General features: G+C 45.8%; 2 protein-coding genes across 11 annotated transcripts; both read right to left on the bottom strand.

The window, feature by feature from the left end:
* Positions 1–16,049: 16,049 nt before the first annotated feature.
* Positions 16,050–21,066, bottom strand: IGBP1 (immunoglobulin binding protein 1). 5 transcript variants are annotated; one of them, XM_081963930.1, is made up of 6 exons: positions 20,833–21,063; positions 20,443–20,751; positions 19,366–19,558; positions 18,002–18,081; positions 17,735–17,847; positions 16,050–16,457 (listed from the first exon to the last, which is right to left on the bottom strand). In XM_081963930.1, the coding sequence occupies exons 1-6, from the start codon at positions 21,024–21,026 to the stop codon at positions 16,321–16,323; spliced, it is 1,026 nt and encodes a 341-aa protein (XP_081820056.1). In that variant the 5' UTR covers positions 21,027–21,063; the 3' UTR covers positions 16,050–16,320. The 5 variants fall into 5 exon arrangements, 3 of the variants coding, with proteins under 3 accessions (XP_081820056.1, XP_081820055.1, XP_081820057.1); XM_081963929.1 differs by having other exon boundaries at positions 16,050–16,460; positions 20,833–21,060; XR_014176305.1 differs by having other exon boundaries at positions 16,320–16,457; positions 18,002–18,136; positions 20,833–21,065.
* A 5,875-nt stretch (positions 21,067–26,941) lies between these two features.
* Positions 26,942–108,628, bottom strand: EDA (ectodysplasin A). Of its 6 annotated transcripts, none has more exons than XM_081964023.1 (8): positions 108,264–108,628; positions 58,604–58,709; positions 46,600–46,623; positions 39,999–40,178; positions 38,260–38,294; positions 37,319–37,370; positions 31,832–31,920; positions 26,942–29,175 (listed from the first exon to the last, which is right to left on the bottom strand). In XM_081964023.1, the coding sequence occupies exons 1-8, from the start codon at positions 108,603–108,605 to the stop codon at positions 28,924–28,926; spliced, it is 1,080 nt and encodes a 359-aa protein (XP_081820149.1). In that variant the 5' UTR covers positions 108,606–108,628; the 3' UTR covers positions 26,942–28,923. The 6 variants fall into 6 exon arrangements, with proteins under 6 accessions (XP_081820149.1, XP_081820145.1, XP_081820146.1 ...); XM_081964019.1 differs by having other exon boundaries at positions 26,943–29,175; positions 31,790–31,920; XM_081964020.1 differs by having other exon boundaries at positions 26,943–29,175; positions 31,796–31,920.
* Between the last annotated feature and the right edge of the window lie 402 nt (positions 108,629–109,030).

The raw sequence follows: 109,030 nt of genomic DNA, 5'->3' as shown, positions 1-109,030 counted from the left end.
TTGTATTTCTCCGGTAGTATACCTAATAAGAATAATTTTGGTGTTAGATCTGTTTGTTGTGTTGTCACCTCTTCTAGCCACTCTTTTATATTTTAACCAATATTTTTTTGCCGATGGACAAGTCCACCACATATGATACTAAGATCCCTGTGCCTGTTTACATTTCCAATACTCTGGTGATAAATTTGGGGACATTTTTGCCATTCTTGCTGATGGCAAGTGCCATCCATAGAACATTTTGTACAGGTTTTCTTTGTATGCTGTTGACATTGTTAATTTGTAATTTCTTTCCCACAATGTTTGCCAATTATCCAATTCTATACTGCACCCAAACATTTTTGCCCATACTATCATGGTTTCCTTTACATATTCTCCTTCCATTTTAGAATTCAATAGGTAATTATAAAATTTATTTAATAATTTTTAATCTGTCCCTAACAGTATCTTGTCCAGTCCTTGGGGTTCTCTATAGTATCCATATAATTCTGTAAAGAATGTTGATTTCTGAAAGCTAGAGATTAAAGTGAGATTATTAAATTTAAAGGGTTACATCAGGAAAACCTACATTAAAAATGTCAGTATCACAAAAGTTTACATAATAGGGATCATGGGGAAAGTTTCTGTTTAAAAATAATCCTCAAAAATGTTAATTACGTACATTAGGGGAAATTGCATGCAAAAATAAGTTGGACACTTACGAACGAAGCATATGTGATGCTTTAGACAAAAATTTAAGTTGACAAATTGAAGAATTGCTGCATATTTCAGTTGGTGAAGTAGACCACATATTTTCAAATCCATGCTTCCCTAAAGGGGAAGATTATGAATTGATTGGGTGCCAACCCTACATCTAGCCTCACCCACTGTGGCCCTCCACATCTCTGCAAACAGCCATAAGAGGTTTATCAATTAACAATATTTCTTTGCTGCTTGATGAATTTTGTCTTTGCATTGCATAGAAAATTCCAGAATCACCCTGTATTCACTGGATTTTTTCTTTTTTTTTAATGCTGGGGCTGAAAAGTTCTAAAGGGATTCCAAACTATTTCTGATTCCAAATTCTTGTTTTTCAAAGTCAGCCTTGCCTGGCGGTGAAAAGTTATCATAGAGTACACGAGGATAGGCAAGAAAACCTCAATGTAGTCCTATTTAATATCTGGGCTTTTCTTACACATGTACAATTGCCGATTACCCATCTCCTTTGGCAAAGCAGCTGTCGCCTTATCACAGCCATGCCACCCTTGCTCCAATGCTCTAACTCAGGGGAGGGCAACTGTGGCTCCTTTATGGCCTGTGGATTTCAACACCCAGAATTCCTGATCCCTGGGGAATAGTTGCCCACCCCTGGCTGATTGATTGATTGTGTCTGAAAGTTCAGCTAGCTTGCACAGAGGCTCTCTGTGGTTTGTGCTCTGTCCTCAGTAGGTTTCCCAAGCATGGAAAAGCTCAAATAGGTCAGCCAATCCATTTCTACCTGGGGACACACAAACACACACACACACACACACACCACAAAACAAATAAGCAAACATCCTTTCAACCAGTTGCTAAACTTAGACTTCCAAGGTAAAATTCCACCCTGTTATTGTGTTGTGTTGTGTTGTGATGTGATGTGCTGTTCTATTCTAATCTATGCTATTCTATTCTATTCTAATCTATGCTATTCTATTCTCCTAATCTATGCTATTCTATTCTCTTCTAATCTATGCTATTCTAGTCTAATCTATGCTATTCTGTGCTATTCTATTCTAATCTATACTATTCTATTCTAAACTATTCTATTCTAATCTATGCTATTCTATTTTAACTATTCATTCTATTCTAATCTATGGTATTCTGATCTATGCTGTGCTGTGCTATGCTTTGTTTTTTGTGTTGTGTTATCCTACGTTTATAATTGTTATAAATAAATCAAGGTGGCGAACATACTTAATGCTCCTTCCTTCTCCGATTTTCCCCACAACAACAACCCTGTGAGGTGGGTTGGGCTGATAGAAAAGGACTGGCTCAAAGTCACTCAGCCAGTTTTCATGCCTAAAGCGGTACTAGAACTCACAGTCTCCTGGTTTCTAGCCTAACCCTAGCCCTAACCATTATACTAATCTGGCTCTTTGGAATGATCTGTAGAATGATTCATAGGTAGAGTAGTCCTAATTTAAATTTGAAACCATATTCATTCCTTCTTAGAAACCAGAATGATTCCAGCTGGGTGACTCGTAGTTCTACAGATCTTTGCATGTCTATTACAAATTTTTAATAGAATTCTAGTTAACTTTCCACACCCTTGAGAGTGTTGCACCATTCCTCTTATGTTCCAATACCACAAAGTTTTCCTGCAAAGATCTTTAATCATGAAGCTTCCGTTCTCTTAGGATCTGGTAACTAATTATTCTTTTTTTCCTAACGTAACATCTGGATCCTGGTCTATACTAATCTTCCTTGTTTTTGTTAGTTGCAAAGTCATGTTCGACCCATCGCTACCCCATGGGCAACATTCCTCCAGGCCTTCCTGTCCTCTACCATCCTCTGGAGTCCGTTGAAGCTCACGCCGACTGCTTTGGTGACTTCATCCAGCCACCTCATTCTCTGTCGTCCCCTTCTTCTTTTGCCCTCCATTGTTCCCAGAATTAGGCTCTTCTCCAGTGAGTCCTTCCTTCTCATTAGGTGGCCAAATTATTTGAGTTTCACCTTCAGGATCTGGCCTTCTAAAAAGCAGTCAGGGCTGATCTCTAGGACTGACCGGTTGGATGGCTTTGCAGTCCAAGGGACTCACAGGAGCCTTCTCCATCACCATTGTCCAAAGGTCTCCATTCTTTGGCGCTCAGCCTTTCTTATGGTCCAACTTTCACAGCCATCCATTGCAACTGGGAAAACCACAGCCTTGGCTATGTGCCCTTTTGTTGGCAGGTGTTGTCTCTGCTTTTTAGTCTGCTGTCTAGATTTGCCATAGCTTTCCAGAAACAAGCGTCTTTTAATTTCTTGGCTGTGCAAATCCAAAATCAGAGTCGTAGAATTATAACAAGACCAGGCAAGCAGGAACTGGAACATTCCATTTTGCACATTTAGCACACAGAAAGGAAGTGATTCCTGATGCTTCCCCCCCAAAAAGTCCTTCCCCAAAGCTCCTCTATTTTTCTGCCCTGATGGAATTGGAGCTTCTAGAAATGTTCAGATTTATGCTTTCAAACAGCTGTGAGAGAAGCCCAAATCCAACTGGCAAAAAATGTTCCAAGTCGGGGAAAAAGAAAAGAGACCAAGGGGGAAAGAAGAGAAAGGAAAACAAACCAGGGAAGTTTTGACCATTATTTATTTCCTAGACTTATTTTCATGAGGGACGTGCTGGCTCTGTCAGGGGAAAAATCACCCTGAAGAAAAATGAGGTCTATGGACCGGGCTGATTTCCATCAGCATATGCATTAAGATGTGAAGAAAAAAAATAAGTCTTGGGAAGCATATTCTAAATAATAAACAAACTTTAATACGAAAATAATAAAAGTAAATAAAACAGAAGCTATACCCTATACTGTTTCAGACAAATAGCTATCCAACATCTTCTTAAAGACTCTACTATTGCATTGTATTGTATTAAGTGGAAAGTCCATTCAAATGTTCCTTCTGAGTAGAAGGAAGAGAAGTCTAAAGGTAAAGGTTCCCCTCGCACATATGTGCTAGTAGTTAAAACAATGCAAATGCTAGTTTCATGCTCTTGGGAATGCAATGCTAGTACTTAAAACAATGCAAACTGAGAAGTGCATAAAGTACAAAGATTAAAAGGAGAGAAATGGGCAGGGGAAACAAGGAGTCATTCTGAGGCAACATGCATCTTATTTGCAAAAGGGCAGCTCGCTATTTTAAAGGGCTCCTTATCTGAAATCTGTTTTTAAATTTTTTTTTTAAAAAAAAGTCAGCAAGAAGGGAATTCGAAGTCTTGACAATGTTCTAACTGAGAGCCAGTTGGCTGTGTTGGAAGGTTGTCTGCATGAGATAATGTGTTTCTGTTTAAATCACTCTTAAGTTTCCTCCACTCTGTGCTTGCGGACAATTCAAATCAGTGTCTTGCTTTGCCTGGTTTTGGGGGGAAATGCTCACTATTTGAAGAGTGGTTAGGCAGAGAGGCTGGCATGCAGGCCTTGCTGTTTGCTTACACACACACACACACACACACACACATCAAAAAGAAGTGGAAAATCTGTATTCATTAAATCCCATGTTAAATATTAAGATTTTATTTTCAAACACACACACACACACACACACACACTCACTATGATGAAGGGTAGACCCTGTTCTGACTGAGGCTTCCCAAGAGCATGAAGCAAACTCCTTGTTCTGACAAAAACCTCTTTTATTAATTGACTGTGAATTCTGCTCATTCACATCCAGCAAAGTCTTTCAAGGGAGGATTTACAGTCACAGACCTTCTCTGGCTTGGAGAGCTGCTAGGCCAATATCTGCACAACTTGGCAGGAGTCTCAGAGAGTCACGAACCAATTAAGCGAACTAATTGTCCTTTGCAAACTTCACCCCCTTTTCGCTTCTCTCTTATTTCCTCTGGGAGGGGTCATTCATTGTCCACCTGTGGCCTTACTCCCAAGTCGATCCCTGTTCTTTAGTTGTTCCCTTTGTCTGGCAACTCTGCGCACGCGCACACTGGAAACAGGCTCCAGCTGTTCTTCTGCCCCACTGATGTCTGACTCTGAAGGCAGCTGATAACTGTCAGATGACTCTGGCCCCCTCTCTGCCTCCGACACAGAGCCCTCATCAGAGCCTACCCCAGACTCCAGGACTGGCCCATGTTCCTCCCCCAACCTCCTCACTGTCCGAATCTGCTGCCAGCTCTGCTGGCCGCTTGGGGGGGGCACAACAAACCCACTTTGTTCACTTCTAGATGTAATGCCCATTATGTTCCCATTTGCTCGGCTACCCAAGAGTCTTAATTTAGAGCCCTAGATAACCATTTCAAGTTGAAATGTTGCCTTCTGGAAAAGGTGCTGATCAAAGCTGGGCGAGGAGCCCCACAGAGAAAGAAAAACGGAGGCATTATCATTCCATTGCCCAGTGCTCTGGCTTGGATGATGCAATAGGGAGGCCTGGAGTATTTCTTGCGAGTTCCCGCTGACATCAAGGGCTTTCCCCATGGGCTCTCTCCATAAGAGGAGTGTTTCAGCAGTCAGTGTGCTGTGTAAAGGCCTGCAGATTTTCCCTTGCCTCCCTCCCGGTGTTCTTCTCCATAAGAGGCAAGGTGGACAAGCCAAAAAAGAGACCCACCTCCTTCCTTGGCACTCTGGTGCATTCCATTGTGCTCTCTCATGGACCAACATAGCCCATCACTCGGCCAATGGATCAGGCTTGTGTTGAAAGCCCATGCTCGAAACTTTGAACTCAATGTGGCTTCTGGGTTGCTGTAACTCTATCCCTTCACCCTGGATCAGGTGCCATTGAATCCATTGTGCAATAGAAGCAATGGCTGAATGTACTAGATGGCCAAAGTACTCTTTATACCTTTATGTCTTCCCCCTTCTCAGGGTCCTGTTGGATTCTGCTTTGCCTTGGGATGACAAGCCTTGCCTTTTGCCTCTTGCCTCTTGCCTCCTGCTTCTTGCCTCACCTCGCCTTGCCTTTTCTAGATACCAGGGAATTGGACATGTCCATCACCAAAGCCATTTTGGGTGGGAGCACTGAAATCCTACTACATCTCAGATAGGTTCATTGGCTTGTCAGTCCCATAAAGATGCTCTGATTTGATTGGGGAATAGAGGCATCTTCTTCCTTGGCCAGAGGAAAAGAAGGTGGCTGTGTCAGAACAAATGCTTTGAGCACTCTGGTGGAGTTTGTGAATATTCTTTTGATATTGTCTCAAAAAGTGCAGGGCCTGTTTGGAGGAACCCAAAGATGTTTGTGATGACACAATGATTTTCTTTTCATCTGTCACACCTCAGGTGTCCCAAAGTTGATGATGAACTTTCAGAAAGCATAGCTTAATAGCCTTAAAAGCTTCATAGTAGACTTAACAAGCCATTTCCAGTGTAAGAGAATTATGCTCATTGCATTTATTGATCTATTAAATGTATATCCCCTCTCTCGTTGAGGAGCTCAAGGTGGCATACAGAATGTTCTCTCTAGTTTTTCCTCACAGCAATATCCCAGTAAGGGAGGCTGTGTTGAGTGGAAGGGATTGGTCCAAAGGTCCCCAGGAGTTTCCATGGCTAAGGGTGATCTAGAACAAGTCTCCTTGATGCCAGCACAATGTGTGTGTGTGTGTGTGTGTGTGTGTGTGTAACTCCCTGCTGATGAGACTCTGGGGCATCTACCAATCATGTCCTCCCCAGTGGCTGCAAAACTGCTCTCCTCTCTACCTAGAAGCCCTTTGGGAAGGCAGCCTCTCTTGGAGAATCCAAGCTCTTCTCACTTGGGCAGTTTGCACAACCAAGTTTGGGTTGCCAGGAGCCTGCTTCTTCCTCTTCCTGAGCTCTGGTCCTTAGCTGAAGGCAGGTGAAGGGCCCTTGGCCCCAATCCATTCTCCCCACGTCAAGGCCTTTCTCTGGCAGACTTTTAATTAGAGTCCTCTCATTTTTTTTCTTTTCCATCCTGGTATCCAGATTCTGTCTTGGCTTTTGAAAGGCAAAACCAAAGGAGGCCACCTCTCCAGAAGGGGGCAAAGCAGGGGCATCTCAGCTGGCAAGATACTCCAGTTATATATCCCTCTTTCCAGTTTTTATACTTAACCTTTTTGTGTTTCAATTTATCAGAGATATTTTTGTGCAACCATGCTGGTTTCCTCTCTGATTTCTTATTTTTCTTTTTAGTAGTATTGTGTTGGGATGGGCTTTTATAATCCTATTTTTCAGAGTTTCCCAAGCTTCCTGAGTTATTTCCCCTTTAAGGATTTTCACCCATGGAATCCTTCCAGAGAGCTCCAAGTTTGTTAAAATCAGCTCTTTTAAAGTCTAAGGCACTGGTCTGATTATGTTCTGTTGCTTGTATCTGCATTACATTGAATTCTAACATAACACAAGGTCAGGAAGGGAGCCCCGAGTCTGATGGTCTCCCAAGCTGAGCCTTCTGCTTTCATGGAAAAAGCTTTCCACTTGCTTGTCACTTTGATTGTTCGTGTGTGGCTTAGGAGTCTTAGTACTGTTACAAAAGACCAGCATGCTAGCTTTTAATGGGCTATAGCCATTCATCGGTTAGTTAAGGATATAAATCAAAATCCTCTAAATGTTTGACTTCTGCAAAGGCTATGTAAACTTTAAACAAGTAAGGAGCCAGAATACATTCTTATCTCTCTCCTATTGCATAGCAATACATTTGACAGCTACTGGCATCCTTGTATCTAACCGTAAATCCAGTTGTTCCATCTAACTCCTACACCCATTCTTTTTAATGCTGTTTACTGTTTTTATTGTTTTAAAATGTTTTTATTATTTTTAATAGTAATATGTTTTGAATTGTAAGGGTCCCAGAATTATTTACTGAGATGGGCAGCTCTTGAAGTCAAAAATAAATACATATCAATAAGAACAACTGATAGTGATCAATAGTGCCGTTTTTGAGTTTCATATTTTTCCAACCTGGAAATGGTTTGAATTTCCCCTAGAAGAAGCACTAGAGATCAGACCAAAACCTGTTGAAGTCAACGAAGACCACATTCAAGTGGGAGTCAGAGCTAAAGGTCGGTTTGTCGGTCAAGCGTTACAAAACCAGACAATAATCTAGCATGGCCTCCCTTCCCAAATCCCCGGCTCATCTTCTGAAATCCTCTCTTGATCCATCCAGCCACAAAGCTTCCTACTCTTCCTCTTGCTTAAAGTCTCTGGCTGGCCTCTAGGTTGCCCCGTCATGTACCTTTTGATCGTTGGGAATGAGGGGCCCACCTCACCGCCCATCAACTGGCACTTGGGCTACATAAGCGAGGAGACAAAGAGCGATGCCCGCCAGCCAGTGTCGGCTCTAATGAGCTCTGCCAGTGGCTTAGCCTACTCCAAACTGGACAGCTAACAGTTTTATTTCCATGACCCCTTGGACTTACTTTGGGAAAATGTTTTATGCCCGATAAATCAAACAGTGAAACCAGCAATCAGATTAACTGGGATGGGGGCAGCCAGAGAGAAAGGAAGATTAGCATAGAAAGAGCTGTTGGTCAGGGTTCCAAATAGCATCCAAAAATAAATCAGAGTCCAAGGCAAAGTATTGCTTGAAGTTACAATTTATTAAGAGTCACGTTGGCACATCTGGGAAAACTCAAATCTGAAAGCTTTCCAATTTTCCCCACCTAGCTGAAAGTTCAAGATCTTGCCCCCACACCTACAAGTCCATCACATGGTCCAATCTCCCACTGCCATGCTGGCAGTTCCACCCATCCAGTTCCTGTCAGGTGCAGACAAAGGATGACCTTGGCTTCCTAGAAGGAATTTTGTTTTGGCTACACAGTAACTATACAATCCCCCCTCCCATTTTCCCACAATAGAAAAAGGCATAGTAGAATAATAGAAAGTGTGGCAGGCCAAAGATCAGTGACGTGCGGTCAGTAGAGGCAGGGGAGGCAGGGCCTCACCTCTCTTCATGGAATAATAGTATATAATATTATATACTATATATAATATTATATACATCCGTCCGGCCGCGCCCGGGAGACGCGGAGGGAGCAATGTTGTCGGCGCCTCCGGATGACGAACCAGTCGCTTGCTTTCGTCATCGGGAGGCCGACAACATTTCTGCCTCCACGTCTCCCGGGCGCCGAAGCAGTCCGGCGAGCGAGCGAGCGAGGCAGCGAGATCTTCGGTCACTCGTCCACCGGACTGCTTCCGCATCTCCCGGGCGCGGATGGACGAAGGTAGCCAGAATGGCGCCGAAGCAGTCCGGCGAGCGAGCGAGCGAGGCAGCGAGATCTTCGGTCACTCGTCCACCGGACTGTCTTGGCGCCATTCTGGCTACCTTCGTCCATCCGCGCCCGGGAGATGCGGAAGCAGTCCGGTGGACGAGTGACCGAAGATCTCGCTGCCTCGCTCGCTCGCTCGCCCGACTGCTTCGGCGCCATTCTGGCTCCCTTCGTCCATCCGCGCCCGGGAGACATGGAGGCAGAAATGTTATTGGCCTCCCGATGACGAAAGCAAGCGACTGGTTCGTCATCTGGAGGCGCCGACAACATTTCTCCCTCCGCGTCTCCCGGGCGCGGATGGACGAAGGGAGCCAGAATGGCGCCGAAGCAGTCCGGCGAGCGAGCGAGGCAGCGAGCGAGGCAGCGAGATCTTCGGTCACTCGTCCACCGGACTGCTTCCGCATCTCTCGGGTGCGGATGGACGAAGGTAGCCAGAATGGCGCCGAAGCAGTCCGGCGAGCGAGCGAGCGAGGCAGCGAGCGAGGCAGCGAGATCTTCGGTCACTCGTCCACCGGACTGCTTCCGCATCTCTCGGGTGCGGATGGACGAAGGTAGCCAGAATGGCGCCGAAGCAGTCCGGCGAGCGAGCGAGCGAGGCAGCGAGCGAGGCAGCGAGATCTTTGGTCACTCGTCCACCGGACTGCTTCCGCATCTCTCGGGTGCGGGTGGACGAAGGTAGCCAGAATGGCGCCGAAGCAGTCCGGCGAGCGAGCGAGCGACGCAGCCTGATCTTCGGTTGCTTCCAGAGCCGGAGCGGGATGGAGCAGCCATCGCCTTGGAAGTGAGTCGCGCGGACGGAGCTTTGGGGCTGAGGAGAGAGGCAGGAATGGAGGGAGTGGGGGGAGAGGAGCCGCCCCCCTCAACCCCCAGGCAATGGGGAAAGCTTTCCCGAAATGGGGGGGGTGTCGCGGGAAATAAAAAGGGCGCGCGCTGGGGGGGGACGAAGGAGGCTTTGGCGTGCCTTAGAGGCGGGCGGGCAAGCAACGAAAGGAGCAGCGAGGGCGGGCGGTGGCTGCAGGCGGCAAGGCTTGAGCGGGGTGAAAGGGACTGGTGCCGGTGGAGGAAGTAATGCTACGCCGCGGTCCCCTTAATGTTCACTCAGGAAGGTGGAGAACGAGACCACGTGGTCTGCACACGTGGTCCCATTCCCCGCCTTCCTGATGACGTCACCAGCCTCCCCAGCCATAACCCTCACCGCACGTCACTGCCAAAGATCCAAAAGAAAACTTCAGGCCTGATAGTTGGTCAAAGAACACAAGTCCACAGAGTGACCCACCCACCCCTTTTGCCCCTGAACCAAAGGGATAGTACTCACACACAGTTCCCCAGAGACCCGAACATGGAACATTACTGCCTCTTGAAAGCCTCCGGTTGGCTTTGCGGGCCCCAAAGCACCCCCAGACCGGCTCTGCTCAGGGAACGGATAAGCAATGCTGTAAGCAGTTGCAAATGGGGCCGAAACAAAAGCCCGGGCAAAAGGGACAAAGAAAGGAGAGGAGAAAGGGGTGCAGCCCCGATGACGATAGCAGGTAGGCCTATCCCTCAAACAGGCCTAGGCCTACCTCAAATGCTATCCAACTGTTTCCCTAAAAGAGGGACTGTATCTCCATCTAGCCATTCATCTATGCCAGTGATTCTCAACCTTTTCACCACCGCCTTTAAATGCCTTTTGTAGCCACGGACCCCCAAGACCTAAGATGTAAATCACAACATTTCTCCATGCCCTCCTGGACCCCCTGTGACAACATCATAACCCCTCAGGGGTCTGTGAGGTTGAGAATCACTGGTCCATAAGGTCTTCCGTAAGCAGCAAAACACAATCTCCACGGACTCCCTGGGTCCCAGAATTATTCTAAAAGTTGTATTCTCATTGTATCTCCAACGGCTCAGGGACTCTTCCGTTCAGCACAGTGGGGTCCAAGAGGTTCTTTATGTTGAATATGCAGGTCGTAATATAAGGTGTACCGAGATTTTGGGCATGGATGTCAAGGAGGTTTCACATTATTTAGGCAAAAGGGGATCTCCAATCCCTTCTTCCATCCAAGTCTTTGAAATGTGCATCTCCAGTTGACTTTTCAGCAAGAGGCATTTATGGGGGGGGGGGGGATTTTCTGCCTCGAAAGATTTAGTGCTCACTGCTCCATCACGGGAGGCTTTCAAAAAGAGAGCGGACCACCATTTATCTGAAATGGTATAAGGTCTCCTGATCGAGCAGGGGGTTGGACTTAAGGACCTCCAAGGTCCTCCAACTCTGTTACTCTACGTTCTGCATTTGGAGTCTCTGAAGCAGAAAGCGGTTCAAATCAAGCGGTCAGCCAAGCCGGCCGTTGTCTATCCTGCCAGCAGGGGGCAGTGGTGGAGCAATGGCCTTGATCCCTTCAGACTGAGGGAAGAGCCCCCTCATCTCCTGAAGCAGGAGACCCAAAGCCCAATGCCCCTGGTTCCCCCCCCCCTTGACCAGCTCTCTAGGCTCTGGGCTGCTCCCCTGGGCTCCTCAGCCTGGCCAGAGAAGGAGAATCAGGGAGGAGGCAGCTCCCAGGAAAGCAGACAAAAGGCAGGATCACATCCATGCATTGTGACACTTTAAACAGTCTGGTCAACCAAAGGGGCTGTTGATTCCACAAGGATCCAGGGGGAGAGTTTAGGGGTCCAGAGTTGGTTAAAAGGAAAAGATTTCAAGGTTTGGAAAACCAACAGCCAAACTTTTAACTGACCGACGCATCTTCTCCAGAGTTATCACTGCAACCGAAGACACCGGATGGAGATTTAGAGGATAACGTGCAAGCAATTCTGGGGAAAAGGTTACATATTACTTAAGCTTACTTGTATAACACACTTGAAAAGTTTACGTCAAGCAGCTTTTCTAGGATGGGCATCTTTGCTGCTTAGCACCCCCCCATGGAGAGTGCCAGGGCCGGGGCAGAAATAGAGCAAGGGTCACCTGCCAAATTAGCCCTGCTGTTCGGGGGGAGGGGGGGCAGTGGCAGGCTGGATCAGAGAAGTGCCCCCCTCATCCTAAAGGCCCTGAAGTGGCCCCAAAGTCCATGCTGGAGGATTAGAAGCCACAACTGATGCAAACGCTCGGGCGGGGGGGAGTGGTGCAGCCTTTGGGAGGGGACCGAGGCCTGATGGGGGACCCCGCATTTCATCCCCTCCCTGGCTTGCTCTGGGCCTGGCCCCCTTCTTGACCAGCCCAGGGTCTGCCTGAATCCTTTTGGGAAGGGGAATCCAAGTGTGAGCCTCGGGTGAAGCCGGAAGGAATGTTAGAGTTTGCTCCTGCTTTGGGTCCTTTCCTCTTTCTTCAGCCTCGGCAGAGGCCCTGGCAGCAACACCTGCTCCCCTCCCTCCTCCCCTCCCTCCCTCCCTCCAGGTGCCCTTTCTGCTTTGGCCGGCCATGATCCCTCCTGGTGACAGATGGCGACAGCTCCTGATCGGTAATTAGCCAAATGCTGTTGACAATTCTCTTAATAATGCTCTTACTTTCTGACCTCCTGCCACCTCCTCCGACCAAAGATGAACAGAACCTACTCCAACTGCAGAAGCCAGTTAAATCTGTCAATCAAGTTTGCATCCCGATACTCTTGAGAACAGTCAATGGGATCTTTCCTCAGGCAAACACATGGCCCTGAAGAGGGTAAGTATCCAAAAAGCCTAATGACTTCCCTCTGGGGAGCTCCAGAAGAGGAAGGCTGCTCTGGGAAAGTCCCACAAGGCTACACGGGCCTCCCGGATCATAGCTCAAAGAGAAGGTGCCAGAAGAGGACGGGGCCGTGCCAGAGCCTGGCTCTCCTCAGCCTCCAAAGTCCCCATAGAAGGGGAGGGGGAGCAGCCATACCTTCTCAGCCCTGGGTGCTCTACAGCAGTGTTTCTCAAACTTGGCGACTTTAAGTCCTGTGGACTTCAACTCCCAGAATTCCCCAGCCAGCTATGCTGGCTGGGGGATTCTGGGAGTTGAAGTCCACAGGACTTAAAGTCGCCAAGTTTGAGAAACACTGCTCTACAGCGTTGATGGGGGGGAAGGAGAGCAGTGTAGGCTGCCCTGAGCTTCTGAAGGAGAGAGGAGAAATCAGACTAGTAACAAAATAAAAGCAGCGTTTGTGTGTCAGTGGCAAATCTGTGCCTACTAAGGGGGGGGGGGGTCGATAAGAAATTGAAGTTAGGAGCATACAGCCATAATGGGTCCAAGGCTGTAACCAGAAGCTGTAAGGACCCTTGGGAAGCTAAAGCACTGAGGAAGGGAAGCTTCCAGGAGGGGAGGGGAGGGGAAGGGAGGGGTAACAGAACAACAGAGTCAGAAGGGGCCTTGGAGGTCTTCTAGTCCAACATCCTGCTCAAGCAGGAAACCTTATACCATGCCAGACAAATGGTTGCTCAGTCTCTTAAAAGCTTTTGTAATGCAGATCTCAATACATCTGGACAGCAGCACACCTTCCCTCTGCTCTCACAAGATTTAAATTGAGAATTGTTAAGGGAAGGGATGGGAAAGTTTCAGGAATGCCATATGTAAGACTTCTCCTTCAATTGGGCAGCTGATCCAGCCTGGCTAGTGTCCGCTGGGCAATGCTGGCTAAATAGGCACTTCTGCCTATGTTAAGGTTGCCAATGCCACGTGCCATCTGGTCAGGTTGCCAGAGAGCCCTTCTGGAGCACATGAGTGCCAAATATTCCATTACAATCAGACAGAAGGTCCTGGTTGTTAAGGTAGGAAGCTGGAAGCCCTGGGACCTTTCTCTGGAACAGCATCTCTTCACCTGCAGGAACAGCCAGTCAGGAAGAGTTGAAATGTCTCCAAGCACGGACTAGAGCTGGGTGCAGAGAGGAGGGCTTCCTATTTACATGGATATGGGTCCAACTGGCAAAAGAAAGCTAAGGTCCACATTACTTGGAAACATGCAGAAGAGGCCTCATCCTGCACTGGATAGGCAAGAGGAGGAGGAAGAGGATTGATGATAGAAAGTCTACATACTCCTGTTAAAATGCCTGAGTTTTGGGATATTAAAAAACCAGATGAAACTTCAGAATTTTTGCACCTCTAAAACAACATATAAGCTGCACAATTCAATTGGAAAAAAAATAAAAAAAATCTTTTAGGAGGAAAAAATAAATAACATAGTTGCATAAAGAGGCACACACAATACTTCGTTGAAGCCCCTTTTAGTGTATGATAGTGTGGGGAAACCTCCCTGCCCCTCCCCAGGAAGAATGAACTATTTTGAGAAATATTAAAGAGGCAGAATATTTCCCAAAAGGAGAAATGGAGAAACGTGTTCTTAGAGGCAGAAAGCAGCCCCCAGTCTTTCTTAATAGCCCAAAACAGATGCCAGCACTTAAAGGGATAAAGAACTTATTGAAAGACGAAGCCAAGTATCTAGATGGCTCCATTCATAAGCAAAACAAACACTGCAGGCAGAAATCCATTCAAGACAGGATATTTCGAAACCTTGTGCAGCAAACTTTGACAGCTAACAAAAGCTGTTAGGATTAGTACATTAATATTTAATATGAATGTTTGATATTTTTAATATACTTAATATATTTAATATTTTTACTTATTTTATAATACTATATATTAATAGCTATATTTTTGTTTTGAGGAACATTGAGTTGAAATGGTATGTCTACAAAAACTAATTCTATTTTTTTTTATAAAACTCTTACTGAAGTCAGGCAGCATCAAAATCAAATAAATTAAACTTTATTACTCTTTTTCCTTGTTTCATCGTCAATATAGCTGGGATTCTTCTTTTATTTTCTTTGAAAAACTTAAGTGAGATGAGGAAAAGTCTTTAGCAGATTTCTCTGCCTAAAACTCTTAAGAAAAAGTCCTCCCTCTTGTGATGGGGACAGGAGAGATTCCAAGTACGGTACTTACAAGCAGATACTGGTCCTCAGAGATTGGGGGAGAGGGGTCTTATTTGCTTCCCCCCACCCCCCAAACAAAAGCCATGGTTGAGCTGGGAGAGAAAGAAGGGGCCAAAGTCACCCAGTCAGCTTCCATGTCTAAGGCAGGACCAGGATTCAGTCAGCACCTTAGCCATCAGACCAAAACTGTTTCTTGCAGTTTATAACAGCACTTGTCCAGGTAGTTCTCGAGTTACAACAGTTCATTTAGTGACTGTTCAGAGTCACAACAGCATTGAAAAAAGTGATTGATGGCTGTTTTTCACACAAGCGTTGCAGCAGCACCGTGATCAAAATTCAGACACTTGGCAACTGACTCGTATTTATGATGGTCGCAATGTCCTGGGGTCATGTGATCCCCTTCTGCGACCTTCTGACAAGCAAAATCCACGGGGAAGCCAGATTCCCTTAACAACCGTCGCAAGGCCTTCGCAAAGGGCCAGAAACTGGGGGGGGGGGGGGGGGGAGTGGCAGAGGCTGGGGAGGAGTTGGCAGGACGAAACTGGCAGTTTGTGCAGCCCAAGAGAAGCACGAGGTCCTTGCCTAATAACGGCCTGGTCATAAATTTGGATCACTTGATGCAGACAGACGCTGCAATGGCTGAGGTTTCAAGGACTGGTCAGAACTACCATTCATTGAGCGATGTTGCAACATCGCTAAGCAAGGCTACCTCTGTGGCCAGGAACTTAATTCTAATGAAGGGTACAAGAACACTTTATTTTATCACAGGTGAAAAGGATTTGGGGCCATTTGCCTGTAGGAGACCCCTCTTGACTGCCTAACGGAGAGCCATATCAGGCAATGATACCCACCACCCCTTCGCTCCCCAAATCTTCCCTTGCACTCTTCTTCAGAACTGCTGCCAGAACTCAGATGCAGAGTTCCATAGGGGGAACAACTGGATAAACAGAGCACTGTTCTCACCCACCCACCAAATTTTGGAGGCACAAGTTCAGAGACTCAAACCTTGCCCTGGGGACCCAGGCAACCTGAGCCATTCATAAGCTGTGGACGCAGGACTACGAGCATGCTGGGAACCAAAGTACGAGGACACATTTTTCCATCTCAGGAATACAGGGAGCGCCTATATGTGCACGTGGCAGCTTCTCCCCTTCTCCAAGGGGCATAAAAAGGTGATGCACAGAATCTGGTAGGCACAGAACCAAGGATTCTCCACAACCACTTCCAGATGCCCTCCAGAAAGTCTCGCTGGCTTTTAGACAGAATGAAGCAGCCAGAGGCTGAAAGACTCAAGGAAGGGAGGCTTGGATGAACTGATGGGAGCATTTTATTTGTCTTTTAAAATAAAGATAAGAAGTGACAACAGCCCAAAGTACTTCCAAGTGGCCATCCGATCTGGTTAGTAAGGACTATTTAAAGACAAGAGAGGAGCCAGGAATGAAGCTTTCTTCCTTTCCTATGCTGGCATTTCTGGAACTCCCATCTATCTGGGCCCTTGATACAACGCCTGGCCATTCTATTTCTTCTTTCCCAAAGAGGAACCACTCACACTTCCCCACAAAGGCTGTGGGGGGCGCTCCTCAGCCCATGTTCTTCCGGTTGCCGTAGCCCCTTGGGTGCGTGTCCTTCCAGTCATCCCATTCCCGTGCTTTCAATGCTGCCGCTTGCTCCACCTCCTCCGTGGCGTTTTCCTGTTCCTTCTGCTGGTCTTCGGGACCTGCTGCAGGACAAGCGTCAGAGCTGTGCTAAGAGCAGCCCCACCTACATGCTTCTAAGTCCATCAACACAACTTTGGGGCACGGCTATGACAATCCCAGTCAAGTGCATTGACACGGCCACCCATTTCTTATTCCACCTCTATTTCACCCCCTTTGTGGCAATGCTTATGGAATGGGGGAGAGATAAAACAAGAGAGGCCTACTATGCACCAACATCAGAAGAGCAAAACATTTAAGCCTTCTGCATTCTGAACAAAAGCCCATGTGTTCCAAAATTTATTCTACGTGGTTTTGAGAATAACTAGATGCAGGTTTTGGTCATTCCACAAGGCAGCCTGTGCTCAGCAGAGCAACAAGGGCAATCCATGCTTCCCTAGATACTCCCCAGCACACCTTCAGGTATTTTTTGTGGTCTCAGTTCTGTGGCTATTTATGTGGGGCTGCAAAGAATGGAACCTTAACTATTATTTCCATTGTTTGCTAAGGGGATTTTATATATGAGCGCAGTGCTTAGTATGCAGTCCTGCAGGCTACTTCTGTGGGACTCCCTAACAACCAGGGAACAGAGACCCAGTAGAACTACCTGAAAGGCTCTGGGTGCGAAATTAGCCAAGTCAAGGAAAATGTGTGTGTGTGTATGGGGGGGGGGGGGACGGACGGACGGACACAATATTGATGGCTTCCTGCAAACCTTCCTTCTTCTCTGCAAATCTTCCCTGCCTGGTTTATTGTGTGTGTGCATGTGTGCGCGCACATCACAGCATTGCTCATGGGTGTGAATAGATGGGGAAGGCCATGTGTGTTTGTGTGTGTATTTTGCTGCCTGCAATTTGGCAGTTCAAGTCTCAAGGTTGACTCTGCCTTCCATCCTTCCGAGGTGGGTCAAATGAGGACCCAGATTGTTGGAGGGTAAGAGGCTGACTCTGTAAACCACTTAGAGAGGCCTGTAAAGCACTGTGAAGCAGTATACAACTCTAAGGGCTATTGCTATTATTCTTTAAAGATTTTAAACTATTCTTTGGGCCTGTTATGTCTCACCAAGCACACTTTAGAACCGCCACCGTTTACAGCTGTGTGAGGGCATTCCGGATCCCAAAGCTAAGATGTTGCGCTTCCCAAATTCGCTAGTCAGGTTCCCATCCAGTTAGTTTTCCAAGGGATCCTAAACTGTCTTCAATTTGGGGCTTTTGATAGATCAGCCAAACGAGGAGCTCCTCTCTAAGAGTGGCTTTTCCTCAACTCCCTCCCTGCTTGCACATTTTATGCTCAGAAATACCTGCAGCTCTTTGGGAGATACCCTGGTCGGGCAGGACTCCTTGTTTCTGGTGCTGATCGTACCATTCATCCACCGTCATTGTTGCTAGGCTAGGATAGCCAGCGCCAAACACCCTGCAAGAGAGAAAAGCAGGCCAGGACTCTTCAAGCTGAGCAGAGCTGCAGGAGAGGAAGAGTCCACCCTCCCCTCATGAATTGCTCATCTGCCGTCAGGACTTCCTCCCTGCCAGAATCAGCGGAAGGAACCTCCCTTCCCCCAATGATATACTTTGCCTGGGTAGCATCCCGAGTAAGGATGAAGGGCCTCATTGGAGGTCGGGATGGCTGGGAAGGTCGTGTGGCTGGACCCTGGGAGAAGGGATGGAAAAACAGGAGGAGGAGCAATTTTCAGCATCTGTTCACACTAAAAGAAACAAAAACAAAAACTCCAGGAAACGGAGGACAGGGAACTGCACAATTCCTTAACAATATTTTCCCTCAAAAGATGGCATCTACCCACCCGTAAAATACATTTCGGCAAAGGGGGGGGGGGGGAGGAAGGCACCTTTTTAAAGAGGTGATTAAAATGTATCTTTCACTATTTATCAAAGTCATCAAAATGCTGACATCACTTTGGTCTTCCTCATGTCAACTGCGTATAGCAATTTCAATAGCACATTTTAATGTGTATGAAGTGCTTCAGAGCAAGACTGGCTTCCATTTCATAGATGGGAAACTGAGACTGAGAAATAGGCCAGACAGGGGAGAGTCTGGGCTTTCAACCTGGCATTGCCCCAGGTGTTTGTGTCAATTGCCCAGGCTCCACCTGTACTAAAGCAGGGAGTATGAATTCTTCGAAGAAGCATGAATAGAGTCAGGCTACCTGAGCTGGATTTTTACTACCTTATTTTTGTGCCAGATTTTAAATGTTCAATTGTGCATCAATTGGCTAGTCCCTCTTTCTTGCTAAACCACTTCCTGTTTCTCTGCTTTTCCATACAGCACCTGCCAAAATGGTATCATACCATTTTGGCAGTTTTGGCATCAGCATTTAAAATCTGATGAGTGCCACTTCACATGTCAGATTACAAATGATTGATTGCATATCTGAATTAATTTATATAAAACCAGAATTCAAACTGTTTCAAAGAAGAGAGAGAAGGGAGATTCTAGCACAAATCCCCAAAACATGAATATTTCCCTTGCAAAGATTATTCAGATGCATTCGATTGCCTGCAATGTGAAGGTTTATAAATGATGTTTGTTAAATTAAAAGCTATTCAATACAGAATGTTCAACAATAAATAATTCAATAAGGAATTTTGCTGGCCAGGAAAGCCACCTATCTGGTTTTGGAAGATAAGGTTAAGATAATATCTAACTATCTATTATCGAATGTTTCTTAGATTAATGAATATTCCAAGATTTGGGGACTTTTCTTACTTTCGACCAGAAAGGAATAGAACTTTTTGCTTTTGTACACCAATATATAGATTATATCCTGTTACAAGGCATACATTATAGCTTTCATTTTTTTATTGTTTATGAAGTCATGGTTTTAATTTTCAGCAATGCTGATCAGGGGACACTGTGGAGGGAGATTATCAAAAGAGGCCTGAAATTTGATCCGTACATTTGGCGTCACTATCTCACCTGTAGAGCACCCCGCCGATTAAGGATTGCAATTTCCTGATCAATGCTTTCAATTTCCTCCAAGCTTACAGTGATCCACTTCTTGATCTGCAGCAAATAGAATTCTCGTATTTGCTCTTCTTCAGCTTGACCACTATCAACGAAGGTTTTTAAAGAAGCCAGCTGGTTCTCCACCTCTTTCTTTTGCTTGTATCTGTTTTCCAAAAGATTTATGGAAGTGAAAAACAAGTCTAGCTGCAGGCATTCAAGCAAAAACATTTGCAACACACAGTTTTATAGCTCTGTCTGAACGCATCCAAGGAGGGAATGAACTGTATTTTTAGTTAATCTTTCCAGCCATCCCCACCCCGGTCAAAACATTGAGTCAGTCCTAACTTTGCCATCCTTAATCTGGTTCTTGCTCAGGCTCCCAGCCATGATGTTCCTTTTTAATGTCTTGAACTGAGTTGCCTCCAGCACAAAGCGTTGTTAACGTTTTCTGCTGTTATTTTCAATGTTTTTGAGAACAACCCATAGGAGCTGAGATCACTTGTAGGCGATTTCTAACATTAAAACCTAACAAGTATTGTATATTGCAGTGGTTCTCAACCTTTTCTTCACCACGGATCGCCTTCAAACACCTTTTGTGGCCACGGACCACAGACCCTTAAGATTTAGCATTTCTTCAAGCCTTTGCCAACCCCGTGATGACATCGTGCCCCTCCCCCAGACGTCTGCACACCACAGGTTGAGAACCACTGGCACCCTGCATTGAGCTGGTTTTTACAAAGCCAACGCTGACCATAATTCCTGTCTGCAAAATACAGTGATTCCTCTGCTCCAAAAATCAGAGGGAGAATCCAGAATCAAAACTTGTTCTCTGCCAGCCTCTGCAGGTGGTTCTTCCCAGAGCATTTCCACCATGGCTGCTTAAATCCAGAGGGGCTCAAGGGCTGGCCTTCCCCCCCCCCCCCGTCCCCAGTGGAAGGAGGTGCCCAAAATCGCTGGGGGGGGCGGTTGGGGAGGGGAGATTGGAAGCTGCAGGGACTGAGGGGGGCGAGAGGAAAGGTCCTCAGCGCCCCTTCCCATCCCGCCTACCTCTCGATTTTGGCCCGCCGGGCGGCCGCCATAGCCAGCATGGAGGCCTGGTCGTCGGAGGGGGCGGGGGCGGCCTCCCCGCCGTGCTCCTCCTCGTCGCCGTCCACGGCCTCTCGCGGCAGGTCGAAGCGGGCCACGGCGTAGTCCCGGCAGAGGCGGAGGAAGTCGAGGAAGAGGCCGCGGGCCTTCCGTAGGTGCTCCAGGCGGCGCTGGGGGGCCACCTGCCGCAGGGTCAGCGCGGCCAGCAGGGCCGGCACCAGCATGAAGCGCAGGTCGGCCGAGGGGATCTCCTCCAGCTCCTCGTTGCGGCTGCAAGAGAGGCCGAGGCGGCTGAGCCGGAGGGGCCTCGCGCCCTCCCCTCCCCTCCCCTCGGCCGCCCGCCCGCCTCACCTGAAGAGCTCCAGCTGGGCCACGGCGCGGGCGGCCTGCTCCAGCAGCTCCAGGCCGCGCTGCACCCGGCGCTGGACGGCGGGCGCCCCCGACGACCCCTCGGTGTCGCTCTCCACCTCCTCCAGCAGCCGACAGCCGGACTCCAGCAGCTCCGACAGCCGCACCGGCTCTTTCTCCTCAGGCGCCGCCGCCATCTCTGCGCCCGGCCGGAAGTGACGTCACAAGGAGGCGCGGAGACGTCACGCTGCGGGGCCTCCCGTCCGTTCCGCCCTCCCGTGGCGTTGGGGCGGGGCTGGCGGGTCCACGAGGGGCAGTGGGCGGGGCGAGGCCCTCCGGTTGGAAGCTTGCTCGAGGGCTCCCTCTAGCGGGGCAGCCACCATGGGCGACCCGAGAGCCGCGGGAAGGACGCGGCCGCCTCAAGCAGGCTCCCAGCCCCGGCCGCTTCCGACGGCGAATCAGGCGCCCCTTTTGACCGGCTTGTCAGCAGAAACCTGCAACGTATGAAGAAGCAGGGCGAAGCAGAGGGATCCGATCCAAAGAAACGGGGGTCGAGTAACCACGGTTTATTCCTGGGGTGTTAACCTCATCCATCAGAAGAGAGCTGGAAGGGACCTCGGAGGTCTTCTAGTCCAACCCTCTGCACAGGCAGGGAACCCTCCACCACGTCAGACAAATGGTTGTCCAGCCTCTTCTTTAAAAACCTCCAGTGTTGTTGCATTTACAGCAGGGGTGTCCAAAGTTGGGAACTTTTAAGACTTGTGGACTTCAACTCCCAGAATTCCCCAGCCAGCCAGCCAGCCAGCTGGGGAATTCTGGGAGTTGAAGTCCACAAGTCTTAAAGTTCCCAACTTTGGACAGTCCTGATTTACAGCTTTTGGAGGGAAAGAGTTCCACTGGCTGTTCCCACTGTTAGAATGGCCCTAGGTTGCTTCTCTCCTTGGTCAGTTTCCATCCGTTGCTTCTTCCCTTCCCTTCCCAGGCTTTTGCACAGTAGACCGACCCCCTTCTTCCTGGCAGAGCCTCAAATATTGGAAGACTGCTATCCTGTTCTCCCCAGAGTCCTCTTTTTCATGGCACTAGATATCCCCGGTCCAATTCATCCTATATTTCTGTCTTAAACTTTCAGCTTCATTGTTACCATTTTATAAGGTGATATTAGCACTTCTAACGTAATCATAACTATAAAATTTGTATTTGTGCATTGGTTTGTGTCTTGGCTCCTTTAGCTCCTTTAAATCCTTTTGCTGAAGCACTTCAATAAAAGTTTCTTGAACCAGCTCTCATGTCCGGTTCTGATTGGCATCTGCACTAGGCTAAACCCGAGTTGCGGACTTCAAGTGTTTCTTCCCCTTTTCTCTGGCTGCCCAATTTCCCTCTGTGAGATGGGCATAGCCTTTTCCCAAGTTTTCCAGGGAGAGTTTTGAGCGGGATTTTGGAGCTGCGCCGAGGACGGCCTTTGGCCAGCCTTCCACTGGCAGACCTTTTGGGGTGGGAGGCTCAGAAATTGGTTCGTTCGCAGAGCTGCCCATGGCAGGGCCCTGGAAGTTGCATCTGTCTAGGACAGTGATGGCGAACCTTTTTTGGCTCGCGTGCCAAAAGTGGGGGGAGTGCAGGGGGGTCGAGTGTGGGCGTGCCGCACCCATAATGCAACGCGTGCCCCCCCCCAGTGCGCATGCGCGCACAACGCGCGACACCCCATTTTTACAATTTTTTTGCCCTCCCCAGGCTCCAGAAGCTTTATAGGAGCCTGGGGAGGGCGAAAAGAGCCTCCCCCGACCCCCCGGAGGTCCTCCGGAGGCTTCAGGGACTGTCCGGAGGCTTCCCTGAAGCCTTCGGAGCGCTTAAAACCACCCTCCGAGCAAACCGGAAGTGACTTCTGGTTTGCTCGGAGGGTCGTTTTAAGCGCTCCGAAGGCATCAGGGAAGCCTCGGACGGTCCATGAAGCCTTCGGAACGCTTACAACGACCCTCCGAGCAACCCGGAAGTCACTTCCGGTTTGCTCGGAGGGTGGTTTTAAGCGTTCCGAAGGCTTCAGGGACGGTCGCTGAAGCCTCCGGGGGGGGCGGGGGAGGCTTTTTTCACCCTCCTCAGGCTCCTATAAAGCCTCTGGAGCCTGGGGAAGGCGAAAAATAGCTTTTAAAAAGGTGAACTCAGCTGGCCAGCGCACGCATGCGCGCTGGCCAGCTGACGGCAGTGCCTCGCGTGCCCTGACAAATGGCTCCGCATGCCACTTGTGGCACACGTGCCATAGGTTCGCCATCACGGGTCTAGGACATGGCCAGCCCTCATTGACAGGTCCTGCGGTGGCTGCTGGTAGCCTTCAGAGGCTGACTATAAACGCGTAGCCTTCTGTGCCTCAAGCACTGTTAACTCAGGGCCTTCCTTCCTTCCTTCTACAGTTCCTGCCCTTGTCTGGGGGGCAAACCCAGCCATGAGGATAGAAGGGGGGAGGACCCCTTACTTTGGAATTGCCTACCCTAAGGGAGGATGGCAATCCTTCTAGGCTCTAGTAATAGTATTTAGACATTTACAAGCTTCATTGTGCTTTACAAGTGGTTTACAGAGTCAGCATGTTGCCTCCAACAATCTGGGTCCTCATTTTACCAACCTAGGAAGGAAGGAAGGAAGGAAGGAAGGAAGGAAGGAAGGAAGGAAGGAAGGAAGGAAGGAAGGAAGGAAGGAAGGAAGGAAGGAAAAAAGAAAGGAAGGCTGAGTCAACCTTGAGCCCATCGGACTCAAACTCCTGGCAGTGGGCAGAGTTTGTCTGCAATACTTTTATGAGTAGTTCCCCATCTCCCAAGGTCTTTCTCTCATACCATTAGAATAGTTCATACTTAGCAATAGCACTTACTGCTCTCTCTAAATGGTTTATAAATGATAGCATCTTGCCCCCAGCAATCTCGGTCCTCATTGTACTTACCTCGGAAGGGTGGAAGGCCGAGTCAACCTTGAGCCAGTCAGGGTTGAATTCCTGGCAGTGGGCAGAGGATCCCTGTTCTGTTGCTGTGAACGGGGCAATTGGAGGAATTAAAATTCACACAGAGGCCAGGCATTCAGCAAATCTGTAGTTCATGGTCCTGCTAAGTATGTAAAAATGAACTGGGTTCAGCAGGTATGTATCTGCCTAGGTGCTGCTTCCATGTTCTGAAGACCGAGTGGTCATTTCCTCAGTGTGTGTACATCGAAATCCTGCAAAATGATAGCTTAAGCAGGGTCTGCGGCAGATTTATTGAAATTTCTGGGACAAACTTGTGAGCTACTTGGTGACATTCAAAACATTTCCTACTTCTGTTAGGGAATCGGCAGAGTGGAAAGTGAGCAGAACAGTGGTGGATTCTGGGCAATACGCCCCATTACGGGCCTACCGGTGCCTGCTGGGAGCAGCAGGCACCTTCCAGTACAGTGCTTCGGAGGGCCCGCCCGCCCGCCTTCCTTGGCTGTATTTGACCCGACCGGGCCGTTTGAGCTCGTGCATGCAGCGTACGGCACCTGCACGACGCTCCACTGAGCAGCTGGAGCATCGTGGGCGGTGGGTGCGCATGCATGCATAGCGTGGACGCCCGGCCTCATTGCAGCGTACCGCTTGCGACAGGATCCGGAACCCACCACTGGAGCAGGAGTTACGCTATCATGAAGTGTAGCAAGTAATTAAACGGCTTTTCCGCCCTCTCTCAGTGCTGAGCTGGTGGCTCAGAGTAGCATCATGCTTTGTATTTCCATGTAGTCATTCTCAAACCATTTCATTTTCTCCAGTCCTGCCAAGAAAACACTTCCTAAAGATAAAAAGGACACCTAACCATTATTACTTAATCTTGCAATCTTTCAGAAGGGAATCTTGTTCTGACAATTCTGTCCTGATTTTTTCACGAGTCATTAGAAGTCCCGGGCCCTTATTATTACAACAAAAACAAAAAGATTTGGATAACTGGACAAAATTACAAATATCATTAATTGGGAGAATTGCCACAATCAAAATGAATATTCTACCTAAAATTCTGCATCTCTTTCAAACTGTGCCAATAAAGTTAGGGGAAAAATTCTTTGAAGAATTAAATAAAATAATATTAAAATTTATTTGGTTGCGGGGGGGGGGGAAGCCCTCTTAAAACTTTTGCAAGATAGTAAAAATAAGGGGGATTTTGGTATCCCCCTTACTGGGAACTTTACTATCATGCGGCAGCTGTGACCTGGCTGAAAGACTGGATTAATTTAAATAATAGTAGGATATTAGCAATAGAGGGTCACAACCTCCAACTTGGCTAACACACATTTCTCGGGGGGGGGGGAGGGGGGAAGACAAAACTCACTTATATTTACAGAGACACTTAGTAAGGGATGCTCTGTTATACATCTAGGGAAAAATTAAGAAAAATCACTACATGAAAATTCCAATTTGGTTATGAACAATGGAGGCGATGATTTATCCAAAAATATTAGATCTAAACAAGATTGTGAGATACAAAGAACTATTGGATGAGCAAGGAAAAGTAAAATCTGATCAGGAGTTAAAGAATCAAGGAATAGAGATCTCCAAATTAAGACAAGATTTTAAAAAGACGTAGAACAGTATGGCATTTATGGAAAACAATTGGAATTGGATAAAATATTGCAAGTGACGGGGGTGGGAGGGAAGAGAAATGATTACCAAAGCATACAATTACTTCTTAAGATATAAAATGGAGGAAGAAACAGACGATTATAAGCTGGGCTAGAAATTTTGGCTACAGTATTGAATTAGATCATTGGGATAAATTATGGGAGAAAAATGATAAATTAACAATGTCAGAAGCCTACAAGGAAAATCTGTACAAAATGTTTTATAGTTGACATTTACCTCCAGCTGGATTGGCCAAAATGTTTCCAAATCGCTCGCCTGAATGCTGGAGACGCAGCCATAAACAGGGAGCCTTCTATCATACGTGGTGGACCTGCTCCAAAGCTGGGAAGTATTGGCTTAAAATAAAGGATTGGTTGGAACAAATTACAGAAAAAAAGATTGAACTGAAACTGGAACTATTCTTATTATATTATAATTAATTATAATTCTTATAACTATTCTTATAACTATAACTTGTAACTATTCTTATTATATTATAATTAATTATAATTATTATAATTATAATTACATATATTAACTGCAACTAGAATCATCTTTGCTCAAAATTTTAAACAGAATAATATCCCTTCAGATCCAATGATAATAACAAAGGTACTGAGCGAGCAGAAATGGATAGGTTGACCATGGAATTGAAAGAAAAAGAAAAATTGGAGTATTATAAAGACTTGAGTAGATGGTATAAATGGCTAGACTTAAAACTACTGTATAAGAATTATGTAAGATCTATAATAATACAACAATACTGTATATATTTGTGAATATTATTACAGCCTAAATGACTATATAATATAGATTAGTGAACTTAGAAACAGAGCTTATGTAAATATGAATGATATTAATAATACCGATACGGAGATGCTGCAATGAGTGGAAATTTGTGTTTTGTTTTTTAATGTTTAAATATGTTTAATAAAAAATATTTTTTTAAAAAAAGCTGTCTTGCTTGGTGGTTGATAAACAGAGGCTGGGATTCGAGCCATTGAAATCACATCAAGAGAGCTTTATTTGCAAAGAAAACACTGTAAATTAACTAAACTTACACCCCAATTTATATACATTTATATATCACTCTCTCTAAATATATATCTATATATCTATATATATATATCTTTCTCTCTCTCTCCTTATATATATATATATGTATATATTTATCTATATATTTATATACACAGAGATCGTATCGTGACTACAACTGCTGTCCGATCTGCCATCTCTACCCCACCGCAAGGGAAGCTGTGCTGTGCCTAGAGCTCTCCTGTCTTCAGCCACATCACTCTTTTAAAACGCCTAATGGCGGATCGTACTTTATATTCTAATAAAGCCAACTCTTTTAAGACCATTAAAAACAGGAAGCCTGGAGTGGAACATAAATACTCGATTTACAACCATTTGTCTAGTGCAGGGGTGTCCAAACTTGGGAACTTTAAGACTTGTGGACTTCAACTCCCAGAATTCCCCAGCCAGCATAGCTGGCTGGGGAATTCTGGGAGTTGAAGTCCACAAGTCTTAAAGTTCCCAGGTTTGGACACCCCTGGTCTAGTGACTCTTCAGAGTTACAATGGCACAGAAAAAAGTTTTTTCACACTTGGGACCATTGCAGCCTCCCCACAGTCACGCGATCAGAATCCAGATGCTTGGCAACTGACTCATATTTACGACGGTTGCCGTGTCCTGCAATCATGTGATTCCCCTTTGTGATCTTCTGACAAGCAAAATCAATGGGGAAGCCAGATCCACTTAACAGCTGGGTTAATTACTAACTGAAAGACTGCAGCGACTGACTTCGAAAATTGTGGCAAGGAAGGTTGTAAAAGGGGACAAACCTCACTTAACAAATGTTTCCCTTATAGCCCCAAAAAGTTGGGCCTCCATTGTGGTTATAAGCCAGGGACTACCTGCAAGTGTCCCATTGGACAAGCGGAACAGCTGGCCTGGAGCCCTGATCCGGAGATTGCTGGCCGAAGGGCAGAGACAGAGAAGCCTTCGTTGTTTCTTGGGGAGTTTCCAGTCTTGGACCCCTATGTCCGAAGTAAAAGAAGCTTCCATCACTAGAAGTGACGGGACTGGCATTGCTGCAGACTTCCTTGAAAAATCATTGCTAACCTGGAGCCTGCAGATAATACACAAGCCTTTTTCAGGAACATTTCTTCATCTCTGCCCATAAATGAGACCAGTAGAATCAAAACATCTGTGCATAGCGTAAGAGTAGAATTTCAACTTTACAGTTGCCAGTTAAAACCGAGCACCACCCTGGCACTTTTCTGCTTTCCCAACGACTCTATCAGGGCAGCCGTTACTGAGAACAGGAGGTTTGGCTGAAACAAACTGGTGGCTCCCCCCCCCCCCCCAAGGTCTGGAAGAAACAAGATTATAGCCTCACAATGCTTGCTTTAACTTTCTCCCATCACCTTTCCAAGGGACAGAGGCAAACCCTAAATGATCCCCCTTGCCCGCTGACTTAATATATGGTTTTCCAGAATTGCTCCACAAAAAAATAGAGAACGGTCATATTATCTTTGCAATTATAATTCACAGCGTTAAAAGTACCCAGTGGGAGCAGTCGCTTTAAAGTTTGGCTGACATTGATGCGTACACAATGGAAAAAGTTGCTTCCCAAGTCTGAACTGGATCCTAGGACTGCCTAATTGTCTTCCCTGAGCCTCTCTTCCCTTAACAGGAAACAGGCTCCTTGTCCACATCTCAGGACCAATACGCTGTGTAAGGCAAGGTTGTGTTTTACCACTTGGTCTCGGCTCACTGAGAAAAGAAAATGCCCATTGGGAAGTTTGAAGAAAGACAGGCACCCATCCACCCTCACTAATCTTGGCCTAGAAGAAAAGTACCAAAACGGAATTGGGAAATGCCACATTCTGAACCTATCGGGGTCGAGACAGAGACTGTAAAACTAAATCCACAAAGAAACCATTTTAAAAACCTGCAACAACACATTAACTTTTGAAAGACAAATTCACTATTTTAACTGGATAGTTAGTATGTTTTTGCCAAGGGCTACTTCAAGCTTTATCAATAGTCCCTCATCTATAGTTCCAGTTTCTAAACATGAAATTTATTGTCATCAGATTTGGATGTGTCTTGGCCACATTCTACGGTCCCTTATAATTTTGGTATAAAAAATTAGAGGGTGTTTGTGGTGGAGACGAAGAATTTTCCTGTTAACATACATCTTCCTGGAGAGCATTCAGTTGTGTGCCTTCCATCATCTGTTGCCGTAGTAACTCTTATCAGTGCAAGTTGTGGGAAGGAAGTGACCTGCCTCTGACGTGATCTATGCAGCTCAGGTGGAAGTTCTCATCCCTAGCAATGCTTCATTTTTAAGCACGGCTCCAATGGAGCCAAGGGAAATCTGGTTTGCTCTCTGTAGTTACATAAAAAAATAAATATCAGTTCTTTGACTCTTCCCAATCTTTTGAACAGCGAGGCCAGGTGGTTTGGGAAGCCCCCACCTCAGGTCCTTAGGAAGAGGGCCCGTCCCCCAGCCGAATGGCCCCAAAGAAGGTGGTGTGCTTGCTCATGTTGATGGAGATGTCAGCGTGGACCATTTTCACAGCAATCTTCTGCCGAGCTCTGAGGAGACAAACCCCAGCTGTGTAGCAGGTGTTGAAGTTGGTCTTTCCTGTCTCAATACTCCGAGTGCATTGCAGAAAAGGCTTTTCATCCACCACCACCTCGAAGCTGGCAAAATCTGTGAAGTTTATGTAATACACCTAATTGGAAGCGAACATTGGGGAGAAAAAAGTATCACCAGGAGGAAGAAACCCTACAGGAGAGTCATGTAAATGCTTGTTATTCAAAATACAGAATACATTACTCTTTAATGATGGCAGAGAACATGGGCACCGGCCACTCAGCCAAGAGCTGTCTCCCTCTCATGCACACAGGGCCCCACAAAAAAAAATGAATTCATTTCATGCAACACACAATGATTGTTGAACTGATAATCAATTATCCTTGGAAGAAATCTAATTTTGTTTACAAATTACTTTCAAAGAAAACATAAGGCTTCTGTTGATTATCCACTTCCATGGTTAATGGCCTATCAAAGCAGCATGGCTGAAATGCCATCTCTTGAGGAATAAGGCCATTCAGACAAGAAAAATATGTAACTTCTTTGGGAAAGATTTGGCTTATGGGGACAGACATCCACATGGGCTCTATTACCTAAATAAATTATTTGTGGAAAGATTTTTTTTAAAAAAATAACAACCATCTTATTCTTCATAGAATGCTCCAATTAGAGTTTTATGAGGTCCCCAGTGAAAACCACCCGGTGCCACCTGGGTAAAAAGTTCCAGGCTGCTGCATTCACAGACAAGCTGCCAGAATGACCCATCAAGCTTGGAGCGCTTTTGTCTTGTCTTGCAAGGGATGCCTTTCACCCTTCTCTTTCCCTGGGGACTTGGCCCGTCTTCTGCCAACGAGTTCCAGATTCCTTACCCGGGGCTCATTCACCCCACCCCACCCCACCCCACATTCTGTAGGAAGGTGCAATTCCTAATATACAGTAGGACAGCAGGTCAACCGCAAGAAGGGCCGGGCAGGTTAGAGCAGGCAGCTTAGGAAAGTGTTTTGCAGACATGCTCCAAGACAAGGCTTGTGCAACTTCCATGGGCTTAGAGCAGCGATGGCGAACCTTTTTTGGCACGTGTGCCACAAGTGGGGGGAGCGCAGGGGGTCGTGTGCGGGTGTGCCGCACCCATAATGCAATGCGCGACCCCCCAGTGTGCATGCGCGCACAACAGGCACGACCCCCCCATTTTTACATGCTTTTTTCACCCTCCCCAGGCTCCAGAGGCTTTATAGGAGCCTGGGGAGGGCGAAAAGAGCCTCCCCTGCCCCCCGGGAGGCGCTCCGGAGGCTTCAGGGACCGTCTGGGGGCTTCCCTGAAGCCTTCGGAATGCTTAAAATGACCCTCCGAGTAAACCGGAAATGACTTCCGGTTTGCTCGGAGGGTCATTTCCGGTTTGCTCGGAGGGTCGTTTTAAGCGTTCCGAAGGCTTCAGGGACCGTCCGGGGGCTTCCCTGACGCCTTCGGAGCACTCAAAACGACCCTCCGAGCAAACCGGAAGTCATTTCCGGTTTGCTTGGAGGGTCATTTTAAGCGTTCCGAAGGCGTCAGGGAAGCCCCCGGACGGTCCCTGAAGCCTCCAGAGCACCTCCGGGCGGGGGGGGGGAGGCTCTTTTCGCCCTCCCCAGGCTCCTATAAAGCCTCTGGAGCCTGGGGAGGGCGAAAAAATGGCTTTTAAAAACGGTGAACTCAGCTGGCCAGCGTGCGAATGCACGCTGGCCAGCTGACAGGGCAGCGCCTCGCGTGCTCTGACAAATGGCTCCCCTTGCCACCTGTGGCACGCGTGCCATAGGTTCGCCATCACTGGCTTAGAGGCTGGGATTTGCAAATCGAGGGATGTGCTCTGAAAATTGGCAAGAATACTTACAATTTCATTTTATTTTTAAATTGTATTATTTTTCATTTATTTATTGGGGGGAGGGTATAATTTTGTTGCAACACTATTGCTCCATTCCTAACCCATCCACCCCAAATGATCTGCAGTGTTTTTGGCTTGGGTTTTATTCCCCTTTAGCACCTACGACACTGAAAAAGTGGTTTTCGTTTTTTTAAAATTTAGGAGACATAGAAAAGGACCCATTCGTTGCGGTGGCAAGTGAATAAGTACATGGGGCAACCAAGAAATGGAAGTGGGGGGAGGGGGCTAAGGAGAAGGGGATCCCGCCCATCAAAGGCGACAGTTGGAAAATGCTATACAGACAAAGTGGTAGCAACTACAGGGAGATGCAAGTTTGGAGAAGCGAGGAAGCCGAGGTTGGTAGGATCCGGGGGGGGGGGGGGGGAGGGCTGTAGCAGTGGTGGGTTCCTACCGGTATGGACCAGTTTGGCTGAACCAGTAATGCTTTGGTGGCCTGGGTTGCTGAAAATGGCAGCGACACTGGCCTGCCACACCCCTGAACCAGTTTTCCGGGCTGCGCCATAGGCGCCGTCATCTTGTTTTCCGGTTCTGTGCATGCACGCACAACAATTTTAATTGCACTGCAGTAGTGCCTGCTGGAACCCACCCCTGGGCTGTAGGCTCCATTCGAATCCTGTTAGATACATACAGTGTAGCAAAGGAAAAGTTTGCATTCCTGATCTAGCAAGACAGCTGATATTTCAGTGATACCACAACGTCCTGAATTTATGTCCTATTGACTTATCAATGCATCCACTTTTAATCGCCTTCCTTCTTCTGCAGCAACCCCCTTCTGATGCCACAGAGGCTGCATCTTGGATAGAGGAAAAGGAGTTAGGCCTAAGACCGTACTCACTTCTACCTGACTATAGACGAAGTACGTGCCGTCTGCCAGTACCTCCAGCTCGCCACTCCGGGTGTGCAGCTTAAAGACCTTCGGGTTCATGGTTATGCGAGACCAGTCATTAAGAACTCCACCTGAAAGATCTCAGCAAGAGAAAACGGCAGTCACTCAAAAGCCTTCGTGAAAAGAAACATAAAAACAGGACAAACGTGACGGGATCAAAGTGGGACGTATTACAGAAAAGGTGAAGATTGGTTTAGGCCGACATGTCTAATGAATGATGAGACGGAGCCATCGGCCTCTCAAGGACCCTCCAAAGAGCAAAATCAAAGCACAGTCAACAGGTGTCCTCCCCAGTCTGGACAGGGTCAGCCACCCCTAGGAGGAAGCCGTTCATCTGCCAAAATAAAGACGTGGGATGGTGCCTGTCAAAGTCTTGTTAACAGAGAGGAAAGTTTTGCAGGAAATCCTCTGCAATCAGAGGTTGCAGCAATGTTGAGAATATGACTGTCGGGGCAGAGAAGATACAGAAAGAGGAAGGCAGCTATGGCGTAACGTAGAAGCCAGCAGGTCCCTCCCAGCCACTCCCATGCAGAGAGGCTCCAGAAGTTCAGAGGAAATCCCCAATGGTAGGTGCTCCTCCCTGAGTACCCTGTGAAGGCCGCGTGTATCCAGAGGCCACCGAAGGTTAGTAGAAGAAATGTGCTCTCTCTCCCCCCAAGCCTTTCACTGGAGATCTAAAGACTGAAATCTGCAGTCTTCTGAAGTGTGCAGTTGAGTTCACAACTCCACGTATCTATCGACATACAACACATGCACATCAGGAAAAGCGTGTAGCAAAAGATCCGTTCAGCACGTATACACTTTTTCCATTAAAAATCACATCATGAAAAGGCCAATAAAAAATATGCATTAGAGATATAGGAATGTTTGCCTAGACCTTTTTCCCTCCTGAATTGATCAGAATAAAATGTGCGGCCAAGAGTTGCATTCATACGGTCCGGGGCAGATGCAGGAGTAGCATCCTGTGTCCTGTGGCTGAAGAAGAGCCCCCTCCCACCAATAGGCAGCCGTCTGAGAGACGGTCCTTTGCTGCCATTGGGAAAGACGCACTTGGACCCACTGCAAGCACCAAACTGGGCATTAAAATATCTTTATTTGGGGCAGGGGAAGGCAGGGAACAGAAGAACTGGGTTGATGGATGGGCTGTTCTCCAATTTGTCTTGCCCCAGGCCACATCCTTTGGGGTGAGGGGTGAGTGGAGGGAGGTGTGTAGCAGCCACAATGTCAATTCCAGTCACCCCCCACCTTTCCCCTCACAGAGGCTCCCTGGCCAGGCTTTGGGCCAATCTCACTTGCTCAGGGCCATCTGGGAAGACTCCCCAGAGGGGGGGGGCACTGTGTCAGCTCCTCCAACCCCTGGATACATGGGCAGAGACTGGCGCTGCTCTCGTAGTGCTTCCTGGGGTATTGACCTGGTCTTCTACTCATCATAAACATTGCCCTTCTCACTACTTGGCCCTCCTTCTGTTAATTTACCCGACTCCCCCTCCCCCTCTTTCCTCTACCTCTTGCACAACATTTATCATCTTTAATTTTGAAACAGTCCTCCTTCAGTTTATACTAGCACTGAATTCCTCCTACAAATTCCTTATTAATCAGCTCTTTTTTTCCCCTCTGATTTTTTTCTGGTCACTTGGGAAACAGTCACTTGGCCAGATCTCCTTATCAGTGATTTTGGCAGCTGGCTTGAAATGATTATCTAGGGAACGCCAACTCACAGCCAACATCTCCAGGCAGTGCTTCCCCCAGAGGAGGTGGGCAAAGTCCCCTCCCAACAGGCAAGAGAAGGTGGAGACCTGATGCAACTGGCCTGCAGATCTGTGGGCCGAGCTTGCTTTTCAGCTCTTTCTCTTGAGAAGGTAAATTGCAGAAGGCTCACCCACCCACTCTTCCCCAACTCTGCTTTGGAGGACATTAAAAAAGGAGCTTTTATTTCATTAAACATAAGAATGACAAAAGAATAGAAAGAAAAAAGAGCCAAACAAAAACAAAATTGCTAAGAGGCTAGCCTTAAAAATTGGGAAAATAAAATAATTGTATTTAAGTACAATGACAATAAAGATTATACTTATAAAATAGGTTTATTGCTCAGTGGAGACCTGGCATTGCATGTGATGGACAAGTCATCCCTCTGCAAGCATCGGTTATGGACATTACAGTGAAATGCCCCCCCCTTTATTGAAACTGTTGTGTAAGCACATAGGAGGAGCCCCTTTCTCTCTCTCTCATTTTTGAGGGAAGCCACGGAGCCTCTGCTGAGGCAAGAGGAAACCAGATCGAAGAGGCTGAGCAGCAAAGGAATAATTGCCTTTTGCTGTTACCACAACATACTTCCAGTCCTGGTCTGGACTCCGTTCCAAGCCTTAGGGGAATATGGACCGTGTAACTAAAGAGAAGACTTTGCCGAGAGCCTTGAGGCTGCTACTGAGGCTATTGAGAATTCACTCGAAAGACAAAATAGGGGATGGGAAGGGTGAGCAGCCTGGGATAAGGGCCCATGGGAAGCACTGACCTCTTCCACTAATAACCAGCCTCTGCCTTGTAGGGATGTCGGTCCCGGGAAGGAATTGGATCCCGTCTTTTGGCCCGAGCCTTCCTCTAGAGAAATGCTGAGCCTTTTGCTTGCTTGCCATTCTCATTCCAAAGAGCAGAAAAAAGAAAAGTTTTCCTAGTGGGGAAGTTCCAGGTTCCTTGAGGAAGACTCCGGATTCAGAAATGAATCAGGATTAGGCACCTTTCAGCTAGAAGCAGGCCAGGCGACTTCCTGGACTCAAGATCCAGTTGTGAAGCCCTGAGCCTCCGGTGATGCCTGTCATGGCCCAGGCTTTGATTCTGCATCTGGAATCTAAGCAAGCTGCTCCAGCTGATCCTGTGGAATGTCAACCTCAGGAGACACCAAACCAAGAATTACATAAGGCTGATTAAGCACAGGCACCACCTGGACAGCTGGAGCAGTCTGGGGAGGGGGAGGAGGAGGACTGAAGGCCTCCAAGCCTCTGCACCTGGGGAGGAGAGCGGAGAAGAGGCTGCTCCCGCCAAGCGAGTAAATCTCTTGATTGATGGCAGCTGACTTAAGAGGCAGCCCTGACCCATCTCCCCTTGGTTGGAAACAACATCTGCATGACATTCCAGTGAATCCTGCTGTGTAAGAAACCATGAACCCCTGACCTCTGTGGGAAGCCTCTTGGAATTTGGGTTTTTGTTTGACTGGCATCCCTGATGTGGCTCCTGGAACGCTGGACTGGCTTCTGTCAGGCACAAAAAGGACCAGGTCCACCCATGAAACTCCAATTACATTGATTTGCTATTAAAAAGCCAGGCCTGATAGGAATCTTTTCAACTAACAGCTGGTGGCACTTGCTTGGAGTTAGACCAGTGTTTCTCAAACTTGGCGACTTTAAGTCCTGTGGACTTCAACTCCCAGAATCCCCCAGCCAGCATAGCTGGCTGGGGAATTCTGGGAGTTGAAGTCCACAGGACTTAAAGTCGCCAAGTTTGAGAAACACTGAGTTAGACTAAGGCCAATGCAATTCAAGGCGGGAGGGGTTGGCTTGTGGCTACATAGGGATTCTAGGCTGATCCCTCTTTTAACTCAGCCCCCAGCTTCTTCTGCTCCTCTTCCAGATTTGGACTATTCTTCTGCATTCTCCTGTTAAAAGCAAAATCAGTGGAACAGAAGTTGCCTCCAGAAGCTGTGAATGCTCCAACACTGGAAGTCTTTAAGAAGATGTTGGACAACCATTTGTCTGAAGTGTTGCAGGATTTCCTGCCTAAGCAGGAGGTTGGACTAGGAGACCTCCAAGGTCCCTTCCAACTGTTATTCTATTCTATTCTATTCTATTCTATTCTATTCTATTCTATTCTATTCTTGAGGCAACTTCTGTTGTTGTTGTTGTTGTTGTTGTTGTTGTTCTGTTTTGCTGTTATCTCTTCAGCCTTAAAATGAAATTGCTAGTCTCCATAGCAACCATGCTTGGCTGTGTGTGATTGAAACCCAAAGCAGGACAATAATAACGTGGGAGTCACTGGGTGATCTCTCTCATGGGGATGTTGTGGAAGAACTAGTGCAGGGACTGGTATGCATACTGATTTGATAGGAGAGATTTATCTTGGAGATAAATCAAAGAAGGAAAATAAGACAACTTGAACTGCACTAAGAAAATACCTTCCAGGTCACATCTGTGGGTTGCTGTTGAGTAAGCTGAGAAAATTTGAGAAAATCTGATTGATGCAAGAATTGGGTGGCATTCTGAATGCACATATTTTACATGATGACACTTTGTGTGTTTTTTACCCAGTTTCCCTGAAAATAAGACCTCCCCAGATAATAAGCCCAATCGGGCTTTTGAGCACATGCGTTAAAATAAGCCCTCCCTGAAAATATTGCAACACAGCAGCAGCCATGAGGTGACCACACTCGCTGCCTCTTGCACCTCAAAAATAATAAGACCTCCCCGAAAATAAGGTCAAGCGCTTATTTTGGGGGTCAAAAGAAAATAAGATCCTGTCTTATTTTTGGGGAAACATGGTAGTGGTGTTTTTTGGTGGTGTTGGAGACACTGATAAAAAAACGCTAAAAACAAAATGAAGAGTCACAATGTAAAAGAAAGCAAACTTTCTATGTGAGAAAAGTTGTATTTTTTAGACCGGTTGCCTTTTCAACCGTTCATTTTCTCATTGCAGAATAAGTCAGGAAGCTTCAGAGCTCCCTTCCTCCACAATGAAGCCCTACAGAACTCAATGGGCTTTCAAGAGGACAAGAAGGAAGGCTCTCCAGATCCTGCAGCATCACGTGGAGAAGCAGATATTGGAGAAAAGACAGGAGAGCTTCAAAAGACCTCTGGAGAAGGTGGTCTTTCCTAAGAGCTGTGGAATTAGAACTTTATTGGAGCTTCCACAAGTGTAGATTTGACTGCCCATTGAGGTTTAATAGTAGACACATGTAAAGCAAACATGCACCACCTTTGAGGCAAATGGGATAGAAGGTGAGGTGCAAGACACCAAAACAGGAACCAAAGAGGCAACCTGTTCTGAAAAGTTATAGGTGTTGTTACTCGATTAAGCAGGAGCTACACAGAACACCTGAGGTAAATTTCGATTTGACACGACAATTAGAGGCCAACCAAGATTAGAGGGAAGATGGTGGTGACGGTGAAAACAGAGTATCTGGATTGATGTGGTAACTAATTTTAATTAGACATTAAAAAATGAAGGAGAAAGAAAAAAGATAAATGAGTGATATATGCGGTTGAAATATTAAAATCCGAAACCTAGGAAATATTCTATTCCATTCTTTAATACAAGGGTGCCCAAAGTTGGTAACTATGACTTGTGGACTTCAGCTATGCCGGCTGGAGAATTCTGGCAGTTGAAGTCCACAAGTCTTAAAGTTGCCAAGTTTGGGCACCCCTGGTTTAACAGAAGGTAGGAAACGGAGGCTGTGGCTCTTTGTGGTGGCTGAGTGCTTGGCATGCTTACCATTCTTGACTTGGATAGCAGAGCCCTGGCCTTGGAGGTGGACTACGGCTGGCTGCAAAACAGAAGAGAGCAGATTCAGATTAAAACAAGGTAGATTTCCCCAGTTTATGGAAATGCCCATAAGCTCAACTTGAACATTTACAATATAGTCCTCAAATTGTGACCATTAATTAGGAAACTGGAAACCCCGGGCACTGAGTGATCTTTAAGCAAAGAAGCCCATGTCACTGTTTCTGGCAGTTACGCTCGTGAAGGCCCCTCCCGAGTCATTGAATGGACGAAGTGAAAGAATGGCTCCCGGAGAATTTCCCCTCCCCTCCATGCAGGGACGGGAGACCCTCCTTGGGGCTGCAGGAATGGGCCCTCCACTTTCGACCTTCCCTGCCAGTCTCCCCACTGACTTTCAGGGAAAGAAAAGATTGCAAATGGCAATCACAGGATTGCGAAGTACTTGGCATCTGGTTGTAAAGTCACTTGCCTAGCAGCTGAAATGGGGACATACTTCAGGGTGGGAGGGTGGGGAGGCACAACTGCTTATAACAGCCAGAAGTGCTTTATGGGCCATAATGCACCTTTCCCAGGCCATCATAACTTTGAAAGTTTGTTAAATGCCTGGTCGTAAGAGGCCATGAATTTCTGACCCCGTGGAACTAAATGTGTCCATTCATTTCTATAAATAATTTATTTGGTCATCAAGAATTTCCTAAATGCAAGCTGTGAAAAACTGACACAAATTTGTGGAATTACAGCAAACAAGTCCTTTAGCAGTATAATGTAAGAAAAAGATGGGAGATCTAATCAGATCACCTAGATTTTATGCAAAAATGAATGGATAGATAAATGTGGTCTGGCTGGATTAGCATGTTTGCATTTAGAAAGGAGTTAAGCTTCATTTGTAATCAGGGTACCTGATGCTTTTCCCCCCCAATGAAGTCACTGACCTGTGAATCCCTCGGTCCAGCTCTTTCTGCTGTGCCTGCAAAACAGTGTTTATATTGAGAGTCCTGCATGAGCAAGCTTTTCAAAAAGCATCAAAATCCCCTGCTTTTAGGATTTCATTGGTCTGAATGTCTGCACTATATCTTGTGGGATACCTACATCCTGCAAAGACGCCTTCCATACCATCACATTGCATTTTACCCTTCTGCACCCCCAAAAAAACCCCGTTGGTGTCTTGTCACTATTATATAACTGCAGCTCCTTTCCAGCCCTAGTAGAAAACATTGACGTTATTATTGCTCTATTCTCCTCCCCCCTTTATTCATTTCCACTTATTAAAATATCTCACCCTGTATCCAATAAAGCCGTGTTGGTGGACATGTGACATGCAGAGCCATATCAGCCAGCATGGCAGCCCTCCACTTTTCGGCCCTCCAGAGGGCCGGGGGAGGCCGTTTTCACCCTCCCCAGCCTTCAGGAAAGCCTCTGGAGACTGCGGAGAGCGAAAACTCCCCCCCCCTCTGGTCATGCACATGCACAGGTGTGTGTGTGTGTGTGGCGTGTGCATGCACAGGGGGACTTGCACGTGTATGCGCAGGGGGGGGCGTGCACACACACAGTTTTGGCACACCTTTAAAAAAAGGTTAGCCATCACTGCAATAAGGCATAATTCAGAAAATTCCTGAAGAAGAGTTAGTACTTCTTTTTATTATATTATCAATATATCAAAAGAAAAATGCCTTGTTTCATAATTTATATTCAATATTCTTAAATGAGCATTTTATGTATTTGTAGACCTTTTAAACAGCTTAGGAATGGTGTCTCATTTTGAAATTTTACCCATTTTGGGGAGCGAAAATGGAGAGAGATCTATCAGCCTTAATTCTACAAATCAAGACAACATTTGCAATAATTTTGGTGAGTTGATTGATTACAGAAATAACTCAAGGGACATGGTGACGTTCCTCCTCTTCCTCCTCCTCCATAGCTTATGCAAAGTTGCATTACTCTTTTCCCATAGCTGCAACAATCTTCACATTTTTCTTCACGCTTAAACCACAGGCAGCTTCAGTATAAACTCAGAAATAGTTTGTGGCCATTCATCCAATGAAAGATGTGCTTCTTTGTAATGTGCAAAGTGACACAACAAGAGCCGTGGTGGCGCAGTGGTTAAAGCGCGGTATTGCAGGCTGACTCTGCCCACTGCCAGGAGTTCAATCCTGACTGCCTGAAGGTTGACTGAGCCTTCCATCCTTCCGAGGTGGGTAAAATAAGGAGCCAGATTGTTGGAGGCAAGAGGCTGACTCTGTAAACCGCTTAGAGAGGGCTGTGAAGCACCACGAAGCGGTATATAAGTCTTAGTGCTATTGCTATAACTCAGTCTTGCTCCTGCAAATTCACTGATCCCTGTTGCATTAAGAGAGGATTGGTTGCGAGTCTCTGCACAGAAAAGACAACGAGGAGCAAGAGATGGTTCTGGTAAGTCCTGGGAAGATTCCGTTGCTCATCTGTGACATCCTTCATGGGTTATGTGGAGATCAAGCATGTAGTTTGGACAATCCTCTATTTTGTGGCCTTTGGGATGGCCAGATTCCAGGCATCTTTTGAGGTGACAGTTTCTCATATCCCTGTATGTGCCTACAGTCATCCCCCCCCCCCCGGTTGACAAGCACTATATAGTAGGGTGACAGTTTAAATCTTTCTTGCATGTATGTTCTCCCCCATTCCCCTAAGTACTTACCGGTAGGACCTTGCAGGCCGGGGGGTCCCTGGGGGCCTGGAGGTCCCGGAGGTCCTGGAGGTCCCATCACCGTGGTACCTGGAATGCCAGGGATACCTGGGATTCCAGGAGGGCCTTGGGGTCCGGGTGGTCCAGGGGGCCCTTGGGGCCCAACAGGTCCCGGAGGGCCAGCCTTTTTGCCTGTGGAAATACAGGGTTATGTTTTCATTTGAATAAACATGGCTGCTGAGCTACAGGGGCAGATTCTATGGCTTCCTGGGTATGAAGCAGCTCTGACGCCACTACTTCCTCCAGTAACTCATCCACGTATAGTTCTTTGAAAGTAACGGGAAGTGAGTCCACTGACTGGGCAAACGGAAATCTGCAGGGGACCAATGGAAAGAAGAGCCAATGAAGCTAACAGAAGGAACAGAGAAAGACAACAAGTGTCCGAGTCCACCGGACGGCTGCTGACCACAATGAAAATATCCCGAGAGGTGTGGATTGATATTGACTGTTTCCTATTGAGTCAGCAGAGACTGTAAGAGGAATATAAGCAACCAGGGAAGGAATCCAGAGTGATTAACGGAGCCATGAACTTCATTGTGAGAGTTCATGGAGAATTCCTAAGAGGCAATAAGAAGGAAAAGGAAAGTCTTAGAGGGGAGACAAAGGGAAGCGTACAGGTCTCTGCACTCGTTTCCTGCAAGGTTGGTGAAGCTTTTGCATTCCTGCCGGAGAGAAACCTGGCCTACATTTGAAAGCTTATGGCAGCCTTCAAGAAGAAGCCTGGGAGACAATTGGATTGGAACAATGTCCAACTACTGGATGGGGAGGGGTGGGGTGGGGTTATGGACTGACCCTGGGTGTCTTGGAGGCTGGGATAGCAGCTCCCCACCCCCGGCAGCTGAGTGACTTGAGAGAGGGGTTCTGCTGGGGATGTGAGGGTGGAGTGAGGGGTGGGGTGAATGGCTGCCTTGACCTGGGAGGAGGAAGCAAGGACGAGGAGGGCTCTGGGGGGAGAAGATGGGACAGATTGGCCCCCGAGAGAGTGATGGGCAGGGAGGGGAAATAACAGGACCCTGAAGGCAGTCCAGACTTGGGGACTTTGGGCTCGCTGGCAGAGAGCAGCCCTGGCCAGCTATTGCTCTTCAATACGACAGTCTGGAGAATAAAAGTGGCCTTGTCCACAGTTTGATCCGTGTTGCTCAAACCTGGGTGGGCCTGGATTGGGTGGTTCCCCTTTTGGGAAGTGCCACCTAAGGCTCTGGGGTGCCATTGTTGTCATCCCCGAGTCTTAAGAGGGTTTCCAGGGGCCTTTGCTCTGCAGGTCCCTGCATGTCAGTCTCTCTGGGTGGAACTGGGCTTGAAGGGTTTGCAGCTGTGGTTAGGAGCTTCTCTTCCTGAAGTGAACCATTCTGATTCCTCTCCATCTCTACTTGCTCCGGTGAGCTTGAAATCATAGGGCGGAATTGTTATTAGTTCCTTTGAGTCAGTCTCGACTCCTGGCAGCTGCTTGAACAAATCCCTGCCGTTTCCTGAGCAGGATTTCGAAAGCTGCTCGCCACGGGCTGCATCCTAGGGCTGAGATGGGATACCTGGCCAGGTTCTTCCTGCCCAAGGCTGCCTTCAGGTTTCTAACCTGGTGTCTCAACCATTACATCAAATTGGCTCTCCAAGTGTGGAATTAGCTCATCCTGTAATTTGGAAATTTTATTTCTACTTGCGTGATCTAAAATGGCGTTTGTGTGTTTTCGAAACTGCGTTTCACAACTGATATTTACATCCAGTTTGTGATCAACCAGAATTCTTTTTTACAAGCAGCAGCTAAACCAACATCCCCCATCCAGGCCTATGATTCTATTCCTGTAATCTACCAAGAACGTCTCGAATTTTGCTTGGATTTTGCTGGTAGCCAGTCAGCTTCTGGGCCCGAATCAAAACCTCTATAAAGCCCTAAATAACACTTGCTGAGCGGTAATTGGACTGATGTGAGACCTGACTGGCATTTGGGGTATTCCCACTCTCTGGACCAGCCTGCACAAGATGGGGCAGAAAAGGGTCCTGGAATGGTGGATCCCCGTTATAAGTCATTCAAGAGTGGCAGTCTTCTGCTTGGCAGGTTCAGGCAAGGTGGGCATGAATGCCTTTTTCACACCCAGACAGGCTGCAGAGCCCCTCCCCAGGCTGCCCTCGCCTCCATCACTTTGGCAGGTGGCCCAGAGGGACCACATATCATCACGCGAGCTATTTTTATCTCTGCTCTTAACTCCTGTGCCCCAGGAACAATGCGTGGGTCTGGAAGCCTCGCTTCCTTGGGCTTATCTGCTTGGATGACACCATGATGTTATTTTTTCTCCCCACCCCCATGTCAAGCCAAGTCCCAGGTGGTGCAATGCTGCCTTACTATAAAGAGTGTGTGGTGTTGCAGCCGCAAACTTGCTTTTTATCTTTTTTTAAAAAAATAATTTATAATATAAAATACAAAAATGCAAAAGAAAATAGTAGAAAAGAAAGAAAGAGACTTGTAAGTTTAGCAGGTTTTGAAATAGTTTCTAAAGTTAAATATTTAGGAATACAAATTTCAGAATCAAACACAAAACTTTTCTCAAATAACTATGAAGTGTTGTGGCAAAAGATACAGAAAGATCTCGAACCGTGGAAAAAGTTACAATTGTCTTTGCTTGGAAGGATCTCAGCAATTAAAATGAACATTCTACCTAGATTTATCTTTCTATTCCAGATGATTCCGGTGCTTAAGTCAGATAAAACCTTGTTAAATTGGCAAACAACATTAAATAAATTTGTTTGGAAGGAGAAAAAACCGAGAGTAAAGATGAAGATTATGCAAGATACACGTGAAAGAGGCGGCCTCAGACTCCCAAACCTTCGATTGTATTATGAAGCTGCGGTATTAACGCATGTAGCAGATTGGTTCGGGAAAACAAAAATGGAATTGCTGAATATAGAAGGCCATGATCTTGTTCTGGGATGGCATGCATATCTTTTTTATGAAGACAGGGTGGATAAAGTGTTCAACAACCATGTTCTCCGTAGTGCCTTGATGAGAATATGGAAGAAGCACCGGCCCAATTGGGATTATAAAATACCGCTTTGGTTGGATCTTGCAGACACCATGGGGATTATGAATATTAAGTCACTCGGGGGTTGTTTATATAAAGATGTGCTTATTGCTGATGGGGGCGAATGGAAGTTAAAAACTTTGGAACAGCTGTTGGAAGAAGGAATTACTTTAAATTGGTTACATTACATACAGCTTCAGAAGAGATGGGAAGAAGATCGCAGGGTCGGCTTTATGGATAAAGAAGTGGAACTGATTAAGCAGATAAAAGAGACTGGTCCAAAACAAGTTAAAAGAATATATAATGTACTGTTAGAAAGAGACTCAGAAAGTGAATTGGTTAAGGATTGTATGATTAAATGGGCTCAGAATTTTGGTGAAGTGGTTATGTTGGAAACGTGGGAAAAAATATGGGTTCAGAATGTTAAATTTACACAGTCACAGAATTTAAGGGAGAATTTCTATAAAATGTTTTACAGATGGTATTTAGATCCTAAAAAATTATCATGCATGTACCCAAATGTTCAACCAAAATGTTGGAGATGCGGGTGTCTAGATGCTTCCTTTTTTCATGTATGGTGGACTTGTAACAAGGTTAAAGCTTTTTGGATAAAAATATGGTGGGTTATGCAGAATGTATTTAAGAAAAGAATACAATTCACTCCACAAATGTTTTTATTGGGTATAGTTAAGGATTTTACCAAAGGGGAAACAAAATTGGCCTTGTATATGGTCACAGCAGCTAGGTTGTTGATTGTGCAACATTGGAAAAAAGATTTTTTGCCGACAATTGATCAATGGATTCAGAAGGTGGCGGGGTTCGCTGAAATGGCAAAAATTTCAGCTTTCTTAAAAGCTCAGAAACAGGAGGATTACACACAGGAATGGGCAAAATGGATTGATTATATACAGAATAAATACCAGACTAGGAGTTATTATCTAGCCTTTAGGTAAGAATGTTTAGACCGATAGATGATCAGAGTAAATAGTATATGGGATGTTTGGAATTGTTAGAGTGGTATATAGCGGAAGTCAGGGGGGTGGGTTTGTGTGGGAGGTGGGGGAGGGTTAGGGTGGAGGGTGGGGCAATATATATGTATGAATAAATTAGAAGATGGGACTAATGAAACATTGTTAGGCTAGGAGAAATTTATATTAAGAGTTATAGATGTTAAATTAGCTTAGAAAATGATCAATGTGTTATTATTAATTTAAGAGAAATTTATATAGTGTTTGTTGGGAGGAGAGGGGTTATGAGTAATCTATTTTAAGATGGGGGAGGGGAGGGGGTAAAGTGTTTGGTATAATATTTGAATGTTAATTTTTGCGGGGGGGTTGGGGGGGTATAGCATTTGTATGAGATTTATATTGTGTGGAGGGGGGGTGAAAAGGGGGAAAATTTGTTTGTACAAAACTCTTTTAATAAAAAAAAAAAAGAAAATAGTAGAAAAGATAGGGGAGAGAAAAAGGAAGAGAAAAGTGTAAAAAGAAAGAAAAGGCGTTGACTTCTGACTCCCTTTGATGCAGTAGAATAAGATAACAGCATCAAATCTCAACTTTTTACTTTTACATAATAGTATAAACTAGCCATATCTAGAACAACAAATCTATAAAAACTGATTAAAAAAATCAAAATTTTATTTTTTTCCACCTTGAGCACAAAATCCAGAAGCAATTTCCAAATAAAAACAAAAGTAATTGTGTTGTTTTCCCTTTTGATCAAAGCATCCAATTTAGCCATCTCTTGCTAATTCCATCACTTTTTGCAGCCATCCTTCCATAGTGGTGATCAAAGTGTCCTTCCATTTTTGGGCATAAATAATATGGCTGCCATCAACATATCAACACATCAAGATACCAATTTTTCCCCCCCAAGTCTTTTTCCATCAAACCCAAACGAAAAGTTTCTGGTTTTATCTTTATATTCACTTTTAGATCTGAATCCTAATCCAATACTTCTTTGCTTTATCACATGTCCACCTTAAGTGATAAAATGCCCATTCTTTACATTTGCATTTCCAGCATTCATTTGAAATGCCTTGACACATTCTTGACAGCTTATCTGTGCTAAATACCAAGAAAAATCAAAGGTTTTTTTAAAAAACCATGAGCAGCGGAAGAGTCTCCATGCAAAGCACAGAGATGTCACCCTCTTCTCAGGATCAACGGTTCTGCCTCTTCAGGCCTGGCTGGCTGCTGGCCGAGCCTTCGTCCAGTCCGCCTCCCGGCTGTCCTGCCTTTAGTCTGAAGTGAATCTCGAAGGTCACGAAATCTTATCTATGTGCATTATAAAATTCCTCTGGTTCATATCATCCTAGGCTTCATAGGATGAGATGTGTACCTAAGCCAGATATCCCTCCCCCCCAAAAGATGAACCCAGGAGGAGACATGCTCCAGCTGCTTTCGCTAATCATTCCCAGGGGCCTTTTGCTGCTAAATTAGCTGCTACTTCAGGTCTAACACAATTGCACGGAATCCAGAGTGGCACGTGCAGGCAAGTTCTGGCTCGTAGACACCCAGGTTCCCATCCAAGTGAGATGCCTGCTTAAAAAAACTATCCAACACCTCTCTGCTGCTGTGCAATCCAGCACGAAAGAGCTACCCTCCTCACCGGGCGTTTCCCCAAATCCCCGGTGCTCCTGCCCTGGCCTCAAGCTTCTCCTGGGAGGAAGGGCCAGAGCCCGTTGCCCCTCCCTATCCAGACCTTCGCAGGTGGCCTAGCAGGAGAGGGGACAAACCCTTCAGGATTAGCAAACCATCGCCAGACAGGCCAGTATTGCAAAACCAAAGTAACAGAATTTTCGAAGCCTTCTCTCTCTCTCTAACTTGGGAGGGTCTGGGTCTGAGACGCTTCCTTGCATTACGTTTTTGCCTTTTATCTGCTTTGGTAGCAGCTCTTCTTCCTGTCCTGCAAGGCCTTTTCCTCTGCCTGGAGCAGTCATGGGTAGAAAAGTCAACTGGACCATGTGAATATGATGTAGGAAGGCTTCTGAAATCCACTGCTGCTCTCCTGTCTAGAGGAATGGCCTGGAAGGGCAGTCGGTATCCTACATCCTGTCCACGGAGCATGTACTCTGTGCTCTCTCCCCTCCCCTCTTCTCTCCTCTCCCCTCCCTGTCTCCCCTCCTCTCCTCTCTTCTTTTCCCCTCCTCTACTCTCCCCTCCTCTCCCCTCTCCTCCTCTCCCCTCCTCTTCTCTCCTCTCCCCTTCTCGTCTCCCCTCCTCTCCCCTCCCCTCCCCTCCTGGGGAACCACATTCTCTGGAAATCGCAACAGACCCGACCCTCTCAGCCTTTTGCAAACCTTTAAAGACCTGGATGTTCCCCAATGCTTTGGGCCAGAAAGGGATGTCGGCCCTCCTGGCTAATGTTTCTTCGTTCCAAGCCAAGCGTCTGGCTTGCAACATGATTTAGGCAGCCGTCTAAATCAGGCAAACAAAGACAAGCGAGTGGATTTTGGATAGATGACAAAGTGGAAGATACTGATAGGCCACATCATATGTGTGTTTATATGTGTGCTTAAAAATGAAAAACCAGCTTACCTTTCTTCTTTTTAGGACTTGTGCCTACAAAAGAGAAAAAGAACATTTCTGTTTTCTGAAACCACGTCCCATATCTATTAACATCTGATGAATAAAGAATAAAAATCCAACATCCCATCCCTGCACAACACATTCAGTATATAAACAAGAAGAACTAAAAAAAACCCAGAGTATAAATATTTTTATGATTATATTTTGGAGTTCATTATGGTCCTCAACCTCCTGCCAGAGCAGGAATTACTTCCGGACGTGAAAGCCTCCCCTTGCCAACCATCCTGTCAGCATCTTTCTCTCTACTACAGGGGTGTCAAACTCAAGGCCCTGGGGGCCGGATCCGGCCCATGGGGTGCTTAGATCTGGCCCACGGGGCCACCCTGAAAATAGCAAAGGACCGGCCCACGGTGGCTCTGCCAGTGACAATGGAGCTCACCAGGGCCACGGGTGGCCTTCCCGAGCACTGTTTCCACTGGCAGAGGGTTGCAAGAGGCCATTCCAGCCAAAAACAGACCTCGGTAGCCCATTTTAGCTGGCAGAGCACTCGGGCCACGACAGGCGCCCACCCCCAACACAAGTGACGGCATGCTGGCCACGTCCATCCCGGCCTCCCGAGGTCAAGCATGATGCTGATGCGGCCCTCAATGAAACCGCGTTTGACATCCCTGCTCTCCCGGGTTCTCCCTCTCTACTCTCCTGATGCTCCCCATGGAAGGACAGTCGGGAGTTGGACCTTGAATGATGGCGGATTGAAGAGCAGGACAGAAAGAAGTGGGGAAATAGCTCCGTTTTCCGCAAGACAATTCAGCCACCCCAAAGCAAACTTAACAGAGCTGATGGCTGTGAATTAGGTGAAGGCGTTTCCGTTCTAAAAGGAACTGGCTAAAAATGCAGAAAGGTTTAAACTCTGTGCATGCATACTGGAATGAAAAAAGGAAGACTTTAGGGAGATGAGAAGATTGGAAGAAGAGCCCATGAGAGGAGATAGATGGCACAGGCCTTCCTCTCTGCTCATGGCCCCTTGCTCTGGGGCAGGTGTCCCCAACCCCCTGATCCAGGGCCCAGTGCAGGGCCACAGCCTGTTTGGAACTGGGCTGCGGTAGTGGTGGGGGAGCAAGCACATGCAGGATGCTGCATTTGTGAAAGCGGTGTAGGAGCCTGCATGACACCCCCTCCTGCCCCACCACCTCCACCAGTCAGCCGAACTGGAAAGCTTGGGGAATGCTGCTCTGGGACACGCACAGCCTGATCTGGATACCAAGAGCTGCCCTTCTTTTGGGGGAATAAAGTAAATATCCTCAGCACCTGCCATCCAATCCTAGAAAAAGTCTCCTTGATTTATGATTCCTGTAGCAACCGTTCGAATTTCCTACAGTACTGGAAAAAGTGACTTTTGAGCGGCCCTTGCAGTGTCCCCTCGGTCATGCGATCCATTCAGGCGCTTGGCAACCAAAGTTTATGCATGAGGGGTGCAGCATCCTGGGGTCACGTGACCAGTCGCGTTCTGGCAAGCAAAGTCAACGGTTTGGTTAATGACTGCCTGATTCCTTTAAAAAGAGCAGTGATTTGCTTAACAATTGTGGTAAACGGGTTATAAAATCAGACCTAATTCATTTAACAACCACTTTGCTTAGCAATGGAGATTCTGGTCCAATTGTAAGTCAAGGACCACCTGCATTTGGTTGTATATATATTCCACCTCAACCGGCTTTTGAATCTGCGCAGCCCTGAGAGCAGAACCTTCTCTTTGCGTGTGCAAACGAGTGCGCATGTGTGCAGAATCACTGCCACGTGGTGCTGCACCCAGGGGAGTCTCTGCCATGGTCTCCATTGGCGAGAACCTCCGTCCTGAGTGCCCCACTGGGAAGAACCCCCCAGGAGAGGCTCTTTCCACCATCCAAGCTCAAGAGAGCCTCAGCCTTTCAGCCATGTGTTTGGAAACAAACAGGGCTTGCCTCCACCATGATCTTCTCTCTGCAGGCCGGCTTCTGTTGCCCAGAGTGACCCAATCCAAGCCAAAAGCTGGACAAGATGCTGGGGAGGGATCATCCCTGAGAAAGGGCAACAGCCGTGGTGTGTTCCAGACTGCCTGTACAACTTCATGGAGGTCATATTGCAAAACCTTCTTTGTGGTTGCCTGGAAGAGCATGGAGCAAACCTTTTAATGTAAGGAATGGCTTCCAATGTGCTCAGGTCCTCAGAGGACCTGCGAAATGTTTCCTTTAGCAGCAGCTCCCACATTGTCAAGAGTGCATGAATCAGTGGTGGGTTGCAGGCAGTACGCCCTGGTGTGGGTGTACCGGTGCCTGCCCGGAGCACCGGGTACTGATCCAGCATGGTGCTCTGAAGGGCCGGCCCGCCTGAGCTCCTTACCTGTATTTGAGCTCTTTGGTACTTCCGCGCACACAGCACATGGCACCTGCGCATCGCTCCGCCAAGCAGCTGGAGCATTGCGGAGGCATCAAAAGAGGGAATGACGCATGTGCATGCTGCATGCATTCATGTGGTGGACGCTGGGCCCCGTTGCAACCGTACCGGTTGCAATGGGATCCGGAACCCACCACTGGCATGAATGCTTTGCAACCAAGGATGTTCGCAACTGAGTTAATATGGGAACAGATGGGGGGAATTCTCCACAAAAATCAAACTGGACAGTTCTGAATATTGCTGTGTTGGAGTTATTCAGAGGTGATATTTTATAGGTAGTCCTCAACTTTACAGGTTTGGTTAGTGACTGTTTGTGGTTGCAGTGGCAATGAAAAAAGTGAGTTATTGGGGGTGGGGGAGGAAGGCAGCGTATATTTTCTCTCCCCATTTTGGGGTGGTAGGGATTTAATCACGTGCAACCTCGGCTTCATTGTCCCTCGGTCTCTCTTCAACCCCAAGGTTCAAGCTCTTTTTTTGGTGCACGTAGGTTTGTTCTTATAAGAGAATCTGGAAGAAGATTGCCTAATTAGCCCTGTAGATATTCTGTTCTCTTGTGCTTTTTTTTCTGCAGCTTGTTCCAAGTGTATTTGGTAAGGGGAAAATATTAAAACATTCAAATTCATGTACTGGGCAACTTCCCAGAATATTTTTTGTTTTCTCACTGCAATGTCAGGCTTTGACCTGAGGATGGAAAGAAATCATTTTGCTCAGAGCACTCAAGACATGGCTATCCATCTACCATCTAAATATCTCTAGCAAAGGAAAGCCAGTGGATAGTGTGTGTGTGTGTGTGTGTGTGTGTGAGAGAGAGAGAGAGAGAGAGAGAGAGAGAGAGAGAGAGTGAGTGAGACAGACAGACAGACAGACAGACAGACACAGAGAGAGGAAGGAAGGAGAGAAGGAGAGGAAGGAGAGATTTAACTTCAAGAGGAAAGGATCACAAAAGGCTGCAAAGAAAAAATATCTGCTGGGAACTCTGAATAGGCATCAGGAAGGGCATCTGGCCAGCAAACGCTCAGCTCCATCCAGTCACTCTGACTCTACCCTGAATGGGGCCTGCAGGGTCGTAAAAAGGGAGATTTTCTGCAGTCAAGTTGAAAGCCTCTTCAAGCATGCCCATCGCCTTTTGGTTCCTATTCCTGCTCTTTGGTCCTCACAATCAAGAGAAAAAAAGGGCTAAAATTGATCTCTCTGCAGGCCCTGCTTTTTTGGGGAGTGAGGGGGTTGGACTTCCCCACCCAATTCAGAGCAACTTTTTCTTAGGGACAAGCAAAATGTTTATTTGTTTATTTGTATCCCACCTTTGTTGCTTTCATAAATAATTCAAGGTAGCAGACATACTCTTAGATAAACAGGGCTGGTTGTAAAAATTTGGCCCTTTCCAATGGAATAAAACAACGGAACAAAAAAAAAAGCCAACCCTGCCAAAAATGCTAAGACATATCAGAGAAAAGAAGGATACAAACAATTATAAAATTACCTAAACATTTAACCAATTTGTCTGAACATGCCTGAAGAAAAATAGAATATCCTGGTGAGAGAGTATGGTTGTGCAATTCCAGATAATTTGTTGACTAGAAAGCGAGGCGTCGAGATGAAGTTCACAACAGAAAGCAGGAGAGATTCACCTCACTTCAGTGTCTCTGAGGTTGCAAAACCTTCGATTGATAGGGTTGCTTTCACAGGCTTCGGCCGCTCAGTGGGGACTTATGATTACTTCAAAGCCTCTGAGTAGTTGTGGGGTCAGGCGAGGGTGGCTGATTTAGAGACGCCCTTCTCTGAATGAAAATGTGACCTACTGAATTGGAATAGAGAAGTCAGGGGGCAGCCAGATCCCCCGTTGGCACCCAAACAACGTAAGAGGCGACCCCCTCTGAAGATGAGAGGAGGAGGAGGCATTGCTCAAGGTGGGCACATGATTTAGAAGAAGCCTCTGACAGTCTCCTCCGAGATGCATCCTAAGAACAACAGCTACGAGGAGAAGGGATCTGGAAAGAAATCGCATTTGATAGGTTTAGCTCAAAGTATCTGAAGAACTGACATTTGCAGAATTGTTTGCAGGGGTCTCCAAACTTGGGAACTTTAAGACTTGTGGACGTCAACTCCCAGAATTTTGGACACACCTGGTTTAGGGTTATTCCAGAGAACTAAGCAAGAAATGAGGGGCTTACATTTCAAGGACACTGTGAACTCCAAGAAACATTTCTTACCATGAAGAGCTACTGAACAGTGGAACAAACTTCACAAGGGGTGTTGGTGTGTGTAAACAGACTGGAGGGCCATCAGTTCAAATCAAATCAAATCAAATTTTATTTGATTAGCCGCAACCCTCTCCCGAAGGACTCGGGGCGGCGTACAGTCAAAAAGATAAAATACACATAGGACACACATACATACGAAAAAACAAGGACAATTACATTTGTGCATGGAGGAGAGTAGACCTGCAAGTGAAAGACAATAAACACAGCTAAAAACACAGTTAAAACACAGTTTAAAATCCCCTAAATAAAATTGCTGAATTAAAAACCCCTCAGGAGCGTAACGAAGTTATGGTTGGGCCAGGCCAGATATTTGAAAAAGGTGGGTCTTGAGCTTAACACGGAAGGAGCGGAGGTCTGTAGTGGTCCTAATATCCGGGGGGAGGTCATTCCACAGGGCTGGGCCCGCCACAGAGAAGGCTCTGCTCCTAGGCGCCGCCCCATGACATTGTCTAGTGGACGGCACCTGGAGAAGTCCCTCTCTGTGCGAGCGAATAGGTCGTAGGGATGTATGGGGCAGAATACGGTCCCGGAGGTAACTAGGTCCTGAGCCATGGAGCGCTTTAAAGATCGTAATCAAAACCTTGAAACGCACTCGATAGACCACAGGAAGCCAGTGCAGCTCGCGCAGGTGTGGTGTCACGTGGGAGTACCTGGTGCTCCCCATAATCACCCGCGCGGCCGCATTCTGGACCAACTGTAGTCTCCGAGTGCATTTCAAGGGAAGCCCCATGTAGAGAGCGTTACAGTAGAGGTTAGAGGTTCTGAGGCTGTGGAGAGAGTTTTGGCCCAGTGATCTTCAAGGTCTCGTTCGTTCTGTGGAGCTGCAGTGGAGCGTACTCAGGTAATCATAATAACGGAAGAGCTTTATGAAGGGAAAGCTGCTCTCCGTATCAGGAGGTTATTTAGGTTATTTCCATCCCTGGAAAAGCTTTACAAATCCTATTTTTAAAGAGTGACTCAAAAGAGATGAATTATGTTCACCCCTGAATGTCACCTGTTTTATTGCATTATTCACCTGACAGCAGCGAATTCCTATCTGGTGGGATTGTTTTGTCCCAGTGGTGAGATGCTCCCTCCTCAACCGCACGGCTACCATTCTCTTCTGCACACTGTTATCCAGATATAAGCGCAGCCCACCCAGAGCACATGGCAGGAATGCTGCTCCCGGATCACAGGGGACAGCAGCTGACTGGCCCTATGCAAGAAAAGTTGTGGCTGGTGAGAAGGGAGATTCGCCCCAGTGATCACGATGACAGAGAGCTCCCTGCAAGCTGCATTCCTTCCAAAGCAGCCCAACCCTCTTTCAGACGAGACAGACGCGGTGATGCCTCTTTTTGGGAAGCATCCACCCACAAGCTTCCATCTTGTCAGATTTAGCCTCCTTTTATTGGCTCCCACCCAGCCCATTCCTGAATTTTGGCATTGGTTCATGACACGCACAGCCTTACCTGGTTGAGGCGCTATGAAGAAACACAGCTATTCTCAGCCGAATGATGGCACCCCTCCCCAAGCTCTTCATGGCCGTCCCTGCACAGAACCTAAGGAGCTCCGGGGACATGGCTCTGCCTGGCAGCCATTTTTGTGCCCAAAGACCATCAGTCGCTCAGGCCTCCCCATGAAATTATTCCTTCTACCAGGAATAGAAGCATTCCAGGAGATGATCTCCAACCCCATCTGCAGGGATGATTCAGGAGGAGTCAGAGGTACCAAAGGCTACAGAGAGATTCAGCAGAACCAAAGATTTCCAATAATGCCCAAAACCCGATTCATTATCCAAGCTGGCCCTGAACTCTGAGGGGAAACAATTGTGTTTCCTCCTGCAAATGCCTCTGGCTCTACGAGACAATCCTCCCCACAGGAAACTCTCCCTGCAGATTGTTTTGCTTCTAAATCTTCTCTGAGCATTAGATTCCCCTCCTCCTCCCCAGGAACGTTGCTTCTGGCTTCAGGTGATCTAGAGAGAGAGCGTCCTCTCAAAAAATCCCAGTAAAACAGCCTGCAAGTGGTAGGGCTGATGACGTCCCTTTTCACTGCAGAAAGACAAATGAGCTTCTCCCTGGATCTACTCAGCCAGACATCCGCTTGGCTCACCTGACCTCAAGTCAAGCTGGGCCAGGGAACAAAAGCTGGCCTCAGGCACAAGTTTTCTGGCCCTCCCTGAGGCCTTCAAGACAGAAAGCAATCAAACATAACTGGGCCAGATCTACGAACAAGAGCTGAAAAATTCAGCAACAGTACAGGCAGCCATCTCATCCCTGAAGGGCACCATCAGGGAAGGGATCCCCAGTCCCCACTCAATGGCCCAGTGACAGGCCGCAGTCTGTTTGAAACTGGGCCACGAAAGTGGTGGGCCAGCGCATGTGTGTGCCGTGTGTGCCTGCGAAACCATCCCTTCTCCCCCTGTACCACCTCTGCCTGTCTGCCAGGCAGGAAAGGTTGGGGAGCGCTCCGTTAGGGGGTTCCAGAGGCAATCTCTGAACTGCTTTGAAAACCTCTGCTGGACGATAAAGGGAGCCTTCTTTGAAACTGCCCCGCTTGTGGTGCGATAGGGGGGGCTGGCACATGGGCCCAGTCCGTCTCATAACAGCTGTTGTGCCATTTGCATTCTGCCAGCTACGTACTTCCCAGAAAACCAGGGAGAGCTGGTTGGGTCAATGGTACTCATTCTTTCAGTTTAAGCCCTGGTGGCACAGTGCTTAGAATGCAGTATTGCAGGCTAACTCTGCCGACTTCCAGCAGTTCGATCCTGACCGACTCAAGGTTGACTTAGCCTTCCGTTCTTCTGAGGTTGGTCAAACGAGGACTCGGGTTGTTGAGGGAAATATGCCGACATTATACAATAAGTTCTCAGGGGGTGCTATAAAGCACTGTGGGGTCCTTTATAAGTCTAAGTGCTATTGCTATCAATGAATTTCAGTAGGATGACTGGTTCTGACCTATGACCCGCCCTGAGCAAGCAAAATCCACAAGATCTTGGTGGCATTCAGTTCGCCTTCTTTCAACCCAAACCTAGGTTGGTTTGATGACAACTCCACTACGCATGGGTAGGGTTAGGATGAGATCCCACAGCTGTTGTGGAGATCACACAAGCTGGGCCTGCGTACTAAGAGGGGAATTCCAGAAATGGGGGGGGGGGATCTCCTCAAAAGGGCTGTTTCTGCATCTTAGCTGCAGTCAGAATCACAGCAGTGCAACTGCTGGCTTGATGCTCAACGCCTGAGTGCATCTAGGTCTGTTTACAGCAGGTTGAAGCTTGCCAGAGTGAAGTCTTGTCTCTCTTCTTTCTTCGCCTCTCGACTAACAAAAGTTGAAGTAAAAAGCAGCTGACAGAAATACGATTCATCTGAGCAAGCACTAAAATCTTTTAGGAGCCAAAAATTGGCAGAATTCATTTTAGAAAGCGGGATAGACAGAAAGACAGACAGACAGACAGGGCGGATAAAAAGCAATGATTCTTTTAAAATTAAAAATCATTTTTTAAAAAATTAAATCAGATTTTTAAAATTTAAATTGGATTTTTTTTTAATGTTTATAAAATTTATTTTAATAAAATGCTTTTGGAGTAAAAATCTACCTAAAGATACTTTTCTGTTTAAGATACATTCATAATTTAGTTTATTCCGCATGAAACGGAGCTTAGTTATATAGCATATGAGGCTGTAGATTCTGCAATATTGGGACTGTCTTAATTCTTTCTCCAGCATTTGAGTGTATTCTATTTCGTTTATAATATTTGAATTCATCATCCAGCTTTTTCTTCTTCTTTGACCTTTCCATCTTAATTTTATTGGATTGTGATCTGCCCACTCATTTGCTTCTATATCAATTTCGTCTACTTGATTGCATAGACCAGATGAAATCCAAGCCATGTCAATTCTTGATAGGGACTGATGGGGGTTCGAATAAAAGGTATATTGCTTTCTTGTTTTGTGCCTTTCTCTCCAAATATCGTGTAATTTATATTCCATTGCCATCTCAAAAAAGGATTTGGGTAGCATATTTTTTTTGTTTTATTTTTCTTTTTGCTTTCATAGTCCATTTTTTAATCCACTATTGCATTATAATCCCCAATTAAGCAAATATTTTCATATTCTAATTCATTTATTTTGTTGTGTAGTTTCCTATAGAATTCCTCTTGTTTCTGATGAGTCAACAGCGGGGTCAGAGGAGAAGTCGCTGTGGGTCAGAGACGACAGTGGCTCTTTAAAAATTATGATTTCAATCGAGTTGATTTAAATCAAGCCTTTTTACTTTTTACTAGTGATATAAATCATGATTTAAATCATGATTTAAATCGACTTGATTTAAATCAAATCCAACCTGCAGACAGATGAAAAAGAGGGGGAGGGAGGCCATAACATTAGATGTGTTCCGTTTCTGTTTGCTTGGAATGGGTCCTAGAGCATAGCACTTCTTTTTAAAAAAAGATTATGAATATGACGGGGACGTAATTCCTGCTCCAGTAGTTAGTAGGGAGTCCTACTAACACTTAATGCATTGTTACCAACGAATGACACTGAAATATTTATTAGACTTTAAGAAATGATAGAAGAAAATCACTGGTTTTGGATTAGAGTGATAAAATATTTCAAAATTAGTAATATTTTGCCCACAATTAGCATCAAATGCCTGAGGTCTCTCCATTGGCCCTTCTCCAATCCTTTCCCACAATGTTTCTCAACCTTGGCAACTCTGATGTGTGGACTTCAATTCCCAGAATCCCCCAGCCAGCCATGCTTGCTGAGGGATTCTGGGAGTTGAAATCCAAACATCACAGAGTTGCCAAAGTTGAGAAGCACTGAAGTCTAGTACAGTGTTTAGGCCTACCCAACATAATGTTCAGTGATAATGAAAAGGACTTCCGGATAGTATGCGCAAGCTTGTCAAGGCTCTCAGATGTTAAGTTAGTCACCTTCGTTTGCCTCCCCCTTCAAACTGCCCTTCCACAGTGATCATGGTTTTGGTCACTTCTTTGGCAACAGAATGAGACTAAACACCCCACTTCTCTTTTCATATGACCTACCTAAATGGGAGAGGATTGTTCGTTCATTCATTCATTCATTCATTCATTCATTCATTCATTCATTCATTCATTCACTCAATCACTCAATCACTCATTCATTCATTTGATAAGACCACTCAACTCAAGTACATGACTCTAAGTTACTAGCCAGATTTAGTTAAGTTCAAAATAAGTCCAGTTCATACAAAAACAACCAAACCTGCTCAGAGGAAAGGAGCAGAACTACATATCGTTAAAATGTGACATTCTGCAACACTCTTAAATTTTGTTCTAAATATTATTTATTGAGTTATGGGAGGAGGAGGGCACTGGAATGTTTATCAACGGCAATAAAGCCGACATGGAGTCTAAAAGCAGATTCTAGACTAAGCCAATTTATTGGAGCATTAACTGTCAAGAGCAGCTGTGTATACCTCGATAGTGGGATAGGGTGCTTAAAAGTGCTACAACACCCAGCACCTATTTTGATGGGTCAATGTGGGACATACAGATGCAAATTCCAACGCCACTTGGGAAGCTCCAGGTAATTTATAGCAAACAATTTTAAATTGTATTTCAAGCTTAATCTTGATTCAGCACATATTAGATGCCTTATTGCTCTTTATCAAATATCATTCAAATATGGTGCTGTATTTTCTTCTAATGTTGTTTTAGCAGAAGTTGCCATGCCAAGATAACCTACAGAAATTCATAATACTGCAGGAATGAGGACTGGCCAGCTGAATAAACTTTTCCCTGCCCTTGGGTAGGAAGATCCTTTTGCTACTGCAGAAGGTTGATGCCAACCTTCCCAGGTAGAGCAGGCAGGAAACAGTACCAGGTGAGCTCCTTCTACTTTACTATAAGGCTACATTAACAGAATCTTGCAAGTCCGATAGCATAAATCTCCTACAAACTTTTTACAGCCTGAGAATTCAGGGTTCCTGTCCGAGTTTCTTTCTCTGCCCCTTATGCAGCTGCAGGCTCTGCCCTCTCTTACCTGATCACTCCCATCTTCCCCCCCCCTCCAAATCTCCCAAGGTCAGCCATGCCATTACAGGTGAGGCCAGGTGCATCTTTCTGAACCCTCAGGATGGAGGACCAGAAACGCAGGAAGCATAGGATTCAAACTCATTGCTCCCCAGCCACTTTACACTCGGGATTCCACGGAGATCTAGCAGTCAGATTTTGTCTCCAAGCAATCTCTTTCAGGGAGACCCCGGAGCAGAACTCGGCTGCAATGCTGAACTAATTCAGGACCTTCCAGCAATTGTATATCCCTGATTTGAATAGGACTGCGGCTCTTTTATTGTCCTAAATTTGGAACCTGAAAATTTGAAAATATACAGAGGGCTTGATAAATTTCCGTTAAGCCAAATATATGCATTACGGGTAGTCCTCATTTTACGACAATTGAACCCAACATTTCTGTTGCTAAGCGAGATAGGTACTGAGGTTTGTCCCATTTTACAACCTTTCCTGCCATAGTTGTTAAGTGAATCATTGCAAGTGTTAAGTTAGTAACACAGTTGTTAAGTCGATCTGTCTTCCACATTGACTTTGCTTCTCAAAAGGTCAGAAAAGGTGATCACAGGAACCCGGGATACTGAAACGGTCATAAACATGAGTCAGTTGCCAAATGTCTGAAGTTTGATCATGTGACCATGGAGATGCTGAAATGGTCATAAGTGTGAAAAATGGCCATAAGGTCATTTTTTCTCAGTGCCATTGTAATTTCTAACAGTCACTAAACAAATGGTTTTAAGTTGAGAATAACCACTACTGGGAAGCACAACATAGTGTTTGGGTGGAAGATGTTGTGATGCTCCAGACAGAAATGGTATTTGGGGGGGTGAGGGAAGAAGAAAACAAGCGGCTCAATCGCAGCCGGCCACCTCCTCTCAGCCCAGCCAGGTTCGCAAGGACCTGCCATGAAGGACCATGAAGAAGGAAGCACTAGACCAGGGGTCAGCAACTTGTGGCTCTGGAGCCACAGGTGGCTCTTCCATCCCTCTGCTGCGTCTCCCTGTCGCCAGTCGGCTCCATAATTGATAGGGCTTTCAGTTAGGACAGGTAGAGGAAAAAGGATGCCATGCTAGGAGGAGGACTCTATGGTGGGGGAACCGGACTTCCAATCAGCTCCAGAATTGAATGGGGGGCTTCCAGTTAGGACCTTTGTGGCCCTTTGAGTGTTTAAGGTAGCAGACCCCTGCACTAGACATGCGTACATATCCCCACAAGCTCTTGGTGGAAAGATGAGATATTAAAACTCTGAGGTAGGAAGCCATGTGTTGAGAGATGCCAAAGGATGCCAACTCACTTTCTGATCCTTCGCTGTTCTTGCTTCTTTTGTTTCTGCGCACACGGCGGCTTTCTTCTCTAACGAGAGGCCTCTCCTCGGGGGAGAAGACGTTCAGCCAGGCCATCTAAGAGAAGAAGGGCAGAAGAAGTCAGCAGAGGCCAGCAAGCACAAACGGTTCACACAAAGCAGTTTGGAAAAGCAAATAATGCACAAGGCCAAAATTGGCAACTTTGGCCTTTAAGGGTAAGAGCAGCAGCTGAACCGGATCCAGCCTCGGTTTCCAGAGAACCGGCTGTGATGCTGAGCAAACACGGGACCTGTGAGAGGTCAGGGGAGAAAAGACAAAATGAAAAACCCACAACTTTATTGCCACCAGCTTTACTGAGTCGCACGAAGAAAATCAAACTGTTTTAGCAGGATATTAAAACTGTTCTGTTCTGAATAATTTGAAATGAATGTGCACGTTTCTATTTTTAAACTCTTCTATTGATATTAATTTTTATAGTTTTAAATGTTCTAATTTGTTTGAAACTACTAGACCTGGACTTCAAAGGACAATTCAGAGGAATAATTTGATAACAAAAAAGGGAAATTCTGCCACTTAACTCCATCTTTTTGATCTCTGACCATATTAAGACAGTGTGGAAATCTAAGTGCAGTCCATATCTAATGTTTCCTTCTGAAAACCCATGGAGGGTTCAAGATACGGATGGTACAAAGCATGAAGGGGAGAGTCCTGCAGAAGGAATGCCAACACAAGGCCCCCTTTTGAGGATACGCCTGGAATTACAACCTTCATCAACCTGCTCTGCAAAGGGAAGTCCACAACGGACAAGCAGCAACACAAGGACTCGTAACCACCAGTAACAGGTCAAATGGATGACAAAAGCAATGAAATTCTTCTCAATCAATCAGAATAGAGCTAGAGGTCTCCTAGTCCAACCCCCTACTCAAGAGGAGACCCTATACCTGTGATGGTGAACCTATGGTATGCGTGCCAGAAGTGGCATGCAGAGCCATCTCTCCGGACATCCCAGGCATTGTCCGTTGTTCTTCTGGGCAACAGCCGGCTGGTCTTCAGTGTGCAGGAGCACTGGAAACGGGAAGAGCAGCTCCCTAGTGTGGATGTGCATGCTGGGAAGCTGGTCTTTGTGCATGCATGTGCACCAGAAACAAGAAGACAAGGTGACCGGCATGTATGTGCACGCTGGGGAACTGCTCTTCTGGCACTTTCCCGCTTCAGCAGTTAGTGCCAAAAGGGTTTGCCAACACTGCCCTATACCATTTCAGACAATTGACTGTCCATTCTCTTCTTAAAAACCTCCAGTGATGGAGAGAACCCACAACTTCTGAAGGCCGGCTGTTCCACTGGTTAATTGTTCTCAAGGCCAGGAAGTTTCTCCTTCATTCCAGGTTGCTTAACTGCATTTCGTGCCGACAGAAATGCAGCTCTGTGAGGTAAGACTCATGGCCGCGGACTGTGTGTATACATCAACACAGAATGGTGTAAAAACTCTGTCCTTGTTTCCACCTACTGCTCACCGCTTGTGGAGTTTATGGTTGTGAGATGTAGACCTTTTTATCTACCCAGGGAATTCACCACTGCTGTTATACTCCGCGTGTATATCCCACCTAGCGCTAATACTAAGGAAGCCCTCTGTATACTTCACCGGACCATCAACGGACTGCAGAATACACACCCTGATGGATTGTTTATTGTTGCCGGAGATTTCAATCATGCAAATCTCAGGACTGTGCTCCCTAAATTTCATCAGAATGTGAACTTTGCGACCAGAGGGGAAAACACGCTGGATGTTGTTTAGACAAACATCTCGGGTGCATATCGGGCGAAGCCCCATCCCCACCTTGGCTACTCAGACCACATCTGTTATGCTAATTCCAGCATACAGACCACTCATCAGGCGTTCAAGACCAGTTCGGAAGCAGGTGAGGACCTGGCTCTTCAGGACTGCTTTGAATGCACTGACTGGGACATGTTCAGGGAGTCTGCAACCAATGGTGACTCCATTGACTTGGAGGAGGACACATCGTCAGTGACCGGCTACATCAGCAAGTGCATTGATGGTGTCACAGTCTCCAAGAAAATTATCTCACACTCCAACCAGAAGCCGTGGATAATTGGAGAGGTGCGTGCTCTACTGAAAACCCAAGAGTCTGCATTCAGGGCAGGTGATAAAGCTGCTCTAAGAACAGCGAGAGCCAATCTGTCCCGGGCCATCAGAGAAGCAAAGTGTGCACATCCCAGAGCATCCACCAACACTTCATGAACAGCAGCAACACACGGCGTATGTGACAGGGCATCCAAGCCATCACTAACTACAGAACATCACCACCTGCCTGTGAGAGTGATGGCTCACTTCCAGATGTGTTAAACAGCTTCTACGCCTGTTTTGAAGCACAGAACGACGTGACAGCGAGGAAGACCACACCTCCTTCCAACAACCAGATACTTTGTCTCTCCACTACTGATGTGAGGAAAGCTCTAAGCAGAGTCAACCCACGGAAAGCTGCGGGACCAGACAATATTCCTGGCAAAGTGCTCAGAGGATTTGCAGACCAACTGTTTTCATCGACATCTTCAACATCTCTCTGAGCACCACTGTTGTCCCAAAGTGCTTCAAGACAACGACCATCGTCCCTGTGCCAAAGAAACCATCAGTGTCCTGCCTCAATGACTACCGTCCCGTTGCACTTACTCCCATCATCATGAAGTGCTTCGAGAGGCTTGTCTTGAGGCATATAAAGACCCTGTTGCCCATAACATTGGATCCACTGCAGTTTGCATACCGCTCGAATTGCTCCACTGACAACGCCATCTCCACTAAACTCCATCTAGCCCTCACTCACCTAGAAAACAAAGACCCATACGTACGGGGAGGAGGAGCCAACGTCGCAACAATACGGACGTGCGGTCTCGATGCTCCGAGACCGCAACTGATACTTTTGCTGCTGGGTGGTCCAATTGGACCTAAACCATCCCGCAGAGATGGTGAACAGGAAGAATACATCTTGCTGATTTCAGGGACATCGCAAAGTCCCTGATTGATCCAAGAGAAGTTCTTTAAGCCAGCGACAAAAAGTCCAGCCACCAGGCTGATGAAGTCGGGGCAGCTCCGAAACGGAAGGATACGGAAAGAGAAAGTGTTTCCAGCTGGTAAGGAATTTTTACCGTTTTAAAAGAGACTGCCTACAAAAAACGTAAAGTTAGTTTAAATTTGAGAACAGAAGAAATAAGCAGCGGAATTAAGCTTTGAATGGTTTTGGACAGTGGGTTATCTTACTTTTTGAATGTTATTTTCATGGATGGAATTTATGCAAGCCTTTTAAAACGAATGGATTAAGTTTTCTTCTTCTTCTTTTTTCATTATTATTTTTTGCAACCTATGGACTAAAATTCTCCTTCTTCATTACTATGTGTGTTTTTCCTTTTTTCTTCTCTATTTCATTCAAGAATTTGACTTCTTTTTAACTTGGAATAAAAAAGGATACAAAAAGTAACAAAGAAAATTGTGACAACAGAGGGAAAGATGACACTGCTACTCAAAGGCTGGAGGTTTGTGTATTGGAAACAAAACACTTTTACTTTCCTCACTGATTATTCTGGCTTGGCACTTCAAGGTCTCACTGTTTTGTCTATAGAGAGCGATAAGAAGAAAGGCATACAGATGTTCCTTTGAAGTATATCTTTAACCAGAGAAAAGTGAAAATAAGACCTTATTGTGAATTTATGCTTAATCTTGTAAAAACCTTCCAAGCCAGAGCAGCAGTGTTTGTCAGCTGGAGATAATGGCACAATCTCAACAGCAGAAAGAAACTTTAAGTTTGCAAAAGATATTGTTAGAAATTCAGAAATTATCAAACACATTTGAGAGGATGGAGAAGAAGTTGGAAAATCTAGAGCATCTAACAGTAAAATATGATGAAGAAGTTGGAGATGTTTATCAAGTGGAAAAAGTGGAGGTTAGAGTCCTAAAAACCAAAGAGAAAAATGACTACAAAGAAAATAAATCCGCTGATATCTATGGTGATTGGTTTGTGTCTGGAAATGGAAAGAGTGGAATACGGAAAGATGAATTAAATGGAGGGGAACTCTACCCCAGATGGCAAGATACAGAAGAAGAAAAAATAAAAGAATTTATGGATTTAAAGAGAGAAATTTTGTTAGCAACATCGTTGAAAACACCACTGACAATTAAAGATAAGCTGATTAAGGAAACAGAAGAAGGGCATCGAAATTACATGAGAGACTTAATAAGCAATGAGTTGCAAAGAGGAGTCCATACAAATTTGATTGAGGAGATGATTAGAGGACTGATACCACAAATGGCAGAAGACATGAGATTGTTTGGCTGCTGGAAAGATACAGGTTGATAGATGAAAGGGTATAATCTAAAACTAGTTAAACTTAGTGAAATGTAGTGACAATAGCTATAGTTAAATAAATAATTGATAATGGTAATAATGTATACATATGTATTGCTATGATAAGTAATAATTGATATGAATATTGAATGGTACCTATGAAAGGAAGATTAGAAATTTTTTTTGGTTATATATAAAGGTTAATAAAAAGAACTAAGTTAAATTTAGTTAAGTTTTGTTTATTAGGGGGAAAAATGTTACGATAAAGGACAGAGTCAAATAAAGGAGCGATAATGATAACAACGTATATATACGCATGGGTACAACATAAGGAAAGTGGATGTAAATTGTAAACAGTGATTTGGAAAGGACAATTAGAAATTTTTGTTACTAAATATTATGGATATTTAGCCAGAATAGGCCATAAGTATTCAGTGTTATTGGACGATATTAGAAATAGCAAATAAAATGCCAGTATGTGGTTATGTTTTAAATCTTGATATATTTTATGATGAAGGACATTTAAACAATTATAGTCAAATGTAAATGGAGGTATGATGATGGTAATATGTATAAATATCTGAGTTAAGAGATGCACCAAAGTCTTTTGTAACCAACTGATACACTTTCTACAGTATGTAAAGAAGGAAGATTCTTTGTGTTGTGTCTGTTTTGAAAATTAAAAATTAAATTTTTTTTTTAAAGACTCATACGTACGAATGCTGTTCATAGACTTTAGTTCAGCATTCAACACTATCATTCCCCAACATCTGATGGGGAAGGTGACCCTGTTGGGCTTGAACCCCTCCCTCTGTAACTGGATCCTGGATTTTTTGACTGGAAGACCTCAGGCAGTCCGGATCGCGAACAACACTTCTAATACCATCATACTGAGCCCTGGAGCCCCTCAGGGCTCTGTGATCAGCCCCCTGCTGTTCACCCTGCTTACGCACGACTGTGTAGCAACGCACAGTTCGAATCACATCATAAAGTTCGCTGATGATACGACCGTGGTGGGTCTTATCAGCAAGAACGATGAGACAGCATACAGAGAGGAGGTGGAGAAGTTAACAAACTGGTGTAAAGCCAACAACCTATCTCTGAATGTAGACAAAACAAAAGAGATGGCTCCCCACTGAACATCAATGGCTCCTTCGTGGAGATCGTAGAGAGCACCAAATTCCTTGGTGTTCACCTGGCGGAGAATCTCACCTGGTTCCTCAACACCGGTTCCATAACAAGGAAGGCCCAGCAGCGTCTTTACTTCCTTAGGAAACTGAGGAAGGCACAGCTTCCACCACACATCCTCACAACCTTCTACAGAAGGACCATCGAAAGCACCCTGAGCAGCTGCCTCACCCACTGGTTTGAGAATTGCACCGTTTCGGATTGCAAGACCAACAGCGAATAGTGAGGACAGCAGAGAATATCATTGGGGTTGCTCTTCCCTCTGTCATGGACATATACACCACGCGCTGCATTCATAAAGCCAGAAACATTGTGGCTGACCACACACACTCCTCATACACTCTTTTTACTCTCCTGCCATCTGAAAAAAGGTACAGAAGCATTGGGGCCCGCACAAATAGACTGTGTAACAGTTTCTTTCCACAAGCCATCAGACTCCTCAACTCTCTCTAAGTTCTTAGATTTAGAACTATATGTAATTCTGTGTCGTGCTCTTTTTCTTTTTATCTATGCTGTCTGATGTAGCACCTTGGTCCTGGGGAAACGTCGTTTCGTCTCACTGTGTACTGTACTGTATGTTGTTGAAATGACAATAAAACTTGACTTGAGTTGACTTGCTTCTCTCCTTGATTAGTTTCCATCCATTGTTTCCTGCCCTGCCCTCTCATGCTTTGGAAAACAAATGGATCCCCCCCTCCTCTTTGTGGCAGCCCCTTGAATACTGGAAGACTGTCACCCCTAGTCCTTCTTTTCTCCAGACTGGGCATCCCCAGTTCCTGCTCCTCTCAACCATGTGAGAGAAAAATGGGAAACAGGAAGGTAACCTGGCATAGATTCAAATCCTCAGGGAACCATCTCACTCCACTAAGCCTGGCCTTCTCTATTCATGTCAGAAGAGGAGGCCTGCTGCAGATCCCATCGGTCAAGGGACTCCAACTGGCGGGGTCCATGCAAAGAGCCGTCTCTGCTGTAGCACCAGCCCTCTGGAACACCCTGCCCCCCTCCTAACCGTCCACAAGGGCCTGAAGACCTGGCTCTGCTGGTTGGCCCAGAGACCCCGTGGGGAGTACCCCTCACTGGTGGCGGCCACTAGACTAATTAGCAGACCCCCACCTCATCCCTGCACTTTCTGCTCCCTCTCTGCCCATCCTTTAATTCGTATTATTGTACTTTCCTTGTTCATTTTTATTGTTTCATTGCTTTGCTATCATTATGTTTATTATTATTTTTTTCCATTTTACTGTTGTAAGCCGCCCGGGGTAGCCGCTTGGCGAGATGAGTGGCAAATAAATTTAACAAATAAATAAACCTTCAAACTGTCACCAGGTCTTCCCAATGACTGTGGAACTACTTGCAGAGGGCAACCACCAGAGCGTGCCACTCTGCAGGATCTGCCCCATTTCTGCCCCACCACTTCTCAAGGCCATTCTGCCCCCCCATTATTCTCACCGGGAAGAGCATGAAGGAATGTCACTGACAGATTAGCAGCCGAGCCTTTAAAATTGCTGCCTTCCAACCAATGAACCAAACAGTTCAGCTTCATAACTTTAAGCTTAGTAATAGCACAAATCAATCTTTTGGAGACACTTCTTGGAGAACCAAAGGGGCTGGGAATTTGTACAGTCAGACTCTACGTCAAATGATCTAACAGCACTGCGATTCTTTGGCATACACGTTTCTTCATAATGACACAGGTTTAGCTCAGCGTAGGTGATATGATCATTAAACAGGTGCTGAAGTTAGTATAAAGTTTCAAAAAGAGTATGATACCTCAACCCCAAGGAATGTGCAGTTGCCTTAGGGAGGTCATTCCACCCGATTTCACATCTTATCCTTCACATTGCAATGCCCGGGGTAATGAAAGAAGAATCTGTTTTTGTATAACAGAAAGCCAACATTTGAGTCATAGAAGAAGGTCACAAATTTTAATCATACTACTCAGAAACTGACAAAATCCAAAAATGTGCTTGTGTCCCAAATCCCATGCTCAGCATGCAAGGTAGTGTCCAGAACCCAGTGTCCAGAACCAGCCTGGCCCAGGTGCCCAAGAATCCTGTTCAGAGAAGGAAGAGTAGACACTACTTCTATATTAACCCTTCCTCTCCCTGAAGCCTATTCCCACAGTTGCTATCTATTAAGTCAAGGTGCAAATGGATTCTCTTAGTATGGAAGGAGAAAGCCCTTTGTTGAGCAACATAATTTACTGCTGAAACAGCCCTCCGGTAAATGCAAACACAACTTCAACAAAAATGTTCAATGCTGACTCCAATTGGTCAGAATTTTGAGAAGCCTACTTAGTGCCTTCTGATAGACCGGCATGGAGCTTTCATCAATGAACCAATGTGTTGAAAGTCCCTCAGACAAAAGGCAGGCATCTCATCCTTTGACACCTTTGTATTCCAGGAGTCTCAGTAATCCAGGAAAGAAAGTGCCATTCACAGCAAATCAATCAAACCTGGTCAGACAGCAAAGAAGCTCTCTGGAGAAGAAGGCAGCAAGTAACCAGGACCTTGGATAGCTCTTTCTGAGCACTGAACAAAAGGAAGGAGGACTTTGTGTAGGTACCCACCGCAGTCTCTGCCATTTCCACTTTCCTGGGGAACTCAGTGAAAACTTCTTCCCCTGATTTTTAGCAAACTGATGTCTGCAGCAGTATGGAGGCAGAGATCATCTTTCAAGTTCTCAATCTTGCATATATTATCTCTCTACATTTGGACGACCACCTAAAATATGAGAAGTCTGAATCAAGGCAAGGCTCAGTACCAGACTAATCTGTGGAATTTAAACTAATGGTAGAAGATCTGGATGGAATGATATTCCAGGATTGCTTTTGGGTACTGCAAAGTTTAATTTAATTTTATCTAAGAACTAGACATCCCAGGACATGGGTCAACTTTCAGAGCCAGCTCCTTACCAGGTTCCTCAATGCCTCCATCAGCGGCAGGACTTCTAATGTGCTGCCTTCCCTTCTAACAACTGAGTTACTGTACCTGCCTTGAAAACAGCCCATGTTGAACTTGATAGTGCAGGAAAAATGTTTCATGACATTTTGTATTGTGTCATAAGATATTTTATAAAATTTGCCAAATTTCACTTTCATGGGAGTCGTGTGTTCCAGATGTTGGACATATTCTGTAAGTTAGCCCAGTTAAGAAATCTTGGTTCAAACCAAACCTTAGTTGCCCGTTTCACCCATTCAAAGGATACAGGAGCAAGAGTTTAAACCCCATATAGATGAATGAAGAGCTCATAAAATCACATACAGTAATCATAGAACTGCAGAGGGAAGCAATCATGAAGGGTCATCTATTTCAACCCAAGAGCCGTGGTGGCACAGTGGTTAGAATGCAGAACTGCAGGCCAATTCTGCCGACTGCCAGGAGTTTGATCCTGACCAGCTCAAGACTGACTCAGCCTTCCAGCCTTCCGAGGTCAGTAAAATGAGAACCCAGATTGCTGAGGGCAAGAGGCTGACATTGTAAACTGCTCAGAGAACCCTTTAAAGCACCGTGAATGGTATAACTCTAAGTGCAGTTGCTATTGCTTTGCATTCTGCATCAAAATCAATTAAACCATCCGTGAAAGGTCTTAAGAATTTTCAGAGATAAAGTACCTACAACTTCTATAAGTATACTCTTCCACGTTGGGAATGTTTTATCATCAGGATTTTTTTTTCTCCTTGTAAAATAACTCCTTGTTCCTCCCAGCTCAATTCAATATTCCAACCTGTCCAGGTTAATTTCATTCTGTAATAACTAGATGGAGCTGGCAGGACAAGCGACTGTGTATGACCAGGGAGCAAACCTCACCCTCTTCTAGCACAGAAGATGTTATCTAGTCTGGCAACGAAACCTCTGCAAGCAAAGAACCCAGCTCAGGGAGCCCCAAGGATTCTACAAGCTATTTACCGTATTTTTTGGAGTATAAGACGCACCTTTCCCCCCCAAAAAAGAGGCTGAAAATCTGGGTGCGTCTTATACACTGAATACAGCATTTTTTGCCTCCCGAAACTCCGTCCCATCACCAAAATGGCTGTGCATAGCCTTATGGAGGCTTTCAGAGAGCTCCTGGGGGCTGGGGAGGGTAGAAATGAGCAAAAAGCAGCACGTTTTTGCTCCCCCCAGCCCCCAGGAGCACTCTATAAGCCTCCATAAGACTATCCATGCCCCCTTTTTTGACAAAAATGGGCTATTTTTTGCTCGATTTTGCCCTCCCCCAGGAGCACTCTACAAGCCTCCTAAGGGCTATCCATGCCCTTTTTTTGAAAAAAAATGCCCTATTTTCGCGAAAAATGGATAGTTTTTGGGAGGTCTGAAGAGTGCAAAACCCTTTTTAAAAAAATTTCCTCTTCAAAGCCTTGCTGCATCTAATACTCCAGTGTGTCTTATACTCCAAAAAATACAGTATGTAATTGTTTGAATAGTACCTATTTAGGCGGGTCCACAACTGGCTATCTTATGCAGACCCTTCCTTGCTGAAAGCTTTGTCCCAATCTAGATTTTACTCTTGTTCATCTGCCAAGGAAGAAGACATTGATTTGCCTTACATGATTTATTTTTGACAAAGTCCTGGTGGATCTTGGAAATCATGCTACTGTCCTCATAATTCATAGAAGTGTCTATGGGTTGATGTTCAGCCACCAGGGAATGATTAGTAGGGGCCTTTCCCCCCCCCCTTTCCTGAAGAAAAGGGGTCACATCTGCTCTTCTCCAGGCCTTTGGCACTTACCCATTCTTCAGACTTCCTCACAGATGTTGTCCTGTTCTCTCTATCAAGCCCAACATGACAGTGGACTTCATCTCAGCACATTTCTGTCATTCCTATTATGCTATAAGTGCCTTGTAAGAAATCTAGCTAAAGGCCAGTCCAAAAAAATCTAAAAAACAGAAGATTACTAACAATAGAAGGTTATAATTTGGAACTGGGTTGGCACGCCTTCATCTGGGATGAGAAAGACAAAATTCATAGCTATTTCCAAAAACATTTAATTAGAAAAGCTCTAGTACAAACTTGGTTAAAAATCAAAACAAAACACTACAACAAAATCCCAATCTAGCTATCCACCATGGAAGCTCTGATATACCCGAATGCATTGGACATAAACAAGATAATAAGATAATAAGATATATTAGACAACCAAGAAAGACTGAAAACAAGGCAAGAATTGAAAGACGAGGGAATAGATATAAGCTGCTGGCCCTACTTACAAATACAGGCAAGGTATAAAAAAGACAGGGAAAGGGATGGATTCCCAAAGCAAAAGCTTCGGGAACCAAAGAAAAATTGATTAAAAAAATATATCACTATTTATTAAAATTCAGAATGGAAGAAGAAAATGTGAAAGAAATGCTGATAAAATGGGTATAGTATAGAATTGGCTGAATGGGAAAAAAATGGGAAATAAATTACAAATTAACGATGGCAACGACATATAGAGAAAACATGTACAAGATGTTCTACAGGTGGCACCTTCCACCAGCGAGAATTGTGAAAACGTTCCCGGAGTGTTCACCTATCTGTTGGAAATGCAACCAACAACATGGAACCTACTACCATATGTGGTGGACGTGCACATCTGCGAAAAAGTATTGGGAAAAAATTAAAGATTGGCTAGAGGAGATTACTAAACACCAAATTGCACTAAAACCTGAATTATTTTTGTTAGGAATTATAAAAGGAAATTATGAAAAAATATTAGATACTTAATTTTGCACATAATTACAGCAGCAAGAATTACATTCGCTCAAAACTGGAAAAATAATTATACACCAACAGAAGAAAATGTAATAAAAAAATATTGGAATGTGCAGAGATAGATAGGCTCACGAAAGAACTAAAAGAGAAAGAAGAATCGGAATACTACTCCATATGCGATTTATTGTACAATTGTATGGGATTTATTGTACAATTGGCTAGGAAGAAAGATTAACAAATCAATAGACAACTACAAAACTGGAAAATGATTAAGATAGAAATATGAGATAGACTATACCAAATAAATATTATACAAAACAACTTAAATGTAGTAAAAATTGTCATATATAGAATATATAGATTATTATATATAGAATGAAAAAAAATGTATGAAATAATGTAAATGCACAAATATACAAAGCTATAGTTATAAAAGATTTACTTGTATAGATAAAAAAATCACAACAGATATGTAAAAAAATGTAATGTGTTGCAAAGATATGAAGTTTGTACAAACAAAATATAAATATTAAAAAAAAAGAAATCTAGCAAATTTCTGTATGAGACACTTAAGATAGATTAAACAGTGAACCCTGTATAGCATATTGCTATTCACCAGAATATTACTACTTAGAATAAGGTAAAGGTTCCCCTCGCACATATGTGCTAATCGTTCCCGACTCTAGGGGGCGATGCTCATCTCCATTTCAAAACAGAAGAGCCAGCACTGTCCGAAGACGTCTCTGTGGTCTTGTGGCCAGCATGACTCAACGCCAAAAGTGCACGGAACACTGTTACTTTCCCACCAAAGGTGGTTCCTCTTTTTCTACTTGCATTTTTACATCCTTTCGAACTGCTAGCAGAAGCTGGGACAAGTAACTGGAGTTTACTCCATTACGCGGTGCTAGGGATTCGAACTGCTGACCTTTCTTCGCCTTTTTAGCGTCCTAGCCATTGAGCCACCACATCCCACTACCTAGAATAGTGTCTCCTAAATTATGATCAAGTGCCCCATCTATAATTTAGCAAAACAATTTGTAAAACCACTGGGCTCTCTAGGGGGTGCAATTCAGCATTTCATGACATCTCACTGCCTTGCAATCTGTATCCTCTGCAGTTATTCTGGACAGACTGCTTTCAGGGAAGGGTTATCCTTTGCCTTCTTTTGCAAGCTTCTAGTTCCAGTTGAGGTTAAAGGATCCAGGTCTCAATTAACAGTTGGAGTCTTAAGAGCATTTTCTGATGGTTGAGGAACCTGTCAGGTTTGTAGTGTTGTGACCTTCACGCCCAGGGACACAGCCAAGTGTTCAAGATCTTACAAGAGGCTCTGAGGGTTGGGGATAATCTAGTGCGGTGAGGGAGGGGATGTTCCAAAGAGTGGCTGCCACAACTGGGTCTCTCGCTTTCATAGGCAAGACCCACAGCATTGTCCTTCCTGCCCGATCTGATGGAACAGCCAAAACACAACGGGGGAGGGGCAGTCCTACCAATAGCCCTTGCCATGAAGGGCTTTATCGGTCACTATCAGCCCCCTGAAATGAACCTGGAAGCACATTTAACAGGCTTTTAAGGGATTTGTGACTTGAATGTTGTTTCAAAGTTCATGATAAAACCAAAGGCTCCTTCACCCTGGGTTCTGATGCTGCTTCAGCATTACTTTACTTGGTTATTTCCAATATTTGTAACCCTTATCAGTCATTGGGTGATAGTTCAAACCTCCAATGATGCTGAATAGAGGAGAACAAAACAGAACAGAGTTGGAAGGGACCTTGGAGGTCTTCTAGTCCAACCCATTCCAGACAAATGACTGTCCAGTCTCTTCTTAATAATCTCCAGTGATGGAGCATCCACAATTTCTGAAGGGTAAGTCGTTCTGCTGGTTAACTGTTCTTCACTGTTAGGAAACTTCTCCTTAGTTCTAGGTTGCTTCTCTCCTTGGTTAGTTTCCTCCACTGTTTCTTGTCCTGCCTTCTAGTGCTTTGGAAAACTCCTAATGGTGAGAGCAATCAACCAATGGCTTTCAGAGGTTGTGGGCATCCCATCATTGGAGGCTTTCAAAAAGAGACTGGACAACCATTTGTCTGGAATGCTATAGGGTCTCCTGCTTGAGCAGGGGGTTAGACTAGAAGACCTCCAAGGTCCCTCCCAACTCTATTATTCTGTATTCTGTGTTCTCAAATAGGTCGACTTCTTTGTGGCAGCCCCTCCCTTTGGGGAAGAGAGATAGTCACTTAACAACCACGTTAACCGTGTTACTAACTTAACAACTGTCGTGATTCAAATAACACTTGTGGCAAGGTCGTAAATTGGAGCTAAATTCATTTAACAACTGTCTCACTTAGCAACAGAAATTTTGTGCTCAATTGAGGTCATAAGTCGAAGACTACCTGTATAATCGGAAGCCCCCTCTCTCACTGTCATATTGATACAACTGAGGCTCTTTATATTTTAAAGCTGCTCTTTTATGATTTGAAAACTGAGGGATACCATTTTTGAAAAACTGAAATTTGATAAGTTTTTTTCATGCCACATTGATACTTTTTGGGTAAGCCAAGGCTACAAAATAGATTTAAAAAATCTGTTATATGATCTGGATCTGGATAAATGATGGGGTTTTTTTTCTTTAGATCTACTAACTTCTGGGTGATAATTATACATTTTTATCAATTTGTATGTTTAAAGTTATACTATTTGTCTGATGCCATCCACTGGCAGTAATTATAACTACGACATTTCCAGCTTCAGAGGATCTTAATTGATGAGAAGTGATCACTAAATCTACAAGACAAGTAGAAGCAGAGTAAGTCTTTACAAATACCAGTTATTAATAAGCCAACATTTTGTACATTTTGAACACAGACCGGAAAAAGGGACTGGAGATCCCATTTTGCCTAAAATGGGAAAAGCTTTCAGCAGATACTGGGTGATGGCTTATTTAACAAAAACCAGTATTCTATAGAATCATAGGATTGGAAGGGACCTTGAAGGTCTTCTAGTCCAACCCCCTGCCCAAGGCAGGAATCCTCATACTATTTCAGACAAATAGCTGCAAAATCTTTTATTGAAATCTCCAGTAATGGAGTATTCACAACTCCAGGAGCCAAGCTGTTTCACTGATTAAGCATTGTCAATGTCAAGAAATTTATTTATTTTATTTATTTTATTTGATTTCTAGACCGCCCCCTCTCCCCGAAGGGACTCGGGGCGGTGTACAGGTACCAAATTAAAAACCATACAAATAATCATAAATATAATTAAAATTGAATTAAACTTTAAACCCCTGTACAAATTTATAAAAATTAAAAACTTAGCCTAAGAACAACCCGTGAAATTTAAAAATACAGACTGAGGTGGGAGAGCTGGAATTAGGCCAAGCCGGCTAGATTAAACAGGTGGGTTTTGAGCTTCTTACGGAAGGAGCGGAGGTCCGTGGTTGTTCTAATATCAGGGGGAAGGTCATTCCAGAGGGTCGGGCCCATCACAGAGAAGGCCCTTCCCCTGGGCGCCGCCCGCTGGCACAGCCTAGTGGACGGCACCCGGAGGAGTCCCTCTCTGTGTGAGTGAATCGGCCGGAGGGATGTCCCCCCTTATCCCCCCCCCCTATCTCCTTCAGATGAGCTTCCACCCATTGCTTCTTCTCCTGCCTTCAGGTGCTATGCACAATAAATCAACGTCCCTCGCGTATTGGAAGACTGCTATCAGGTCTGTCCTAATGCGTCTCCTTTTAGGCTAAACATACCTAGTTCCTGTAACCATTCATCGTACCATTTAGCCTCGTTGTTGCTCTTCCCTGCACCCTTTCTGGGGCCTCAACATCTCTTTTGCATTATGGAAACCAAAACTAGACAAGAGTATTCCAGATGTGGCCTCAGTGGTACAGCATAGGCTGGTACTAACACGCCCCATGGTCTTCATGCAGCCCAGAACTGGGTTGACTTTTTGGCAGCTGCAGCACATTGGTGGCTCCTACTTAAGCTGTTGTCCACCAGATATCTAACTCCCCTTCACAGCAATAGCAATAGCAATGACTTTATACCGTTTCATAATATTATACAGCCCTTTCTAACAGGTTCATAGAGTCACCATATTCCCCCAACAATCTGGGTCCCCATTTTGCCGACCTTGGAAGGATGGAAGTCAACCTTGAGATGGTCAGGATCGAACTCCTGGCAGTGGGCAGAATTAGCCTGCAATACTGCATTCTAATCACTGTGCTACCAGGCTCTACTGTTGAACCAGAGCCTTGCTATCCTGTATCTGTGCTCCTGTTTTTCCTTCTTAAGTGAAGGGCCTTATTTTTCTCACTTTCTTTTACTCTTTCTGGACTACTTACACATTTATATAGCAAAGCAAACCCTCCACTTTAGCTGGAGATTCTACCACAAGCAAGAGATAAGGTGCTTGATTAATCCACACTGATTTTTGGTAGTTAAAATATTGTTTTTTAGGTGCTTAAAAATCACACCCATTGTTACACATACTAGAATTTACTAGATATTCGTGTCAGACTGACAAACATATTGCTGGATTTTCATTTTTTCGGGAAAGCTAAGGCTCAGGGAGGAAGTCCAGTTTCCTCTTGAAAAAATACCCTTCGGACAACTATTACCTGGAGGACTGAGAATCTCCATAGGCATTTTGCTGACTCCTTATTCAGAACTTCTTCCTGACGCCCAATCAACTCCTACTGCCTTGTAATTTAAATATATTATCTGTTGTCCTCTCATGCAGAGCAATTCATAACAATTCCATCCTGTCCTTTACATAGTACTAGAAGACACCTGTCAAATCTCCTTACATTCTTCTCTTCTCCACGCTAAACATACTAACCACCACCCCTGCCTGACAATGTTCACAACTTCTCCTTCCAAGCCGTTTTAACAGCTTCATTGCTGTTCTCTGCATATGCTATAATTCCATCAACACCCTTTCCAAAACGCCCTGCCCAGAAGTATTTTAGATCTACTCTGACCAAAGTAAAACAAATAATAAGCAAAATGCTATATCCTTTCTGTACCATTTTGAAGGCCCCATCCCAAACCCTGGAATTCTATGACCTATAAAAACCACTTTGGGAAAAATTGAACTATTTGTAGGTTAGAAGTTGTGACATCCCCCACCCATTTGCATCTGGCACACTGATCACATGCCAAGACACCTGGATCAATGGAATTCAGTGTCTGCTCATCACGCTGTCAGCTTTCCAAGTGTCAGACAAGAGTTATTCAAGCTCATCTGTACAAGCTGAAACCTTGATCGTCTCCACTGAAAGCAGATGAGTTATCACAGTGGTATGGGAGAATAAATAACAAAATAACAGAGTTGGAAAGGACTTTGGAGGTCTTCTCATCCAACCCCCTGGTCAAGCAGGAGGCCCAATACCATTCCAGATAAACGGTTGTCCAATCCCTTCTTAAAATCCTCCAGTGATGGAGCACCCACAATTTCTGGAGCGAAGCCGTCCCACTAGTTCAGGGGTGTCCAAACTTGGGAACTTTAAGACTTGTGGACTTCAACTCCCAGAATTCCCCAGCCAGCCATGAATTCTGGGAGTTGAAGTCCACAAGTCTTAAAGTTCCCAAGTTTGGACACCCCTGCACTAGTTAATTGTTCTCACTGTCAGGAAATTCTTCCTTAGTTTGGCTCTCTTCTTGATAATAATTCCCCTCCATGTCCTGCCCTCAGGATGACTTCTATTGCTTTGGAGAATAGGTTGACACCCCCCCTCTTCTCTGTGACAGCCCCCCAAATATTGGGAGACTGCTATTCTCTTAGACATGCCCAGTCCCTGAAACCGGTCATCATATTTTAGCATCCAGTCCACTCATCGTTTTTGTTGCTCTTTCCTGCACTCTTTCTAGAGCCTCAACATCTGTTTTGTATCATGGTGACCAAAATGGTGATCTTACCAGGGCAGTCTAAAGCAGTACTAACGCTTCACGAGATCTTGATGCTATCCCTCAGTTCGTCTTCTCTGTCAGGACAGATAGCTTTCTTGTACCACAATCACATTTCTTTCAAACTGAATTTTCAGGATTTTAAAGAAAGCAGGGAGGGTGCAGTTTGTGACACACGAAGTTGTCAGGGAAGGTAAACATGAACCTGTGGCTCATTTTTGGGGAGATTCATGCTAGGTTTGTCATTCAGCATATATGCTTCCTGCATTTTCAAGATAAAAATTGGCAGAAAACACCCAACTTTTGGCAATATAATATGATATGGAGAACTCTGGAGGCTGCACAAGCGCAGTTGGGGGACACACAGGGCACCCCCCCACCCCCACGTTCTGTTGAATTTCTGAGAAGTGAAAGGGTGGATCTCTCCCCTCACCACAAGGGGGGCTATGGGGGAGGGGCACCCGTTTCTCCTTTGGGAATTGAGGCTAGGGCTGCTTTAATCTATTCCTTTAAGCAAGTAGGCCTCAAAGCTTCCTTATTGTTGAAAACAGACCTTCAGAAAGGACATTCTATTGTGCCAGAGAAAGAGGAGGAAACTGGCCTTAGAAAGTCACATTAACACTTCAGATCCCAGAGGCCTTCAAGTTATGGCAGAAAACCTCTACACTCGTGAAGGTGAAACTATGGCTTGCGTGCCACAGGTGGCATGCAGAGCCATTTCTTAGGGCATGTGAGGCGTTTGCCCTCTCAGCTCCAGCATGCATACAAGCGCTAGCCAGCTGATTTTGGCCTTCATTTTTGGCTGCTTTTTGCAAAAACCACCCAACGCGCAAACCAGAGGTTTGGGGACAGACTTCCAGTTTGCATGTTGGGCTGTTTTTCTCCCTCTAGAGGCAGAAAAACAGCCCCACGGGCAGCCCAGAAGTCGGAAAAGGGGCCATTTCCAGCTTCCGCAGGCGGGGGAAGCTGTTTTCGCCCTCTCCAGGCTCCCAGAAAGCCTCTGGATCCTGGGGAGGGCGAAAAACGGGTCCACCGTGCCATCGCGCCCCTAAAGCAGGGGGAGTGTGCATAGAATTATGTGTGCGGACACTGGCACACACACACACACACACACCGTTCCCCCCACTTTTGGCACATGATGGCAAAAAGGCTTGCCATCACAGCCTTAAACTGAAGGAAGTCAGCCAGGACGGCATCCACTGGGATTGAAGTCCATGCAGTCTGGCTCAGAGGAGGCCTGGTTTTGAAGCTTCAGGAGCCTGCACAATTGCACCAGGGCTAGCTAAGGAGGACAACTGACAGCTGGAACTCAGTAGTAGTTTGCTATTTCAGTGCTGAATACAGTAAAGCAGGAGTGTCCAAACTTGGGAACTTTAAGACTTGTGGACTTTAACTTCCAGAATTCCCCAGCCAGCCATTCTGGCTGGGGAATTCTGGGAGTTGAAGTCCACAGGTCTTAAAGTTCCCAGGTTTGGACACCCCTGCAGTAAAGGAACCAGATGTTTTTACTCTTTTTGTTCGGATGCTTCCCAGCTGTTCTATAGCTGCCTCTGCTGTAGGAAGTTAGCACCCAACCCTCTCCTAGGAAAATGAAATATTCTAGGAAATATTAAAAAGGCAGAATATTATATTTTCTCTAAAGGAGAAACTTGTTTCTAAAGACAAACTCAGAGCCTCAGCTCCCTGCCCCACCCACACCCCCAGCTAACCTATCTACAAGACAAAGGCTGGGCCAGCTTATCTACAAAACAAAAGACGTGGCCCTCAGGATTTGATAGGACTAGCCCTCGCTCAAGATCCAAACCACAACAAAGCCATTAAGCCATAATAGGAATTGCCCAAAGTCCCCACATTATATCATCACCCAGCAAGATGCAACCTTTCCCCCCAAAAAACAATCACTGGTGATTTTCATTCACAAATTACATAGGGTGGGTGATGAGCTATACAACTGAAATAAATGTGCAATGCCTTAAGTATACTTGCTCTGCAACGTCAGAGGAACACAGTCTAAAACCTGTGTCTAGACCACTGCCAGGGCAAGGAGGCAAGGCCTACGCATTTTTGAAGCACAGCACTTGAATAACTAAAGTGAACAATAAGCATTCTTGGATCTACTGCAAAATTCTGCTCCTATAACTGAAATCAGTGAATGCTCGATAATATACTGTAACACCAGATTAATAACTGCCCTGGAATCCTATGACAATTGATGAAACAACAATTAGCCTAGCAACAAAGTATGATTCATGTTATATATTATTTGTGGAGTCACTAGTCCTCTCTGAGCCTGGTTGTTTGATTGCAGAACATTTCATTATCTAACTAGATAACATCATCAATCCTGAGCTACAAATTAACCTCTTCTAGGTACTACTAGACTGGGACGTGGTGGCTCAGTGGCTAAGACACTGAGCTTGTCATTAAGAAAGGTTGGCAGTTCGGCGGTTCGAATCCCTAGCGCCACGTAACAGAGTGAGCTCCCATTACTTGTCCCGGCTTCTGCCAATCTAGCAGTTCGAAAGCACATAAAAAAGGCAAGTAGAGGGTTCCGGTTCCGGCGGTCGACGGCGACGGGAAGCTCCTTGCCCGCTCCGGCTCCCCGGTGGGCTTCCCCACTCCTTGGGGGGCACAGGACACCCCGCAGAGGGGTCCTGCCGGAGGGGCGGCATCGCGGAGGACTCCTGCAGCGGCGGCGGCCGGCGGGAGGTCTCTCGCGCACCCAAGGCACCGGGGAGCAAACTTGGAGGGCGCTTCGCGTTTCTGCGCCTCGCGCCTCGCTACAAGCTGACTGGAGAATGTAACAATAGAAGGAAGCAGCTGCAGTGCGGTGAGGTTGCTTCTCTTTTCATTCCCTACTCTGCACGGAAGAATTACTCAGCTTTTTAAAATCTTAACTTTCGGAGCATTTTGGAGGCGCGGCTGGAGGGAGGGGTTCCCCCCCCCCCTTGGACAAGCGGCGAGGAACAATTCTGCTCTCAGCCCCCGAGGAAGGAGGAGGGGGGAGAGCCAACAAATGAAGCCTCAGCCAGGCTAAAATGATTTTCTCTTCAATTTAATTCTACATATTACTGATGATTTGAGGACTTTTGGAACTTTTAAAACTTTGTTATGCCTCTGTGCCCAAAACTGGCAGGGCAAGATGGCACACTTCCGTTGTCTTCATGAACTGTGAAACCTGACTCCACCTTTAAAATTCAGGCTTCCGGTCTTTGTCTCCGTGTCTCCCAGAGGAATCTCTTGTGGATTGGTATTTTTTAAACTTTCTAGGGGAAATTTTCTATCTATTGCCAGACTTATTAGAGAGACTCTCTTCTGCCTGGTTCTTCTGCTCCCGAAACTCACCTTGCTACCCTTCTTTTCTAACTGTCTATCTTATATATGGACTGAACTTCTAACGTTATAAATGATGCCACCCAAAAGACCACCTCCTGGAAAACCTGGCTTTGCTACTTCTGCTCCAACATCTGCAACATCCAGTCCAGCCACACAGTCAAAGATAACAGAACTGATGCAACCTAAGACTACAGAGATGGACTTTCAACAAATGCTTCAACAAATTTTACAGGGCCAGGAGGAAATCAAGAAACAGCTAAGGGAAATGAAAGATGAAATTAAAGAAAATCAAGCCCAAATATATAAGAATTCACAAAGACTGAATCTTGTGGAAGGGGGGGTGGAGGAGGTGAGGGGGGGGGTAGAAGCTGTGCAGAAAGGGAACAAAGATCTTGACACCCAACAGATGAAAATAGAATTTGAATGTCCTATTACCTTAGATTTCAAAATGTTATAGAAGAAGATGGGGAAAACATAAGGGACATCATGACAAACATCCTGGCTGACTACACACACAAAGAAAAACAACAGATGGGGTGGGATATAGACCTGGTTTATAGAGTGAACTCAGCCTATGCTAGAACACACAATGTACCCAGGGAGGTTTACATTAAATTTCTTAGAAAAAGCACAAGAGATGAAATTCTGGGTGTACAAAGGGGGCAAGCATTGACATACCATGATAGGGAGATAACCATTCTGAAGCAGATCCCTAAGAAGATTAGAGAAAAAAGGAAGAATTATTCACAATTAGCGAATAAATTATACCAGAAAGGGGTGTGGTTTAGATGGTTGATGCCTGAAGGTATGCTGATATTATGGGAGGAGACAAGAATCAGAATCAATTCACCCATAGAGGCGCAGGCCTTTATGGAAAAAAACAAACCACACCTAGAAAAAACACGAGACACTACAACGGACACACAGGACACGGGAGGGGCCAGAGCTCTGCCAGTGGAGGGAGAAGGGGCAATAGCAAGAAAACTCAGATCACAAAAATAAACAAGAAAATCATATTATTATAAACTGACCGAAAGTGATAATGGAATTATATCTGGATTTTATACAGTAATGTCTAATCTGATTGAAAATAGTAATAGAACTAACATGCTGATTGTAACCAATTATATACCAATGCATTATATATAAATGTATACTATGAGTATGGAGAGAGGGGCGCCTACCACACTTTGCAACTGCCAAAATTTGTATACCTGTCCATTTACCCTTTTCCCTATAAATGTTGAAAAACCAATAAAATTTTTTATTAAAAAAAAAAAGGCAAGTAGAAAAATAGGGACCATCCTTGGTGTGAAGGTCACAGCGTTGTGTGCCGCTTATTATGCATTTAGTCATGCCGGCCACATGACCACGGAGACATCTTTGAACAGTGCTGGCTCTTCGGCTTTGAAACAGAGGTGAGCACTGCCCCCTAGAGTCGGGAATGACTAGCACATATGTGCAAGGGGAACCTTTACCTATATACTACTAAACCTGTGTTAAAAAGCCAATTATGATTCTTTGGAGACCCATTAAAGGGTCATCAAATTGTAGTTAACTTTAGGCTGCAAAAGTATATTCATCTATTGGCCTATAATTGCCAAGCATGTATGAAGCAATTCTTCCAAAAAAAAAAAAAAAGTGAAAGTGGTGTTGTATTTACTGCTTAATATGAGTAAAGCAGACTGGAATGTGTCAACCAACACTCAGGTGCTTAAAAACAAGTCGCTTAAGTTGTGTAGGTGAAACAGTAAATTGAGACTGATGAGGCAGTTGTTGTGACATGCTTCCGGGCCTCATGTCTGTGCAACGAGAGCTGCTTGTCTGCAGTTCTCCACCAATTGCTAAAATTACAAAATACCTTCAGAAAGCACAGCAGGAGCTCCCTGGAGATCATATTATGATCTGCCAGAAAAAGGTGTGAAAAAGGAGAGACACTTTTCACATAAGGGTCTATTTTGTTGAGACCATCGTCTACCCCAGATGAGAGCCCTTGCTTGAAAGTATGCCTGAATAACCAGACCTGTAGCTGCTTCTACATGTGCTGAAGCCGAATTCAGGACCTTGGAGATTCAATCCAGGAGATACAATACGAAAGTAAGGAACAAAAAAGCTAATGCAATCCTAGTGTCAGGCCTGCAGTAAGATTTCTTTTAGGAACTTTGGCCTGCCACACTCTCTCTCTTTCTTCACTATGCTCTTCTTTAGTGGGGTAATTGGGGGGGGGGGGGAATAGTAAGGAGTAGAATGTGTTGTTGTCAAAATAAAACATTCCTTTCTAGAAAGCCAAGGTCATCCTTTGTCTCTGCACCTGACCGGAACTAGATGGGTGGAAATGCCAGCGTGGCAGTGGGAGATTGGACCATGTGATGGACTTGTGGGTATGAGGCAAGATCATGAACTTTCAACTGGGTGGAAAACTCAGGAAGCTTTCAGATTCGGGTTGTTCACAGTTTGTACCAACATGTCTCTCTTATTAAATGGGAACTTTGATGAAAGCTGTGCCTTGAACTCTGATTTAATTCTGGATGATATTTGGAACACTGATACCTAGGCTGCATTAATACCGTAGAGCAGGGGTGTCCAAACTTGTTTGGACACCCCTGCCGTAGAGGGATAGAATCAAGATCGCGTGAAGTTCTAGTAACGCTTTACAAAGCCTTAGTAACACTACGCTTGGAATCGTGCATCCAGTTCTGGTCACCACAATAAAAAAGAAGTTGAGACTGTAGAAGAACAACAAGAATGATTAAGGAGCTGGAAGCTAAAATGTACAAAGAACAGTTACAGGAATTGGGTATATCTAGTCTAATGAAAAGAAGAACCAGGGCTGACATGAGAGCACTGTTCCAATATTTGAGGGGCTCCTACAAAGACGAGGGGGGGTCAAACTATTTTCCAAGGCACCAAAAGGCAAGGAAAGAAACAATGGTTGCAAACTAACCAAGGAGAGAAGCCACCTAAAGCTAAGGAGGAACTTCCTGGTGGTGAGAGCAATCAACCAATGGAACAGAAGTTGCCTTCAGAAGTTGTGGGTGATCCATTACCAGAGGCTTTCGAAAAGAGACTGAACAACCATTTGTTTGAAATGGTGTATAAGGTCTCCTACTAAAGCAGGAGGTTGGACTAGAAGACCTCCAAAGTCCCTTCCAACGATTGTTATTCTATGTTCAGTGCTCTAAGCAGCTAATTCTCCACCAAAAGCCAGAGAGCATAAGCCTTTCAGAAGTTAGACCTGGAGATACAATACAAAAGTAAGTAACAGACTATTTAGCTCAGGTTTACTCAGAAATACCATAATCATAGGATTTCTCCCACGCAACCAAATGGCTGGAGCATGGAAGGTGCAAAGGAACCTAGGAGCTCAGATCTTAAAAGCCCTCTGTGTCTATCAGGTCCCCCCAAAACTCCGTAACTTCAGACTCCTGAGAAGGAAACATTGTGGATAATGGAACCATACTAGATCAAGCCATCTTCAGATTAAGCCGTGCAACTTGCAAAGATCTTTAACATGTGGATCTGCTAAAAGCCCTCCCCAAGGAAGACACTCTAAGTTAAGAAATTATTTCAGTAGGCGACCAAATGACAAATAAGCCAAAACTTTAGAAGATCTGAAGTAATCTTGAAACCTCCTTTGTATGATAGAAGCTGCCCCACTGAAAATCTTGCCATTCTCCAACTTGTCAGCTGTAGCAAAAATATCTTAAGAAATACTTGCTGACCTGATACCCCCCACCCTAGAGACCGAACTAAGCAAACTTTGCTTAGAGGACCTGATGATTAAGATTTAACCCAATTTATGACACCACAACAGTCTGCATGGCAGGTGGAAGAGGATTAAATTGTTCTTGGAAATTAACTTTTAACTAAGCAAACTGTAGTGCAAATGGTAACTCGGAAGTGCCCAGGCGCTTGTGATGTTTTGGTCAGTTGGCTCTAAATCAACCCAATGCCTAAAATGACCAATTCTCACAACTTTTGATAAAAAGCATTTTTAGATGAAGCATGGAAAGCTACTCCAGAAGCCGTTCTCTGCAAACCTAGAATGCACCAGAAGGGAAACAGTTAAGTCCTTTGGTGCTACTAAGCATTTAAGGAAAAACTGCGGAAAATTTACTCATGATCACTATGCAGGTAGTCCTCAACTTATGACCACAATTAAGCCCAACATTTTTGTCGCTAAGCGAAACATTTGTTTCTTCCCACAGCTGCTAAGTGAATCACTCCAGTTATTAAGTTAGTAACAATGGTTGTGAAGTAACTCTGGCATCCCCATTGACTTAGCACCCCGACCCTTATGTTACAACCCAGGATGGGAAAGTAGCCCCCCCCTTCGCCACATAAAAGAAGCGTTCAGGTAAGGACCAACGCTCTTTTTCCTGTGGCTTCGGTGGGAGGGGCTACAGCAGGGACATACCCAAGCTAAGTCCAAGGGCGGGCCGTATGCTCCGGGGGAGGGGTGGACACTACCTGTTGTAATACTCTACAGCCAAAGGCCTCAACCCCCGAAACATAATGATCCAGCCGGTAGTGCCGAATAAAGGGGGACAGGGAAGCCCAAGTAGCCGCCTGACAATATCCTCTAGCGGAGCCCTGGTAGCCCACGCGGTGGTGGTAGCCGCGCTCCTGGTCGAGTGGGCCATGATTCCCTGCGGTGGAACCCGGTGAACTGCCTGGTAGGCCTCTGTAATGGCCTGCCGCAACCACCGACCGATAGTGGCAGAAGATACCCTAGCCCCCTGAGATCTAGGAAGGAAGGACAGAAAGAGGGCTTCTGACTGCTGAAAGGGGGATGTGAGCCTGAGATAAAAGTGGAGGGTGCGGCGGACATCCAGGCGGTGCCAACGGACCTCCCTCTCGTGAGCTGGAGAGGGACAGAAGTTGGGCAGGATGACTTCCTGCGCCCTATGAAACATGGAATTAACCTTCAGCAAGAAGTCCCTTCGGGGTCCCTTCAGGGAGAGGGGGCGGTCTAGAAATCTAATTAAATAAATAAATAAATAAGGTCGGATCTAATCTCAAGACAACCCTGTCCTGGTGGAACTGACACAAGTCCTCCTTGGATGACAGGGCAGCCAATTCGGAAATGCGTCTGGCCGAGGTGACGGCCACAAGGAAAACCACTTTTAGGGTAAGGAATCTAAGGTGGACGGACCTCAAGGGTTCAAAGGGGGCCTCCAAGGACCAGAGACAGGTCCCATGTGGGAAACCTGTGGACTGGGGGAGGGCAAAAGTTTTGTGCGCCCTTATGGAAGCGTTTCACCAACAGTGACTGAGTTAACGAACAGTGACCCTCCCCTGCTAGGACCGAAGACAGAGCAGCTGTCTGCCTCCGCAACGTGTTATGGGACAGGCCACGGTCTAGCCCATGCTGTAGGAATTTGAGGACCTGAGCGACCGAGGCCGAAGTCGGATTAATCTGGAACCTCCTGCACCATGACACAAAGGCGGACCACGTCAAATTGTAAATGCGAGTGGTGGAGGGACGATAGTGGAGATAATCTTGGCGGACAGGCTCGCGTTCCTCAGGATACGCCGCTCAAGTGCCAGGCGGTCAGCTGGAGCCACTGGGGCTCCGGGTGTCTCAGGACCCCCTGGCACAGAGCGACCTCCTCCTGAGGTATCCTCCAGTACGGGGACACTGATAGCTGGACAAGGTCTGCGAACCAGGGACGCCTCGGCCAATATGGGGCCACCAGGACGACATGGGCCCTCTCTAACACTATTTTCCTCAGGGTGCCCTGGATGAGAGGAAGGGGAGGAAAGACATAAAGAAGTCTGGGGGGCCACGGGCTTCTGAGAGTGTCCGTGCCATCCGCATTACGTGCAGGAAAGCGGGAAAAGAATCGGGGAAGCCGGGTGTTGCTCGGGCTTGCGAACAAGTCCACCAGTGGATCGCCGAATCTGAGGCAAATTCTATGAAATAGCTCTGGGTCCAGCTGCCACTCGCCGTGATCCACTGTCGCCCGGCTCAGCCAGTCTGCCTCGGCAACACCCGAGATGTGTTCTGATAGGATCGACGCCAGGTTCTTCTCCGCCCACCAGCCGAGCTTCTGAGTCTCCTGCCACAGGCTCATGGAGTGGGTCCCCCCTTGATGATTTATGTGGGCCTTCATTGCGATATTGTCCGTCAAGAGGAGGACATGTCGGTTGGCTATCGAGTCCTGAAAGTGAAGAAGAGCTAGGCGGGCCGCCTTCAGCTCCAGCCAATTGATATTGTGGCGCAGGGCGGATCTGGACCACCGTCCCTGTGCCAGGTTGGACTCCATCATTGCTCCCCACCTGAAGAGGCTGGCGTCCGTCGTGATGGATATGCGGTCCGGTTCCCAGAATTCAGCCCCGCGGTTCAAGGACAGGGACAACCACCACTTCAGGGACCAGCGGAGGTCCGGGGTGAGCCGAATGGGGTCCTCCGTTGAAATGGAATGAGAGTCCACTGGAGTGTTCTGGAATGTAGTCGCGCCCACAGGACGATCCCTATGCACGACATCATCTTGCCCAACAATTGTGCCAATGTCAGGATGGAAGCGGGCCGACTTGCGTGGATGCGTCATGTGAGTGTCTGCAGACTTGTTAGACGTTCTGGGGAAAGACGAACTAGGCCTGATCTTGAGTCTATCAGTGTGCCCAAGTGGAGAATTGTTGTTGAGGAAGAGAGATGGCTCTTGGGAAAATTGATGGAGAACCCGAGGGATTGCAGTGTCTGGATGGTAATCTGTAAATCCTGGACCGCTTGAGGCCGGGATTGGGCGAGCACGAGCACGTCGTCAAGGTAGCAATGAAGTCTCACCGGTCTGGACCTCAGGTGAGCCGCCATTGCCACCAGAACCTTCGTGAATGTGTGGGAGCAGAGGCCAGGCCGAAGGGGAGAGCCCTGTACTGATAATGTCGATCCCCATGGGAGAAACGGAGGAATTTGCGGTGAGTTGGCCGAATCGGAATGTGTAAGTAAGCCTCTGTTAGGTCTATTGATGCCATGAAGTCGCCCCGCCTGATTCCCAGTAATATGGATTTGAGTGAGGACATCTTGAAGCACCAGTAGACCAGGAAGGAATTCAGACGCTTCAAGTCCAGAATTGCTCTCCATCCCCTGGAGCTCTTCGGGACCACGAAGAGGTTTGAGTACACGCCTTGACCCCTCCTCCTGAGGGACCGGTTCGACCACCTGAATGTCCAGCAGGTGCTGGATTGCCTGGAGCATCAGACGTCGCCTCTCCGGGTCCCTGGAGGGGGAGAAAGTCCTGAAGTGTCGGGGGAGGGGCAAGGAACTCCAGCCGGAGACCCTCTCTCACTGTTGACCTGACCCAGGCATCTGATGTTATCTGATCCCACTGATCCGCAAAGGATGCCAGGCGGCCGCCTATGGGTAGACTCGGGTTGAAGTCATTTCCCCCTGCGGAAGGGATGGCTGCCTCCCCCACGAAAGGGCTGTTTGGACTGGCTCTGGAACCTATTTCTGTCCTGGTAAAACGGCGGTTGGTTCTGCCTATCGTACCTGTAGGGGGCGTATCTTTGCTGTCTGTAATCCTGGTCCGCAGACCTGAAGGAAGACTTCCGGTATGAAGATGGACGATTATCCGACTTCTTGGTATTAGAGGGAAGGACCTTCTTCTTATCCTTGTTTTCCACAAGAATTGGGTCTAGAGAAGCCCCAAAGAGATTGGGGCCTGAAAAAGGCACCGCCGCCGGACTCCATTTGGACTTGTTGTCCATCTGCCAATTACGGAGCCACAGGAGTCTCCTTGTCGTCACAGAGATGGATAGAGCTATTTGATGGAATCCAGGGTGGTGTCCGCCAAGAACTGGGTGGCCGAGATGATTTTGGTGAGGTCTTGGTGAAGATGCTCATCTTGGATCGGGATGCGGTCCTGTAATTGCCGGAGCCACATAACCGTCGTGCGGTTGAAACAGGAGGCTGCCGCAGCCGCTTTAATGGCCCAGGCAGAAGCGTTGAAGTTCTTACGGAGAGTAAGCTCCGCACTCTTGTCCTCCGGTTTCAGCTTGTCGGCCACGTCCCCTGAGACTACCGCGGACGCATTGGCCAATAGGGCGACCGGGGCATCTACTGTGGGGAGTTGCAGAACCTTGGCAAAGGCTAAAAGTGCTAAAAGAAAGAACAACAATGCTTGGTTCTTAGTATTGATTGGTAATCCATCAGATACACCTGGTAGAGATAATGGAAGACCGATTATCCCAGCTTCTGCTGGGAGACCATTGCTGCCAAGAGTGGTTCATCCTGGAACTTGCCTAGTTTGTTCTGCTGATTATGTTCTCCAGAGGATGGAGGAAAGTACCAGATATGACTGACCTATTACGAATCCTCAGAGAACACTTTTAAAGGAAGTGGAGGAGGCAGGTTCCTGGGTAGGATGGTGACCGTGGAATTCTGGAATTCTCTATTTTAAGGGAACAGAAGCTGATGGATTTATGGTGGATTTCAGAAAAGCAGAAGATGGCAGATTCCATAGCAGGAGGAGGTAACAGAGAAAGGAGGTTGGTGGGATGTCCTAAAAAACTAAAACGAAATACTAAAAGTTAAACTGCAAACAATCCCAAGGAGGGGAAAAAATGGAAGGACAGCGGAATAAACCACAAAATCTATTCAAAAAACTTGGCAAGAATCTGATAATAAAAAAGACGACACATAGAAGGAGGGGACAGGTAACTGGAATTGAAAATAGGAGGTTCCGAATATTTTCAAAACAAAGTAAGAACATAATCAATATACCTACTGCTGAATAGAGACTGAAACCTGATAATAAGTAGTTAAGAAAATGCAGAGCTATTAAGTAAACCAAACCATGGTTTAATCAACTCTATTAAGAAAGTTGAGATGGTCTGCGAGGAACAATCAGCTGCATGGAAACTATCAAGCTCCCCAGTTGTTTGTCTTCGTCAGCTGCCCTGCTTCGGCAGGGGGGACTTTGGCAAAGGAGTGGGGGAGGGGCTCCCCAGAAGCACCTGCAAGCTGGCAAGCAGGTTTTAGAACTTAGAATAATGGAGTAAAAGGAGGAAGTACAAAAGAAGGCAGAGCAGGTGGGCAAAAGGCCTGAGAGCCCCAAACGCTGCCGTCAGGAGAAATGACTGGACAGGTGGGCGGGCGGAAAAGAGGAGGCCCCAGACCAGAAGCAGCTGAAACCAAAGAAAGGCGGAAGAAAGGAGTGGGACCAGACCTCCCCCCAACTCAGGTGCTGCCTAATGAGCAAGAGAGACGCAGAGGGAGCAGAAGCGATGAGGACTCACCTGTACAGAAGGCGGGGAAGGGGAGGAAACGAGCAACGAAGCATTTGGGGTCATAAGCAAAACAGTAGAACATTAAATCATTTTGTTCAAGTACTTTTAGCCGACATTAGAGTTCATCTTTAACACGACCTCACTACAAGAGTTATGTCTACAGGCAGTCCTCAACTTATAACAGTTCACTTAGTGATCAAAGTTACAACAACACTGAATAAAGTGACTTATGACCATTTCTCAGTTACGACCTTTGCAGCATCCCCGGGTTCATGTGATCAAAATCCAGATGTCCGGCAACAGATTCATGTTTATGATGGTTCTGGATCATGAGATCACTGTTTCCAACCTTGTGACAAGAAAGTCAATCAATCAATCAATCAGGATAGAGCTGGATGGGAACTTGGAGGTCTTCCAGTCCAACCCCCTGCTCCAGGAGGAGAACCTCTACCTTTTCAGGCAAGTGGCTGTCCTGTTTCTTCTTAAAAACCTCCAGGGATGAAGCACCCACAACTTCTGGAGGCAAGCAGTTCCCCTGGCTAATTGTTCTCACTGTTAGGAAGTTTCTCCTTAGGTCCAGGTTGCTTCCATCCTTAGTTAGTTTCCAACCATTGTTGTTTGTCCTACCTTCTTGTTGCAGAAAATCAGGAGACCCAGACTGCGAGATCAAGAGAAGCTTTATTTGGCCAAATGGTTCAGATAGAGACAGCAAACTCTAACATCTGAACAGTGTTCTAATCAAAACACACGTTCTTATAGTAGGTTCAAAGCATCAAAACACGGAAATATGTTAGCTCATTTCTATTGGCTGAGCAGATTATATCGTGCTGCCCTTTCATGTCTAGGCCGCCGGTGTCATGCAGGAAGCGCTAGTTTCATACTGTCTTATGTGGCTAAGCTCTATGTCTGAATCGCAAGCAAGACCTCCAACTGACCTGACCTACTAACAGCAGATGTTAGCTTTCGTGGTTTGACATTTGAATTTCCTGTTCTTCTTCAAGACTAGAAAATGCATAACGAGATAGAAGGGACAGACGGGGTCCCCAGGAGATCTTCTAGTCTGACCCCGTCTATCATTTTCACTCTTATATCCAAATCTCGCTTTATGTCCTGCCTTATTCTGGTGCTTTGGAGAACAGGCGGAACCCTCTTCTTTGTGGCAGCCCATCAAATATTAGAACACAACTGTCATGTCACCCCTAGTCTTTCTTTTCTCTAGGCTGGCCACACCCAATTCCTGCAACCGTTCCTCACGATTTTGTCTCCAGGCCCTAAGTCGCTTTTTCAATGCCGTTGTAACTTCAGTCACTAAATGAACTGTTACAAGTCAAGGGCTCCCTGTAGCTGTTCTCACTTGCCATTGTCTGGTTGTCTGCAATCAAATGGAGCGTCTGAGAAGATGAAGGCTGCGCTGGAGCCATTTCTGCGCTGCTCGATTCCTACCAACAGGACAAGCGACCTTATTTCTTCTCAATTGCAAAACGTGCCCATAACAGCTTCCCTTTCAAGCCGTTTCTGACTCTGATCCCCACTAATCTGCCCTCCGAAGCTCCTCTAAAGCAACTGATTTGGTCAGGACTCTGCACAAAGGTACAGCAGACATGCATGGGCAAGAAATAGCCAAGGATGCTGCACGGGTTTGGTGTGGCTTCCCGATGCCTGTTTACCTTCCTCCCAGCTATCCAAAGTATCAGGCTCAAAAGTGTTTTGGACCCAGCTGCCTTCCGTCTCCAGTTGCCTTTCTCAAGAAAGAACATCTGGAATTTTACCCGTCCTCCCCTTCTGCAGAGGGGACCTCTCTGTCCCCTGTGCTCAGCAACCTCCCCTCCCCACCAGTCTCACAGACAAGGGAGAGGAGCGGGGGGGGGGGGTATTTTGGATTCCACAGGAGGGCGAGGCTTGAATGTTGGATTCACTGGAAGAGCTACCCTGACACACAGCAACTCTGGGAAGCAGGAGGGGGTATTCACCCCCACCGCAAATGGTCTGACGGTTGCATCCAAAATCCCCCGCACAATCCCTTCGGCCTCAGCCGCCTCAGCCGCCTCCTGCCACATCGGCTTCTCCGGTTGCTTGGCCGGATAAGAAGCGGCCAGACAGATGCTTGTCAATTGACACCACAATTCCACCTTGATTGGTTCACGTATAAATTGAAGTCGGGAGAGCTTTGACGGGGTTTCAGGCATCTGTTCTGGCATCTTAACTAGGTTAAAGTACATTGCAAAACTTCTGGCAATCCCCGTCCCCTGACCTTCTCTGCTTCTCTTATCCCGCAGTGATGCACACACAAAAAATAAATGCAACTTTCAGAAAGGCAGGTTAGTCCTCAACTTATGACCACAACTGAGCCCCAGCATTTCTATTAGCTAAGTGAAACATTGGTCTAGTGAATTTTGCCTCATTTTACAACCTTTTTTGCCACATTTGTTAAATCAACTACATGGCTGCTAAGTGAATCTGGCTTCCCCATTGACTTTGCCTGTCAGAAGGTTGCAAAAAGTGATTGCATGACCCTGGGATACGGCAACCGTCATACGTAGGAACCAATTGGCAAGCCTCCAAATTTTGATCACATGACCAAGGGGATACCGCAAAGGTTGTGGAAAACGGTTATGTGACTTTTTTCAATGCCCTTGTAACTTTGAACAGTCACTAAATGAATTGTTGTAATTCAGGGATTACCTGCATATGTAAAAAAAAAATCCTAATATTAAGTGCAACTCACTGATGGAGCAAATAGTTGAGGAAGAGGTTGATTTCTATGGGATATGAGAGCTTGCCTCTGACCCCAGCATACTGAAGAAGAAGAGGGGTGGGGGTCCACCATCTCCCAGAAGTGGACAGTCAGTTTTGGACTGCTAAATCCTGTGAACCCTCCTTGTGAAGAGTCCCGGAAACAAATAAAGCCAGGCATGGATGAAGGAATGCAGCCCCTTCAATCTAGGTGTACGTCAACTTTAATTTAGTAAATTGTGTAAATCATGACTTACTTAAAACTGTAGTACAGTAACTTTGTAAACCACCCAGAGTCACTTCATTAGTGAGATGGGCACTGCCTAAGTTTGAGAAATGAGTAACGTTGGGGTGAATTTCTGATACTGGCATTGCAAACAAACTGAAGACCTAAGAATAATACCCTCAATAGTATATAATATCATTATGACCTCTCCTATGTGGTTTTTTTCTAGCATCTATTTTCTCATTTGCTTTATTTCACTCATCTCCACAATATGTGCTTTGCTTGCTCATTGCTTCCCCTTTTATTGTTCATCAAGCATTTTCACACACATTTGATTTAATCTTTTGGAATAAATCAGGCATTTGAGCCAATCATGGCAATTTTAATAGTTATGTTAAAAACCTTAGGTTGAAAGAACACTGTATTTAAGTTAAGAGCTGTGAACTACATCTATCCCACAGTAAACGAGTACACATTGAAATACGGAGGAATTTCCTGGAAGTGAAAATGATTAGTTAAGGGAACAGCTTCCTAGAACTGAGGGTGCTTCATCACTGGAGGTCTCCAAGAATAGATCCGACACCCATTAGTGCGGGGTGGTAAAAGGACTCCTGCCTTGGGCACTGCGTTCATTAGAAGCCAAGGTCCCTAGAACTAAGGAGAAAATCCTTAACTGTCAGAGAAATCAACCAATGGAACAGGTTGTCTTCAGAAGTTATGGATGCTCCATCACTGGAGGCTTTCAAGGAGAGAGTGTTCTAAAGGTCTCCTTCTTGAGTAGGGGGTTGGACTAGAAGAACTCCAAAGTTCCTTCCAACGCTATTATTCTTTATTCTATGTTCCTTCCAGCCCTAGGATTATATGTGCTTTGGCTGCTATAAATACACCGTCATTACAGCTTAATAGCTCAAATTGCCTAGTATCTTAGCCACTGGTAATATAATCATGCAAATTCAGAAGTTTATTTGCAGTTGCTGATAATTTTAGAACCCGTCATAGTCCATGGGAGCCTGAAGAATAAGGAAGGATGAGTGATTTATTTCTTAAAAAGCTGTTTTCCTAATAACAGTTTTAACAAATTTGTTCCAGCTGTTTTATGCGCCCAGTAGCTTTCTTGTGGTTTCAGCAAAGGTTTTCCAACCAAACCTCAAACAGCCCTAAAAAACAACTTTGCATCATTGCTGCCATTCATAAGCAGTGCCAAGGAATGGTACATCGGATTACAACAAGGTTTCATTTTAAGATCCAAGTTTATCAGGGTAGAGCAGTGCAGGAAGCCCCCTCCCGCTCTTCAGAAAGCACGTGGCAAAGCTGGCTCATGTTTTATAGCGATGGTGGGGAGGTTTGGGTAGACTGTACCAAGAGCAAATCATCTGACATCTGCACAAAGCAACCGCCTCTTTTTCTGACTTATTTGGTGGTCATTTTCGCCAACTATCTTGTAGACATTTGAAGGGGGGGGAGGTAAGGTAATACCCCACCCTGCCACAGGCAGCTCAGTTTAATTGGACCTGCCCCACCTCCTAGAACTTTGTCTTTTGATTAATAGCATGTCAATGATATTATTTGGACTTTGAGTTGGACTTATTTTTATGCTGCAATATGATAATATGGTCATTTTATTTTGGTTCTGCCTTGAAGAATCCAAACAAAATGTTCTTCTTTAAGTTGATGCATAGTTTAAGGCAGGGGTGTCCAAACTTGGCAACTTTAAGACTTGTGGACTTCAACTCCCAGAATTCCCCAGCCAGCAGAGCTGGGAGTTGAGGTCCACAAGTCTTAAAGTTGCCAAGTTTGGACACCCCTGTTTTGTATTGTAAGGTGTTGTATGAACTTAGCCAATGTTAGCTTAATCCAGGGATATACATACAGGTAGTCCTTGATTTATAACAGTTCATTTAGTGACCATTCGAAGTTACAACTTCACTGAAAAAAGTGGCTTTTTCACACTTACGACCATAGCAGCATTCCCATGGTCACATGATCTACATTCAGATGCTTGACAACTGTCTCACATTTATGATGGTTGCAGCATCCTCTGGTCATTGTGGCCATAAGCAAAGTCAATGGGAAAGTCAGATTCACTTAACAACCATGTGGCTAATTTAATAACTGCAGTGATTCACTTAACAAATGTGGCAATACAAGTCATAAAATGGGGCAAAACTCACTTAGCAATATAAATTTTGGGCTCCATTGTGGTCGTAAGTCAAGGAGTCCCCATACGAAGGTTTATACTCTTAAAAATATCAAGGAAAAAGGAAGTTGAGACACCGGTTCTTATTTTGACCAGTTTGGACAAAAACTTGCCCTGGGGTGAAGAAGCCCTTCCAATAAGTTGACTTCAGCAAGGAGAGTTGGCTGTTGATGTAAACCTTGAGAGTGGAAAAGGTTCACCTGCCAGGATAAAACAAAGGTTCATTTCCATCACACCAAAGAGAGATGCAAACTCGGAGAGAAACTCTTTACTCAAGACATTAATGCCTATGGCACAAACTGTCTACATGTTCAAAAGGCAACACTTGGATTGAACAAATTGTTGGCAGAGGATGCACATTCACAGGTGTGCACAAGATCAAGCCAATATTTCTTTGTGATTATAAGCAAGCAATAGGGAAAATAGATCAGCAGCACCAAAAAAATAAAAAATCTAAGCAGAATGAATGGAAGTCTGCTCTAACTATCACTACCTAATCCAGAAATATCCTACAGAGGAGCCCCTTCCTCAACGACAAGGATTTAAGTTATGATTTCAGGGTCAGAGGAAGAAAAAAGCAAAAGACGTAGGTCCCAAAGAGGCTTTTTCACGAGGCAACTGGACTTTCTGGCTTTTCTTTGAAGACATTTTGCTTCTCATCCAAGAAGCTTCTTCAGTTCTGAAGCTGAGGAAGCTTTTTCAAGGAGAAGCGAAACGTCTTCAAAGTAAAACCAGAAAGTCCAGTTGCCTCGTGAAAAAGTGCCATTGCCTGGAGGACTGAGAATCCCTGTGGACATCGGGGAGGGGGGGGGGGGGTCTGGGGAAAGTGTCTTCTGAATCAAGTGGGTCAGGTCATAGGGTCCTAGCTCTGACCCAGCCTCCGAGTAGGCGTGAAGAAGGGCTACAGATAGTCCTCGACTTACAACAATTCATTTAGTGACCATTCAGTCATACAACAGCACTGAAAAAAGTGACTCATGACCATTTTTCACACTTAGCACCGTTGCAGCATCCCCAGGGCCACCAGATCAACATCCAGACGCTTGGCAACTGACTTACATTTATGATGGTTGCAGTGTCCCGGGATCACGTGATTCCCTATTATGACCTTCTGACAGGCAACGTCCATGGGGAAGCAGGATTCACTTAATGACCGTGTGACTAAGTTAACAGCTGCAGAGATTCACCAAACAATTGCGGCATGAAAAGTCGTAAAATGGGGCAAAACTCACTTAACAAATGTCTCACTTAGCAACATAAATTTTGGGGTCAATTGTGGTCTTAAATCGAGGACTATCTGTATTAAGCTCAGTTCCAACAAGACCAAGGAACTGTGGTGAAGGAAGGCACAGTAAACGCTTGGGGAACCCACATATTATCAGCAAGGTTGTCCTCCTTCTCTCGGAACGAGCAGGTACATTGTTGGCTCCGAAGTCCCTCCTTATCTTATGGAATGAGAGACTTGCTCTGATACGGCTGTGGCCGTCTCTGGCACCCAGGAATTTTCAGGCTGGATCTCCTGCAAGGGACGTTCATGCAATTGGCCTAGAAGCTACCATGAATGTTTGGATTGCCAACATCCTACTGTGGAAAGTTATCACCTAGCCCCCTCCCAGAAAAATGAAATATCCTAAGAAATATTGAAAAGGCAGAATATTTCCCTGGATGTGAAAAGGAAGAAACATGTTTTAAATTGAGAATAGCTCCCTGTAGCTTCCTGCCCCACCCACTTTGTCAATGGGCCATTAAGGTGGCCAAGCCAGTCCCTCTACATAATAAAGAGTTCTTCTCCCCTTCAGCTCCAGGGCGGTGGGATTAATGCATGATAATATTGGCCCTTTACCCAACTCCCCACATGGCATCTGAGAACTCAACCAGACCTGGATTCAAAACGCAGCCTAGAGAGTTGCCCCTGCATGGCCCCATGGGAGTCTGACAACCAATCAGAAGACAGGCTCAAGATCAAAGGCCAGAGAGGGCATAAAAACAGGGACTCAGCATCTCAGTCCTTCCTTCTCTTCTTCTTCCCAACATTGAAGCATGTGATCACCTTTTCTGTTCAGGGCTCAAGCCATGTGGTCCTGTCCACCATTAAAACCATCTTTCCAAGCAGCCTCCAGTGTCTTTTTCCCCACTTGCAGCCGAACCCAGGAGGACATTTCTTTCAACACTACCAAACGCAAAGAAAGCATACACCTGCATGGGAATTGGCGAAAGAGACCATGGGAATGCTGTTGGATATTTCCACCAAAGGAGAAGGGTTCCAAAGGGATGGGGCAGGGAAATTTGTTTGGGGTTGTCTAGGCAAGCCAAAGACACAGATAAGGCTTTTCTATGTTCGAAGACCAAACTGTCAAAAAGACCTTGAGAAGGGATAATGGGAAATTTCAACAACCTTGGAACTAATTGCTGGAAGGGTAACTCAGCTAAGAGACAAAGAATGCACACATTTTTTTCTGACCTCCTTTGTCAAAAAGTGGACAAATAAACGGGGGGGGACTGCTTTTCCTGGTCTGGCCTATCCAAGAGGGAAGAATAGATTGAAAAAGTGAATTTAATTTAGGGGGAAGGGATCCTGTTATTCCTGAGTTCATGATCTCAGGCAGAAGAAGAATATAGGAGGGTCAGAGTTATATCATGCGCTTCGGGAGACTCTGGAATGGTTTTTGGAGTGGTAGAAGAGGTCCAATGGTGTGAAATCCCAAAGGGAAAAAACATCCAGAAAAAAATTGAAACTCTGCAATATTAGAGACTAAGTTACGACTGAAAGCAATGCCTATTAGACATCCAATGGCATAAAGGAGACCTGCGTAGATGAGCTTTTTTTGAATGCTGAAAAGATATAGGGAGACACATAAAAATGGAAGGGGTAGCATATCAAAGGAAGAGACAGAACAGCCACCAGAAACTCTACAGTCATGGCAGGAGGGCTGAAGCTCAGAATGAGTTGAGGCTTGTTGAAATGTCTAAAACAAAGCAGCACAAAAAATGGATCTTCAGGTACACTGGAAACAAAGGCAGAGAGAGTGGGGGTCTGCTGCTAGGAGAAAAGTATGACTTGGCAACAGGAAGCAGCAGGAAGGCAGAGCCTCTTTACCCTGTAGAAAGTTAGCACCGACCCCTCTCCTAGAAGAATGAAATATTTTGAGAAATATTAAAAAGGCAGAATATTAAAGAGAAACATGGTCTTAGAAAGCAGCCCCCACCTTTCTGAATAGCCCCAGCAGGACTGGGCCAGCCCATCTACAAGACAAAAGACCTTCAGCCTCAGGGTGATGGGATTAATCCTTTCAAGGCACAATAGGAATTGCCCCCCTTCAGAACACAAGCCTCTTCATTACATCATCACCCTTCAGGTTTTAAACAAAGCTCAGACAACCTCAGATATGACCCTTGCATAGCCCCATGGGAGTCTAACAGCAACCAATAGAATACATGCTCTTGCTACAGGAACAGGAAGCTCAAGGGCAAAGCCCAAGAGAGGATATAAATAACCCTCACTCTCCACTCCATGTGGTTAATTTAAGTCAGAGCCAGAAGAATTGGAGGAATCAAGGAATTAGCAGTACAGTAAGAGGAACAAAAGCAGAACCGTGACCTGTAATATCAAAAAATCCTCGGAGACCTGCCAAGGTCCCAGAAGACCAAAAGTGCAGTGGTTAGAATGCAGGATTGCAGGATAACTCTGCTGACTCAGTTTGATCCTAACTGGCTCAACGTTGACTCAGCCTTCCATCCTTCCAAGATTGGTAAAATGTAGAGCCAGATTGTTAGGGGCAATAAGCTGACTCTGTAAACCACTTATAGAGGGCTGTAACACGCTGTGAAGTGGTATATAAGTCTAAGTGCTCTTGATATTGTCCCTATCTTCAAAAGGGGGGAAATGAAGAAATTACAGGCCTTCCATCTTGGTGTCTATATTGGGCAAGGCCCTCAAACAGATGCCCAAGAAGCTGCTTTTGAGCACATGGATTGCCATGCTACAATTAGCAGGAGCCAGCACAAATCATTGCAAACTAACACCTCCTTTTTGATAAACTTACTAGCTTAATAGATTGGAAGAATGCCACGGACAAAGTTGCACCTTGACCTCAGGAAAACATCTGAAAAAAAATTATCAGAGTACCATTATTGATAAAAATGTAAAATATAAGGTATATGGATTCCTAACTAGCTCAATAAAGATTGTAATGAATAACTTGATGTCAGTTTAGCCAAAGGTATTGAGCAAAGGGTCACAGAGCTCCACTGGCTTGTTCAATAGTGTTATCACTTGCTGAGGGGGACAATTATCCAATATGCAAAGAATACAAAATTAGGAGAACTGGCTCATACTTTTGAGGAAAAAGGTCCAAAAAGATCTAGACAGATTTGGCCTGAAATGAACAAGAACAAATGGAAAAATCCGATTTTTAGGATGATTCTTAGACAATAAATCAGACAATGAGGAAACAAGTGGTGAGAAGGGGCACTCAGGCACGTAACAGGAGATGCAGGAAACAAATGCAGGATTAGCCATAAAGGACTCAGATGCCTAATGTCAGACCTGCCACAACTTAAACCTCTAAGTAGAAACGATCCTTGGCTCCATTTGTTGAGAAAGGTATAGTAGTTTATTAGAGGTCAAGTGTATTGCGGCAGTGCAAAGCCGGAACTGAAAATCGCACACCCAAATCCCCAAGTTCTACTCTCCCCTCCCTTAACTGCCTCTCATTGCCCATCCCAGTGTAGCCAATCAGGTTCAGGCAAGATGTTTTCATAAGGCTCTCCTTCCAGCTGGGTGACTGTGAGGCAGAGTCTCGAGGAGGTACAGTATCTACTTTCATTTTCCCAAGCATTCCTCCCTTTACACTCCCCCTCCCCACATTTCATGTCACCACAGTGGAGCACAAGCAAGCATAAGGTGGCAACTGACCAATGCTCAAAACATGGGGAATAAACAGGGAGAACTTGAGGTTCTGGCACCTGAGGGCAGGTATGATATTGTAGCTATTACTGAAATTTGGTGGGATGGAACCCATGATTGGAATATATTACTAGAAGGATGTAATTTGTTGAAAAAAAGACAGACCCAACAAAAGGAGCTGAAGAGTTGCATTGAACTACTAGATCTCTACAGAAATACACAATGCCGAGGATGAAAGCCATCTTGAAAGTATTTGGGTGAATATTTGAGGAAAAAGAAATGACATTGCTGTAGGTGTCTACTACAGGCCACCCAACCAAGCAGAAGAAATAGATCAGTGATGGTGAATGTTTTTCTGCTCGGGTGCAAAAAGGGCGCGCACACATGCCCACACCCATAATGCAATGCCCTCCCCACACACATGTGCGCACAACCATCTGCGCTCCCCCTCGCGCATGCGTTCAGGCCTCACTGAAGCCTCCGGACTTGCGGTAGGCCTGTTGGGCCATTTTTCACCCCCCCCCCCAGGCTTTAGGAAAGCCTCTGGAGCCTGTGGATGGCGAAAAACAGGCCCAACCGAAGTTCGTTTCTGAACTTCCAATAGGCCTGTTGGGCCCATTTCCCCCCTCCCTAGGCTCTGGAAGGCCGAAAATCAGCTGGCCAGCGTGCACATGTGCGCTGGAGCTGACACAGGCCAACGCCTCGCCTCACAAGTGGCACGCGTGCCATAGGTTTGCCATCACGGAAATAAATTGATTTTTTGGCTGATCAGTTAGCTGAGGTGTGCAGGAAACACACCACTATAATGATGGGGAACTTCCGTGACCGTGTTTCAAGTGGGAAACAAATTTTGCAAGGAATGGGAGATCAAACAGGTTCCTGATGTGCCCCAGCTGGCAACCTCATCATCCAAACAGCGGAGGAGGGAACTAGAGGGGCAGATATACTGGACTTTGTGGTTACTAACAGGGATGAAACAGGAGTGGGAGTTGCAGAACACTGGTAGGGTGGGGGGTTGACCGTGCCATGCTAGATTATTTGCCATAATGCAGCCACAGGTACCTGAACAAACTGAGACTTGTGTTTCTGACTTTAAGAGGCCAGACTTCAACAAACGAAGAAAGATATGAAGAATGATTCCAAGGATAGAAATCCTAGAAGGAAAAACAGTTAAGGATACTTGGGAGCCTCTGAAAAATGAGTTAATAAAGAACAAAGGCCAAAACAAAACTAATATCGCAGATAAACAAAAACAAAATACCCCACACAAGACCAGCATGCTTGCCCAAAGAGCTCTCTGACAAATTGAGGGATAAAAACGACAAAGATAAAGAAGTGAAAGAAGGGCATATAACTAATGCTAGAATATGAGCAGGAAGAAAGCAAACTGCCTAATTCCTTCTATACACCTGTCGCAGGGGTGGGTTCCTATGCAAACCGGTACCAGTTCACTCACACGCGTGCCGGCCACGCGTTGCTCGCACATGCACAGTTTTCTGTAAATGGTTGTGCACATTCACAAGCACCATTAAAAACTAATAAACAAGATGCCAGCAACGGCAATGGAAACCGGAAACCAGTTTGGGGGCGTGGCCAGCCTGGGTCACTGCTGGTTCTGGGACCCAGGCCAAAAAACCACTACAGGTTCAGCCATACTGGGCCAAACTGGGAGCAACCCACCTCTGACCTGTCGTCACAAAAGGAAAAAATAGTCCAACATGATGGGGGACAGAACAGAAATACAGATCAAGATAAGCACGAATTTGTTAAGAAAACACCTAGCTCCTTTGGATGGGTTCAAATCTCCAAGACCAGATGGTTTCCATCCCAGGGTAGTGAAGAAGCTGGCCAACATGATCTAGTTTGATGAAAAGAAGGATTAGGGGGGGGGGACATGATAGCAGTGTGACAATATCTCAGGGGCTGCCACAAAGACGAGGGGGTTATGCTATTTTCCAAAGCACCTGAAGGCAAGACAAGAATCAATGGATGGAAACTAATCAAGAAGAGAAACAGCATGGAACTAAGGAGGAATTTCCCGACAGTTGAAACAATTAGTCAGTGGAACAACTAGCCTCCAGAAGTTGTAAAGCTCCAACACTAGAAGTTTTTAAGAAGAGATTGGATAACCATTTGTTATCCAAGTGGCGTAGGGTTTCCTGCCTAAGCAGGGGATTGGACTAGAAGGCCTCCAAAGTCTCTTCCGTTATTCTATTCTGTTCTGTTCTATCTGGAACTACTGAAAGAAATATTTCAGAGCTTCTGGATCACAGGGGAACTGCCAGAGGACTGGAAAAACAACCGATTTGTCTTCAAAAAGGGGAGAAAAAGTGGATCCAGCAAATTGCAGGCCAATCAGCTTGACATCAATACATGGGAAAATCCTGGAAAAGATAATCAGGCAGCAGATATGTGAGCACTTACAAATGAACCAGGTGATTACTAGAAACCAGCATGGGTTTGTTAAAATTCACACTAAACAAACCTTACTGCATTCTTAGACAAAGCGATGAAACAAGGAAGCTCAGAGAACACCAAGGACTCCAATATATCTTTCACACATTTTGTTTATAAGCTGCATGTCCCCCATCCTATACCTGTGGATTTGATATTTTTTATTCTTCAGTGAATAATTTTGCATTTCTCTATTAAATAAAATTCTGTTATTTAGAGCCCATTTTTCTAACATTTCAGATCATTTTGAATTTGATGTCTGCCTTCTAAAACAATGCCCTATTTTGAGCCACGTGCAAATTTAATAGGAATTCTTTCTACCGTCAATCCTTAATTTAAAAAAACCCTTGAAGATTCAAGGATCCAGTTGTGATTTTTATGGGGCTCCACTCAATACTCCTTTTAAATGTCATGAGCATTCTTTGATTACTATTTTTAACCATCTCTATCTACTTAATTCTAGTGTTATTCTACCCATATTTTAACTAGCTTGCTAATAGTACGTAGTTCATCAATGATCATCATAGAATGAGACAATTACTAGAAGTCACCACAGATTTGCCAGGCAAACCTTATTGCCTTGTCAAAGTGGCTAAGAGAGAACCTGGAGGTCTTTTGTTCAACATCACAATGACGCCCTGAAATCCCATGGTATGCCGTATGTTGGAATAGCTAAGGTCATCTCCATCTTGTAACCTTGCCAATAATAAGATTGAATTTAATCCAGATAAACCATGTTTTCCAAAAACCTGGAACTAATTTCTTGAAACAGTTTATCCCCAAGAACTGAAACATGGAGGTTCTCAAGGAAAGACAGGAGAACCACTTTGCCTGAGATGGTATGAGGACTCCTGCCTTGGGCAAGTGATTGGACTGGAAGGCCTCCAAGGTCCCTTCAAACCCCATGGGTCTATGGGAAGGAGAATTCAATGTATTCTCAATTATCAGGCTTTCTAGTTCTTTAGTCCAAGAGCAGAACGGCATTTTTGAGCAAGCCAGAATCACAACAAGAAAGCATTCTAACAGATTTTCAAGGAGGAGAAATAACCTGGTGTCACTTAGAAAAACACAGCCATGTCGCGTGTCTTAGACAGGTTCAAATAGAAGACGGTGGAAAATAGATTAAACTCTTTAGCAATTGCAATGGCTGCCAAATTTCAGTATAACTTGTAGTGTTTAAGGGAGTGTGGATTCCAAAATTTCTTGGATTGCTTCCACAAAGCCCAAAGGCAGAAAAGGAGTGCCAAGAACCAGCTGAACTTCTGTATATTTAGATATTCCACCCCTAGAGCACTCCGTGAAAGAAGAGCATTACACTTCACATCAAAATTAAGATCATACTTCTCTTACAGTGTGGTTAAAATTTTATTATTAATATAATCCAGAAGCCACCACCACCACCCCCAAAAAAAAATTGGGAAAAAGTGAGATGAAGAAATTAAGAGCATAAGGACATAAGAACTGTTCTGGGTCCCACTGTGGCTAATGAGATGTATCCCAAATACAAAGGAAGTGGGAGGGGGGGCATCCTGTCCTCTGACGGGTGAGAAATGCCGTCAAGCTGAACAAACACCCACAGACCCCCTTCGGTCCTCCGTGAATTTGTCCAGATGGGAAACTAAAGTGACAAAACCATATAATCAGCTCAATGCTTTTACTAAAGTATCTTCCGAAAACCAAACGCACAGGTACAAAACAGGTACAAAATGCTAAAGTAGACTTGAGTATTGTTTAACAAACAAACAAATCACCCCCACCCTGGTTCCCAGAAAGAGGGGGGAAAAGATCCCTGAGCCGCTAATGAACACAACACAGCTCTGACCGTTACCATATCCGAGCTGTAAAATCCAGATGACCACAAGATGGCACTATATATAATAATAATAATAATAATAATAATAATAATAATAATAATAATAATAATAATAATAATAATAAATATTTATTTCTTAGCCGCACCCTCTCCCGAAGGACTCGGGGCGGCGTACAATAAAACATAGGAAATAAATATATAGACAAACATACATATAACAAAAACGTATACCAAAACATATACAAGGAGGAGGTGAGGTGAGCTGATGAATAAAAACAATTAAAAACACAATGTTTAAAAACCCCTAAATAATTGAATACAATTAAAATACCCCAAATAAAAAACCCGTCAGGAGCGATATAGTTGGATCAAAGTTGAGCCAGGCCAGCTACTTGAAATAGGTGGGTCTTGAGCTTTACACGAAAGGAGCGGAGGTCAGAGGTATTCCTAATATCCGGGGGGAGGTCATTCCACAGGGCTGGGCCCACCACAGAGAAGGCTCTACTCCTAGGCGCCGCCCCCCGGCACTGCCTGGTGGACGGCACCTGGAGGAGACCCTCTCTGTGCGAGCGGATTGGTCGCAGGGATGTATGGGGCAGAATACGATCCCGCAAGTAACTAGGTTTAATACACACTCTCTGCTGCCATCCAATTGTGCCCCAGATTCTGGAGCCCAAATATGGTAGCTGTAAACTATATTGTAGCATCTCATCTTTAGCACTTCTCCTAAGGGCATCTTCAAGGTGCTCAACCCTGTTTAAAGAGAACCAGATTTAAAAATAGTAACTCTGACAGGGATCTAGTTGTCCTGATGGACCACCCCTTAAATATGAGCTAGCAGTGTCTGCTGCAGCTGCCAAAAAAGCCAATCCACTCTTAGGTTGAATCAACAGAGGGACAACATCAAGATCATGAGAAGTGATAGCATCACCCTATACAGCACTAGTAAGGCCACACTTGGAAAACAGTGTCCAGTTCTGGTTACCACGATACAAAAAGATGCTAGAAAGTGTGCCGAGAAGAGTAATAAAGAGGATAAGGGATACGGAGGCTAAATCGTATGATGGACAGCTAAAGGAACTAGCCTGATGAAGAGAAGGATTAGGGGAGACCTGGAAGCATCGTGCAATACTTGAAAGGCTGCCACAGAGAAGTGGGGAGGGGGGGGTCAACCTATACCCCAAAGCACCCCAAAGGGCAGGACAAGAAGCAATGGTGGAAGCTCATCAGAGGAAGACCCAACCTGGAATTAAGGTTAGTTCCAGTTGGAACTAAGGAGAAATTTCCTGACAAGAAGGACAATTAATCAATGGAATAGCTTGCCTCCCAGAGTTATGGGTGCTCCGTGACTGGAGATTTTCAAGATCATTCATCCAGGATGGAACAAGAACTCCTGCCCTGAGCAGAGGGTTGGACTAGAACATCTCCAAGGTCTCCCTTCCACCTCTGTTCTTCTGTATTCTGTACTACAGTTGGAAATAAACTGAATTGAAATTCCACTCGCAACAGCAATTATGATTCTGGCTCCCACAGAAAAAAAAGGTTTCTAAAAGAATAATTTGCTTCAATCATGGAAAAGGGGAAGATGGAAAAGGAAACTCCAACGCTACATAAACATCCAGGAAAGGTTCAAAAGCAAACCGAGGATTCCATCACGAGAAGGAAACAGATATGCACAGAACAGAGAACACAGGATAGCAAAAGTTGGAGGGGACCTTGGAAGTCTTCTTGTCTAACCCCCTGCTCAAGCAGGAGGCCCTATACCATTCCAGACAAATGACTATTTAAAATATCTTTGGTAAAACAGAAGAAAAAACAAAAAATCAATTACAAAAAAGTTAAAAGCAAGCAAAGCAATAACAATAAAATATCTGTAAGGGTTGTTGATGATATAAATCAATTAATCAGACACACATTTGTAGTTGAAGGTAAGCAACAGCTAGAAACAATGTCAGAAAAGTTAAAATTAAGCAGAGATTGGTGAGAGATTCAAAAAGTATTCTTCTATACATATTGAAAGCAAAATAAAGGGAAAAAACAGATTACCAACTGTTCCACAAAGATATCAAATGAAATTGAAGAAGTCAATTCCAACTGTTAAGGCATTCATTGCAACTTTATCCAAGCCAAAGTTCACTCACAATACCCCTAAAGTGTTTGTGGATTGTGATGCAAGTATACAATGTTCCTAAATTATAGAAGCAGAAAGAGAAAGATTATTTAATTTCTTATTAAAATTTGTATACATCTTAGCTTGGCATTTTGTGCTGCTTGGTTTCAACAATTTATTACAAATCCCTAAACAATATCCACAGACTTAGTAATGTATAGTAATGTCTATAATCATCTGCCATCAATCACTGTCAATCCTTAGGGATCACATATATTTTCTCCATGCCAATCTATTCCTAACTTGGTCTTTCAGATCTTCCTAGGGAGAGGGGAGGGGGGAGGGAGCTCTCGTCCACTCCAAGCAGCCTCCTAATGAAGCTCTTTGCTAGCATCCCTTAACCAATTCTCTGCTGAAGTGAAGCCTCTGGCCATTCACCCTCCCAAAAGCGCCTTCCGAAACACCCGGGAAAGACGGAAAAAATAAATGGTGGCTCTGCCAAACTAAAACCCAGTTTTGAAGGCAGCCCTTAGTAACACCAGAGCTGGAAGTGCATGAGGATTTAATTGTCCACCAGACGGCACAGATGTAATTATTTTGGCTTAACTATTGAACTGCAGATTGCAACTGAATGCTAGTGTTAAAACAAGACAGTCTGAGGGAGAAACAGCCACCCAGAAATTGAGTTTATCATTCTTTGCTGTACATAGATTGGTGTCCTGCACTGAGAGCAAAAAAATGAAATTCTACCGCAATTTCGAGAACAGATTATATACAATGCCAGGTACTAAACTAATTTATTCTGCCTTTCAAAATATAGTGACAACTTCAACAGGTATCAAGACATAAACAGGGCTCAGCCAAGTTGAATTAATTTGTACTTTATGACATGCACTCCCAGTTTTTTCTTCCCCTGTAAGCCAGCCTGCTTGTGTCTGCAGGTGAAAATTAGCATTTCACACATTGGATGGCCTGGACTTACATCTAGGTAAGCTAAAAATGGGGGAGGCCAGTGCAGCCACACCTGAAAGGTTAACCACAGAGTGGAATTCACTGCTGGTAAACGTCCTCATTTGTCAAAGTTTATCTGAGCGCCCACCTACATCTCAGACCCTAAACATAAAAATATCTCCAACCTGCTTCTCCCCCCCCCCCACTTTTCCACAGAAAAAGCACAACGGATGAAGGGGAAACAGAGGCAGAGGAAATAGGGGGAGGGGGGTGTTCTAGCACAAGGGGGGCTGCAGGACGAGGACTGGGCAAGAACAAAGAGGGGGAAGGAGGGGAAGCCTGCTGGGCATTGCAGGGACCACCCATTCCCTAGCCAGGGATGGCTCCCCCTCGCCCATCCCTCCCTCCCCTTCCTCTAGCCTACACAAACCTGAATTAACCTTAAAAGGTTCAACCTTAACCTTAATGCAGATGGAACACTGGATGGTGAGCCACGGGGCAGGTGCCATACGTGTCAAACCCTGGTATCCCCCACAGACAAGCTAACAGCCACCCACTCCTAAGCAGGGGCACAATCATTGGATGCACAACCAAATCCAACAGGCATCCGTGTACAGCAGCAATGATCATAATAAAAAATACTGGTTGAACTACGACTCCCAGCATCCCTCACTATTGGCCATGTTAGCCAGAGCTGTTGGGGGCTGGACCATTAGAGCAATATTGGACTGAGGACTGTGGTTAAATGGAAAGCTTGCTGAGCCCTGGTTTGACTGCAGCATTGCAGGCTGACTCTGCCCATAGCCAGGAGTTTGATCCTGATGGGCTCGAGGTTGACTCAGTCTTCCATCCTTCCGAGGACCCAGATTGTTGGGAGCAAGATGCTGAGAGAATGCTATGGAGTGGTATAAGGTAAAAGTAAAGGTTCCCCTTGCACTTATGTGCTAGTCGTTGCCGACTCTAGGGGGCAGTGCTCATCTCTGTTTCAAAGCCGAAGAGCCAGCACTGTTCAAAGATGTCTCCGTGGTCATGTGGCCGGCATGACTAAATGCATAAGCGGCACACAACGCTGTGACCTTTGCACCAAGGATGGTCCCTATTTTTCTACTTGCACTTTTTATGTGCTTTCGAACTGCTAGATTGGCAGAAGCTGGGACAAGTGGTCATGTGATTGGCATGACTCAATGCCGAAGGCGCACAGAATGCTGTTCCCTTCCCACCAAAGGTGGCCCCTATTTTTCTACTTGCATTTTTCCATGCTTTTGAACTGCTAGGTTGGCAGAAGCTGGGACAAGTAATGGGAGCTCACTCCGTTACACGGCGCTAGGGATTCGAACCGCTGAACTGCCAACCTTTCTGATCGACAGCGTCTTAACCACTCAGCCACCACATCACCCTGTTGAGTGGTATACAAGTCTGCTTTTGCTATTGCTAATGTGCACTAGGTGGAGCTTCTCTGGAGAAGCTGAACTTCATAGAATTTGCACCTAGTGTGCTACTCCTGGAGGAGGGACCTACTCTGCCCCTGCACTGATCATTAAGTACTCTTCAAACGACTTGCAGGAGGATATTTATCACCAGGGACTGTAGTCAAATGGAAAGCTTGCAGATTCCCCCTTCTCTAGCTCTGAGGGGCTCCATGGCTCCACTGCCTGGCGCTGGAGGAAGGGTCCCTGCCGGGACTGGGAAGAGAGTGCAATCGGTAGTCACTGGGGTCCCCAAGGACCCTGGTTCTTTACCTTTGCTTTGCCTAAAGTTTGTCTGTTGCCAAACATGATGGCTCCATTTGCATGTGAAAAGTGATACATGATTGCATCACTTATTCATTTCTATTTATTACAAACTCTTTAAAGCAGGCATTGGGAAGGTCTAAAACTACAAGCAATTTGCTTTGGGCATGCCCCCCCCAAATAAACCTCCCAACACCTGCAGACTTTGCCCAAGATGCTAAGCTTGGCTGGCGTGGCCTTCGGTTCCTTTGGGGTGGGGGTGGGGTGGGGGGTCTCTGCCCATCTGGCTACTTTGCAGCCCAAAGGCGCCAACTCAGGCGGCTCTTTCCTTCCCTCTTCACCCGCAAGGCCAGCCATCCCGGGGTTTCTGCCGGCCGAAAAGGCTTCCGGGGTTCGAAAGGAGCCCAGAGCCCCCCCCTCCGTCCATTCACAGCCACTGGCCGAGAACCGCCCATCTCGCCCGGGCTCCGAGTCCGCCCAGGCTCCGCGGCCGAGCTGATCCCCCGCCCGGCCCAGCCCAGCCCTGCCGCCGAGGGAGAGGCGGCCGGCTCGAAGGCCTCGGGGGACGCCGGCCCGCTCAGCCCAGCCTCCCGGGGGTCGCCCGCCTTCCGTCCGAGCGGCTGGTCCTTGGCGCCCCCGGAGAGCGGCGCCTTCGCTGGGCTGTCAAGCCGAGCATCCTCGGCCGGGAGGAGCGGAGGGGGCGGCCGGAGGCGCTTCCCGGCCACACCATCCGCGGCCAGGAGGTCTCAGCTGCCGGCTCCATCGCCCGCCCGTCCCCGCAGAAGCGCCCCGGAGAGCAGCCCTCGCCCGCCGCGCCCTCGCTCACCTGCTGTGGGCTGCCGCGGCCGGGCTCGCCGGGGACGCGGGGCTGTTGCTGGCGCTGCTGCTGCCGTCCGGCGGGCGCGAGGTCCAGCGGGGCTCCCGCGGTGCCTCCGGGCTGCCGGCCGTCCTGGGGCGCCGTCCGCTCGCGGCGCAGCTCGGAGCGCAACTCCAGGTAGCAGCCGAGCGTCAGGAGGTGCAGCGCCAGCGAGAGCGCGAAGAAGCCGGCCACCGCCCGCCATGCGCCCGAGCCCCGCCGGCCGCAAGCGCAGCCCCCGCCCGGCCCCTCCGTCTCCAGCGGCCGCCCGTCCCGAGGAAGCCGCAGCGGCGCCCCGCGCTCCGAACCCATCGCGCCGGCCCGGCCCTACTGCGGCCGCCCCATCGGCCCGCTGCCCGCCCGCCCGCCGCCTCCGCCGCTGCTGCTCCCGCGGCCGCCGCTGGAAGAGTCCCCGGCAGGGGGAGGCAGGGCCGGAGGCGGGGCCGGCGGGAGGCCGCCTCTGCTGCGCGCCTGGCGGGGAGGGGGCTTCTGCGCGCCCGCCCTTCTCTCCTCCCCTCCTGCCGGCTGGTGGGGGGCGGCTTGCCGGGGAGGCCGGCCGTGCAGTTTCCGCGGGTCCCGCACGCTCTTGGAATGTACGGGTAGTCCTCGACTTACAGCCGTTTGTTTAGTGACCGTTCAAAGTGACAAGGCCCTGAAAAAAGTGACTGATGACCGTTGCTCCCACTTCGGACCCTTGCAGCATCCCCTGGGCATGGACCCAAATTCAGACACTTGGC

This window comes from Natrix helvetica, assembly GCF_964273705.1.
Source record: "Natrix helvetica genome assembly, chromosome: 11".
Classification (NCBI taxonomy): Eukaryota; Metazoa; Chordata; class Lepidosauria; order Squamata; family Natricidae; genus Natrix; species Natrix helvetica.
The sequence above is the reverse complement of the archived record's forward strand: the minus strand, read 5'-3'. Positions and strand labels throughout refer to the sequence as shown.

Excerpts from the sequence above, each read along its gene's own strand:
- EDA (XM_081964019.1), bottom strand. The coding sequence starts at position 108,605 with ATGGGTTCGGAGCGCGGGGCGCCGCTGCGGCTTCCTCGGGACGGGCGG. Across the intron at positions 40,179-46,599 it reads AAGTCCTAAAAAGAAGAAAG|GCAAAAAGGCTGGCCCTCCG; the intron begins GTAAGCTGGTTT and ends GTATTTCCACAG. Across the intron at positions 29,176-31,789 it reads TCGTCTATAGTCAGGTAGAA|GTGTATTACATAAACTTCAC; the intron begins GTGAGTACGGTC and ends GCTTCCAATTAG.
- IGBP1 (XM_081963929.1), bottom strand. The coding sequence starts at position 21,026 with ATGGCGGCGGCGCCTGAGGAGAAAGAGCCGGTGCGGCTGTCGGAGCTG. Across the intron at positions 19,559-20,442 it reads CGGCGGGCCAAAATCGAGAG|ATACAAGCAAAAGAAAGAGG; the intron begins GTAGGCGGGATG and ends TTTGGAAAACAG. Across the intron at positions 17,848-18,001 it reads CGGGATGCTACCCAGGCAAA|GGTGTTTGGCGCTGGCTATC; the intron begins GTATATCATTGG and ends TCTCTCTTGCAG.